The sequence below is a fragment of the Prionailurus bengalensis genome, chromosome B1, assembly GCF_016509475.1.
Source record: "Prionailurus bengalensis isolate Pbe53 chromosome B1, Fcat_Pben_1.1_paternal_pri, whole genome shotgun sequence".
NCBI classification, from domain to species: Eukaryota; Metazoa; Chordata; class Mammalia; order Carnivora; family Felidae; genus Prionailurus; species Prionailurus bengalensis.
This window is the reverse complement of record NC_057344.1, coordinates 33,508,067-33,652,245: the sequence shown is the minus strand read 5'-3', so window position 1 is coordinate 33,652,245 and position 144,179 is coordinate 33,508,067.

Here is a 144,179-nt window from a genome sequence, read left to right as displayed (position 1 = left end):
TATGTGTCATTCACTAGAAAGTTTATGCGGATAAGATAACCAGAAGCAGCCAGTTGCTTTTATCTATCTGTCTCTATCTATCATCTATCTATCTATCTATCTATCTTTCCATCTATCATCAACTGATTTTATCAAAATCTTACTTTCAAAGGCTGTTAAGCCATCAGCAAATATATAATTGCCATGTGCTCAGTCCTTAAAGATATTACATATATATGACAAATGTGGGAAAAATAGTTCTCACCCTTCGATTTAGATAGTGAAAGTAATATGTACCAATAAATAATACAAAAGTGTAGGCCATTCAAACCTGGTCTATAGGGCACAGAATAGGAAGTGTTCTACAATCCACATGTCTCAAGTCTCTCTGTACTGTACAAAATAGAGACAGAAAAGTAAAGTCCCCACACTGCAGACTCTGCAGCAACACCCCCCACCCCCTGCCCCGTTGGACCTCTGGGCTCTGACACAAGGTAGTGGTATATTTTTGGGTCTTACTGGACCTCTCTGTGCTCTTCCCTTGAAGACATTATCCGACCTCGAGATGCCCTCCAGTTATTTCTGGGAAGCCCCCCTGGGGTTTCTCACCAGCGGTCAACAAATCCCAGGGTGCCTTCAGTCACACCCACTCACCTCCTCGGGGGCATGCTCGATTGTGTCTCACCTCTGTCACCTGTGCTGTCCATTCCTCTCCTGCAGGTCTCGCAAGACTTCCAATCATCAGGCCGCTGGCCCCTGGTACTCTCCGCGGGCCCCTGAGATTCACTTTCTACCCTCGCCTTGCCTTTGGGTTTGTCTAAGTGGAGACAGCAGACAGGAATTTAGGGAGAGGGCAACACAGCAATCCGTTTATGTCTCCGATCCTTCCACACTGGACTGCAGGGCAGCGGGTGCTATGCAATGCAGCCCTCTCCCACAGCAGGCTCTCTCCCGGCTCCCCTCCCCTCCCCTCCCTCCCTCGCAGGAACAGTGGCCTCCTTTGCCCCTTCAGACTAAAGATGGTAAGGCCTAGCTCCTCTTGACATTCTCGGGATGCTTTACCATCCTTTTTGAGTCTCCTGAAACCCTAATCACACCTCTTTATGAAACAGCAATTTCTCCCCCCGTGTCCCCTTTCAGTAACACTCACCAATGACCCCATGTATGGCGTCTGTGATCGGCCCAGACCCTGATGGCTACAGTGTCCTAATTCTGCTTAGTTTCATGCAGAAGCAAGGGGAATATTCATCCTCCGCCCCCCCCGACCCCCTTTTTCCAGTGCAATTACATGAGCCCTAGAGCAGATCAGCTTATATCCAGTTAAGTCAGTTACAACACATCCCATGAAACTCAGTTCCCTACAGTCTGGGAAAACAGGCAAAAATAAATAAAGAAATAAAAGCATCCCCTCTGTCCTTCTCTTTAGGCCCTGCTCCTATTCACAACTCCCCTTCCAGGCATAAAACCTGGATGCAAAGTTGTATGCATGGCTGGACCGTGCATAAGAAGGGAAGGGGCCTGGCTTACAGAGCGCTAACTTATCCGAGCAAAACATTCTCAGTTCCAATCATAAAAGTAGGTGTGTTTGGGGTGCCTGGACGGGTCAGTCCATTGAGCATCTGACTCTTGGTTTCGGCTCAGGCCGTGATCTCATGGGGGTAGGAATGAGCCCTGTGTCAGGCTCTCGCTGACAACACGAGCCTATTTGGGATTCTTTCTTGCTCCCTCTCTCTCTCTGCTCCTCCCCCACTCACACTTGTGCGCTCTCTCTCTGTCTCTCTCTCAAAATAAATAAATAAACTAAAAAAATGTTTTTAAAAATGGGTGTGTTTGCAGGAGGTGGGGGGATAGGGGTTGGGTAAGAAACTCAGAATTACAAAGGTTGGACTGATCAGAAAAGTTTTTATGGGGGCACCTGGGTGGCTCAGCCGGTTAAGCGCCTGACTTTGGCTCAGGTCATGATCTCACGGTTTGTGAGTTCGAGCCCCATGTCGGGCTCTGTTCTGACAGCTCAGAGCCTGGAGCTGCTTCAGATTCTGTGTCTCCCTCTATCTCTGCTCCTCCCCTATTCACGCTCTGTCTCTGTCTCTCTCTCTCTCTCTCTCAAAAATAAACATTAAAAAATTTTTTTAAAAAGTTTTTATGAACAAGATGAGACCAATTTGATCTGTTAAAAAAATAATTTCTTAAAGTTTATTTATATATTTTGAGAGAGAGAGAGAGAGAGACAACGCACGCACTCTAGTGGAGGAGGGGCGGAGAGAGAGGGAGATAGAGAGAATCCTAAGCAGGCTCTACACTCAACATGAAGCCCACCCAGAACTTGATCTCAGGACCCTGAGATTATGACCCGAACCGAAATCAAGAGCTGGACACTTAACCGACTGAGCCCTCCAGGCGCCCTGAAACCAATTTTATCTTGATAAGAGAAAGAAAATGAGGCTACCTTAGCGTCAGAGAAATGTAACATTTACAGAAGGGTAACAAAGTAGAACATTAATAGACGGTGGGCACCATGTACTGAGGAGCAACGAAAGTTGGGGTTGAATGGGTGGATGAAGCCACTAGACAGAAGAGCTTAACATCTAGGTGGAAATATTTAAATTTGATGTAGATGGCAATAGGAAAACATTGAAGTTATACGCTAAATGTAGACAGACCACAGGAGAAATTCTGTGTTAGCAATTTCAATTACTTTAACTGGATTTTGGATCCGTGTTGGTGTTCACCTCAGAATGACTACAGCAGACCTCCAGGAAAGTGTGGAAACCAGTAGAAGCCAGGCTAATTCTCCCAGTATGGCTCATGTGGAAATACTGAAATCTTTAGTTAAGGGATCTTACAGATAGTTATGGTGCTTCTCTAAATCTTTGTTCAGCAGAAGAGAGATGACAGATAAATAGGTCTTCAACATAATTCTGCACTTGGAAACTGAGAAGCTGTCCAAGTGTTCAGAAACTGATGCAGAAGCAGTTGTCACACAAGAACAATTTTTTAATTTCCGTTTCTTGAAAAATGGGTCAATGATAATTCTTTAGGCCCATGCTTCATCTCTAAGGACACACTGCTTGATTTGCAGTCTAGAAGAACCACTAATGGAGAAAAGGGCAGAGAGATGAAAAGGACCAGAATTGGCTACAAACATGTCCATTTGGCATGGACTCTGATGAGATTACAGGTCATATGGAATGGAACAGATATTTGCAAATGATATATGGGATAAAGGGCTAGTATCCAAATCTATAAAGAACTCACCAAACTCCACACACCCCCAAAAAACAAATAATGCAGTGAAGAAATAGGCAGGAGACATAAATAGACACTTTTCCAAAGAAGACATCAGAAGGCTAACAGACACATGAAAAGATGCTCAACATCACTTATCATCAGGGAAATAAAAATCAAAGCCACACTGAGATGCCACCTCACACCGGTCGGAGTGACTAAAATTAGCAACTCAGCAAACAACAGATGCTGGGAGGATGTGGAGAAACGGGAACCCTCTTGCACCGTTGGTGGGAATGCAAACTGGTGCAGCCACTCTGGAAAACAGTGTGGAGGTTCCTCAAAAAATTAAAAATAGAAATACCCTGTGACCAGCAATAGTTCTGCTTGGAATTTACCCAAGGGATACAGGAGTGCTGATGCACAGGGTCACTTGTACCCCAATGTTTATAGGAGCACTTTCAACAATAGCCAAATATGGAAAGAGCCTAAATGTCCATCAACTGACAAATGAATAAAGAAAATGTGGTTTATATATACAAAGGAATACTACTTGGCAATGAGAAAGAATGAAATCTGGCCATTTGCAGCAATGTGGATGGAACTGGAGGGTATTATGCTAAGTGAAATAAGTCAGTCAGAGGAAATAAGTCAGTATGTCTGAAGACAGATACCCTATGTTTTCACTCATATGTGGATCATGAGAAACTTAATAGAAGACCATGGAGGAGGGGAAGGGGGAAAGAAAGTTACAGAGAGGGAGGGAGGCAAACCATAAGAGACCCTTAAATAGTGAGAACAAACTGAGGGTTGATGGGGGGGTGGGAGAGGGGGGAAAGTGGGTGATGGGCATTGAGGAGGGCACCTGCTGGGATGAGTACTGGGTGTTGTACGGAAACCAATTTGAAAATAAATTATATTTTAAAAAAAAGATTACAGGTCACAAAATGGCCCAAGCTTTGGGGTCATCTAAATGATCTGCATACGACTTTTTCTTTTTATCTCGTAGAAATACACAACTAGTGGAAGGGAAAAAAATAATATACTTTTGAACATTTAAGCAGAACCAAGCGCTGTGCTGCATTCTTTACATTTGCTCATTTAATAACAGTTTTATTACGCACAGGGGTATGAGGTGGTTGCATCAGGATCACACAGCAAAAGGCGTTAAAACAGGATGCCCCATCAACAATCAATGCCTTTCATAGGCTACTTACTGGTATAATTGTGCAGAAACAGTCTCTCTGGATGTGTCTAGGCTCAACCCCGTAGATCGGCGTTTTCTTCCAAGAACTTTCAACGGGTGTGCTACAGAGCTAAGTTCCTGCCTGCCTGCAACCAGTCCTCTATCTCTCTGATCTAAATCAAACCTCTGGTTGAAGGAGATCCATTCTGTTTTCCTTTCCTGACACTTTCATGGGGTTTGTTTATTTCTTTGTTTGCCTTTGTTCCTTCATTTGCGTGTGTTCGAAAGAAAATAAAATTTAATGTCATTTATTCACTTCTATTTTTATATATTTTTGCTCTTATGTGCAAGGTGTTAGTGAGGACTCAAAGAAAATTGAAACAGAAATCCTTCCCTCAAGGAGTTTTTTTTTTTTTAATTTTTTTTTCAACGTTTATTTATTTTTGGGACAGAGAGAGACAGAGCATGAAGGGGGGAGGGGCAGAGAGAGAGGGAGACACAGAATCGGAAACAGGCTCCAGGCTCTGAGCCATCAGCCCAGAGCCCGACGCGGGGCTCGAACCCACAGACCACGAGATCGTGACCTGGCTGAAGTCGGGCGCTCAACCGACTGCGCCACCCAGGTGCCCCGTCAAGGAGTTTTTAAAAAGATAGGGAATGGACCATTGTGACCTCTAATATTGTATGTTCGTTGAATATTGTATGTTGAAAGTAACCTAGAAAATATATCATGTTGATGCGATAAATAGTATGTTGTGAAGGATTTGAAGGCCAGGTGTAAGGTACTTGAAATTTATCGAGATGCTGGGAAGTCATTTTATAGTTTTTGGTACCCCTTAAATCTGTGTACTTTCCAAATACAATTGTGGGATTATCAAAAATTCCAATATATATGTAGAATGAAAGCATAGAATTTAGAACTAGAACATAGGAAACTAAGATAAGACATCCTGCTAGACACCTTGTTCCACTGTGTCATTTGTCAAGGAGGATATTCAAGTTCAGAGAGGTGAAAATTACTTACCTGCATCTGATAGTGTCCGAGTTAGACTTCTTTCTAAATTGAAATCTCTTGGTAGACTGTCATTGCACTGAATGCCCACTTATTTCACTCACAGATCAGTGTTTCGCAAGATCTTTGTGACCACTGATTCATTATCATATCGACTGAATAAACAACCGAGTACCCGTGCTACGTTCCATGCATAATGAGGAAAGCAACCCAAGGTCCCTGCCCTAGAAAAGGTGCATTAATGTGGAGGAGGCTGAAATGCCAATGGAGGCGTCTAACGCATTTGGATTCACAGGGTGTTGGGAAAGAACAAAAACGCATTGCGGGATCTTAATACACAATAGGCTTTTCAAAATGCGTGGGTTGTTTCTTAAAAATATTCCACATGAAATGCCTGTTAACTACAGATGACTTTGTTGTAAAATCCTCAAGGTCTAGAACAATTCTATTAATGAAACGGCCAAACATGCTGCTGCGTCTACATTCAACAATTTCATTTGGAGGAAGGTCATGTTTGCTTTACTCTTCAGTGATGGAGCCCCTGCTTGGCCAACAGCCAGTGCTCCAGAGAGTGCTTAAGCTAAATTCACATTCGGGAAATGACAGAAATCAGTGTCTTGCCTGCTCTGAAAGCTCATAGCAATTCTTTAGCAACTGACCTTTTTTCTGAGCTGCAGAAAATCTCTCTTTCATGAAGGAATTTCATTGCACAAATTTGAAGAATGGTTCAGGGCTATCAAGGTCATTGGGCCATTTTTTCTCATTTTTTTTTTTTGTTCAGGAGAGGAAAGCGACACCCCCAAAGGCTGGAGGATGTGCTAGCAAACAGATGCAACCAGATCCCCGGGCACCTGGTGCTTTTCCAGTATCACTTCCACGGCACCATGTGTCTTTGATGTCTTATCCAATGTAATTTTCTCATTATGAATGAACTTCCAAGGACCCATTACGGAGCAGTATCCAAAAGAGTCAAGACGAGTTCCCCATATTCATTCAACACTATTCCGGGGCCACATAGATTCTTATTCCAAGGAGAACAGCTAGGGAGAGAAAGAAGGACACCAACAGGGTTTCCTCTTCTTTTGTTAACAACTCTGCTGGGATGAACCACTTGTTGGCCTGTGTCTTAAACTGAGCACCGCCCACTCTAATAATTCAGAATTTCAAACATTAGGAAAACTAAGATAGACATCCCGCTTAACATTTTGCCTGTGTTATCTCATTCAGCTGTCACAAGTCTCTGGGGGTATGAGTGTGTGTGTGTGTGTGTGTGTGTGTGTGTGTGATTACCTTTATTATGTAGATTAGATTAGGAAACGGGCTCTGAAAGGTAATCTGTCCTGGTCTTATATCCAGTAAGTGGCAGCGCTGAAAATAAATTCTGGTCTTCACCAGTTTACTCCTCGAATGCGTCAACTCTTCCCCTAAATTAGGCAAAAACAAGTACTTGCTTTCATGCAAGGTAATCATATGTGTATAGTTCTGGCTTTAGAATGAACAGAAGTGTGCTTAAATTTATGTAGCATTTTGCATTTCCCAAATGCCTCCTTTTTTTGCCTCCTTTTTCATTGCTTGGTTGAAGAGGAAAATCTTTACAAGCAATTTTTGGAAGTCATAGTGATTTAAAAAGAAAAGAAAAGAAAGAGAAGAGGAGAAGGGAAGGGAAGGGAAGGGAAGGGAAGGAAAGGAAAGGAAAGGAAAGGAAAGGAAAGGAGAAAAGAAAAGAAAAGAAAAAAGAAAAGAAAAGAAAAGAAAAGAAAAGAAAAGAAAAGAAAAGAAAAGAAAAGAAAAGAGAAAAGAAGGCAAGACACAGGGAGGGGCCCTAAGCAGCGATGGTTCTGGCATTGTATGGCTTCAGAGGCAAGGAAAGGATTACAGTGCTTAAAGTTCCCCGGGGTTTTGTCACTATCCTAGGTTGATAAGCCCATCAGTTTTAAGTATAAAATTGGTATAGCATTGCCAAGGCCACTGAGAACTAATCTCTAAAATACCAGGTCTCCCTGTTAAAGCGGAGAATGAAAAATGCTACAAATAGAGATCCGGGAGTCACAGGATCTAATGTTTGTGATTTGTGGAAGTCTCATTACCACCACGGAAATCTGAATGATTCTATGCAACCTAACAGCCATCAGCCCCAAGCCACCTAACAATGCATAATGTAATAAACCCCTACTGGGTGGAAGAACAGGAGACGATGTCCCAGTGTCACAACATTTCTATGCAGTAGCCGACACGCTGACTGCACTCACACCCTTTTCCTTTGGCCGTATTGATTACGCTGTGTGAACGCACTCACACACAGCATAGACGTCAGTCTGGTTTATACTGCAGGTGCCTCTGGTTAGCAACACCAGTTCTCCAGAGACTCTGGTCTCATTGTTCGCAGAACCGAATACTTGCAAATGGTCTCTTTAAAGGGTACTGAGGGGCTGCAAGGTTGAACGAAGATGTGGGAGTCTGTCTCCTCAGCTACCTCCAGCTATAGAAATAGGTAGACTGTAAAAGTCTAGTTCGATCATGGGCAAAATGCAAAACAAGTCATGGAACAGTGCCAAAACACTGCCGTCAGCAGGTATGAGAAATTTGCGGAAACCAAGTCTTCTGTAAAACGTTGTGGCTAAAATCGACTGGGTTACAACTGAAGTCTAAGCCAGGGGCTAGAAACACCCGAACTTGCTCCTAGTTGAGCGCTAACTTTTTTTGAGTAATCTTAGAATCAAAAGCTGGACTTGGGTACCTTTCCATGTCTGTAATTTGGGGTATATATCTCTATACCTTACTAACAACTTGTCTGACATATATTTATCACACCTAGAGCACAGCTCAGTGTCATAGAAGATCGTGAAGTCAGGTCTTTTGAATAAATTTGAATTCGGTCTACTTATTGCCTATAGCACTCGGGCATCATTAGGAGGCAGGGTGTATATAGTGGTTAAGTGTATAGATTGGACCCAGAAAGCCTGTGTTTGAACTTTAACTATACTATTTACACATGTTAACCTCGTCCAGTGCTCATGTCTCTCTGTGCCTTATTTTCCTCAAATGTAAATGTAATAATGTACCCACCCAATAAGGTTATTGTAATAATTGAGTTAATATATGTAAGGCCATTAGGACAGAGTCTGTATATGGGAAACACTAGTACATATCAGCAAATACTACCATGTTAAAAATAGCTTCATGAACTGTATGATTCCCTATTTTTATTCTCTTCCACAATGTTCTATTAAATATATTTATGAACACTGAAAGGCCCAGTGGAAAACAGGGAAACCTGAAAGCAAAAGTTAATCATTAAAAAGCAGGAATAGGGGTGCCTGGGGGGCTCAGTCAGTCGAGCGTCCGACTTTGGCTCAGGTCATGATCTCACAGTTCGTGAGTTCGAGCCCCGCATCTGGCTCACTGCTGTTAGCACAGAGCCCACTTCGGATCCTCTGTCTCCCTCTGTCTCTCTGCCCCTCCCCTGCTGGTTCTCTCTCTCTCTTCCTCTCTCTCTCTCTCTCTCTCTCTCAGAATTAAAAAAAAAATGTAGGAATAAATATTTGACACATCCCCAGATCCCCCAGGTCACTCTCACATCCTAGAGTAAAAACGAATGCCCTGATCATACGACAGTTATTATAAGCTTTGCTTTTGAGGCCATTAATTTTCTGGCACTTCCTGCCTGTGTATACCCACTGCAATTAATTTACTGGCACGTCCTCCTCCTGTACGCTCGTTAGAGTCCCACTGGGGAAGCGCTATTTCTGATTCTATGTCTTATGTATAACTCTTATGTATAATTGTACCTGTCTTGATTTCACATGCCACTGAGAAGAGAAAATGGTTTCCAAAGAGTAAGGCAATAAAACTCCCAATTTTGTCTTTGAAACAGGTACTCTACTTAGAATTGGACCTCCTTTGAACACATAGGGTTCGAAAACTTTGCAATATGGTGACGATGAGCCCATTGCTGCCTTAACCCGTCAGGCTTTGCTGTAGCCCTTGGCCTAGCAGGCAAAGACTCAGCTCTGAACGAAATTAGACAAAACCAAAAAAGCCTCTAAAGAAACTGGCTGCTTCCCTTAGGGAGGGTCCAGGATCAGTCTTACTTCACCAAGCCCAGGGGCCGTTCTGTCTGTCGTTTTTCGCATTCAGTTGTCCACTGAGCAGCTGCACTAACCTCCACCATCAGTCCCCAGACCTTGGCCTGGGCTTCCCTCTCTATTTCCTGACTGGTACTGCTGTCCCCAGTGGCATTGGAAATCGGAGCTGAATCCCAACTGAACTGGATAGGATTCTGCCCTACGACTTACGCTTCATTGGTATTTACGCTGGCGGCTGGAACTGTGTTCTCTGCTTCGTTTGTTGGTTTCTGTTTTGTTTACACTGAATAGACCACCTGCAAACACGATGCTCATTTTGTTTGACGAGGTGTCTGTCCACGATCTAGAAGTTCTCTTTATCTGCAGCATTCGGGATCCGACTCCCTGTATAGATGCCACCTCGGATGAAGACACAATTAATGTGGGCGCGCCTGGGTGGCACAGTCAGTTAAGCATCTGAGTCTCGGTCTCGGCTCAGGTCGTAAACTCATGTTTCGTGAGTTCAATCCCTGCATCAGGCTGTCGCTGATGGCACGGAGCCTGCTTGGGATTCTGTCTCTCCTTGTCTCTGCTCCTCTCCACTTGTACTCGTCCTCTCTAAGTAAATAAATGAAGTTAAAAAATAAATCAATAACAATTAATTAAGTAACGTTGCTTGTGGATAATCTCAGTAAGGTTTATTTATGTTCTCAGAGATTAGGACTAGATTTGGGTTTGTCAGTTGTGATCCAGCCTATGTCTACTTACTCTCAGTAAGAAGCTAAGATGGTTTAACATGCCCCATAACAGGCTCTCTTATAGCCATGCTTCGTTAAAAAATAGAATGACAGGAGCTCCTGGGTGGCTCAGTCAAACGTCCGATTTCGTTCAGGCCACGATCTCATGGTTCGTCAGTTCGAACCCCATTTCGGGCTCTCTGCTGTCAGTGGAGAGCCCATTTCAGATCCTCTGTCTCCCTCTCTCTCTGCCCCTCCCCTACTCTCTCTCTCTTCCTCAAAAATAAATAAACATTTAAAAAAGTTAGAACTACAGGGGTGCCTGGGTGGCTCAGTTGGTTAGGTATCTGACTCTTGGTTTCAGTTTAAGACGTGATCTCACAGTTCGTAAGTTTGAGCCCCACATGGGGCTTTGCGTTGACAGTTCAGAGCCTGCTTGGGATACTCTCTCTCCCTCTGCCTCTGCCTCTCCCCTGCTCATGTGTGCTCTCTCTCTTGCTCTCTCTCTCTCTCTCTCTCAAAATAAATAAACTTTAAAAATTAGAATTACAGGGGCACCTGGGTGGCTCAGTCAGTTGAGAGTCTGACTTGGGCTCAGGTCATGATTTCATGGTTCATGGGTTTGAGCCCTGCATCAGGCTGTGTGCTGACAGCTCAGAGCCTGAACCTTGCCTCAGATTCTGTGTCTCCCTCTCTCTCTGCCCCTTCCCTGCTCATACTCTGTCTCCCTCTCTCTCTCTTTCAAAAATAAATAAACACTAAAAAAATTAGAATTACACATGCACACATTTATATGTATGTATAAGGGTAGATGCATGTACACAAATATACAATCTGGGTTACTAGGAGGTATTTTCTCATGTATTCATATGATCAATCCACTTCTAAATCATTTGTTCATTTACTCATTAAATACAAATTAAATAGTATTAGAGCAATTACAACATGCCAGGCATTGGAAAACAGGGGAAGAATAAAAGATTAAGGAGACGTGGCCCAATACAAGAAGAAATGGAAATTCTGAATATTAAAATAGTTTTAATATTTTAAAATATTAATATCTAAATTTTAAAATATTAAAGCTAGAGTTTACAAAAATGTAAAACTTCCCACAAAGTAAGCCCTAAATCCAGATGCTAAACCAGTGAATTCTACAAAGTGTTTAAGCGATTAACTGTTTCAATTCTACACTAACTCTTCCCATAAGTAGCAAGATGCAAACTCTCCCCCATATTATTTTATGAGATGAGAATAAACACGATGCCAAACACAGAAAAGGATATTTCCAAATGGAAAATTACAGGCCAATCAAGAATACGGTTGCAGGGGCGCCTGAGTGGCTCAGTCGGTTGAGTGTCTGACTTCGGCTCAGGTCATGATCTCACAGTTCATGAGTTCGAGCCCTGCGTTGGGCTCTGTGCTGACATCTCAGGGCCTGGAGCCTGTTTCAGATTCTGTGTCTCCCTCTCTCTCTGCCCCTCCCCTGTTCATGCTCTCTCTCTCTCTGTCTCGGAAATAAATAAACGTTAAAAAAAAAAAGAATATGGTTGCAAATGTCAAAAGCAAAATAGGTTCAAATACAATTAATTCAGGTATAAAGAGGATAATATATCACAATCAAGCTGGCTTTATTCTAGAAAGAAAGGTTCATTTAACATTAACATTTAATCAATATAAAGCACCATACTAAGAGACTAAGGAAGAAAAATTATGCAGGCATCTTGATATAGACGGAATGTCATTGGATAATATGGAACATCCATTTATGACAAAAATTCTTAGTCGAATAGTAATAAAAGGATGTTTATTTAATCTGATTAAAGCAGCTACAACCATCTAAAGCAAAATTCGTATTTAATAGTTAAAAATATGTAGCTTTGGCTCTGACATGAGAAATGAGGCAAGGACCAATCCTACTGCTACTCCTATTCAACATTGTATCGGCAGTCTTAGCTGGTATATTAAGGCAAGTAAAAGCAAAAGAAATACAAAGACCCAGAGGAGGCAGTAATTTGCTTTGATAATGTGACTTTGCATTGTTGAATAAACAACAGAGGCTACAGATCGTTACAATTTTTTTAAATTTTTTTAACGTTTATTTATTATTGAGAGACAGAGAGACACAAAGCTTGAGCAGGGGAGGGGCAGAGAGAGGGGGAGACACAGAATCCGAAGCAGGCTCCAGGCTCCGAGCCGTCAGCACAGAGCCCGACGCGGGGCTCGAACCCACGAACCGTGAGATCACGACCTGAGCGGACATCGGTTGCCCAACCAACTAAGCCACCCAGGCGCCCCCAGATTGTTACAACTTTAAGTGGATTTAATAAAGCCACAGGATGCTGTATAAACATGCAGATATAAATTGCGTCTCGTGACACTAACAAAAACTATCGAGACAACTCAAAACTGTGTGATTAAGACTGAATCTAACAAAAATGTATACAAACCTCTACACCGGAAACTATAAAACATTTTGGAGGGAAATAATAGAAAGTCTGATAAATGAAGAAATACATCATGTTTATGGCTTTGAAGACTCAATATTTTAAAGATGTGTGTTCTTCCTAAACTGATTTGATACAATGTAAAAGGCTTGTGTGTGTGTGTGTAAAATAGGAAGATAAATTTTTTTTAAGTTTATTTATTTTTGAGAGAGAGAGAGAGAGAGCAAGAGCAGAAAAAGGGCAGAGGCAGAAAGAGAAGGAGAGAGAGAGAGAGAGAGAGAGAATCTCTGTGCCATCAGCTCAGAGCCTGCTCTCCAACTGGGAGATCACGACCTGAGCCAAAACCAAGAGTCAGATGCTTAACTGACTAGGCCACCTAGGGGCCCCAGGAATGTGATTTTAAAAACTATTTTGCACCTGGAAATGTGAAGAGCTGAAAATGGCCCAGATAAACTTTAAGAAGACCGGAACGCTTCCCAATATTACGAACGTTGCTAATCTGTAGGAATTAAGACAGTGTTAGCTGACATCAGGATTCTTTTATGAAGCTAAAGTAATTAAGCCAGTCTGTAAAGGGGCGCCTGGGTGGCTCAGTCAGTTAAGCATCCAACTTCGGCTCAGGTCATGATCTCGTAGTTTGTGAGTTCGAGTCCCGCGTCAGGCTCTGTGCTGACAGCTCAGAGCCTGGAGCTGCTTCACATTCTGTGTCTCCCTCTCTCTCTGCCCCTCCCCGACTCATGCTCTGCCTCTGTCTCTCAAAAATAAATAATGAAACATTAAAAAAAAAAAGAAAGTCTGTAAATATGGAAGGATGGAAAAAGAGAGTGATACAGACGAACAGAGGGTTCACAAGCAGAGCCACAGGTGCTAGGGAGGAGGGAAAACGGTAGTCTTTCATTAAACACTGCTGGGCCCTTTGATATCTATTTGAGAAAAGGTAAATATTGACCCCTATCCCACTCTATATACAAAAGTCAACTACAGGTGATTTGTAGATCTAACTTCGAAGTAATAAAAAAAAATGTACAGAAATCTCTTTACAGTATTGAGGTAGAGAAAGATGTCTTCAACACACGCACATGCCCAAACACACAAAACCATTAATGGTAAAGGAAAAGACAGATGAGAGGAATAAAATTAGCAATTTCTGGTCGTCGAAACACGCCATCAAGCACGTCAAAGCACAAGCCATAGTGTAGGAGATATGGGCAAAATGTAAAGCTTATGAGTGTTTGCAACATAAATATACAAAGGACTCCCATTTATCAATAAGTATAAAATAGACAACTCAATCGAATATTAGGCAAGAATGCTAAACAGGCATTCACAAGTGAGAATGACCAAATTACCGAAGGACAACAAATGTATACAAATGTGTTCAACTTAAATTCTTCTTCATCAGGGAAATACAAACTGAAAGCACAAGGAAACACCACTGAACTCTCCAGAATGGCTAACATTAAAAGGCTGATACAGTGTTGGCAAAGAGGTAGAGCAGAGTTCTCATATATATTCCTGGTGAGATTGTTAATTGGTACAATCACTTTGCAAAGCTCTTTGGCGGTATGCTAAAGATGTATCAGTGCGTGCGCAAGTGTGTGTATGTGTGCGTGCATTTTAAGACCCAGAAATAACACTCCCAGGTTTTTGCCCATGCGTACACACAGCTGATGCACAAGAATGTCAAAAATGTGCAAGAATAACACGCGTGAGAGTGTCTTTTTCATTTCAAGTCACTGAACAGCAGATTGTGTAAGTAAATCGTGGTGTATTTATACAATAGGATGCTACACAGGAATGAAAAAAAAATGGTTTGCTGCTACGTGCAATATCATAGATGAGATGAGTTTTCAGGCATAATTTTCAGTAAAAGAAGCCACACACAAGAGAACTTATATTAGATGGTTGTCTTTATATAAAGGACAGAATCAGGGAAAACTAAGAAGGAATTAGTGTTTATCTCTGGGGAGAAGAGGAAAATCAAGGGGACATGCGGGTGCCTTTTGGGATGCAGATAATGTTTTCTTACCATTGCTCTGTGAAAAGACATTTCCACATTTTATATCTGTGCACTTTGCCGAATGTATGTCACATCGTAATTAGGTATCATTAAAACATAAAAATACAGTCCCTGCACTCAAAGTCCCTTCTCCTTACTGTGGTGACTACAGACGTATCAATACTACATGATCTTTCCCTTACCCATTTATCCACCTTCATCCTGGCAGTATTTTCCTATGGGCAGATGATGCTAGAATCTATAGTTGTAGCACCAACATGGCTGCCCTCTTGTCAACCAGACTCGATACAATGTGGTCACTTGAGCACTCCCCCACCTCAGCCCACAATATCATTCTCTGAGCCTCTACAATCACGTGGGTCCATTCTGTCGTCCCTGCCCTGACCATTGTCATTCTGCTTGACACTCTCATGCTTTTTCCTGGGCAACTGCAGCAGCCACCTGATTGGTCTTTACAAAGGCACTTTATACCTACCGTAATATAATTCCTTCAAGATCATACGTACAACGATGCCATTCCTTTGCTTAAAAAGGTTATCATCTCTCAATTGCCTGCTGAATGAAATCGAGGCCCCTGAACTGCGTGGTCCTTCTATGCGCATTTTGCTTCCTTTGCTCATAATATCCCCTCTGCCAAGAATATCTTTCCTAATATTTCCAGAGACGTAAGTCCGCATGGCCTACGATCTCCAAGTCAAATGCCATTTCTTCCGTGATTTTTTTCCCCACTTCCTTCCTGATGCAATTCTTCCCTCCTTTCAAAGACCATCATTTACTTTTATAGCTGTTGTGTGCGTCTATCAATTTGCATCTTACATCAGGGGCCCACCTTACGTGAAAATGTGAAATGTGTAATCAGAAACTACGAGCTTGAATCCGACCTTCGCCACCTATCAGCTGAGTGATTTGAGGCAAGTCACTTCCCTTGAGCCTCAGTTTTCCCTTGTGTCAAAATGTGGGAGAGGCATCAGACTTCCTAGGACACCTGGCAATATAAACCTCATGATAAAATAAATGGCGTCCAGGTCTCTAGGGACCTTCGGGAGCCAAATAAAAGTCTGTTAGGTGAACTCTAAAGTTACTGCAAATTGCATGACTGTCTCCAAGTTTTCAAAATATTTGTGCATGCTTTCCCTCTGCAGAACCACGAGCTTCTGAAAGATGGAGCTTGTGTTTTACTCACGTTTACTCCCTTAGTACAAGGTCAGTGCCTTGCACACTGCGCTTGCTTGGAAATAATCTGCTCTTTAAGCAAATCATGCAAAAGATCCATATGTTGACAGCGTGTATTTGTCTTACATAGAGACAAGTGACTAAGGAATTTGAGAATAACCAAAGATGCTGTAATCAATGACAAAATGAGGATCTAAACCCAAGTGTCGTGCCTCAGAGGCTAAGACTATAACTTGATGGTTCATCCAATAAAATAGCGAATGCAGTTCTGCTGATGATTAGCTCAAGCATGTCATTTTATTGGCGAGTTAGCCTCAGTGCTGAAATGCTTTTCCCACGTACTATGGTGAGAAAGCTACAGCTAGAAGCAAGGTTTCCTCTCTTCTCCAGAGACCTCCTCAGTATGTCACATTGCTTACCTCGGGAAGCTCTGTTGCTAGGCAACCATGAGCTCTTTCAACCACTTAAGTTTTAAAAGCGTTTTATAAAATTTCTCTGCTTGACATACTTGAATGATGGCGGGGTTTACCAGCGAGAAAGAACAAGCCTGAAAATGGCCAGTCGTGAGCTTGGGGCAGCTAACCCAATCCATTTCTCCAACTGGAAAATGGTACTGTCCTGCCTGCTGGGAATAATGATCAGGATAATGGCCTTAATGGCATCAAACATGCCCTGGGAATCATGATTGAGGTGCTCACATGTTTTCCAAGGGCAGTGGATATTAATCTCAGGATGTCCTTTTAAAATACAAATTTTACACAAAATTACTTTTGATTGCTTGCTTTAACAGGTTTTTCGTTTGGGAACTTCTGCATCGAATCTGATTTTTAGAGTAACTTAAAGCAGTGTGGAGGCTTTTCTCCGTCACCTGATTTATCACCTTTCTCTGAAAAATTTGCCCCAGGGGGTTCTCTCTGGCCAGTTGCTGAACTCTCCTTCTCTTGGCTTCTTTGGCTGCTTGACCAAGGTTGCAAATGGGAACTGAAGCTGACTTCTATCACTGGATTCATCATTGCTACTCATATTTCTCTGCAATGCACCACGAATCTCTTCCAATCAGAGCTAGCCCTAATCCCGGTAATGTTCTCATTCTCGTATTTTTTAAGGTATGATCTATTTCAATTTTTGCATATGGAGTACATTAAGAGGGTGGCGTCTGTTCTTCAAACGCCTGGATATGATGAGCAGATTGTATCCGACTGCTTCCCTGGCAACTCTTTTGTCCCTTAAGCAGATTCTGGACAAGAGTTTATGTCCCCCAGAACTGATGGTAATTGGGTTCTTTTAAAGATCTTAATTCAATCCTGCAAATAATTCACCTTTCGGTTACAGGTGATACACAAGAGCTGCGAGGAGTACGTCTCTACCTAAAAATATGTGAACGGTGCCAAGTGCCATACACATTTTCTTAGGAGTAATTATTAAATTCTTTGTAATAAAACATGCTAGGATGACAAGTTATAATCATTTACTTTTAGGTAGTATTTTTTGGAATAGAGAATACTTTACTCTGATGTTTACAGTGACCCTGTGAGGTAGACATTACTGTGTGAAGGTCAGCATTGCTCTGATTTATGCAGAGGAGGAACTGAGACTCAGAGAGGTGATGCAACTCGCCCATGGGAAAGCTAGGACCTTCACCCAAGGCTTGTAACCTCGAATCCAACTCTGCTACCAGTGACTCTCTTTGTCAAGTGTCCAGAAATCGTGCTTATTGAGCTGTTTATTGCATCTTGTACTTGGTAGAAAGAAATAAAATTCTAATTATCTGATACTAACGCCAAAAGTAGATAAAAATATTTTTGGAAAGAATGTTCTATATCTCAGAGACACCATCATCATCCTTCCTTTTTTTACGTTTGTCAATTCTTGAGAGAAAGAAAGATAGAGCATGAGTGGGGGAGGGACAGAGAGAGGGAGAGAGACACGTGGAATCTGAAGCAGGCTCCAGGCTCTGAGCTGTCAACCCAGAGCCCGACATCGGGTTCGAGCTCACGAATGGCAAGATCGTGACCTGAGCGGAAGTCGGAAGCTTAACCAACTGAGCCACCCAGGCGCCCCATCCCTTTTCACTAATGAGAAAAGTCAGGCGAAGACAAGTTAAGTAACTTGCCAAATACCGCGCACTTAAGAAGAGAAGGGAGCTTCAAACCTAGGCCTGTTGGTGACTCCGAAACACCACCCCTCTGTTCGACGTACCAAGTATTAGGCAGCTATCTAGAAACAAGTTATGGTGGTGACGATTCAAGCTCACAGGTTCCTTGGGGGACCCATCCTGCGATCCCAAGTTCATGATCACAGTATTAACTAACTGCAAGTTTCATGCAAAGGACTGTTGGGTCTACGCAAGAAGAATCATTGGGGGCTATCAAGACTATGCGGCTAAAGAATATTAGACTTGGGCACTGGAGGTCTGAGAACAGAGCTGCAGGTGGTGGGAGAGCAGAGAGATGGCCCTTCCAGCAAGCTGGTGATAGGGACACTTGCCTGCCATCCTTCTCCAACTTATTCCCACACCCTTTTCTTTTTTTGTCACATTTTTTAAATAAAACATGGTTAAGTAGCATGCCCGCACATCCTGGTTTTCCCAGGTCATTTCTCTTTGCTGTCTTCTTGTTCCATGGTAGTTATCAACAGTGCCGCTTTGTGGTCTCACATCTTCTCCGTCTGGGTAGCGGATGACGCGGTAAGAAGCTTGTAGTCTGGGCACGCCTCAAATGTCTGGCTTTGGGCCAAAACCTACATTCTGTTATAAAATTAACTTGCGTGTGGTTTGTTGCCAGCTGTTTTCGTTTGGTTCAGTTACGGGAGTTATTTCAGCGCCGTATCGTTCATTTGCAAAACAGGGATACCAAAATACATCCTGCATTTATCATGAGGATTAAAGAATATAAGGGGCATCGCCTCTCGGTAAAAGTTTGTTCCCACGCTTGACTTCCAGATACTTTTGGTATCGCCTATTTAATATATTTTTTTCTAAGTTGAGTTATGTAGACTTGAGACAAGGTTACCTTAGCCTCAGGTGCACAGCTTGGTGATTTGGCAAGTTTATACTCCATGGTATGCTTACCCCAAGTGTAGTTACCATCTGTCCCATTGCCCGGCTATTACGATATCATTGACTGTATTCCAAGTATCTGCTCTTTATTCCCGTGACTCACTTGTTCCCTAACTGGGGGACTGTATCTTTGTCTCTAGTGTCACTTATTGAATATTGAACTCCATGCTGACACTTCTACTTTTCCATAGGTGCTGCTTCTCTTCCAAAGTAGAAAAGTCCCTCAGCGGTCATGATCACGTGTGAAATCACTGTCTGTCCCAAGCGCTCAATATGATTCCTTGTACTTGCTCTTTGTGTAATAAACATTTATGGATAGATCTGTCTATAATTTGATCTTGCTGAAATACTCAAGCATCCGCAAAACACAACAGTGTCGCAGAAGCCATGGTAATGCTGGAAAGGATTCAACGCAATCCCTTCATTTCAGAGAAGGGAAAATCGACAATCAAGGAAGAACAAATTTTACTCTCTTGGACTCGAGCAAGCCAATCTCGATGGTCATAATATTTCTTTCATCCCAGTAGGGTATCCCGTAGCAAGCAGCTGTAAAAATATTGGTCATGTGGGTGTAGGATGCATTGCAGTTAGTTAGTTGGAAGTATTTTCTCATGTGTTATCTCTTAGCAACACTTACCTCTCACCAGTATTTACTATTTGCATTTTGCACATGAGAAAACAGTGCATGCCTGATTCAGAAAGGGTATAGTACAGCAGGGAACCTCAAGTGAATCAAGTTCCTTAAGAAAACACGGCACTGTATCTTAAGAAGGCATCCACATGGTCTAGCCACAGAGAAAGGCAATTTCAAGTCAAAGTTTGCATGAAAATCCATTTGCAGAGAGATCTGTGTAGCCTAACAGGCTGATATGTGCAGGATCCGGGGACTTTGGCAACATGAACTGAGGGGAAGAATGAAGCACAGTGGTATCCCGAGGCACAAATGCCAGAGCCCTGCTGGAAGTAACTGGATTGGCTACGCAATGGCCACGCAGCTCTGAGCACAGTGAAACAGGGAGCCAGGCCTCAATTACGAATTTCAACGTGGTCAGTGTGGAGAAATAGCATCCGGAAGGGAGGACAAGGTGTCGGGAAATCGAAGAGGGAGGAAGTCCTGGTTGCACAATTCTTGGCAAGCGGGTCAACTGTTGTTAGGGCTCTAGGAAATTTCCTCACTGAGCACAGGTCGAGATCAAGCCCCTAGCGGAGACAGCAGCTATCATTCTAGTAACACTCATTACATTGATAGTAATGTCTTGTTAAAGATCTATCACCTTGGGGCGCCTGGGTGGCTCAGTCGGTTAAGCGTCCGACTTCAGCTCAGGTCACGATCTCGCGATCCGTGAGTTTGAGCCCCGCATCGGGCTCTGGGCTGATGGCTCAGAGCCTGGAGTCTGATTCTGTGTCTCCCTCTCTCTCTGCCCCTCCCCCATTCATGCTCTGTCTCTCTCTGTGTCAAAAAATAAATAAACGTTAAAAAAAAAAAAGATCTATCACCTCAAACTCCGTGGTGGAAGGGGAGTCTCTCCTTGTTCCTGCTCTGACCCAGGACCTAGCTGGCCCAGTGTAGTGGTTCACATAAATATTTGTTGCAAAAATAGATGAATGAACAACCGACACAGAACAACAGGATCCTAATCCTGGAGACCAGATAGAAGAGAAAAAAAGAAAACATTTCCGAATCAGGCAGAGAAATCTCTAAAATGGAAATCACGTTGGTGTCCTATGGGCCAGGCTGAAATTCTGGCTGTGGTATGGGCTCACTTCCACTTACAAGATCCGTGGTCAACTTGGCGCAAAAGGGGATTCCATGGGACCATTAAAATGCAGGCTGGAGAGTGTGACTTAATCTCAAGTCTAACAAGAGAGGAGTAACTGTCATTTATGGTCCCTGTAGTTATTAGAGCTGGCTCAGGGTCCAACAGGCTTACTGCAAGTGGGTCGAGCACTGGAGAGTCACAAGGACTTCAGGGTATTTGTCCCTGCATTAGGTCATTTTAAACCGACACCCTTGGCAGTCTCTGTAAAGTCTACATATTGGCTTGATGCCTTATCATAATTTGAGGGAAAGCAGGGTATTGACTTTTACAATAAAAGCAAGAAATACTTGGAAAGACTTTGATTACTTCCATTTACTTAATTAGAACTATAAGAAATCAGCCATCTATTAAAACTAGAATTGTGTAGAGAAGACAGAGTCCTGCATTAAATTTGCTTTGGCTCATGCTCTGCCTCTCACTAGGCAAGTGCAATATGTTACTTAACTAGACTTCTAAAGATTTCTCTGTGCTAGCTTATTTTGTTGGTCCCTTGTTTATACTGTAAATAGTTCTACTTAGGAAAGATCATTTGCCATCGTTTTGAGGTGAATTAGGTTTCAGGAAATTTCCAAAGTATTCAATATGCATTTGGATCTGTTAACAACATTTTCTTCATTTCCCATTTGAATATCTTTTCCTGTAAACAGTATAAGGTAACATTTAAGGATAATTCAAGCTCAGCTATGAGTCATGTTGGGATAAGTGCAGTAGGCAGTAAAGCTGAGACATGGTCAGATCAAAACCAGTGGAACTGACTAGTATATTTAACTCTGCATCCTAGCACTTAGGCAAGGGTGAAATAGAGTTAATGTTCTAAGGAAATGGATGAAAGAATGGATGAAAAAATGAAACGTGAATGAATTAACTAAGCTTGAAGGATGCATTTGCTAATTGTCTGCCTAGAAATCCAATGTAATGCCCGAAGACATGAAGACAAATAGTTAGGAGCAGTGATAATGTAGAATCTATGTCAAGCCCGTGGTTAATGACATTAAGTCCCCATACTTTGAGAAGAGAGTGCAGCCCAGTCTAGAGGAAGGCCAGCTGCCAGCAACGATGTTTAAGTCCTAATAAAGTAACTGCACCCGAGGTTAAGACCCTCACCTCAACATGGAGCTGAAGCGTTGAGCAGGAAACAAGACACAGCCATTTGGAACAAAGAGGCCTATAAGTCAGAGGTAAAGCTGAAGGCTATAGCCCGGTGACATTCATATGCTCAAGGTTCATCATGGATGAAGTAGGTCAATGACGACAAATGTAATTCGGAATCTATTAATTCACAAGTTGGATGCCACCAATAAACTTCTTCCTGTCTTCGGGGCTTTGGCTAGAGACTTAGAAGAAGGTTAAGCCACAAGTTAAATGCTTCAGCATCTCATAGCCGAGCAGGAATGAGTAAAGTAGGAAGTGATCCCAGAAAGTTCTTGCTAAGTACCAAATTTTCTTTCTCACCATCCAGAATGAAGAAGTCTCACCCAAAGTAAAGGAAAGATGGTACAGAAGATGGCAAGGTGGGTGGATCTATGCACCTTCCCTTAATCCTTACAACTATCTTGTGAACCAGGCTCCATTTTTTCCCGATTTTCTCCCATATCTTCCTAGATAAGGAAGCTGAAGTTCATGATATTTAAATAGCTTACCCAACGTGACAGTACAGAGAGTGACAGAGCTAGGTGTCAAATCTGGATCTTTTCTAAGCTCATTACACCTTCAGCAACCTGACGACTGAGCCAACAGACCTGTGAACTGAAAAAGAAAAGAAAATCCAGGTCTCCTTTTCTGGAGTGGACTGTCCCCATTCTGTTAGCCAAGACGTACGGTTATTTTTGAATTCTTTTGCTCAAGTTCTGACTTGAACCCTCACCACATTGACTGGGCTTCAGGTACATATTGTGCTAGGTTCTCTGAGGGAGGTGCAAAACGTGTAACTCCTAAATCTTGATCTCATAGGATTTGCAGTCTAATTGACGACATAAAAAGTTATTCGATGACAATATACTAGGTCCCAATATTAGAGCCGAACTGCCATGAAACAGAAGAACAAAGGTGAGGGGTCAAAATGTGGGGTCAGACTAGTGACAGCTGCTTTAAATAGAATAAGTGAGATTTTACTTTTGCCTAAAGGATCCATGGGATTAGAAGGACAGGTAAAGGTGTTCCTATAACCAGAAGAGAAAATATCTGCTCAGGAGAAACAACAGGAATTCTCCACCCCTGGATCCCTTTAACGCTCTTCCCATCGCTCAGCTGCGATGGTCGTTTTCTTCCACCTTTCTTCTATTTCTACTCCCCTCTCCGGCACTTACACCCAATGCTAACTCTTAATTTGACAAAGACGAATGTGTGGGGAGGCATCACCCGTGGAAAATATTGGCTATTTCAGAGGCCCCAGCACACAGAGCAGAGCATCAGTTTCTGGTTCTCTTTGCTCTTTTTTTTCTCAAGGACCGATATTTTTCTAGCATGCAAATAGAGATATTATGATTCAGCAAAAAGAAAATTAAAAAAAAAAATTTTAACTCAAGTTGACCATTATACAGCTATAGGTTTTGGATGGAAGGAAGTGGCATTTGCTTCTCTAATTTAATCATATATATTACATCGCATAGAATGTCTTTAGAATCTAGTTAGGTCCAACACGGCACTATGCAGGGTTTATAAACACAAGGGTTAAAGTATTAGAAACTATTCTAAAGCTACTTGGAAAGTGAACAGCCAATGAAACGCTCTTGCAATGAGGTAATGCTATGTGCTTGAGCTTCATTGGTTGAGTCTAAAATTCCTGTTTCCAGGAGTTGGAGGACAAGTTTCTCTGCAACCAGAAAGAACTGGATAGCCTCCAGTTGCTTATATAAGATATTTTATGATCGCTCAATAAAAGCAGGTCCCTCCTCAACTTGCCAATCGCCTCCTCTGACTTATTTCCCAACAGCACTCATATATAAAGTAGACTGCAGAAGTTGCTGCTGGTTCCAAAAGAAAACCTACATAAGAGATTAATAAATACAGAGGGAAATGCTCACTGGCTATATTTGTGTGCTGTGGTGGGAAGGATAGTGAGCTACAAGTTTCGATGGTTCTTTGTTCTGGCTCTGGAGCAGTCACCTTTGCAACCTTGTGCCGCTACTTACTACTTCTGGAATTTAGTGCCTTCGCTTTTTGGGTGTTTTGTTTTGTTTTTGTTTTTGTTTCTGTTTTGCTCCAACTTTTGGATTTCGTCACGGACAGTGACGATTGTGGTAGTCCAACCCATTTCATAGAATTTTTGCATGCGAGGGCATCTAATTAAATACTGTATGTGCAAGCGTTCTGAAACATGTAAATGTTTATTGCAACATCCCGAGTTGCCTATTATTTTAAGAAAGACGGCATTGATGGGTTCTTTTTGAGGTGATGTTAGCACCCTTTACAAGCGAGCACAGAAAGCCTCTTTGCTAGAAGTGGCACTTCCATATGTTAAAGAATCTCAGGGGCTAGGAAAGCAATCTGTGCTTTAATACTAGGGAGAAAGTCACAGGCTTACTTTGGGCCCTGTTCTATCCAAGCCAAACTGCCTTGAGGCTTAATTAATTAGAACATTGTTCTTATCCTTGTGAAATTTTGGTAGGTTGCCATGGCATTGGGAGACTTCATTCCCATCTCTAAACCCACTAGGCTCTGATGAAAACAGCATACTTCATTCACATTGCAATGGCAAACCATCCAGCTCTACAGCCCCCCGCACGGGCACGTCTTACTGCTGGAAAGAAAGGAAATGCAAAATGCGAAAAAGAAATCCTTCCTTTTCTGGGAGATAGGGCTGGTTATAGATAATGAACATATTTAAAAAGCAGAACTCCGGATATCCTTATGACCCAATTCCTACCTTCCAAAGCCATCACTCCTGCCATGCTTGTTAGTGGTAATCTCCTTATTTATGCTGTTCCGACTAAACACCAAGGAGTCACCCTGCTTTCTTTTTTCTCTTTCCACTCAATCATGAGTCTATAAGAAAATCCTGTAGGCCAATCTTCAAAAGATAGCAACAACAAGGCCCTCTTTTACTACTTGCTTTGCTACAGCTCTGGTCGAAATTTCTGTCACCTTCCCCAGCGTTATAACAAGGAACTCTCAACTATTCTCCCTGCTCATGCCTCTGCCCTCATACAGTCTACTGTTCACACCACAACCTGAAGGAGTCTTTTAAAAGAGTAAGTCAGGGGCGCCTGGGTGGCTCAGTCGGTTAAGCGTCCGACTTCAGCCAGGTCACGATCTCGCGGTCCGCGAGTTCGAGCCCTGCGTCGGGCTCTGGGCGACGGCTCAGAGCCTGGAGCCTGCTTCCGATTCTGTGTCTCCCTCTCTCTCTGCCCCTCCCCCATTCATGTTCTGTCTCCCTCTGTCTCAAAAATAAATAAACGTTAAAAAAATTAAAAAAAAAAAAAAGAGTAAGTCAGCTATGTCACTCTGCTCCCAACCCGCCGGTGGTCCCACCTCACTGAAAATAAGAGTCAGAGGCTTTACAGTGAGCTGGCCCCACCACCATCTGTTTTCCAACTACCTACATCTTCTCTTACCATTGCCTCTTTCGGCTGTTTGAATACTTTCAACTTTCCCACCTCACCTTCACACTGGGAATTTATTCTGTGTGGGACTTCCCTCCAACCAATCCTCTCTCTCTCTCCTTCTGTGTGTGTGTGTGTGTGTGTGTGTGTGTGTGTGTTTCTATCTTTCTCCAGGTTTCTCCTCTATGATTACTTTTTTTTTAATGTTTATTTGAGAGACCGAGAACAAGCAAGGGAGGAACAGAGAGAGAGGGAGACACAGAATCCGAAGCAGGCTTCAGGCTCTGAGCCGTCAGCACAGAGCCTGACTCGGGGCTTGAACTCACAAACCGTGAGACCATGACCTGCGCCAAAGTCGGATGCTTAACCAACTGAGCCGCCCAGGCGCCCCTGCCTAGGATTAGCTTTTTAGAAGTCTTCTCAGACTACGCCATATAAAATGGCATCCTCTATACAAACCGTACCTCTTTTATTTTTAATTTTTTTTAACGTTTATTTATTTTTGAGACAGAGAGAGACAGATCGTGAATGGGGGAGGGGCAGAGAGAGAAGGAGACACAGAATCGGAAGCAGGCTCCAGGCTCTGAGCCGTCAGCCCAGAGCCGGATGCGGGGCTCGAACTCACGGACCGTGAGATGGTGGCCTGAGCTGAAGTCGGACGCTTAACCGACTGAGCCACCCAGGCGCTCCCAAACCGTACCTCTTTTAATTGCTGTGGTTTTCCTCCACATTTCTCACCGTCATCTGGTAGACTTCATATTTTCTTGTCTATTGTCTATCGTTCTCTTGCACTATAAAATAAACTCCATGAGGACAAGAACCTGGTCTGAATTTTCCCCTTACATTCTCAGCATCTAGCAGTAAGATTTAAAAAAATATTTAACAAGGTACCAATGAAAGGTGTTGTTTTACTATCTAATTTGAGGTATGCATGGCATATTTTAATATTTAAAGAAAACCAAAGTATAATTATGAAGTGTTAGGATTGGTTCTAAAAATATTACAATTTCTACGTTCCCAGAAGAGACTTCTGGCATTCAATCAGTGTCAAAATTATCAGAATAAGTGTACAACTGACTGAGGACATTAAGGACATTATTTTGATTAGGGAAAAAAGAGAAAGCAGCGTATGATGAATGCTCATGATTACTCAGACATGGGTGATTTTTTTCTTTAGCCTTTTTCAGGGAATCCCAGTGGTCAATAATCATTTAAATGTACATATTCTTCTGCATTCTTTATAAAACCAGTCCTCCACATGTTTAAGTGTGAACACATATATGTGCTAATGAGATCATTTAAAAGTTTATCTAATGTCTTACATATGGACACATCCTGACGTATGAGTAAGTCACGCTCTGAACGGAAGTTAAACATCATGGAGGCTGAGAAGAACATTTAGCTAAGCTCAGTTATGTAGACAGAAAGAGGTCTGGAACGATCAGCAGACCTCTCAGAGGTCCTCATGTATGTCCAGAGGGTAGCATCTTCATAAGGATCAACATGGCATATACTAGAGAAAAAGAAGACTTGATTCAGGACTTTTGCAATAGGTGTCAAGATTATGGCAATAGGGGAAAGAGATGAGCCTTAATTCTGCATGAAAAAAAAAAAAAAGACGCCTAGGGATTTATAGCCAAAGAGCAGAGGGAGGGGGTCAGGGGATGGAAAAGTACTAAGAGAAGACGTAAAGGGTAGTGAGACTCTTGCTAAACCGTCTCAATAGGATTCTTATTGAAGGCAGGCCAGAGGTTTATACATCAAACATGGGGGATCAGGAATTTGATCAGATACTGTGGGTAATAAAACATCAAGGGTAGGGAGATTATTGCTGAACTGACTTAGCAAAATTCTTGCTAAAACTGAACTAGGCGGGCCAAGGACAGGACCCAAGGTCAAGTTCTAGCAAAAAATAAATAAATAAATAAATAAAAATAAGTGGGGGGGGGGGGGGGGGAGGGATGCTGAGAGGAACCTGGCTAAAGTTGGGTCAAGGGGAGACTTTTTGTCACATAAAAGGTCACCTTAAGAGCCCGTCTGAAGTCCCTTTGTCTACATATATCAATAGTTCAGTAAGAATCACCCATTATTTAATTCAACCATTTGCATCCACTGACCTTGCTGTAGGCACCGTGCTAAATATGGAGGAAATCAATTTGAGTACGATCCCATCCTGACTTGGGAGTCCCCACTCTAATGGGGAGACGAAGGTGTTAAGTTAATGATTAGAGTGTAAGACAACAGATGCCTTAGTAATGTGTTGAGGAAAGCGTAAGGGAACACAGGGGCAGGGATGGAATTAATGCTAAGCAGGAGAGAAAAGAACGGGAGTTAAGCAGAACTTCTCAGACGAAGATTTTTTTTTCAGTCTGGTCTTGGAGGAAGAGTCAGCATTTACCAGTGTAAGGGAAAAAAAAAGATCAGGGAAGGTCTTTCAAGGTCAAAGCAACAGCACTTAAACGGGTACAGAAACCAAACATCAAATATGACATGGCTCACTGAGGAACACAGCAAGACGCTGGGCCCAGCGCTGGCAGTCTGGAGGGGATGGGAACACATGAGGGCAGTAGTCACCTAGAGCCAGATTGTGAAGGACGTTGTACTTTAATATTTAATACTTCCTGTACTTGGGCTTGACCTTTGAGTGAGGGAGGGGAACGAGGGTCAGATTTCTAGTTTAGAAAGCTCTCCCTGGCAGAAACAGAAGCGTACGGATCGGAGTTGGAACAGACCAAACCCAAGTCAATGGATTTGGGTAGTTCCCAGAGCCTAGGAGAACAAACGCTGATGTTCTCAAAGTGGGCTAATGGGCCTGGAAAGAAAACTACAGATTTTAGGGGAGACAGGCTTCCATTAGCCAGGTAATGTTAATTACAAGGAAAAGGTGGGATTAGTAGTGGCTCCTAGATTTCAATGCTCTGATGCTTGTGAAAACAGCGGCGGCATGAACAGATCTAAGGAGCACAAAAAGAAACTGCAGGATGTTTGCGGGATATAGTAAGGTTGCTTTGAACGTGTTGAATTTAAGGCAGTGGAGGGGCTTTCATATCCAGAAGTCCAATATGCCGATCTGGGTGTGGGTTTGCACTGCAGGAGGAAGAAGCTGAGACAGGAATTCGCAGGTCACTCTAATAGAAATGAGAGTTCGAAACACTGGAGAAGGAAAAGGGTATATAGGAAGACCGCCATGAGGGGGCAGTCAAAAATGTAACCCTGGATGCACTAATGTTTGGAAAAAGCATTGTGTGTCCAGTTAAAAAAAAAACAAGTTTTATATTATATAATCCCAACTATTCTTATGTGCATTATGTTAATGAGAAAAGCCTTATGTCGAGCACACATTGATAGGCTTGGACAAGCAAATTTGGGATATGCAAATTCGCTGTATTACTCTGCAAATTGAAAGAAGAACTGAAATGCTTTAGAGAAAAATAGGGGGAAAGAGAACAAGAAAGAAAGGCCAGATGCTTAGTGAGACCACAGAAACCCCGGCAGGAACATGGCGAAAGAGATTTGAAATTCTATGCTCAGCTTTAAATTCCTGTCCTCACGTGAAAGCTTCACTAAGTCCAGAGTTCACTGATGTCTTTGTGTTTGCGGGTTCAGTGGCATGGCAGGAAGGGCGTGGTCAATTCTCAAAGATCTATTGATTTCCACTTTGCCTACTTAGTGCAATTAAAAGACAATGTACAAGATAGAGGAGGTCATGAGAGACTGGGCCGTAAGAACTGACAAAAAAATTGTTTAGAGGGCTCCCTGCTTCCCACAGGGACAGGAAATTTCCAGGTGACCTTTGTGTTACACAGTATAGACGTACATAAATGATGCATGTGGATGAAATGTATTTTAATGGATTTAGCCAGCTGGCTATGTGATCTTAGGCAAGTTGCAAATATTTATCTCCATGTCAACTCATTTATCTATGCGCCTATATTCACATATCAAATTCAAATTCAAAATGATAGCCTTATCGAGATGTTTAGTATGAACCATATTTGTCTATATATTTAACCGCCTTTCTACTTCCATTACTATGTATATATGCAAAATGCTGCTTCATTGTACATCCCAAAATAATACAATAGTATATGCACTCTTTTTAAAGCTACATATCAATCTCTGATTTTAGAAAATGACAATTTTAATTTTATGAGGGCTTTGCGATTAGGCAAACCATGTAAAACAGACAAACGAAGCTTAAAAACATTTCCATGACACAAAGGCCTTTACAGCAGAAAGGCTTTTCTATAAACTATAAAAGTCAGCACAGCAAAGCAGCCCTTATGTTCATTCTGCAGGCAGCCCAGTGTCAAGTTTTCTTGTTGCCCTACAGAGCCCTTATTCATGCTGCAGATACGGCAGAGATGTGGGTGTGGTTTTTAATACAGAAGCTGACTATCTATGAATATTCATAGACACACTCTAGCTAAAACCTTCTAATGGTTTTCTCGGAACAGTTAAAATAGTAACAGTAAATTTTGAGCTTACCAGATACAATTAGTTAAGGAAAGATGCTGACTTCTTTGACAATGAAAGCATACAGCACCTCCCTCCAAAGCCTTGCTGACCACAGAGCAAGTCTACTGATCAGCCTCCTCTGAGTTATGGGGGCATGTGACTTGAAATGAACTGGTAAGAAACAAGACGTGCAGTTCAGACAGCTACCAAATAATAGAATCACATTCTTTCTTAAAATAGTGTCTGTAATTGGATATTTCTAGATCCCCAGGAAGAGTTCCAAAACTCAGGCAGCCTCAAGCTTACTTTACATAGTATTTATTTTGACCTAGAGGTGTCTTTGCCCCCACCAATCCCGACGTGATCTTTGTACAAATTGGGAAAAAAGACAAAGCTGTATGAAGGGAGACAAAATGTTTTAAGTCCTTAAACCAAAATCATAAATACTGTAAATACAATAGACATTCACTTATCATAGATAAATTCCATTATGCAAATTTACCTATCTGCTTATCTACCTCATGTGTACGGCAGATGAACATATACACAATATTTTTAAAACTTGTTACAGAGCGGTTTCAGGTTCATAGCAAAATTGAGAGAAAGGCAGAGAGATTTCCCGTATACACCCCACTTTCACACACGTATAGCCTCCCCCATTATCCACATTCCACAAAAGAATGCCACACTTGTTAAAACTGATGAGCCTACACTGACACAGCAGAACCACCCAAAGTCCTCAGTTCACATCGGGATTCATTCTATACGTTTGGATAACTGTTTCATGAATGGCATGCATCCATTATTATGGTATCACACAGTTTTTTCACTGGCCTGAAAAGTCTGTGCTTTCTCTGCTCATTCCTCTTCCCTCCCAACTCATGACCACACCGATCTTTCTGCCGCCTATATGGTTTCACTTTGTCCTGAATGTCACATAGCTGGAATCAAACCGTAGGTAGCCTTCACAGATTGGCTTTTTTCACTTAGTAATACGCATCTTTGGTTACTCCGCATCTTTTCATCCTTGATAGCTCATTTCCCGTTAGTGCCGAATAGTATTCCATTGTCTGGGTTGTTCATTTATCCATTTACCTACTGAAGAACATCTTGGTTGCCACCAAGTTTTGGCAATTATGAATAAAACTGCTATAAACATCTGTGCGTAGGTTTTTGTGTGGACATAAGTTTCAACTTCCTGGGTAAATACCAAGAGTGTGATTGTGGGATCATATGGTGAAATTATGTTTAGTTTTGTAAGAAACCACCAAACTGTTTTATAAAATGGCGGTACCATTTTGCATTCACACCAGCAGTGAATCAGAGTTCCCATCGCCCCACATCTTTACTGGCATTTTGTGTGATCAGCATTCCACATTTTGTCTATTCTAATAGAGGTGTAGTGGTATATCATTATTGTTTAAATTTGCATTTCCCTAATAAGATATGATGTGGAACATCTTCTCATATGCTCACTCTTCCATCTGTACCCTCTCATCTTTTGCGAGGTGTCTGTTGAGATAGATCTCTGGCCAACTTTGAAACTGATTTCTTTTCCTATTGTTTAAAGAGTTCTTTGTAAATTTGGGATGATACTTCTTTATCAGGTCTCCTTCCTCGTCTGTGACTTCTTTTATTGTTTCGACATTGTCTTTGCCACAGCGCAAGTTTAATTTTAATGTAGGCTAGCTATTCATTGTTTATTTCATGGATTGTGTCCTTGGTGTTGTAGCTAAAAAAACACACCACATATCGAAGGTCATCTAGGTTTCTCTTACGTTATAGTCTGGGAGTTCTGTAGTTTTACATTTTACAGTTAGATTTGTGCTCCATTTTCAGTTAAATATTTTGTGCTTTTATAACCGTCTTTATTACATGTGTCTTTAAGGGCTTCTCTGTGTGCCTTACAGAATGACTATCACATCCATTCCCTGACACTTTTTTGAGTAAATTTCTGGGAAGATTGTAAGTCCTGTGTCTAGATTCTTTCATTTATAGGTGGATGTACTATGTTCCACTACCATTTGTAGAATATCATGTCTTTATCATGTTATATTATCTATGTTCCTGTGTCAAAGGTAGGTTGAATATATTTAACCCAGGGTCAATTCCTGGGCTCTTTATTTTCCTCCATTGATCTATTTGTTTATTCTTTTGCTAATATCACTCTGTCTTCATTACTGTAGGCTTATAAGTCTTGAAATCAGGTAGTGTCAGTCTTCCAGCTCTGTTCTTCTCTTTCAATATTGTGTTGGCTATCCTGGCACAATATTTTTAAATGTATCTATTGTAAATGTGTCTCTTACTATATACTGTTATTTCTTTTCATGGTATATCAAGATCATTTTGCCAACTCCTTAGGAAGGATCTCAAAATTCCACATTATGGATAGGCTATCATATATTTAAATGAACTTAAGTCATTGGATATTAAAGTTTCCAATTTTTGTCATCATAAATAAAAATATATTGAATATTCTTGCCCATAAGTCTTTGTGGGCATCTTTGATGATTTCCTATGAATGAAGCTCTTGATTAGAATTAGCCAGGAGAATTTTCACAAACTTTTGGAAAACTTATCAGAATTTTTGGTCATAAATGGTTATTTATTTCCTCACATACTCAACACCACTAACAACAATGATGATTATGACCATGGCCATGATAGCAAAAAAACTTTAATCAGCATTGCTTGAGTAGTAAGGAAGGCAAACATGTCTTTATGGTGATTTCCTCCCCTTTCCTTTCTTTCTTCCTTTCTTCTTTTTCTTTTTCTATATTTTGGTAATGGTCGTATGATATCCTTGGCCTTTTATGTCATGGCCTTTTAATAGTTCTAAAGCCACTTTTTATCATATTTACTTTAGAATTTGGGGGTTATATTCTTAAATAAGTTTCTCCCTCTCTCTCCCTCTCTCTCTCCCTCTCTCTTCCTCCCTCCTTCCCTATCATTATAAGGTATATGCTTTAGGAATATGCAAATTTGGTCAAATGAATTGGAAAACTTTTTATCTTGTTTTTCTTATAACCTGACATAAGTTTCTTACGGACATTCGATCTTCTTGGAAATGCATAGTAAAAGTGGACTTAGAATTATTAGTAGGGACTACAATATTTTTCAGATGTATATATATATTTTTAATGTTTATTTATTTTTGAGAGAGATAAAGACAAAGCGCGAGTGGGACTTATGGCAGAGAGAGAAGGAGACACAGAATCTGAAGCAGGCTCCAGGCTCTGAGCTGTCAACACAAAGCCTGACACAGGACTCAAAGTCACAAACTGAACCATGAGATCATGACCCGAACTGAAGTTGGCAGCTTAACCAACCGAGCTACCCAGGGTCCCTCAGATATATTTTTTAAATTCCATTTCTGCCATCTCCATGGTCAATTAACATCTTGTACTTTTTTCTTGGGACAATTGAAGTCATAAAATTATCTGAGACAATTGGACATATCTTCTTCCAATATTTCAAAGGAAATAAAACTTACTGTTGCAGAGTTCTACAAATTAGATTATTTATTAAAAATCCCCCTTGTTCCATTAGTTATATACTCTTTTTTACTCATGACTTTGTAGATTTTTTTCAGTCATTTTTAAAAATAGATTATAAAAGTTTACTCTAGTGAATTAGCCTTTTCAAAAGACCTGTACTTCATTTCCTGGGGGGTTGTCATTTCCTTAATTTATAAATAGTCTTCTTTTTTTGCATTTAAAGGTTTTGCTCTGCAATTCTGTATCAGTTAACTAACATTGTGTATACTTTGCTTCAGTATTCTGTCAATTATTCTTGGTCTAAAATAGTCTATCATTTTACTGATAATAATTTTATCTCACCCTATTTTAGAAACATCTATTTTGGAAAACACAGTTGCTCATTGTTTTTGTTATCCAGTCTATAAGGGTGATCAGTATACTGCTCTTGATTAAATGTTTTACCATCACTCATGTTTGGTCTTCTTTTTTTTTTTTTTCTCATTATTTTTTCCTCTTTGTTCTTTGAGCTAAGGGTCCTTATTTGGCTTTGGTTTTCTCCAATATTTGGAGAACTTATACCCATTTATACATTTCATGTGTTAGCTGCAAGTTTTAAAACTATACTAGAAATTTATTTCTTCAATAAGTAGTGTAAGAGGTAGAAAAATATGAACTGTCTTCCATATAAAAGGAGGAGAAAACGTTACTTTCTATTTCCTGTCATTCTCTGCTTGTGTTGCCATTTTCTTGGTTTGTAGACCTACCGGATTTGTTAGTTAGCTTCTTGCTTGGCCTTCTCTTTGCCACTAGATTCGAATTTCCCAGACTTACCTGACGATAACAATCACACTGGGCTTTGGCTGCAAATCTGGATTTCTTGGATCTAGCCACACGTACTGAATCGTACCATCCATGAGCAAACCTGGGAATTAGTATTTTCGACACGTACTCAAGGTGTGCTCTTGAGTTATTTTTTAAAGGAGATAATGAGCTTACTTTCAATGTTTTTACTAAATGGATCCTTTTCTCTGCAAACTGCATTTTTGTTCAAGAGTCATTCCTATATTATCTATTATTACTGCTACATTTGTCTTTCTTTTCATTCAGTGCTATTCATGCTAATTATCCGTAGATTGCGTTCTCGGAGTTTGTAACAAAACTTTCACCTTTTAACCATTTTGAATGTTTTCACTTTTAACTGTGCAAGTTTTCACTCACCATGGCCACGTTTTAGTGATTTGAATGTCTGCTTCATGATTGTTCTCCTGAACCTGATTATTTTCATTCTTAGTCAATTTCCTTTGCTCTTTTTGATTTATTTACATTTTTAAAGAATGTATTGGGATGTGTTTATTCTGTTTAATTTATTTTATATTTTAGAGAGGGAGAGAGAGCAATCCAACACATGAGAAAGCACACAAGCAGGGGAGGGGCAGAGGGAGAAAATCTCAAGCCGCTTCATCCTGGAATCCTGACGTAAGCCAAAATCAAGAGCCAGACAGTAACCAACTGAGCCACCCAGGTGCCTTCTATTCTATTCTATTCTATTCTATTCTATGTCCTGTTTTCAATAATCAATTGTTCTCAAATATATATTCTTTCCTTAAAGGGGCGCCTGGGTGGCCCAGTTGGTTGGGCGACTGACGTCGGCTCAGGTCATGATCTTGCAGTTTGTGGGCTCGAGCCCCGCATTGGGCTCTGTGCTGACAGTTCAGAGCCTGGAGCCTGCTTCGGATTCTGTGTCTCCCCCTCTCTCTCTGCCCCCTCCCCTGCTCACGCTCTGTTGTCTCTCTGTCTCTCAATAATAGATAAATGTTAAAAAAAGAATTTAAAAAGGCAAGAACTGTGACCGTGGTTAAACCTGTGACCCATCTTTGCCAGCAGCTGTGATCGCTCCAGGTAAGAGCCTGATGGTGAGTCCCCGCTGTGGTCTGTATGTAACAGAATATTCTCCATTCAACATTGCAAGTTAGCCCTGTCTTCCTTTAAACTCAGTCCCCTTTGTACTCTTTATTGTAGATACCTTAACTGTACTAACTGTACGAATTTGGAATCCTGACACAGTGGCAAAATTGCTATGTTGACTATTACTAATTATGATCACGGACCCTCTGAGAGACAGAAGCCAAAGTGCTTTCTGTTCTACTCTATGTTTTTTATTAATTAGATGGTTGAACATATTCACACCATAACTTTCTATTTGAATTTATTACAGTTTTTCTTTAAGTAATTGTTATGCCCAAGGTGGGGCTTGAACTCACAACCCCGAGATCAAGAGTCACGTGCTCTACCGACTGAACCAGCCAGGCGTCCCTATTGGAATTTCTTTTTTTTTTTAAGACTTTATTTTTAAGTAATCTTTACATCCAGTGTGGGACTTGAACTTATAACCATGAGATCGAGTGGCTTGCTCTACTGACTGAGCTAACCAGGCACCCCAAATTTCCTAACTTACCTACTCAAATCTCCTGTGCACTATTCATTTATTTAAAAAATAGAATGTAGGGGCGCCTGGGTGGCACAGTCGGTTAAGCATCCGACTTCAGCCAGGTCACGATCTCACGGTCCATGAGTTCGAGCCCCGCGTCAGGCTCTGGGCTGATGGCTCAGAGCCTGGAGCCTGTTTCCGATTCTGTGTCTCCCTCTCTCTCTGCCCCTCCCCCGTTCATGCTCTGTCTCTCTCTGTCCCAAAAATAAATAAAAACGTTGAAAAAAAAAATTTTTAAATAAAATGTAGCACCTACTACATGCCAAACACTGTTCTAAGAGCTTACGACGTAGAACACATTTACTGTCGCACTGAAATAACTTCAGCTCTAAGAGATTTAATTTGTCAAGGATATTGAATCTTTCTCTGCCATATAATTTGAGGATGAATTTCCCCAGTTTATGGTTTTTCAGTTTGATTTATCATGATTACTACTTGTTAAAATGATGGTCAAAACTATCATTTTTCTGCAGAGTTTTTCCCCATAATGCCACACTGAGAAATTATAATAGTCACTTAATATTTGCTACTATTTAATCCTTAGGTTTTCAAGTACATTTTTAATCGGTCTGGGATTTATTCTGGGTTGACAATGAGGGAACTGACTTTATCTTGTCGACATGCCTAACCGTTTACCCAAATGTAATGTATCGGTTAATCAATTCTTTACTTACTGATTTGGAAGCCCATCCCAAAGTGTGCCTGCAATCACAATGTTTCACAAAATGAAATGTACAGCGTTATTGTACACCTTTTAGAGATGAGAAAAACATACTTAGGACTACAGATGAATGTAGCCAATGCACTGTTGGAGGAAAAGAGAAGCCTCTAAGCATTCACTTCCCACATGACAAAGAGCACGCGTTACATTTCAGCCTTTTTTTTAGAGTCTGCATATTCTCAGTGACTTAGACTGTAGAGTTCCTGATTCACTAAGATCCACCAAGATGGAGGGCATTGAATGCAGAAGGCTTTTTTTTTTTAAATGTGTACTTATTTATTCTGAGACAGAGAGAGGGAGAGAGCAAGTGTGAGCAGGGGAGGGGCATCGAGAGAGGGAGAGAATCTCAAGCAGGGTCCTCCCTATCTGCTCTGAGCCTGACACAGGGCTTGAACCCAGAACCCACGAACCATGAGATCATGACCGAACTGAAATGAAGAGTTGGATGCTTAACTACCAGGTGCCCCAAAAGTAGAGGTCATAGAAAGCCATGAAGAATGAAGCGAAAACCCTGACAATAATATGAGAAAGAGAGATGTAGGGCAAAAGGCAGGCAGGAGAAATAAAGAACATGATAGTCTAAGTGGCAGTTTATTCTGCTCACTTCAAAATGTTGCAAAAATTGGTTTTCATGGCATTCATGATGAGCCATAAATAAGCAGTACATGATACTCAGTTTAAGGGGACAAAAAATCAAATAATTCATCTCGTAATAACTGACTTAAATAAAATGCACATGAATGCTAAAGCTGTAGTATCTCAACATGTGCTTTTGCAGAACATGTTTGGAACTGCTAGACCAGGAGCGTTTTCTATCATTCGAGGTAGATGCAGTTCTATTGCTAAATTCTACTGCTATGCGGTAAAGGGTTAATTCAGCGGTATGGGGGGTGCTCAAACCCTGCATATGCCAAAGGAAAGATTGGCCCTTCCCAGCTTCTGCAAAATAACCTGTAAGCCCCTGTGACTGTTCCTAATAAGAGTGTCTTTATGTACCGGAGGACTCGAGATAAGTCAGATTTATGCCAACAATGTGACTTATGATGAATATCTTTTTTTGTTCCCTTGGGGCCCTGGGCCATATTGTATCAGTGTGACCTTTGAGCAGGGGTGGGAGGGCTGAAGCCTGAACAGTTAGGGCCAGTCGTGCAAGCGTGCTATGCCTATGTGATTGACCCCTAACAAAAAAAAAGCCCAAAAACCTATGTGCTGAGAGAATTAAATTCCGTCCAATAACTTCGCTGGTAGAGTACAACTGGAAAGTTATGCCTGGTTTTTCCTGGATGCTGACCTAGGTACCTTTTTCCTTGGATCATTTTAATCTGTACCATTTTTTTTGTAATAAATATTCACCATGAGTACGATGGCTTTATTGAGTTCTGTGAATCCTTCTACCAAATCATTGTACCTGAAGGTACTCTTGGGACCCCTGACACAATTATGGACAGCGTTAAAAATCTTCAGTAAATGCTTATGGAGTGCTTTTAGAGTTACTTAAACTTAAGTTTGGAAAAGGCATCACATCTATCACTCTATACTTAGAGTGGAAGGCGAATGCCACAATTATTATACCCCAGAAGCAGACCCTATGTAACTGTGGATTAACCCAGAAAAATTCAGAGAGGCCCAGCAGGGCCCAGCCTGGTGCTGAGGGTGGGAAGTGAGGACAGTACAGCTTTGAGCGAGATATTTGGCTTTATCTACTACTTCTCATCTCTGTTGAAATGGGCAAGTTCATTAATCTTGCTGTGCCTCTGCCTCTTACCTGTAAGATGGGGATAATAGTAGGTTGTTTGAATATTGATTTAACACATATGTAAGTAACTTAAAATAGTAGGTGATAGAGCCCTTCCCTAAGGAATGTGCCTAAGGAAAACCTCAAGACAAGGGAAGGCAATCTGTCCATGTGTGCTTGTGTGACATTTCTCCCAACTCTGTAACATGGACCGCCCATTCAGACTGCATGTTACCATGTATGGGAGACAAAGGAGCAAAAATTGTACAAAAGGCTATACCCCACTGTGCTTGGGGCTCAGTTTTTTTGGGTACGAACCCACTGAGCCCGTGCTGGCACAACAAAGAAGGCTGCTTCCTGGAAAGAGAAGCCTCATTGTCCGGACTCTCTCTGTGTAAGAATCCTGCTACAAGCATATAATTGAGAGCTCAACTACTGTTAGCTATTGTTATCACGATTGTATTGTTTGTGGCTAAAATTCCAGGGAACCTATCACAGAATTGACCCGAAGCTGAAATTATTGAGTCATTTAGGAAAAAAAATTCCTCGGTGACTAGCAAAGATAGCCTAGTCTTGCGGAACATTGAATATACATCAAAACAAAATTTCTAAAAATACATATATAAACATTTATAGAAAAGTTCAAAAAGGAACCATCAACCATGTTAAGACAGGGAGATATAAATCTTGATTCCCATAAGCCTTATCTGTTTGTCTTTCTTTTGAATATTGACATGCGAGATTTGTCATACACACATTGTGTTTTAAAAGGAAACAACAGGACCAAAATGGAGTCACTTGGGCTAAGCCCACAGAGGCTTAACCTAATTGAGGTTCCATCTTCCCCGGGAATATAATCTTAACTATTCAGTCTAGAATTTTCTGGTCAACTCCAGTAAGGTAATCTGCCGCATAAGCTCTTTCCAATCCCTACAGGAAGATGAAAAGATCCCCTAATAGACCTGTTCATTCCCCCAAAGGAAGGTGACCTCATCGAAAACAATCCTTTTGTTCACTTATGACTTCTTCGTTCTGCCTTCAAAAACCTTTCCCTTTGTGTAGTCTTTTGGCTCTCCTGTCTTCTTGCTAGATAGGGTGCCACCCAATTCATGAATTGTTCCATAAAGCCAGTTAGATCTTCAAAATTCACTGGGTTGAATTTTTCCTATTTACCACGTGGCTTCTTTATAAAATTGTTCCCATTGGCCATATTGCTGGGGGTAAGATTACTGTTGTAAAGGATATTAATGTTTTTGCGATTGTGCTACATATAGTCATATGGCTTTACAACAAGTTCACACCACAATTCAGTGCCAGGGAAGCAGAATGCATAACAATGAAGGCTTTGCTATCGTCAAGATAAGGTGGTTTTCCCTCTGGTAAGGCATTAACATTAAGGCAGTAGGGGGGGTTCCTGGAAAAACTTTATACTCTGTATTTGCCTCAAGTATTTGTCAGTGGGCTGCAGGTTATAAGGAAATTTAATTTTACCTGCCATTTCCTTCCTTTGCTCCCCACATCACTGTGGAGGGGAGGGTGGTGTTGGGGCTCCAGGAAACTGAGTCTGTAAATTTCTGGAGCTTAGGCTATTGATAAGATTGTCTTGTTCTTGTAATTTACTAAGACATTTGTAAATGATGGAGACTCGTATCCTGCATGACGGTGATCTCTTATCGGTTAACCACCAACCACCGGGTAACCAGTTAACCCGTTTGTTTTATCTTTTCCTTTGTGCTTGGGTAAGGAGTGCCTGAGGCATGTCACTCAAATCTCGCCTGGGTGGGAGGGGGTGTTGCTAGCTTGTGCTCTGCCCTCAGCTTGCCTTTGGGGCTCCTTCATTCTAAGGATACAAGGACTTAGCAAATATTTAGATATGGTTAAGCGTAAGTACATAAGAATGAAAATAAAAATAAATGTGTGTCAAATTGCTTGCAGTTCAGTAGGAAGGCAGGCATATATAATGATATAATGTAGCAGAGACAGAAGAACCTTCTCCTGCCCAGCAGAGAGCACAGAGGTGACAGATAAATTGAGGAAAGGGCGGGGCGCCTGGGTGGTTCAGTCAATTAAGCATCCGACTTCCTATCAGGTCAAGATCTCACGGTTCATGGGTTCCAGCCCCGCAGCAGGTTCTGTGCTGACAGCTCGGAGCCCGGAGCCTGCTTCAGATTCTGTCTCCTGCTCTCTCTGCCCCTTCCCTGCTCACACTCTGTGTGTCTCTCTCTCAAAAAATAAATAAACATTAAAAAAATAAATAAATAAAATAAATAAACTGAGGAAAGGCATTTGAGGTAGAGGGTAAAATCAGCCACGGTTTGTGCAAAGGTTATGATGAGCACGTTTAGGCACAATGAAAATTAAAGTTTCCAGTGGCTGGAAACGAAGCTGTGAGTGGAGATGAGGAGGGTCAGAATGGACACCCGGGTGTCCATTGAATATGTTTCCCCATAAGCTCATCAGCGTTTTCTCAGTTCCTTTCTTAAAGGTGGGGAGTTTGCAGGCATTTGGAGCCTCTGCCCTTAAGCTCTTGCTTCCCCTTAGACTGCACAGCCTGTTCCTTCAGAAGCCAGAGCAAATTACCCGTATTGGCAGATGGCTGAGACGGCTGCAGCTAAGGCTGTCTGGCATGCCTGCATTTCCAATGAGATCCTTCTGATTTATTTCATCTGCAGTAATTAAACTTGCCTTTCTTTGCAGCAATGACTTAAAAATGTCAGGTGCTCTGGGTCTCATGGAAGATGTTGTCACTGTTGGGTTACCCAGGGACGACTTCAGGTGCGTCTCAACCTTTGCCGTGGCCATTTCAAAGGTTCACCTCCCAGCTACGGGGGAAGAGCTCCTCGGCTACAGCCGTGGGGTGCAGCTCACGTCCACATCATCCATTCGAACCAAAACCTGATCATACTCTCCTCCTCTCTTTGCATCTAGACAGAATGATGACAGAGCAGTGATGGAAGCAGGGCTCCATCAGACGATGGAGAAAAGAACCACCTTGGGATATTGTATGCCCCTAAAGGATGCAAAATATAGAGACCTCAAACCAAATTAATAATAATAAACCCACGAACTGCAAGATCGTGACCTGAACCGAAGTCAGACTCTTAACCACCTGAGCCGAAGTCGGACGCTAAACCGACTGAGGCACCCAGGCGCCCGGCGAAAAAATAAACTCAAACACACACAAAAACAGTGCAACGGCGCCAAAATGCCATTTAAGAAACGCACAGACAGTGAAACTAAGATGATGCTTTGTCTCCTTGAAGACTGCAGACACATCAGGAACGGTGCCGAAAAGACAAAGGAAGCCAAATGGAAAACACATGCAGTACAGCCAGGCTTTGCACAACGTTTGCTGGAGCAGATCAGCCTTCAGATAAAACTCAAAGGAGTTAGCCAGGCATGATAGTGTGGTTTATAATAGGAAACGTACATTTGGTCTTTGTCCCTATTGTTCTCTAGCAGAGAGCTTCTCAAAACCCTTGAGATTTCCTGTAATGAGAGCCAGCAATAAAGCTGCCTTTTGTTATGTTAAATGAGGTTGCTTTTGCCAAATACCTAAGGATGGGGGTTGGCTGTGGGGAGCCCATGAGGAGATGAGAGGGTTGGAACTTTCGGTCCCATCCCCCACCCCTACTCCCCGCGACCGCGCGACCTCCGTGGAGGAGAGAGGGTCTTAATTACCAATGGCCACTGATTTAATGAGCCACGCTATATAAAGAAGGCTCAAGAAACGCCCAAAAGGACAAGGTTTGGAGTACGGTGCACCCTAACCCCACAAAGATAGAAGTTCCTGCCCTGGGGACCCTCCCAGACCTAGCCCCGTGTAGCTTTTCATCAGGCAGTCACCTTTAATATCCTTTATAATAAACTGGTAATCCAGTAAGTCAACTGATTTCCTGTGAGTTCTATCAGTCACACCAGCACATTAACTGAACCAAAGGAGAAAGTCATAGAAACCTCTGATTCATAGCCGGTCGCACAGAAGCGCGCGTGATAACCATGGACCTGTCACTGGCATCCGAAGTGGGGGGCAGTCTTGTGGGACCCAGCCCTTGATCTGAGGAACCTGATGCCAGCTCCAGGTAGGTAGGGTCAACCTGGGAGTTAAATTTGTGGGACGGTCAGTGTCCTCAGGGAATTAAATTAATTACTTGATGTGTTAAAGTAAAAACACACATTGGAAGGAGTGCCAGAATCATACCAAAGTAATAGGCTGCTGGAAGGTGGGAATAGGAGAACGAAAGGCACTTTTGACATGGCAACCAGGAAGATTCAGTAAGACTGCAGGGGGAGTGTGGGCTGGGGGTGGTAGGAGATAAGAATAATAATCATAAAGTCAGTGTTTTGCTCACTTGTTCCAAGCCAGGCACTGAGTGAAGCTTTATCTCCTTTATTTATTTATTTATTTATTTATTTAGAGAGACAGAGAGAGCACGACAGCACAAGGGCATAGGGGACGGGATGGGCAGAGAAAGAGAGGGGGAGAGAATCCCAAGCAGCCTCCATGCCCAGCTCAGAGCCAGATCTCACAAGGGCAAGATCACGACCTGAGCAGAAATCAAGAATCAACAGACTAAGCCACCGGAGCGCCCCAAGTCTTATCTCTTTTATTTTATTTTAGTTTTAGTTTTAACGTTTATGTATTTTTGAGACAGAGAGAGACAGAGCTTGAACAGGGGAGGGGCAGAAAGAGGGAGACACAGAATCGGAAACAGGCTCCAGGCTCTGAGCGGTCAGCAGAGAGCCCGACGCGGGGCTCGAACTCAAAGACCATGAGATCGTGACCTGAGCCGAAGTCGGACGCTTAACCGACCGAGCCACCCAGGCGCCTCAAGTCTTACCTCTTTTAATCCTCACCAGGGCCTTTTGCGGTAGGAACGTCATTATCCCAGTTCTGCCAAGGAGGGTAAGGAGATGCAGAGGCTATGATAGGTTGGCCAAGCTCATTCAGGTCAGTAAATGGGCAAACGCTAAGCAATGAAGGATCTTATGTGACAAGCCAGACTTCGAATTTCCCCCTGAAATCGATGAAGAAACATGGACGGACTTTAGCTAAAAGAGCGGCACGACCACATCTGTAGTTTGTAAAGACAGACCCAGGGCTGGGGTGAAGGAGGAGATCAGGGACCACAGGCAGAGAAAGCAAATTAGGACCAAATAGAAAGGTGTAGCCAACATCTGGGGGTAAATATTGAGGCAGAAGCTGGGCAGCTGATGAGAAGAACATCTATCTGAGAGATGTAAACAAGGTACAGTACACCATGGTAGGCAATTCGAGAGTTAAAGCAATGAACAAAAGCGGATATTAAAAATTTTTTTTCTTATTTTCTATTCCCCAAAGGAGGATGGGGATCTTCCTGATTATACAGGACTTATACCACAGTAAATATTTACTTGGCAATCCGGACCATCCAATTAGTGATTAATAGACCAAGTTATTTTCAACTCATGGGCCACCGCCATGAAGAGAAAGAAAATTGCCTCTCTTGTATTATGTTTTAATTCCAAGCAGAAAGATTTATTTAGCAGCCTTTGTTACAAAGCTTATAAACAACAGTTTGAAAAATGGGACAATATAAACAGAATATCATTCTGACACTGCATGAGTCAGCCGCTGCAAAATAGGACAAATTTCTGTAGCCCTGGACCAATAGGCAAAGCTTTTACAGATAAAGACCTAGTGTCTATTTTCACCTCCTGGCTCACGTTTTTTGGGTTTTGGTTTTTGTTTTTTTTCTTTAATTTTTTCTAGTCTTTATTTATTTCTGAGAGAGAAAGACAGAGTGCGAGCAGGGGAGGAACAGAGAGAAAGGGAGACACAGAATCCAAAGCAGGCTCTGAGCTCCAAGCTGTCAGCGAGGCTCGAACCCACGAACCGTGAGATCATGACCTGAGCTGAAGTCGGCCGCTTAACCAACTGGGCCACCCAGGCGCCTCTTTTTAAAAAAAATATTTTTTTTTAATCTTTATTTATTTTTGAGAGAAAGAGTGTGAGCAGGAGAGGAACAAAGAGAGAGGGCTGGCTCACGTTTTTGTTTTATTTTTTTTTTATGTTTTTATTTATTTTTGAGACAGAGAGAGACAGAGCATGAGCAGAGGAGGGGCAGAGAGAGAGGGAGACACAGAATCCGAGGCAGACTCCAGGCTCCGAGCTGTCAGCACAGAGCCCGACGCGGGGCTCGAACTCACAGACTGTGAGATCATGACCTGAGCTGAAGTCGGACGCCCAACCGACTGAGCCACCCAGGCGCCCCCTCACGTTTTTAAGAGAAAATAAAACTTACAAACACATTGCTATGGGGATTTCAGTTAAAAAAAAAAAAAATCGGTGACTAGCCCCAGATATAGTTTCCCTCTATTTGTCTCTCATATGTCCATGAAAACTAGTCAAGAACAGTTTACATCAGTCATGGCTTTCCCTCTACAAGGAAAATGAAAGCAATGGCTCCAATGGCTCCAATTTTCCAGGGAAAGCAGGACCAGAGAAGTGGCAGAATTTGAGCCCAGTTCACCTGACTCCAAACACCTTTCCTCATAATAATATGAACAACCATGTCAGGATTCAGGGCATGGACTAGAAGGATGCAGTATTTTGCAGAAAGGCCACCTGGAAAGTTCCTGCTGAGTCCCTGTTTTCGTTATATTTTTTTTTATTGTATTCCGTACATAGGTTTATTGCTTGTGTTGAATTTTCATAAATCATGTTCAGATGAAGGCTTCATATTTGAAAGGCTGGATAACTTTGAAAAATGCAAAATAAGCCTTCTTAGAATGGGAAGTGATTAAAGCAGATGTAGACGGTCTTGACATATCTCCTAAACCTAAAAAGAAACAAGAAGTCATGAAGTTATAATACATATATGAGGGACATCATGCAGAGTTTTCTGAATAATTTGTGTTTAAAAAAAAACACAAACATATAGGGGCCCCTGGGTGGCTCAGTCGGTTTAGCACCCAACTCTTGATTTTGGCTCATGATCTCGCTGTTCCTGAGATGGAACCCCCAGACGGCAAGAAACCTGCTTGGGATAATCTCTCTCCCTCTCTCTCAGTCCCTACCCTGCTCGCACATGTGCTCTCTCTCAAAAGAAATAAACATTTAGAAAAATAAGTAAAACATAACATATATACCAAAATGTGCACAAAGCGTGTACAAGCTGATGTATTTCTACAGCATTCCCTTCCATGGACTAGTGACCAACCAGTTCAAGAATTAGAGTTTGGCCAGCATTCCAGAAGCTCCCTGGTGCCCACTTCTAGCACTACTTGCTTCTGAACAACAGTGTTACTGGACTTAATGTCTGAATCCTCTCAAAGTTCATATATGGAAACCCTGCCCCTTAATGTGATGGTATTTGGAGATGGGCCTTTGGGTTGTAATTAGGGTTCAATGGGTTCGTGAGGTTGGGGCCCTCATGGTTATTGTCCACAGAAGAAGAGACTCCAGAGATTTGCTCTCTCTCCCCATACGTGCACAAAGAAGTGGTCACGTGAGCACACAGTAAGGTGGTGGCCACCTACAAACCCTGAGAAGAGCCCTCAAATGAAACACCTCTTGATGATACCTTGATCTTGGACCTCCCGGCCTTCAGAACAGAGTAAGTTTCTATTGTTTAAACCAGACAATTTACACTATTTGTTATGGCAGCCAGAGCAGACTAGGACAAACAGTGGGCATTGTTCTGACTTCTAACAGCACAGATTACTTTCCCTTGGTTTTGAATTTTAGATAACTATAATTATGCTGCATGCATTCTTTGTCTGGCTTCTTCACCTCCGTATAATGAGAAATTCATCCATATTTACTAGAATGAAGAAATGCTTTTTCTGTTTCTAGTTTGCTGAGAGTTTTTTTTTTTTTCTTTTAGCATGAATGGTGCTGAATTTTCTCAAATGTTTTTCCGCATCTAGGAAAAAGATCATAGGATTTTTTTCCCCACTGCCTTCACCCCCCCAACCCCGCCATTTTCTCGCTCAGATGAGAATTACATTCGTTGATTTTCAAATGTTAGATTACGCTTACATTTCTGGAGTAATATTAGTTTAGTCAAGAGGTATTATTTTATGTATATATTTCGCTGGACTTACTGAGCTAAAATTTTGTTACAAATCCCCTCTGGTTAGCAAGTTTTGGGATCAAGGTTATATTAGCCTCATTAAAAGAATAAGAAAGTCTTGCCTTTGCTTGTATTCCTTGGAAGAATTTTATGAGGTTGGTGCTATTTGCTTTCCTTAAGTTTATTTGGGAAAATTTATTGAAGTTTATGAGTATGTGTGTATATGAGTTATATGAGTATTTTGGGTTTTCTTGTGGTTATTTTTGCTTAATGCATGTGTAAGTTATTTAGCAACAGATTTAATTCATTTACTAAATACTATGCTAGGGATTTTTTTTTTTTTTTGGTCTGTTTCAGTTTAAGTTTTTTCTTAAGGGACTTATCTATTTTGTTCCAATTGTCAAATTAAAAAAATGTTAATGTGTATTTATTTTTGAAAGAGAGAGAGAGACCGAGCATGAATGGGGGAGAGGCAGAGAGAGAGGAAGACACAGAATCCAAATCAGGCTCCAAGCTCTGAGCTGTCAGCACAGAGCCTGACCCAGGGCTCAAACACACAAACCATGAGATCGTGATCCGAGCCGAAGTCGGATGCTTAACCAACTGAGCTACCCAGGTGCCCCTCAAATTTTTTTAGCAAAAAAGATTATTTCTAATATTCTCTTTTCACTTTTATGTGTGTAGGGTACGTGGTGATGTTTATTTTTTCATTGGGTTATCTGTTTTCCTCTCCCTTCCTTCTTTTCTTCTTTCTTTCCATTATGGTTCACTCTTTCTCGGTTTTGATCAATGATAATTGTTTAAAAGAATCAACTGTCATCTCAGTTGCTTCTCTCTATGAAGCTCCTATATTTTATTATTACCCACTATTAACTTTACTATTTTTTTTCTATTTTACTTAATTTAGTTTCGCTGGTATTTTTGACTAGTTTCTTTTGTTGCCAAGATATGCACATAAAACTAAACATTTGCCTCTGGGTTTTACTTTAGCTGAGGCTCACAAGATGCTTTTTGAAAAAGAAAATGTTGTAGCTTTTCTGTAATTCAGTTCAGACTATTCTCTAACTTCAGTTGTCATTTCTTCTTTGATTCACATATTAGTTGGGAATGCAGTCTTGAATTTCCAAAAGGTTGAAGATTTTCAAGTGAACTTTTTTATTTACTTTGAGCTTAATTCCACTGGGGATCAGACATCATCCTGCCAATGATATTAGTTCTTAGAGATCTGTTAAAGCTTTCTTCAATGGCCCAGCATGTGATCATTTTAGTAAATTTAGTATATTAGTAAATTTAGTGAAGTCTGCTGTTATTGGGTGGGGTATTCTGTAATGGTCAGTCAGAACAGGTTATTTATTGTGCTGTTTAGGCTTTCATGTCCTGATTGGGTTCTAATTGTTCGATAAGCTATAGAGAGAAGTTTGCTAAGTCTACATCTAGCACTTTGGCTTTGTCTTTTTGACCTTTAAATAGACATGTCTTGACCATTATAAGATGTACGTCTCTATTTTTAGCAATATTTACCTTAAAATGTATTTTGTTTGATATTAACAAAACTATGAGAGCTTTTACTAAATATTTACATGGAATATGATTGTTTGGTTAATTTATTACCTTTACATTTTGTGTTTTTAAATATAAGTGTTTTTTAAATATTTAATTTATTTTCTAAGTTTATTTATTTTGAGAGAGAGAGAGAGAGAGAACACAAGCTGGGAAAAGGCAGAGAGAGAAGGACAGAGAGAGAGAACACAAGCTGGGGAAGGGCAGAGAGAGAAGGAGAGAGAGAGAGACCCAAGTAGGCTCCGTACTAACAGCACAGAGCCCGATGCAGGGCTCAAACTCATGGACCATGAGATCATGACCTGAGTGCAAACCAAGAGTCTGATGCTTCACCTACTGAACCACCCAGGCACCCTTTAATACTTAATTATGTTATTTAGTTGAGCTTATATTGACCACTTTGTTTTCTATTTGACACACGTTTTCTTTTTTTCTTTTTTAATTTTTTTTACGTTTATTTATTTTGAGGGAGAGAGAGACAGAGCACGAGCCGGAGAGGGGCATAGAGAGAAACACAGAATCTGAAGCAGACTCCAGGTTCTGAGCTGTCAGCACAGAGTGGGACATAGGGCCTGAACTCACGAACCACAAGATCACGACCTGAGCCGAATTGGACGCTTAACCGACTGAGCCACCCAGGCGCTCGCTGGCACACGTTTTCTTTTCTTTTCATTTTGAAACTTTTTATTTTTCAAATGTGATTTTTATTATTCAAATTTGCCCTATTTACTTATTCACTTTTCACTGCGTTTATTACTTTTAGTGGTTACTCCATACACTGTAACAGACATTCTTGAGTTAGGGCAAGATAGCATAAATACTACTTTTATCATTTCCCAACAATTCTAGGACTTACAAAAATTAAACTCCATTTATCCGTCGTACCATTCAGGTTGTTTTTGTCACACACTTCGATTCTACATATATTTTTAAATCCGTAAGACGTTATCAGCAGCCTTTTCTGCAGTCAATATTCCTTCACATTTATCCACATATTTACTCCTTCCAGTGATTTTTTTTTTCTTCCATGCACGTCCATGATTTCACTGGCATCAGGAATTCTTTCTACAGAATTCTTTTCTATTTTTTTAAAAGATAGGCCTGCTGGTAATGAACTCACTGTTTTGTTCTGAATGTGTCTTTACTTCTACCTTCATCTTTGAAGGATATATTTGCTGAATATTGTGTTCTATGTTGGCAGTTCCTTGGGTATCAGCATTTTGAAGATATCATTAGGATTTCTTCAGACTTCCTGAAAAGTGAACTGCCTGTTCGTTCTTTAAAGGTAACGTGTCTCTTTTTCTATAACTTCTTTTAAGGTTTTCTTCTTTCTCTTTGGTTTTCAACGATTCGACTATGATGTTCTCAGGTATTTCTAAATTTACATTTATTAATCTGGCTTTGCTCGAGCTATCCGAAGCCACGGGCTGATGTCTTTCACCATTTTAGGAAAACGTTTAGCTCTTACCTCTTTTAAAAATGCCTACCTTTCATTTTCTTTCCTCTGTCTCTTGAATTCCAATGACATATACGTTACACTTTTTGAGTTTGACCTGTATGTCTCTTCTATATTCTTCTATTTTTATAAACTCGTTTTTCTCTCTGTGCCTTACTTTGGATATTTTTTATTGACTGTTTTTCCTATTCACCGTTCTGTCTGCGAACACACAATTTGCCGTTAAAATCACTAATTCAGAGATTATATATTTTAGTTCAGTAATATCCATTTGGTTTCCTTGGAATAGAAATTCCAATTCTGTATTAAAATGCTACATTCTTTCTATCTTTCCTCTTTTCCTCTCTTTTCTTGCACATCCTAAACGAATTCATTCTTAACAACTTGTGTGCTAACTCAGCTATCGGGACAACTTGCCGACGTGCTTCTGGAGTCTATGGTGTGTTTTAGGGTGTAGTCCCATGATTGCCTTCTCACACACCTAGTACTTTTTTATTAACTGCCATATATTGGGGAAAATAATTGTAGCTGCCTTGAATGGTTTTATTTTCAGGTTAGGAGGGTTCCCCCCCCCCTTTTTTTTTTTGCCAAATGGTCGGGAGGTTGATTACTCTAATCCAATCAAGACTGCTCTGTACCCGCACTGTGTGGCTCTTATGTTAAGACTCTGTCCCCTTTTTTTGTGCTTCTTCCTAGGGTATACGTATGGCCCTTAGGGCTTCCAGTTGAGATCACTGGGGGTCTCTGTCTCTTCCGAAATGAAAAACTGCAGGAATTTCTGCTCTGATTTTGAGTTTATAGCCCCAGTCTTCAGCTTCTCATCCCACACAACATCACAGTTTGACAATAGTCTCGAGGAGGAGACCAGCTGTGTTTAAAGTCCCTCAAGTTTCCAATTTTATCACTCCAATTCTGGGTAAATGACAAAAGCTCTGCTGGTTTCTCTGTCTACAGCAGCGGCGCTCTTAGATTGTAGGTGTTCCCAGATCTGCAAGTGCCTCCAGGAAAAAAGCAACTGGAACTTTGCGTCCATGTTAATTCACCATTGCTCGGGAGTTTTCCATTATCGTCTCTTGCTTGGAGGTTTCCTGTCTCTAGTAAGTATTTATTTTCTAAGTATCAGGAGGCTGTGGAAAATTCCACTCAGCTTTTCTGAGATTTGGGCTTAGCTCCTCAGTGTCCTATCCTATGCAGGAAATGTATTAAAGGGGAAACTGGCCATCATTTGTAGACGTTCCCATCTCTAAGCCTGTCACTCAAACTCAGCCTCAATCACTTGAGTAGTGAGAGCTTGGGCCGAGCCCAGACTGTCAGTCCATGTCCAGAATCTGATACTGTCCACAGGGAGAGCTGAAAGCCTTCTTTAACCTTCTTGTTTAAAAGTTGTAGTCATCAAGATAGTATAGTACTGGCACAAAAACAGACATATGGACCAATGGAATAGAATAGAGAACCCAGAATTGGACCCACAAATGTATGGCCAACTAATCTTTGACAAAGCAGGAAAGAGCATCCAATGGAAAAAAGACATTTGCTAAAGCCAATGGGGCTGAGAGAACTGGACAGCAACTTGCAAAAGAATGAAACTAGACCACTATCTTATACCATACACAAAAATAAACTAAAAATGGATGCAAGACCTAAATGTGAGACAGGAAAACATCAAAACCCTAGATGAGAAAGCAGGGAAAAACCTCTTTGACCTCAGCTGCAGCAATTTCTTGCTCGATACATCTCCAAAGGCAAGGGAATTAAAAGCAAAAGTGAACTATTGGGACCTCATCAAGATAAAAAGCTTCTGCACTGCAAAGGAAACAATCCACAAAACTAAAAGACAACCCACGGAATGGGAAAAGATACTTGCAAATGACATGTCAGATAAAGGGTTAGTATCCAAAATTTATAAAGAACTTACCAAACTCCACACCTGAAAAACAAATAATCCAGCGAAGAAATGGGCAGGAGACATGAATAGACACTTTTCCAAAGAAGACATCCAGATGGCCAACAGACACATGAAAAGATGCTCAACATCACTCATCACCAAGGAAATACAAATCAAAGCCACACTGAGATACCACTTCACGTCAGTCAGAATGGCTGAAATGAACAAATCAGGAAACTACAGATGCTAGCGAGGATGTGTTGAAATGGGAACGCTCTTGTACTGTTGGTGGGAATGCAAACTGGTGCAGCCGCTCTGGAAAACAGTGTGGAGGTTCCTCAAAAAATTAAAAATAGAACTACCCTGTGACCCAGCAATAGCACTGCTAGGAATTTATCCAAGGGATACAGGAGTGCTGATGCAAAGGGGCACATGTTTATAGCCCAACGTTTATAGCAGCACTTTCAACAATAGCCAAATTATGGAAAGAGCCTAAATGTCCATCAACTGACAAATGGATAAAGGCGATACCTAAATGTCCATCGACTGACAAATGGATAAAGGCGATGTGGTTTATATGTACAATGGAATACTGTATCATGAGAAAGAATGAATAACAAATGAGAAAGAATGAAATCATGCCATTTGCAGCAATGTGGATGGAACAGGAAGGTATTATGCTGACTGAAATAAGTCAGTCAGAGAAGGACAGATATCATATGTTTTCACTCATATGTGAATCTTGAGAAACTGAACAGAAGACCATGGGGGAAAGGAAGAGGAAAAAAATAGTTACAAACAGAGAGGGAGGGAGGCAATCCACAAGAGATTCTTAAAATCCAGAGAACAAACAAGGTGGATGAGGGGGTGGGAGAGACGGGAAAGTGGGTGATGGGCACTGAGGAAAGCACTTGTTGGGATGAGTACTGGGTGTTGTATGGAAACCAATTTGACAATAAATTATATATATATTTTTAAAATTTTTCTTCTCCCTACTCTGTAATCTCATAGTTCTGTGGTTCTCTTACACTTACCAAACTTCTAAAAATTATATCTGACTTTTCTAGTGGTTTCCGTAGGAGTATTGGTCTGCTATGAAATCCTCGATCCTACCCAAAGCAGAAGTCCTGACTCGGCTTTTTATATAAGCCAAATAAATGTCATTCTTCATCTTTTTACTTCTACACGGGATTTGCTTTCAGACCTTCTGAATACATATCCAGTGGCTTTTACTCAGGGCTTCTTGGCACATAAAAGAAGGCTGACAAAAGTTTTATTTCAAAGGAAAGGAAAATCCATACACTGTAATTTATTTCATCTTTTCCAAAAGTTGCTAGTTGGTTTTAATGTACAACCAGAAGTAACAGAAGCCATCAAAACCAGTTTTTTCTATAAACGTTTTCTTTTAGACTACATGATATCTATATTTATGATTTCCGAACAAGACTTTCTTTACACACAGGCTTTGTAAAAGAGTGTTTTCCAATTACTCACCCACAGATTGGTAAAATCAAGCTACACACTCCTGTCTTTTCTGTCTCCTGTCATCCCTTCAGTGACATTGATTGTAGATTAACTGCTCTTGGCCCACACCTCTACTCCAAACATCTAAACATTCCCTTGTTCCCCAGAGTGGTTCATAGGAGTCTTGATGCTTTTGTGTTTCATAATGAAATGTTACTTGGGAAACATGTTTGTGGAGGGATTTGAGACTTCAAAAATATACAGGCGTCTGATATCAGCCCGGTATCATGCAACCCGAGGGTTCTGATACCTCTTTGCTTCTGTAGGACAATAGCAATGACAATATTAGTATAGCATCTTCTGCTTACAAAGTGGCTTTCCATAATATCACACTTACATCTCAATAAGCATATAACAAAGTTATTATTATCTCCATCTGAAAACTGAGAAAACTAAAAATCTGAGACATTCATTCATTTCCCCAAAGTAAGGTAGCTAGAAGTAAGCTGAACTGGGGCTGAAATCCATATCTTTCTTTCATTTAAAAAAAATTTTTTAATGTTTATTTTTGAAAGAGAGAGAGAGAGCATGAGTGGGGGAGGGGCAGAGAGAGAGGGAGACCCAGAATCCGAAGCAGGCTCCAGGCTCTGAGCCATCAGCACAGAGCCCAATGCAGGGCTGGAACCCACAAACTGTGAGATCATGACCTGAGCCAAGCCAGATGCTTCACCAACTGAGCCACCCAGGTGCCCCCAGATCTTTCAATTATAAAATCTATGCTGTTTCCTTTCACTTAATTTTTTTGTAAGGATAGCTAGCATAGCTAGAATTGTGCTAGGAACTGGGGAAACTTGACATATCAGGTCCTGCCCTCAGGTCTACATTTCCATGGGGAGACATGGACTAGTGACCCACACTTGTCAGTGCGATAAATATCCTACTGTGCAGATGATGGCATGGGAACATACAGACTTGCACTGAAATAAAAAAGGACAGATTAATACAGGCTTATCCAGCTTGTGCTGGACTTTCAAGGTGCAAAGATTGGGTGAAGAATAAAGAAAGAACGTGTTTCGGAGGCAACAATAAGTGGAAAGACACAGAGGTATAAATCAGAAATGCTCTAATATTCTCAATATAATATTTCACTTGGGAATAGTTCGGGAGGTAATGATTAGCTTATATTCTATTAAAGATTCGAAGAGCTGGAATTGTTCCCTGGACTCTGTCTAGCCAATCTGCTTGTTAGGCATCCACACGGCATCGTAATGATACCCGTCAAGTGGGCGTTAGTCCATAAAAGAAACCTTTACAACATCTACTATGATTTTTCCATTGACTAACAGCACTTCTTTGATTTCTGAGTTCAAGAAATGATGTTCAGAGCTCTTATACTACCCTGGGTAGGATTATCCCTAAATCATCAGAGACAACTGAGAGCACAAAGAATAACATACCGATGTTTCCGTTTGTTAGATTCATCGTGTCTTTTACCAACAAGCCCTGAGAAAAGTCATTGCAATCTTTGAAGACATCAGTTTCTCACCACTTGGAGCGGGTCCATCATAAACGTTCAGCTAAATGTGCCTTCTATTTAATGGAACAAAAGGTACAAGCTTTTATCTTATCTAGTTCTACGTTCATTTAGTGACAGTTTCCTAATCTGAAGGAAAGATAAGTAAAATAATATAATTGCCATTTCTATCTCACTGATCCAAGTGTAGATTGAAGCAGTTTGTCAGTCGTAAGAATTGCGAAGCTTTTATTAACCTGTGTCCTTCTCCAAGACGTCACAGATCTTATTTGATTTTATTCCTACATTTGATGGCAGACCCTGAGCCACAAGCAGACATTGTGTCTGCCTGGCACTTGGTCACAAGTGCTGAACCAGAATTAAAATCAGTTTCTAATCCTGTGGTTTTCCCATTACCCCATGCTGCCTGACCCAGTGGTCTCCCTCTCTTCCTCTCTCTCTTTTCCTTTTACTGACTCTACTCCACAATCTTATTGTACCTTGTAAATGCCGCAGTGAAAGATGGGCGTTACCTTCCCTGGAGTTTATGCTGTTGATTAGGGTTCCTGAATTCCATAACCAAATGACAAATGACTTTGGCTTCAGGGAGCTCTCTCTTTGTGTCAATTACTGAATATTCCCTTTCTGAATCTGAGATTCATTTCTTATCCCTGACACAGAAGTAGGACCTGACCTACTTTCTAAATTTATATTACATTGCACTTTACCCTCACTTCCAACAGCCCAATTTATCTCGCTGCTTTGAAGAAAAAAAAAATGATGGGAACATATTTCTTGGTGAATTTTTAAGTGAAACTGTTAGCAAGCCCATCAGTTCCAGATGAGCTATGTGAAACCACTAGAAAAATAGCAAGAGACAAAAAATGACAACTTAGCATAGTTTGTCACTTACCTGAAAGGTTAAGCCTATCGAAATAAACCATCATCCTCATAAGCAAGTTTGAGGAGTCACATTCTGATAAATTATTTCTACCTCCTGGTGAAGATATTATAAGATAGAAACCAGGATTAAGCAAAACAAACAAACCTAGAGGCCCAATCTAGAAGAATTTAAGAACAGAGAAAAGGGAAAAGAACCAGATAAAAACAATACAATTTTCAGATATAAAGTAACGAGTTTCCCGCTTTAAGATGACCACTGAGTTACTACACAACACAAGAAGAAAATTCTGAAAGCTTCCAAGAGAAAGAATATATGGGGTGAGAATGTTTTCAGACTTCTAATCAACTATTGTTTCACACAGAGAAATGGTATCATCTTATGCACGATTTTGTAATTTTTAATGCTTATTTATTTATTTTGAGAGAGAGAGGGAGAAGGAGAATGGGAGAGGGGAGGGGCAGAGAGGGAATCCCAAGCAGGCTCCATGCCCCCCAGTGCAGAGCCCAATGCAGAGCTTGATCCCACAAATGACGAGATCATGATCTGAGCCAGACGCTAAACTGACTGAGCCACCTAGGTACCTTTATTTATGGTTTTATGATTCTGGATGCTGGTAAAGAATGTATTGGAAAGAGAGCATGGAGGCCAGGTAAGGGATCCTCACAGCCCTCCAACTAATATGAGGAGGAGGAGGAGGATGGAGAGTTGTTATAGATTTGAGATAGAATCAAAGCGGGTGTGGAAGTAAGGAATTTTAGGGGAGGGAAAAATCCATTGATTGCCGAAATCATTGCCAAAATCCATTGGTCCTCCTTCTATAGTCTCATTGCAACAAGAAGTGGTCCAAGGATTGTACCTACAGGTAAGCATGGTTTGGGGATTGGGAATTCCTGTCATGACACCAAGTAACCTTTACTTTTCTCTTTCCCTACATCCCATACATACACTGTTTTGGTTGAGCTTATCTTTATAGTGAGGTGGCTTTCCACCCAGTTCGCTCTTCTCTCCCCACATTTTCAACAGAATAAAGAAAGAGAAATGACAAAAGTTGGCAACCTAATCAGTATGCCATGGTCTCTGCCCTTAAATAACTGAAATTCTAAATGACACAGTAATTTAACTATTATTATAGGTGTATAAACGTTGTTGGTGGTAAACGGTGGTATGATAATATTCCTCAGGGGTTTGGAGGGAAAGTTTGCAGACAGAGTGGCCACAGAGGTGGGGACTTGGACGGGGCCTTGAAGTATGGGTGTCTGGTAGGTGGAAAGCACATGAGAGGCATTGCAGAGAGCACAGCGTAAGTAACAGGGAAGACATGATTTTCATGATTTGTAGGTAGAGAGTAGAAGAGCCTGGTTGGAGAGGTGCTTGGTACCATTTATAACAAAGAAGAACCCATTTTGTGTTTGAGTAGAGCCCTTCGCTGGCAATTTGGGCGTCTGGCTGCAGGATCCCAATGCAGTTAGTAACTCCTCCTAGAGTTAGCCCTGGATCTAATTACATTCGGATGACCGACACGGACGTAATTGAGCATCCCAAATTTTGGAACACTCATTCAATGTTATATTCTCTTTTTTATGGTAGGATGGAGTTGAGGCCCTTAGACCCCTCCTTTGAAGGAACCCGATGTCGGGTGCGTAGATGATTGACAACCTCCAGATGCCACACCTGGAGATAGATCTTCTTGTTCACACCAGGACACATTTTGCCTGGGCCTCTTCCAGCCAATAACTGCGCACAACGAAAATACTCGGACGTGATACTTATTTTTTTTTGCATTTTGGAATGGCCATAACTTCTCAGAACTACGGTGACTCAGAACCCCCTGACTCCTCCTTCTTGCTCCATTTGCACAGGTATATAATAAGCATTACAGTTCGAAAGCTGCCCCTACCTTCACAGGCAATTTCTGTGAAGTTCTGGTATATCTAATTCTATCTTGGTAGTCTGCTTCTCAGAGGACCAAACTGATATACCTAGACGTGTCTCTTTGAGAATCAAGATCAACAATTATTCCTATCAGAGTCACTGGAGGATAAAAAATCTTTCAGGGAACACTCTTCTGAGACAAAAGACTCAACGATTCCTTTCCAGTTCAATTAACTTTCTATTCTTGGATAGAACAGGTCTTGAAAGGTCATCTGTTTAATCCCATATCCTGATGTGTGATCGTGACGTAGACTGGTTACAAAAAAAGATCTCATTCTCCACCTCTCCCCATATCCACATCTTTTGCAGTGTAATTTTGCAGCACCTCCAATCAAGTGGTGAAGACTATTCATGCCCTCGCACAACGTGTCTAGACTGGCCTCATGACTTGCTTGGGATAAATAGTATATGAAGGAAGGGACACAGGGCCAGTTCCAAGCTTAGACCCCAGGAGACCTTTAACACTTCTACTTTTCCTTTTGGTCCTCCACCTTCACAAGAGAACAAGATTAAGGCCACCTTCTAGAGGGTGAGAGACCATATAAGACGGAGCAACGTCAGTTTAGTTGCCCAGAAAAGGTCTCAGAACTGTGAGAAAGCCCATCCGGGATGAGCATGACCACCTAGTTGATCTGCAGCTGACCACCAACATATAGGAGAGCCTCACTGGCCCTAGACGAACTATCAACCTGACCTGTAGACTCACGAGCAATAATAAACGTTCTTTCACCCAGTGAGTTTTGAGATGGTTTATTATGCAACATTATCATAACAAAGATAACTGATACATACATCTTCTCTGGTCACCTTTTAAGTGACGACCCATTCGCCTTCTGCTTGGAATATACCAGTGACCGGGCCTTAAATAATTGATAAGAAGTTGTTAAGATTTAATTTTCTTCTTGTTTCTTAAAGTAAAAACAAAAAATCAGATAACGTGGCTATTGGTTATCCATGGACCTCAATACTCAGTAACATTCATACTATACTCGCCTCTCCCACCATTGGTTTCCAGTTCAGTGTATTTCAGAACATTTCTGGGTAAGATATTAGGACTGATTTTCCCTAATGCCATTATATCCAGTCAACCTAGTACAATGAGTGTTTGATGAATGAATGAATTTGGAACATATTTTATTGCATATATTGATATGCATATTTTATTGCATACCAAGGACTGTTTTTGAGGAGTGGGGATTTCTTATTACTGAATTTGGTTATTTTCGTAAGATTCCGTATTTCAATTGTAGAAGTGATTGTATGCTGTATCTAAGACTGTGTGGGGCTGTGTATCAGTTAGGAAAGCATGCAGCTGCAATCAACAGAGAGCCTAAAGAACATGACTGCAACAAATGAGAACTTTTATCCCCCTCATACCATGAAAATTCTGGAGTCACTCTAACTGGCTTAGCAGCTCCACAGCAACCCCGAATCCCTGGGATTCTCATGAACCCAAGGTAACTATCTTAGATCCAAGTATTTTATCAGGGCAGGAAGAACAGATGAAAAGGTAATATCAGAGTTAATTTTTTAATTAAAAATAAGCCCCCGGAAGATTTTGTTTTGTGCAATTGCCCAGGATGGTACCACATGGCCACCGCTGTTGCAGGGAACACAATAAACTGTGCAGTTAGCTCCTTCATCCTCTGCGGAGACAGGAAGGGTGACAGGTGGTTGGGAACAGGGACCGGGGTGGCCAACCACAGTGTCTGCCATAGCGTATGCAATCAAACAAAAAGCAAAGTGCTCGGGAAGTAGGTAGGGCATGTCGACCAATACGGGATTTGCACGTAGGCATTCAACATGCACTCGACAATTTTTGAAAAATGTTAAAAATTCTAAGACTTTGCCCAGAGCCCCTACAATTGCGTGAAATAATAGTGGAGGGTATCGATATTGTGGATGAGGAGCTTTACTCGGAATTATCCAGTCAGGCCAGAGCTTGAGAATGCTCAAGGGAAATAACCTCGTGCATTTCAACATGTTCATACTGAGCTTACACCCCTAACCCCTGACCCCACTCACATGGTCATCCTCTTTCTCACCGCTCCACCTGCCAATCCTCAAGTGCAAACAACTTTACCTCGCAAAGAGGACTCAAACCACTCTTCCTCTCCCGTCGTATCGATTTCATAGTAGGGCGCTGGTTACCCCCCTGCATTACTACAACGGGGGCCTTCCTTCTCCTTTCCTCTGGCATTTTTTTCGGGAGGAATCAATACACAACAATCCTGTTGGGGTCATATTTCTAAATTCGAATTGAAGATTTCACACTAGCTTTCTTAAAAATCCTTTCCCTTGAAGACGAAAGCAGGTCTCCTTTCGCAAACTTAAAAGCCCCCCTCCTTTTTTTATTCCTTTTTTGGGTTTCGTTAACACAAACACAATGGGCACATCGCTGTCTGTCTATTCATTTTCTTCACTGCGCAGAATGGCATTCTTCACTGGATTGGTGACTCTGATGGCCACTGGGCTGATTTTTCCACCATGGCTTGGCAGGTCTCGAAAGACGCATTGTGACAAGGGAGACGTTGTGCAGTTCTCGAAGGAGACATCCGCACTCTCAGATTTGTTGCACACCAGTGACACTTCAAGCCCCTTGACATGGTGAACTAGGAGCTTCCAGAAGCCACTGGGCAGCATGTGCTTTGTTGTTTTTTTGTTGCTCCTATAACCAATGATAGGCATCAAGACCTGTCCCTTGATCTTCTACATACCTTATCGTCAACGCCTCTGGGTTTCTGCCGGTTGTGCTTAATTTTGACTTATCAGTCTGACTGGTGCTGGATGAACTTACTGGTCCTCTTTTGAACAATCTGGGGCTTTACCAGACGCCTGAGGGCATCCACGATGCCCACTAAGGGATGATTCTAAAAGTCCCTTTCTGACCTGGTCTTCCTGATTGTCCTCTCCTAACTCATTCACCTTACCTAGTGCACCCTTTGCCACCAAGTGGCTGGAGTCCCCTGGATGCCACAGACATACCACTCATGTTCTTCTCCATGTTTCCTCACCTGTTCTTTGGCTAGGAACAGCTTTAGGCCATTACTCGCAAAGCTCACCTCTTTTGCGTTCTTAAGCTCACATCTCAATGGTACCGTCATCCATGATGGTACCCTTTCAGGCGCCTCTCTAACGGGCTCCTACAACAACCGTGTTCTAATCACCCACTTCTCACCATCTAAGTGTGTCAGGCAGCTGAATGAAATGCTGCAGTGTTACCTACGTGCTAGCACTGCCCTTTACTCTGACACAAAAGTTGGGAGCAGACTAAGAACTATGACCTAACAAAGGCTGTAAGTCCAGGACTGTGTCCTATGTCTTTACTTGCTTCACTGCCCAACATTTAATACAGTTCCCAATACACTATGGGTGTATTTGTTACATTCTCGAAAGGAGAAAGAGGGGTTAGCTTGTCACAAAATCTCCCATAATAAATCATGGAAACTCCACTCCCTGAGACTGGCCCCATGACTCCGGTTACCCCTCAAAATGTTAATTGCCAAGGCAGCTCTTTACATCATACGGGTGTAGTAAATCATCTACCTTAACGTGGGTGCTGCATCTCGGAGGGAGATTTGACAGGCCCATTAGTAAGGGAACAGGGGCTCAGTAGGGTATGAATAATTGGATGGAACAGTAAATAACAGCTACTTGGCTTGCTTCACATTTCCACAGATTTTTCCTGATCCCAGACTTCTCAACTCTTTCAAATGATTCCCTACACTTCTTTCTATATCAAGCTTAATCTTTACTTCTTGTAGATTACGTAAGTACATAGCTAATACTTTTGTCTTCAGAAATGTAGATGTAAACGTCAGCCTAGTACGCCCACGTTATGGAAAATTGCAAACGAATAGCCTTTGGGATTTATGACATTTTACTAAAGCGATATTCCCAATTGTAACTTTGGCATTGCTGGTGCAGACAGAGTAAATAAAAAAAAAATTTTTTTTAATGGCAATTTGGCTTTCTATCCTCATGCATTACATTTCCTGAACGGTAATACAGATTCTTAGGAACCCCTGCAGTTTGGGAGATCCAACATGACCGCTGAGATGAACAATTTTCTTGTCGGTCACTTCATGGAAAGGGTGTGAAGTGACTCAACAGTGTTTCAAAGACCACCAGCATACCTTAAAGACCAAAGCAGCAACGCTTACGATTTAGATATTGACCAAGCGCTGGGGATCCAGAAAGCTCTTGATAAAAGAAAATGTAAGTTAGTTTTCTTGCTGAATCAGATCATTTTAGAGTATGTTACATAAATTGCAAAAGCAGTAATTGAAATGCATACATATATATGTATATAATGCCTGTCCTATTTAATGGATTTTATATTTTATTTTTGGAAGACAGGATAAATTGCAGCTTGCTTTTTAAGCAAAAAACACCTTTGTATGAATAGTGCTGTTCATCATGCAAGTACTGGGACAACCTAAATCTCTTACAAGTCCCTGGGGCTTAACCTTGAGTAGCTGTTTCCCTGGACGTGCTTGGATTCACACAGCCTCTCTTCCAGCTTCTCGGTGGGTTCCAATAAGACCACGCTCTTTTAATTTCAGACGCCCAATCTGGAGTGATAATCCCAGTCTTCTTGAGGGTTAAAAATTAGTACTTTATTCAGGGGCTGAGGAAATAGAAGATGGTCACCCATTCGGACACCACTGTCGAGTTTTACTTAGATAAATCCCTTAACTCATTACAGCCTCACATTCTTCATCTGTAAAAGAAGGTCAGAATAGAAGATATTGTTTCCTATTTGTATACCGTCAAACAATTTGCAAATCCCCTCAAGTGTTTTCTAACTTGGTTTTTAGCAAAAACGTGATGTGAAAGGCTGGGCTGGGTGGCATTGACTGTCTTACGTTAATGACAAGGGCTAAGGGGGAAACTACTTTTCTTCGGTTCCCTCGAGTCACTAGCTGGCTTGAGCAAAAAGCAGCACTCACAAATGCGTCTTTTGGCTTCACTTCCTGCTCTTTTTCCACTGTGATGGGCTTCTTTACGAAATTCTTTCCAGTCCTCACAGTTTTTAATTTTAATTCTTAATGCAATATGGCTTAAGTCCAGCAATCCCATTTTATGAAATGAAATTTATTGTCCTTCAATTCCACCAAGTGGTTGAGCTCCAATGTACTAGGCTCTGTGTCAGGTGATGAGACGGACAAAGCTGAATAAGGCTTGATTTATTTTCACTGCATGACACGCTTTTATACAATCACCAAATTATACGAACATAGTTTTTTTCTCAGAACGATGCTGCCTCTCCTGGGTATTTTTATCTTCATTTTACAGTAAAAACAAAAACAAAAAAACCAACCAACCAAACAAAAAACAAAAGAGGCTCGGGGGGAGGGATAAAGAAAGACTCAGGGCCAAAATATTTAGAAAAGAATATAAGTTTACTTGCGAAGGGTGTAAAGGAAGTAAGATTGTTGAAGGACTAGCTGCTTGAACAAATAGATATATTCACTAACTATTGAAAGGAAAGAACACACACACACACACACACACACACACACACTTACACACACACTCAACTACCAAAATTACCATATTTGCTTTAGTCTTTTCACGGTAGACAAACAAATTTTCATCATATTCACAAGTTCAGAATTCGAATGAATATCAGTATGCTCAAACTCAAGGATGAAATCGTTTTTGTTAGAGAATCCAGGATTTTGCCATGTAAACTTTCAGCTAATTGTTGTAGTGCAAAGTGGCTAACTCTTGTTTTATTGAGCTTGGATTAAGTAATTTACTTCTAAAACAGAAGTAGCTTTGGAAATTGTCACTTGGTTCCTTTGTTTGGCCTAAAGGGTACGCCCATGTTGGTGATGCCAACTCTACCCATGAAAATATTTCCTGAAGTATCAATAGTTAGGAGAATGCAATATGTTCTTTACTGAATTATATTAAAATCCTCCTCCCAAAAATTTCATTTGAATCTTTAGCTCATATCAGGACCCCTTAGGTAAATGTAACCCCAAAGCAGAAACAAACCGTGGAAGACAAGACTAAATGACTGTAGTTGATTAATTAAAAGATAATATATTTGCGTCGTTTTCTGCTGTTACGTTTGTGATACGTTGTTACAGCAACAACAGAAAACTATTATGTGGCACAAACACCTTGGAAAACTCTTTACCATTTTCTTTAAAGGTTACATAAACCTCGGGGTGCCTGGGTGGCTCAGTCAGTTAGGCATCTGACTTTGGCTCAGGTCACGATCTCGTGGTTCGTGAGTTCGAGCCCTGCGTTGGGCTCTGTGCAGACAGCTCAGAGCCTGGAGCCTGCCTTGGATTCTGTGTCTCCCTCTCTCTGCCCCTCCCCGGCTCACATTCTGTCTCTGTCTCTCTCTCCCTCAAAAATAAATAAACATTAAAAAATAAATAAAAGTTCCATAAACCTACCCTATGATTCTTCCATTCCACTCATAGGTATTTACCCAAAAGAAATGAAAGCACACATTCATACCAAAACTTTATTGAAAACAGAAAAAAAAAACAAGGAAACATTGAAAAACGTGTATCAACAAATGAGTACATAAACAAATCTGGTATACCCATATGATGGAATGTTGCCTAACAATTTAAAAGAATAAACAATTGATCCATGTAACAATATGGATAAATCTCAGAGTAGTTGTGCTAAGTGAAACACAGCCGGACGACAAAAGAATACATACCATATGATTTCATTTGGGTAAACTGTAGAAAATACAAACCAGTCTCAACAACAGATCAGTGGTAGTGATGGGAGAGGTGGCATGGGGAGAGGTGGGTGAGGAAACACAGACACGTATGAGAAAATGCTTCCTGGTGATGCATATGTTCACTGTATTGATTGTGGCGATGGTTTTGCTAGTGTAGAAATATGTCAAAATTTATCAAATTATATTTTAATCAGTGTCAGTTATATCTCGACAGAGGTGTTAGAGAATAAATGCAGAACACCATGGTTGCGATGTTTGTGGTAACGTATTCATAAATAGAAAATACCTTATTCCTAAAAGTCATGACCCAGTTTCAGGGAGCCCCAGCAAAACTCCAGGACAACATTGGGTCTGTTAGAAAGTTCAGGATCCTGGGAAATAGTCAACAACTCATATGCAGGGTACCAGAATCACAGAATCAGACAGGATGACTCTTAATTTTGATTTACTATAAATCACAGTATTGGTTTTGTTTGTTTGCCTGGCTGCGGCATAAAAATTGCTTTTGAAGAGGGACAATGTATCAGTTTTGGCTTCTTGGGGGCCAAATGATTGGCTGAAAGTCACACAGGATCATAGCAAAAGTTGTAAATAGAATATTAACCTGTGTAATTCCAAAGCCCTCTCTTCTAGTCCCTACTGCTTCGATGTCCCCTGCCTAGTTTGACTGTGACTCTCAGATTAAAGGGCAAGAGTATGCCAACATTTTAACTTAGACTTTAAAAAAATAGAAACTTGAAAAAACTTGATACATTGCTTTATTCAAATTGCACCATACTCCTTTTCCAGGTCTTCATTCTGTCTGTTCTCCTCATGATAAATCTTGTTTTTTCTTTCCTAACACCAGGACATTTCTAAAGATGGTTCTAGAGAAACTACCATCCCACGACTTTTGAGAGTTTTATATTCTTCCTGGAAAATTCTAGAGCCTTCATGGGCTGAGCATGGCTGTAGTTCTCTGACTTCTCTGAGCTGCCAATCTCTCTCATTCCCCATCTTTTCTTCAACATGGAGATGAACTTGTCTTGTTTCTATGCTTTGCCCATTCTTCGTGCAGAGGCTAGGCACCCATTTTCAATATATTCAAAGAAATTAGTATCTATTTTATTAACCAGTGAGACTAAAGAGATGCCTCTTTGTTATCCACTAGCACTAGCTTATTAAAATGAAGCTCAAACACATTAACATAATAATATTAACATAACATTAAGATAATTATTGTTAATTGAGCATGTTCTATTTCTTTGTCCTATACCCTTGTTCTATGTCTGTGTGCTATCTGTTAGAATCTTCAAAGCTTTCTGAATAACTATGATTATCCTCATTTTACAAGGGGGGAAAATGGTCCAGAGAGGTAATTTACAAAATTGTCTACAAAGAAATTTGCCAAGCGGCTCAGCTCTTAAGTATTAGAAACAAAATTCAATCTCTTAATGTCTGGCTCCAAAGAGCCTCTATGCTACATAACCTATGAACAGAGACCTCCCTGTGACCTGTTATGCACCCAGACTCAGAAGTTGATACTGATCAAATGTGAATATTAAATCAGTGTCTGACTCAAAAGAGTCTAGTGGTATGTATGTTTTTTATCCCGATATTACCTCTACAATATTCCATCTGTTTTCAAGGTTCTTTTGTATCTGGGCCCATCTCTCCTTTCAGTTATAAGAATTACCAAAGAAGGGATATCCTGTGGTATCAGGGTCCACAGAGCTATTGTTGAAATAGCACTTTTAAACTCTCAATTATTCTTTACTAAAACCCCATCATTATAGGTTTTGAGCAGAAATTTAGGGCATGAGATAGGAGATTGACTGACAAAGAAAGACTTCATTTTGTGAATTTTTTTTTCCACAATGACTAATTTTAATTTTCATATTAAATGTCATTTAACATTCATCCAGAACCTTTCTTCCTTTTGGATGAGATTCTTAAAACATCCTTTGAAGAGGTTCCTGAGGGAGAGGTGGAATACGGCTATGTCCTAATCCATCTACGATAGCACAAACCCATATGCTAGGTAAGACCATGCCATGACTTCAGTAGGTTTTAGTCATGCCTAACCTCAATCCCTTACTCAGCTCCCTTCTCCCTGTTTAAACCCAAAGTCAACAAACCTCTTGTTTCAGCTGTCACAATAGAGAGCTCAGCGTTTTCAATGCCATCCTTATAACACAAAAATAAATCTGGACAACCCAAAAAGCAATGTTTTTTTTTTTTTTTTTTTTGATATAGCAGAGAAACAAAGACAAAGGTCAAACTACCAATCCTCAAACAGGAAAGAAGTGTATTCAAAGAAATGCAGCAGCTGAGATTGTCTTACTGGAAGAAAACACACTGGAGTCATTAACTGGCAGGAAAATTCACAATTTTGATGAATTGTTGGAAGCTGAGTTTAAATTAGCATGGAAGTGAGAAACTCCTAAGGCCACAATCTTAGTGGGGGCATACTTCTCTGTGCTTTTCCTTAGAAGGATCTTAGAAGAAACTACTTTAAATGTTTATTTATTTATTTTGAGAGAGACTGGGTGATATGAGTGGGAGAGTGGCAGAGAGAGGAAGAGAGAGAATCCCACGCAGGCTCCATGCTGTCATCACAGAGCACGATATGGGGGTTGATCTCATGAACTGTGAGATCATGACCTGAGCCAAAATCAAGAGTTGGTCACTCAACTGACTGAACCACCCAGGAGCCCCAGGAAGAACTCCTTTAAATGTAAATGGATTAAATTATCCAATCAAAGACACAGTGACACAACAGACCCAATAAGACCCAAGTACGTGCTACTTATAAGAGATTCACCACAAATTTAAGAACATGCATAGGCTAAAAGTGAAGGCATGGAAAAAGATAGTCCGTGCAAATGGAAATCAGAAGAGAGGGTGAATAGCTATACTTATATCAGAAAAAAAATAGACTTTAAGTTAGCCAATATAACAAAAGTCAAGAAGATCATTATATAATGACAAAAGGGTTAATTCACATAAGGACATAATAATTGTAAATATACATACACCTAACATTAGAGGACCTAAATATTCAAAGCAAATATGAATACAATCATAGCAGAGGACTTCAATACCCCATTTTCAACAATGAATAAATCACCTGAACAGAAGATAAACAAACAAACCCATTGGACAAGAACTTGCTTTAGCCCTAATGGAACTAACAGACACATACAGAACATTCCATCCAGCAGCAGCAGGAAAGGCATTCCTCTCAAGCTCACTTGAACATTCCCTAGGATAAATCATATATTAGGCTACAAAACAAGTCTTAGCAAATTTAAGAAAATTGAGATCATATCAAGTATCCTTTCAAATTACAATGATATGAAACTGGAAATCAATTACAAAAGGAAAGCAAAATATGTGAAAATTAAACAACATACTCCTAAGGAACTAATAGGTAAGTGAAGAAATCAAAAAGAAAATTAAAAAAATCCCTTTATCCACCCCAATATCAACCAATGTAGAATTACTGTTTTAGAGAGATTATTATATAAATTACTTATTTTTAAATTTTTTTTCAATGTTTTTTTATTTTTGAGAGACACAGAGAGACAGAGTGTGAGTGGGGGAGGGGCAGAGAGAGAGGGAGACACAGAATAAGAAGCAGGCTCCAGTTTCTGAACTGTCAGCACAGAGCCCGATGTGGGGCTTGAACCCATAAACTGTGAGATTCTGACCTGAACAGAAGTCAGATGTTTAACTGACTGAGCCACCCAGACACCCCAATAAATTATTTTTTTCTGAAGATATTTTGATCCTAGAGCTCAGGCAGGATTCTTCACACTGGTTATTCAATTACAAACTACAACTGACACGTGAACAACATGAGGGTTAGGGGCATTGAATCCTCATGCAGTCGGAAATCCATGTATAACTTTTGACTCCCCCAAAACTTAATTACCAATAGGCTACTGTTGAAGGGAAGCCTTGCTAAAGCACACACAGTTGATTAACATATATTTTGTATGCATGTTATATACTATAATTCTTAAATAAAGTAAGGTAGAGGCAAGACAGTGTTATAAATAAAATCATAAGGAAGAGAAAATACATTTATAGTCTTGTACTGTTTTTGCCAAAAAATATTCACATATAAATTCAAGTGTCAACTGTAATCTCAGCTAGTTAGTTGATTTATCTTGGTCTTAAGTTTTCCTACTTGTATAAAGACAGGATAAGAGTAATTATGAGCATCATGAGCATTATTGTGGAAAAAATAAATAGGTATATATTTTATATATGTATACTTAATACCTACCTATGATCGACACATAATAAAGCCTCAATAAATATTGGCAATTATTAGAACTATAGAGCATATTTTTCTATGGAGGCCTTTGGTTGAGAAGTATAAGGAGTACTACCAATTAGGGAAAGGATAAATTCAAAATTTAAAAGTTAGAAAGCTTGACAGGTTTTCAACTTTACCAGCCAGACTAGGCTGGTATATTGACTAACATCAAATTAAAAATGTTCTGGCTTTTCAAGATGTTCTTCATTCAGGAAGACTTTTACATTTTTAGCACTGTGGTGCCCAAATGGATACTTCTACTATAGATCGATATCAACGTCAATATCAACACCAATGCATAATTGGACAAATTAATCATGCCTTAACCTCTGGATCCAAGCATTAACAAAAGCTTTCAATAAACCACTTATTCCTGGTTACTTTAGTAGATCTACCTTTGCACTGAAACATGGAAACAGTTTTTATAGTGATCTATATTCTTTTCATTTTCCAAATTGTTGTTTTCCTTTTTCACATTCAGCATAAGCTTACCTCATTAGCTCATTGATTTGTGCCTCTGATGTATCAGCAAATGCCTGCTTTTAAGGGGTAAGAAGATTTTCAAAGGCAATTAATTGGTGATCTATCAAATGTCTTGGCACTGGGGGATGGATGGGCCCAGAGCTGATATACTGCAAAACTCCAGCACAACTCACAATGTACTATGTATGTGAATATGTATGTGTATGTGTATGTGTATATGGAGTACAATGTACATGCTTCAAGCCCTTCTCAGTAAAGGCCCCACATTGATGACCCACCATAACAATTCCATGATGGAAAAAAATGTAGTTCTTGTCCCATTCTGCTGAAAGGAAAAAGTGAAATAAAAGATGTTCAAAATATATGTCAGAAAATCAGTGAATGTAGCCTTCCATTTTCAAAATTCTTTTGATTGAGCTCCTGGCTGTGAAAGTTCCAAAATCTCCCCCATGATTACGATATATTGTGTCAATTTGTAAAAGTTAAGAAGTACTCTGTTATTTCCATCTTACTCTAGGAAAGGTATTTTATTTGGCTTAAGATATTTATTACTGTGAGAACTTCGATAATTCTGAATTGGAACAATTTGTCTTCTTCATCAGTATTCAAATTCTATGTCATTCCCCACTCCCCAATTTCTCTATAAAGTTTTTTTTCCTCTGATCTTTCTAGGCCAACTCTTTGAAAACTTATAGAACTTCTTTTTTGGTATCATTCATTGTCCTTTGAACAATAAAATATTGTGATTTTATGTATTATTATTATGTATTATTATTTAACTTTCCAAGTGATACATTAAACTCTCATTCCCTTATGAAGATTTTACTGCAGACCAAGATTCTTGGGCAAGTTTTGGCCATAAAAAAAAATACAATGCAACTCCTGCCTTCAAGGAATTCATAGATATTGATGGACAGGTGTCATATGATAAATAGAAAAATTAAAATATACATTGCTTATGCTATAACTGAGGAATGATAAGATACTGAAGAAATCTGGAAAAGTGAGCCATCAATTCTGCCTGAGGAAGTTGGAAGAGAAGAGAGAGACAATTCATAGAGTAGATGGCACTTCTGGAGTTGGGTCTTAATAAATGAAATAAAATAGCACGATACATAGTGAAAAGGTGGGAAAGAGATGCCAAGTAAGAAGTAATTTGACTCAATTTGTATTTTTATTTATTTTTTTTTTTTTAATTTTTTTTTCAACGTTTATTTATTTTTGGGACAGAGAGAGACAGAGCATGAACGGGGGAGGGGCAGAGAGAGAGGGAGACACAGAATCGGAAACAGGCTCCAGGCTCCGAGCCATCAGCCCAGAGCCTGACGCGGGGCTCGAACTCACAGACCGCGAGATCGTGACCTGGCTGAAGTTGGACGCTTAACCGACTGCGCCACCCAGGCGCCCCTCAATTTGTATTTTGACTCACTAATATTTTCTACTTTTGCTTGTGTTTTTGTATAAGTGCTTGCTTTTTTTAATTTCAAATTTAGAGAATGAGTAACATTCTGGTAGTATTTTTATACAAAAAAGTTCCTAAGACACTTTTGGCCTTCCAAGACTACTCTGAAGTACCTTGTTTCTAGACAGATGCAGAGTGAGCTATGAGACATACGTCAAATTTATGAAGCCTCCAAGCTCTGAATATAATCTGGAAATACATGAAGATGTTAGCATCCATATTGGTGGATGGGAAAACTGAGGCACCAAATGACCTGGTGGACATGATCATCTTTTTTTTTAATTTTATTTTTTATTTTTTAAAATTTAAATCCAAATTAGTTAGCATATAGTGCAACAGTGATTTCAGGAGTAGATTCCTTAGTGCTTCTTACCCATGTAGCCCATCCCCCCTCCCACAACCCCTCCAGTAACCCTCAGTTTGTTATCCATATTTAGGAGTCTCTTCTGGTTTGTCCCCCTCCCTGTTTTTATATTACTTTTGTTTCCCTTCCCTTATGTTCAGCTGTTTTGTCTCTTAAAGTCCTCATATGAGTGAAGTCATACGGTTTTTGTCTTTCTCTGACTGACTAATTTCACTTAGCATAATACCTCCAGTTCCATCCAGGTAGTTGCAAATGGCAAGACTTCGTTCTTTTTGATTGCCGAGTAATACTCCATTGTATGTATATACCACATCTTCTTTATCCACTTATCCATCGATGGACATTTGGGCTCTTTCCATACTTCGGCTATTGTTGATGGTGCTGTTATAAACACGGGGGTGCATGTGTCCCTTCGAAACAGCACACCTGTATCTCGTGGATAAATGCCTAGTAGTGCAATGGCTGGGTCGTAGGGTAGTTCTATTTTTAGTTTTTTGAGGAGCCTCCATACTGTTTTCCAGAGTGGCTGCACCAGCTTGCATTCCCAGACATGATCATTTTTTTAATAAAATTCAACTCAAATAGCTATATCTATAATCACCCAATCATGGAAACACTTCCATTATAAAACATTTCTTTGTTCAAGAAAAGGTGCTGGGTGAGTACAGGGTTTGTGAACCACCTACACTGCTGTCTGCTGTGTTGCTAACTTGTATCACCAGGCAAAAGGGCCACGGAGGAACACAATCACTTCCATTTTTCAGCCATTAAATGACAAAGCTCAACTTCACCACTTGGCCAAAAATCAATTTCACACATGTAAACTAGGAAATAAAGAAGTTTAAAAAACAAAATTTCGCATAGTATCTGGAGCTGTCCTATCCATAGCATGTCAAGACACTTAAAATTAACTGCATCCACTGATAGTTTTGGTTTAAAGAAGAGTCGGTGTCCAAGTGAACCATGGATTTATTTTCTCCAGATTTTCTCTTTGAAAATATGCTAAAGAGGAGATGGTAGGATGCCAAAAGTGATGATTTACACATTTTACATTAGCAATTATATATTTGGCATTAGCTCTATCAGAAAAAAAATTACATTTAGGTTTGGTTTAATGACTTTGATATTGATGGCCTATAAAATTGCATTGAAAAATCAATGTGTTAAAGTATGTTGGTGACTGTCAAGGAAATGGAGAAGCCATTATCATTTCCAATTGGTTTTCCATTCTAAATTCTAAATCCATTGTTGCAATATGTCTATGGTTATAGAAGGATTTTTTTTTCTATGAATCTCTGAATATGAACACTTTCCGCACCGTTGTGGTTTTTTTTTTTTGTTTTTGTTTGTTTGTTTTGTTATTGTTGTTGTTGTTTTATAAAGGGCTAATGTTGACAGAGAAAAGGTGTTAGAGCTGGATCCATGAGGAAAATTGTGTTCTTGATTTTTTAGAAGTCATGGTCATTGGAGAAATTACTAGTGTTCAAGATATATAAATAGCTTTGCTAGAATTTGCAGAAATGGTTCCTGGCCTTGCGTGAACAGAATGTAATATTGTTTGAACTTTTTACTACTTCCCCTTGGAATAGAGCTTAAATCGGAAATATCCTGTGTTCAGAAAATTCTGGTTATCTGATGAGGACTGTAAGCTCACTGGATACTGTCTCTAAAATAGTGCTTCCCTAACTAACCCATTCATGCACAATAGTGATGAGTTTCTTGAAAGAGAGAGGTCACAGAACAAATTGCAGAATTATTTTATGCTATTTTCTAATGAGTTCTTGATCTGTGGGAGAATTTGGTCTGAAGTTTACTTTCCTCGTAACTTAGTCGGAAGGGTGTGATAGAGGAACACTAAAGGGTAAAGACTTCACCCAGCACAACTATCCCAAGTATCTCCCCAAAATATTATGCACGACCGTATTGACATAGGCCAGTTAGCAATCTATCCCTGTTTCAGATCAGGCCATTTGTATTATTCAGCTCAGGCTGCCATAACAAAGTACTACAGACTAACTGTCTTAAGAAACAGAACTTTATTTTCTCACAGTTCTGGAAGTTGGACGAAAGTATTGGCAGGGTCTGCTGAAGCCTCTCTCCATGGCTTGTAGATGGTCGTGTCCTCCTGTCTTCACATGATCCTCCCTGTGTACATATCTTGTCCAAATTAGACACCAATCCCATTGAGTTGGGGCCCACCCTAATGACCTCATTTTAAGTTAATTACATTTTTAAAGACCCTGTCTCTACATATTGCCAAATTCTGACACACTGGCAGTTTAGGACTTCAACATATAATTTTTGGGCCAGGGGTGGGGCCCTGTTTATTCCATACCAGTAACCTCAGTGCAATGTGTAGGAAACGGTTTGTAATTCAGAGATGGAAGAACTGTTCTCTCTGTCTGTGTCTGTCTCTCCATGTCTCTCTCTGCCTCCATTCTCTCCCCGTCTTGCTTCCTTCAGTCTCCCTGTTCCATGCTCTCACAGAAGGTGGGCTGGAAGACTTTCTGTTCACCTCAATAATATCTCAATGGTGGCAGGTTTTCTTTATTTTCTTCCATTCCAGCCCCCATGAAGAGTAGCGGCTTCTTGTTCACACTGTGTGCCTGGCATCTAAATGACGACTGCCTCTCTTACCATCACAGCACTTTAGGGGGTTTTCCGTGAGCCCTTGAATTCAGGGTTTCTATAGGGACAGGCCTCTTTGCCTTTCCTGTCCCCTTTGCCACCAGGAGACATTCTCTGGGCCTCTCATTGGTCTCTTCCTCTGCTCCAATGATTAGTCCCTTGATGGGGTGGGGAAGTGGCCAGGGGCCACTGCCTCTAGCCTAGAAATCTCCAACATACCAATTAGCCTTGTGTCGTAGGTAAACTGGTGATAGAGACTTGTGTCCTCTCACCGGCGACCATCTCCTCAAGCCTCTTAAAGTACATTTTGGTGGCAGCAGATGGGTCTACAGGTCCTAGGCCTCAGAAGACAGCTGATGAAAGAGATGCCACATTTTCTCACATTATTCCCCAAATTTTATGCCGAGCCATGTGCAGGGTGAAGAGAGGAAGGCAGGGATGCCTTTATTCCACATGAGGGGAAGAGTGGAAAAAATTAATCCCTAATGTTTACCAAACATTTCCTGTCTTCTAAGATGCCCCTTCTGGATGCCTGGGTGGCTCAATCAGTTAAGCTTCTGACTCTTGATTTTGGCTCAAGTTATGATATTATGGTCATGGGATCAAGCCCCATGTCAGGATCCATTCTGGGTGTGGAACCTGCTTAAAAATTCTCTCTCTCCCTTTTCCTCTGCCCCTTCCCTGCTGGTACAGGCTCTGTTTTTCTCAATCTCTCTGTCTCTTTCAAAAACAAAAACAAAAACAAACAATAACAACAACAACAACAAACACTCTTTCTCCCTTTTGGCTTCAGACAGTGAAAATCTAGTAAAAGAAATAAAAAATCCAAGCCTTAAAATAAGGCAGCCCAAAGATGTAGAGTAATCATGGAAGCTCAGAGAACATAAAAGCTTCACCAGACTTAATATGTAAATGCTTTCCAATCAATCTGCCACTGTTTTCCTTATTTATAAAAATAATAAATATTTTAAACAAAACCTGCCAGTCATTTAGTGCATTGAGTTGCTTAGAGAAAAATACATGATGAATGAGAATGGAAATACTTCCCTTTATGTGTTTCTTTCCTGCTCACTGTCAATCCAGTTAACTGAGCACTCAAGGATTCAATATTGCACAGTAAAAACACAGTGCAGCAAGAAAAAGACTGGAATTCTAGAATGTCTTTAATACCCCAAATCCATAACTCATTGAACCTTTAATGTTTCTGGTTCAACATCTATAAAATGATAGGTTGGATGAAATAACCTCAAAGGTCCCTAGTTCTTTTAAAACAGTAAGAATGGGATACTGTCAGTAATGGAAGGACTCTGGATTAAAACTTCACTACTAGAAGTGTGATTTTTATTTTTAACTTTTTTAAGTTTATTTATTTATCTTGAGAGAATGAGAGAAAGAGCAGGGGAGGGGCAGAGATAGAGCCAGAATCCCTAGCAGGGTCCATGCTGTCAGCGCAGAGCCCGATGTGGGGCTCGAACTCCCAAGCCGAGAGATCATGAGCCTAAATCAAAAACCGGATGCTTAACTGACTGAGCCACGCAGGCGCCCCAAAAGCATGATTCTTAACTGTAAGCTAGACTCCTGTGTTACAAAAGCAACACAGTGCTTTATAAATAGAACACTGCTTTACCATGTTCTCCTTGTGAATTGGGTACAAATAACCTAGAAATGGCCAAGCAATTTCCTTGTATCAGCTCTTCATTTTACACGCAATGATGGAAAATACATTCGTAAAGATGCTGCTGAAAATAAGGGCAGTCATGATTTCACAGTTGACATTGCCCAAAGGGTGCAAATTACCAATTTAGTGAACCAATCTCTAAGTAATGGTTTTCACTACACTGGTCTCAACCCATTAGTGAGTTGTCTCCACAATTATGTGTTAAGTAGAAAGGAATACAATAGAAAGGGAAATTTTAGTGTATGTCACAAACCGTAAGAAAGAGTATTGTTCTGTGATATTCCATTTTTAGTTTCACATATGCATATATATCTTATGTGTATATACAGCATGTATTTGTATACACACGTGTAGCATATATGTCATGTTTGTATATGCATATATAAGAATATTAGGTCATATTATAAAATGTATATTTTACTGTAAATCAAGTAAAAAACAAAAAAGAAGAAGAAAGCCATTCTTCTAGGGCAATTTAAGTCTTTCCCAATCTCACTCCCGCCCTGCCCTTGTTGCGCAAGAAGAGTTGCGACATTGCACAGGCTTCTGGATAGAAATGGAATATGTAATAAGGATGAAGCATTTATGTTGTAGCATAATCTAACCTCCCTGAAACACTACTTCTTTTCTTTTCTTTTTTCTTTTCTTTTCTTTTCTTTCTTTCTTTTATTTTCTTTTTTTTCTTTTCTTTCTTTTTTCTTTTCTTTTTTTTTCTTTTCTTTTCTTTCTTTTCTTTTCTTTTCTTTTCTTTTTTCTTTTCTTTTCTTTTTCTTTTCTTTTCTTTTCTTTTGTTTTTTCTTTTCTTTTCCTTTTTTCTTTTCTTTTCTCTTTCTTTCTTTCTTTCTACAATTTTTTTAAGTAGGTTCCATGCCCAGTGTGGGCCTTGAACTCATGGCTCTCTACTGAACCGAGCCAGCTAGACACCCCCTTGAAAGACCACTTCTTGATTCTTCCATTTGTGCTCTTTTTCTGGAGGCCCTGCTCTGTTAGAATCGTTCTTTTTATGTGGGCAGCTTAAAGTTTCTGACTATGCGGATGATACAGAAAGCGTGGCCACATTGTTGGAGGCCACATTGTACTGTTTGGTGTCTCTTAGTGAGTTAGGAATGGAGGGCGAAGCACAGGAAACCTACTCAGACCAATTACTGGTGACTCTCATGGACATGGGAGCAGGTAGGACGTGGAGCAACCTAGAGCACTAAACTAGAGACAGAGAAAGAAGCTCCCCATGTGTCACGCTAAGGATTTTGGACGCAATACTATGGGGAATGGGGACATAGGAGTGGGGTGTCCCAAGAAAGGCCACGAGAGGTTTTAAGTCAGGAAAGGCAGGAATGCATGTGCATTTAAGGAAGCACCCTGGAGGCAAGGTGAAGAGCCAGAGACAATGGAGGAGATCACTTCTTTAGCTCAGGCAAGACAATAAAGCAATGAACGTGTGGACTAGGATCCCAGCAGGGAGGTTGGAAAGGTGGATGGGGTATATTCAAGTCCTTTTTAAGAGATAGAGAATCTGGTCCCATGCCTTTAATGTATTGTTCTCACTTTCACATTCTACTGTATACACAAAGCATCTAAAACTAAAATATTTTTTTCCAGAAGGAAGTCTTTTCCCTTCTTGACTTGATTCATCATTAGCAGGAGCATCATCTGGTCATTCAGAGGGAAAATATAATTATAATCTTCTTGGGAGTTCACAGGGTCCTTTGGCCTTTCTTCTTTATTCGTTGCCTCGCAACTCAAAGCCGTATTTCAATTGTTCTTTCCAAGCAGCCTCTTCTTCTGCCCAAATCATCATTAACCAGTGGACACTACTGAAATAATTTCTCATCTGCTTTTCTTGCATCTTCTCTTTCTTCCCTCAGTCTTTTCATTCTCTGTTTTCAAACTAGTCTTTTTATGACACTACTCTATTTTCCATACCTGTCTAGTTATAGACTTGCAGTGGGTTCCAGGGACTAACGGAATAAGGTTAAAATGCTCACCATTCAACAACCATTGCAATCGCTTTCCACCTTAGCATGCCTACTTCATTTTCCAAACTGTCTTTAACAGATATCCCACTTTTCGTTCATCGAACAAATAATGGGAACATTTATGTCTCAACTGCTATTTAAGTGGTAGGTTGGAGCCAAGGTTAAAAAAAAAAAAGCTATGTTACAAATAATTGCATTTTTTTTCAAAGCATGGCAAGAAGCCAGCCAAGTTTTGTTTTGTTTTTAATTTTGTTTAATGGTATTTTTAAATCAAGACTCACATGACTTATTTCTGCATCGAGTCTTTAAAGGGTCACTCTGGACCCTGCGTGGAGAGTGGATTCTCAGGAAGCTGCAAAGAAGTAAGGTAGCTACTATATTATTGGGGAGAAATTATTGCACTTGGACTAAGATGACAGAGGCAGAGATTGAGAGAAGTCAGTAGATTCTGGATATCTTACGAGTAGAATTTACGGAACCTGGCTTATGAACTACACATAGGAAACATGGAAAGACATGATTCAGGAGGGACTTTGAGTCAGACATACTCATCTGACTCTGAACAAACTGCCTAACTTTTATGAGACTAAGTTTCTCTAATAAATACAACAAGATTTGCTTAGACCATATGAAATTGCCCATTTTGACTATTGGTAATTTGCAAAAGCCATGTTTATATGCTTCAATCTAATACCAAATGCACAGAATTATTGCAAGAATTGATGGGATCAAGTATACGGAGAAGCCAACTTAATCAACGTTGTACTTAGTAGATGCTAGTCTCCTTCTCCCCTTCTGTTTCCTTCTTTCCATTTCAGGATCCAAATAAAAATCTTTTCATTGTAGTTGTCTTGGATTAACTAGTACACATTGATCTCTTTGTCCTCAGAATTCTTTTTTTTTTTTATTTTTTATTTTTGAGACAGAGCATGAGCAGGGGAGGGGCAGAGAGAGAGGGAGACACAGAATCTGAGGCAGGCTCCAGGCTCCGAGCTGTCAGCACAGAGCCTGATGCGGGGCTCGAACTCACAGACCATGAGATCATGACCTGAGCCGAAGTCGGCCACTCAACCGACTGAGCCACCCAGACGCCCCTTTATCCTCAGAATTCTAATGAAAGAAGCAGACTGCTTTAGCATAACAACCCTCCACATCTACCTTGTTTGCAAAAGAGTACAGACAGGCCAAAGGCTTTCACAGTGTTACATGGTAAGTTAATGACAGACTCAGGCCAAAATACGATTTTCTGAACTCTAGATTTTACCATATCAATACTACTTTGTTACTATTTATTAGGGTGTCTATAAATACTACTATTTATTAAGGTATCTATTTTATCTCTCCAAGTAGATTATAAATTCTGAGGGCAAGGCAGGTATCCAATTGTTTGACATCCAACATTCCCAGGCATTTAGTGAGTATTCAGTAAATACTTTCTGATTTAATTCAAGCTAGATATCATATACAATGTATACTAATGAAAGAGAGAGAGAAGAACACGTGGAAAAGAAGATAAAATTGCTTGCCAGATTTATGCATGACTGAACTCTAAAACAGAAAAACAAATAAAAGAATTGTTGGAATAAAATTGGGGTGATTAGGGCAAGTGTCCTACAGAGGAAGGTCTTAGGGCTACTAATTGTACGAGTTCTCTTGAGGTCTTCGGGCAATGTGTTACTTATTAAAAGTATTTCAAAAGCAGAGAGTTGGATATATCAAATCGGAAACAATTGTAAGCAGTCATTCCAATTTGTAACAGGCATCTGTTAGAACAGCTGGAATCTAAAATTACCTGTCTAATTATTTACGCCAAGGTCTAATCGACATCATGAAATTGAAGAGGTCTCATATTTTACTTATGCTCCATTAGTTTGAATGTAACAGTAATTTTTTTTTATCAAAACTGCTTATATTTTTAGACATAACCAGTTCAACCAATTTGACCAAATTGACTAATCAACTCATCTTTTTGATAAATGAACAAAGAATATTGCATTTGTTTGTAGCAATTTTATTCACCACAAAGGCACTAATACAACATTAATTGACTTCAAGAGAAACGAAGGTTAGCATGAATATGGAGCTAGATGTAAATTAGTCACATCACTATGATCATATCATATTTCTTCCTGACTCACAAAAATAAGAAGCAACTATCTCGTTACTTCAGTGATCCTGGAAGTACAATCCATTATGTATATGGCATAATTAACCAAGGCTAAACAATTGAAAATATTTTGATTGAGGGGAAAACCAAGGTGTCATCCATAGGAATCCCGTTTCCTGGACTATGTAACATCTTACGAGATTTTACTGAAGGGTTTTATGATAAATGACGGTAGTCAACTGCAATGATAAAATAATCAGACTATTTTTATTAACATTTGACCATTTCCACATGCATATATGAAATAAACATGTGGGAAACATGGGTTTTTCAACACGGTTTTTAAAAATTTACGATGTTCCAAGGTGAGGGTGACCAAGTGTCCCAGCTTCCCCGGGACCAAGTGGTTTCTTGGGGTGTGGAACTTTCAGTGTTAACACAAGGAAAATCCGAGATGAGAAGGTCATCCTTTCCAAAATAATTTCGATGTACACTCTGAAAATCCTTGAGTATTCAATGAGTTTAAGAGTTCCAATGAGGGGTAGCTGGCTCCTTCTGCTAAGCATCTGACTTCGGCTCTGGTCATGATCTCCCGGTTCGTGGTTTAGAGCTCCACGACCGGCTCTGTGATGACGACTCAGAGCCTGGAGCCTGCTTCAGATTCTGTATCTCCCTCTCTCTCTGCCCCTCCCTGACTTGTGCTCTGTCTCTGTCTTTCAAAAAACAACTAAAATGTTAAAAAAACATTTAATGAATTTAAATTTAAATATGTTTAATGTAAACTAAAAAAAAATTGAGGAGTTTAAATGAAGGTATTCCTCACAAATCTTTGTTGGGCAGTAGTTGTTTAGATGGAAGTAGGTATATGTAGTATGAAAAGAGCCTGATAGCTATGGGGAGTAGTAGTTCCCAAATAAATGGGAATTCAATATTGAGCAATGCAATTGAATTTGATGGATATGTGAAGACTATCCACCTAGTTCTGAGTTCTGGTTAAAGGCTGCAGGTTTATTTATTTATTTTTTTAATGTTTATTTATTTCTGAGAGAGAGACAGAGCATGAGTGGGGGAGGGGCAGAGAAAGGGAGACACAGAATCAGAAGCAGGCTCCAGGCTCTGAGCTGTCAGCACAGAGCCCGCCGTGGGGCTCGAACTCGCAAACCATGAGATCATGACCTGAGCCGAAGTCGGTTGCTCCACCGACTGAGCTACCCGGGCGCCCCATAAGGCTGCAGGTTTAAAGATGAGCAAGGTTCCTCCCTGAACTGGAATAATCAGCAAAATGTAGCATGTCTATAAGAAACAAATATGTTTTTTTATAATAACTTCAATATTTCTCAATGTGCCAAAGTCAACACTAGAGAAAAGTACAGAATTGTACGTGCAATGAATGTGGCTGTGCAGAAATAAAACATAAAGGTAGTTCCATATACAATGAAAACATGCACAATGTTTAAAGAAACACTACAAAACCATTTTTAATAAAACTATTTGAGAGCAGCCCTTTTTTATTACAGACACGTTTTTGCTCTTTTAGATATACCTAATTTGTCTTTGAGATAGTTTTCTCTTTTCTTTTGGAGAAGTAGAAGTAGTTTTCCAGTTCTCATAAAATTGTTGACTGAGAATCTGGTACTTAGGGTAGATGTAACAAACAGAAATAAGACGTAAAAAAAATGAATAACACTAAAAAACTACTTCACCTTTATTTTACCATCTTGGCAATTTAGGAAGCTGCTATGTCATAAATGCTAAGAAAAGACCACATTTCCAATGAAACAGATTCCCTTTAGTATCACGTTGTCTTTTCTTTCTTTTTTTTAAAAATTTTTAATGTTTTCTTTATTTTTGAGAAAGAATGAGAGAGAAAGGTGGGGGGAGCGGCAGAGAGAAGAGGATTACAGAATCTGAAGGAGGCTCTAGGCTCTGAGCTATCAGCACAGAGCTGGACCCGGGCCTCAAACTCATGAACTGCAAGACCATGACCTGAGCTGAAGTTGGACCCTTAACCGACTGAGACACCCAGGCACTCCTCTCTTTTCTTATTTAGGTACTCCATTGCTGTAATTCATCTTTTTTTTTTTTTACTTTCATTATTTTTTCCCAACAGGAAAAAGAAAATGTTATCAATGCCATGTTGCAGCTAAGGCTTTTAAAAAATGTTATAAACTATTGTGATAATAAATATTTTGTAAGTAGGAACTTGAGTTAGGTCTTCTCGTGATGATATATGTGCGAGGAAGAGAAAGATGGAATCAGGTCCTGGTTGAGCTGCCTGTATTAGACCACAGTAACATTTGTGGGCAGCTGACCTGCTACAAGGAGGCTCAAAGTGGACAAAAGTCATTGAGCTTCATTGTCTCCCGGATGATAATTAGCATCAAGGCTTCCAAAGCACCTAGCAGAGAAAACTGTTGGGAATCCAGAAATAAATAAACTCCAGTCACCCCTTTAGAGATTCTCTGGAAATACCTTTCCCAGTTAATATTTTATTTGGTGCAATTTAATATTTAATATATATAACTATATATCCAATATAATATATATAATTGCTCAAAATCTAATTCCTATTCATATATATATGAATACATATCTATATGAATACATATATATGTGTGTGTGTATATATATATATATATATATATATATATATATAAAGGTTGTAAAAACAATATTTGGACAAAAAAATGGGATAAGGAAAAATTTGTCTATTCTTTTCTTTTTTTCTTCAAAGACTGAATAGACCTGATCAGACAAAGGTTCTAGAATAAGAGTAGATGCTGAACTTACATTTTCAGAGAGAGAAACGATTAAATTGATGTCCCAAATCAGCTGAAAAAGAAAGAAGCTGGGGTTCAGGGTGTTGCAGACAAGAAGGAACAAGAAGCTAGGTGAGCGTGAAGACAGATGTTATAAAGTTGAGAAACTTTCCATCCAAAGACTTATGTCTTTTTCTAAAAATGAAGTGAAGCTACATAATAAAATGGTGCAGGAGGCTTGAGAATAGGAAAGAAGGCTTGAAATAGCTTCTGAGAAAGTGGGAATGAAGGCCGACTTGGAAAGCATGAGTAATTGCTAAGCAATGGGGAAGCATGTGAATTTGTAGACCTTGATTTCCTGAAGGCACCAATTAGCATGTTTCAGTGCTGAACAATCCCGAACATATGGCCCTGCAGAGTAATTCTCAGTTTGGGCTTTGTTAAATGAATACAACAGAAGAAGAACAAGACAAATGAGCTGGGGATTGTACAAACATATTTTCAGTGGTGGGCCATGAGTTTTACAATGAATAGAGTGTGAGATAAAGGCAGAAAGGGACTCATAGGAAAAGAAGAGAAGGTCTAGGAACCAAAGAAATAAACTTTACAGAAAATTTCTTTAGGAAGCATTCCAGAGTCAAATAACTTAATTAGATGTTACAATATTTCAGCCAATTGCTGAATTTAAGATTTTAATTTGGATCGGTAAGGGATATAATCAGGATCCTGGGTAGCTAGTGGAGAGGCCAATGTAGAAGGAACCAAGAATCTATACTAACTAAGGGCTACTTGTATAGACGAAGAATATAGGAATAATAGAAGTTTGGTACCTATAACAGCGAATTTTTCAGTGAATAAGAGGCATTCAGGAAATCAGTGATAGTCATGAGTGTGAGCACAAATTAGAAGAGTCAGCTTGAATAAGTCTCAAAGTTCAGATTAGCAGGAGCAGATAGGATTATAATAAAATTTAATTCCAATGGAATGGGATGCAGTTTAATTGCAGAAGGCATTATGGATGACTTGGGGAGAAAGAGAAATTGACTTGGGCTAGGAAAGAAAACAAAGAACTGCACGTGAAATTAAAGACAGGAAGGATAATGGAAGACTTCTCTTTGCATGGTGACCAGAAACTACTAAAACGCTAGGTTTCCAAGGCAAGTGTTCCCAGGAGTCTCATTTGGATAGGCTGTGCCCTTGAAGGAGAGTTATCCCGAGATTAAGATAGTATTATTGTTCTTGACATCCATTCCCATCTGCTTCTGTATTTGTGCCTGTTTCACAGGGGCGGGGAGTCCAAACACTACCTCTCTGAGTCCCTTGGACTCTGCATGAGAACTTGGTTCCAGTAATGAGATGCACTTCAGGAAGTCTGGAAGGCAGAGGAGAGCCGGAGACCACAAACCCGCATCTGTGACAGGGGACAGAAGTTTCTTGTAGACATCCATGTCTGGAAGTGTTGGGTCATGCATTCCGCTGCCCAGTCACATTCTGCAGGCAGTGGCAGGAATGGTAGCATTAACAGCTTTCTGACATGGAGACCTACGCATTCAACAATATCCCCCTATTTCTGCTTCTTTCACCCTTCAGATGATTTTGTAAGTCTCCGGTTCCCTGTGTTAAATCCAATCTGTTTGGAAAAAACACTTAAGCAATTTCTATTTCCTATAACCATAGCTAATACTGATGGTCAGCAAGAATATTCACCTCCGAGGATCCTCATTACGTGTTAAAAACTGAGCTCATGTTCTTGAAAGCGAAGGCTGCTTACTCCTTCTTTGTAAAGAGTCCACTTGAACCTTAATTGTGATCTAAATGGTCTAAATGGTCTTGTGGTCCAATTAAGGAAATGCCATAGTTCCTAAGAATCTTATAGGTAGAAATTGCAGCCACTTCCAGGGCTTGGGAACATGAAGGCTGCAGAGAGAACACAAGGCGTGGTGAGGAATCAGAGCCTTCTTCATATATCATCCCAAACCCAAGATAGGAGACGATTTACTTCCCACTCCTTACATGACATTTTATTCATTTTATTGGTTCGACTTTGGTTTTCAAAACTTGCAGCTTCATAAAAGGTTGCAAAGAAATGTATAAGGAAACTCTGTGCACACTTTCCCAGCCAAAATTAACTTCCAACACATTAACATCAAAATCAGGACACTAGTATAATCCATAGAGTTTATTCCTATGTCACCAGTTATACATGCATTCATTTGTGTGTGTGTGTGCGTACGTGTGTGTATCTTCACAATATTAGCACATGTTTGCCTTCCTAACAACCACCCAAATCACCTGTAACAACTGTGCCCTCACCGCACAGTTACCCCCTAAAACCAATCTTTTCTCCTCTCCCATCCCGAGCCCCTGACAACCAGTAACCTGTTCTCCATCTTTATAATTATATTATCTCACCATATTACATACATGAAAATGTGTAGAATTTATACTTTTGAAACAGTTACTTCTCTTAATGAAAAAAGCAGTCTTTCTGAAAAAAAAACCCACAATGTTTTGCACATTTTGTAGTGAAGTACAATATTGCATAAAGAGGATGATATCTAGGGACGCCTGGGTGGCTCAGTCGGGTAAGCATCCGACTTCGAGTCAGGTCATGACCTCACAGTTCGTGGGTTCGAGCCCCGCGTCGGCCTCTGTGCTGACAGTTCAGAGTCTGGAGCCTGCTTCGGATTCTGTCTCCCTCTCTCTCTGCCCCTTTCCTGCTCGTGCTCTGTCTCTCTCTCTCAAAAATAAATAAACATTAAAAATTAAAAAAAAAAGAGGATGATATTTACAACAACTCTAGTGTCTGGATATAAAAGCAACTTAAATACCAAGTGTCATTTTAAAAATATGGTTTTATTTAAAGTTCAGAAATGACTTTCTTTTTTTTTTAATTTTTTTTTTTCAGAAATAACTTTCAAGTAACTGAACAATTTCTGTAACAAAAGACTGGAAATTATTTTCAAAAGAAGGTAATTTCTGTAGTATGTGGCCTCATTTCCTACAGTAAATAACTGCACAGATCCAATTATAGAGACTTATAATATGCTACCTCTTGTTTTCAATATTTGTACTTTCAAGCAAATGAGCTTCAAGTTATTAATATGACCTTAACATTTATGAGCCTTGACGGTACTTACTTTGGGAGAGGATATAGTCCACCCACCTTGCTTTGAAAAAATGGAGGAAACCCAACAGAATTCAGCAAATTTTGTATCCATGTGGGAAAAGATGAAATTAAGATAGAAACCCTGAGGAGAACACCTATAACACCGTCCGATAACAGGAGAATCAAAGTGAATTAAATTATTAGCAGGGACATATAAAGACCGGAAGCTCATTTTCAAAACTCTTTCTCTCCTGCTGGGGCCCTGTATCTTGGGACAAATCACAAAACTCCACAGTTACTCCAACCCAGGAGCCCACGAACCACCTGAGCCACTGACTAAACATGTGAACATTTTTTTTTCCCCCAGACAAATGAGCTCACGTACACAAAAGAATTTTGCACCACTTTCAGCCAGGTAGGACGACTTGGAATATGTAAGTTAGATGATGAAATATTGTGAATCTTCAAGTACTTTTAGGGTATGTGATAAAAAGAGGAATTTTAGAATCATTACCTAAAACCTAGGATAAATATCCAATACAAATGTAAGAAGGTCTAAGAATACTTTTCTGTGCTGAGGTTTTTTTTTTTTAATTATTTTTTATGTTTATTTATTTTTGAGAGAGAGAGAGAGAGAGAGAGCAGGGGAGGGGCAGAGGGAGAGGGAGACACAGAATCTAAAGCAGGCTTCAGGCTCTGAGCTGTCAGCACAGAGCCTGACACAGGGCTCAAACCCATGACCTGAGCTGAAGTTGGATGCTTAACTGACTGAGTCACCCAGGTGCCCCTAGAGTTGATTCCTTCTGATAGCTTTGAGGGGAGGTTCTGTAACAGACCTCTCTCCTTGGCTTCTCGATAGCCATTCTCCTGACGATGTGGATTCTGCCTGTCTGCATGCTGTGCCCAAATTTCGTCCTTTCATAAAGGACACCAATTATATTGGCCCACTCTACTCCATTATAACCTCATCTTAACTAATTGCATCTAAAACAACCTTATTTCCAACCTTATTTCCATTCCAGGCTACTAGGGGTTAGGATGGGGACACGTGGAAGCAGGGGGTGGGGGATAAAATTCAACACGTAACAGGTTTCATATTATTTGATGAAAGGCATCTTTCCCTGTGCTTTATCCAAATTTTTTCCTGGCAGGAATTGGTACCTGCAGAGGAGAGCCTGATTGAGCTGAACTGCAATAAACTGCTGATCACTTTAAGTAGAAATAAGTCACTTTGGACCACATTTTGTTGTTCAGGACAGAGTTACTTATGGGGCTCTTTCTAGCTTTATTGCGTGAGGTAAGCTGACACTTATTACCTTGAGGATAAAATGTGACAAGGCCTTCACTGATTAGTCTGACAAAGACAGCTTCTTTCAATAACCTTTGGTAAGTGGACCATGCCTGAAGAGAAATATTGCAAAATTATGGCAGAGTATCCTATAAGGAAAGTGATTCTGGATGTCCTCAGATGTCATCAGGACTTTGTAGTTTACCCCCTATTCCCTGGTTCGGATTTTTGTTTTCAGTGGTCCCTTTACCACCCATTCTTTCCTCATCCCAGCAATATGACTTACATCACAACCTCTCAGCAAGAATATTATCTTTAGCTCTGACTAGTCAGAATCTTTCGTTTTAAATTAATACTGAATTTTAATTAAATATTGAATATTTAATTTTAATTTCTCTCTTTCATATATTCTCTCTTCTTCTGAGACCACAGGGAATTCACTGGTTCCAGGCTAGTTTATTTATTGGCGGGGGTGAGGGGGTACTGTTTGATATGATTAAATATGAATTAGGACTCCAACCTGAGTGTGATACGGGCCAGAGATCCTTATTTCTTACGGGAGTCTCTTTTCCCAACCACAGCAATCTTCCTTACCACTTCCGTAGGCCAGGGGAAGAAAGTTCTCAAGTTCCCATTTATCTAATGATAGGTTAGAATTTGGTACTTTAAACTTTACACAGACAACTCAGTATCAGCTCCCAAGTACACAGAAACTGAAGCCTGAAAACCACCCTCTACATGGATGCCAGAATCTCATGGCCTAGACATTAAGGTCTAGATCAAGTCTGTACATCTCCATGCATCTTTCAGCCATGATTCTTGATTACTGCTCTTAGAAATTATTCACCATAGCTGGCTTTTAGGGGTTTCTTTCTCTTTTTTAATGGCTATGGATCAAAAAATTATTATTTTACCTAGCGATCATATACGCTTGATTCAGAAAAGATGTTTTCACATTAGCTCAGTATGCCAGGGTTTTAGTGGTCTCTTTATTCATTTGCAACTTCCAGTAATCTTTGGTGCATCTAAAATTAGACACGCTGTCTATTTTGATCACTTCAGAATTTAGCACTGAGTTGAGCATATAGTAAGAACTCAATATATATTTTCTAAAAGAAAGAGAGGCAGTAGAACACAGGTTTAAAATTTTGCTTGAAACCACATTGCCTGAGTTCAAATCCTGTTCTATCACTTACTAACATGAGCTGTGTTAACTTTGGCATGACTTTGGACCTCTCTGTGCTTTAGTTTTCTCATGGGTAAGTAGAATAATAATGGTTTACCTGTTCATGAGATTGTCATAGGGATTAAATGAGTTCATCTATATAAAGCACATAGACCGACATCAGGCATATAATAATTGCTAACAGAGTGTTAACTCTTATTATTTGTATTTTCACTATTAATAACAAATTCATTTAGGAGTAAGTAAGGCTTTTAATACTACATAGTGCAAACAGTTATTTCCTCTTCCTATATATAGAAGGGGGTCTAGTGCAAGGGGGTCTATATATAGAAACAGGTCTAGTGCAAACAGTTATTTCCTCTTCCTATATATAGATCTGGCATTGGGATCAAATCTTGAAAAATGTTGCTGAAAAAATAGCTCAAAACTGAGTTCTGGTGTTTGTAAATCAAGTGTGATAAATTACAGTGAAATCAGCAAGTTACTGTAGGCTCAGCGCTATGTTCTTTCATCCCAGCAATCAAGTGGCCAACTGGGGTGAGGTGGGTGGGGACTGGAGCCAACAAAGGCAAAAAGAATGTTCTAGTGTCTTAGAAATGCTCCAGAAAAAATTTAAAAGAAATTCATATTTCTTGCTAAGTATTAAATTCCTTCTTTTTAAAAAAATTTTTTTTCAACGTTTATTTATTTTTGGGACAGAGAGAGACAGAGCATGAACGGGGGAGGGGCAGAGAGAGGGAGACACAGAATCGGAAACTGGCTCCAGGCTCTGAGCCATCAGCCCAGAGCCCGACGCGGGGCTCGAACTCCTGGACCGCTAGATCGTAACCTGGCTGAAGTTGGACACTTAACCGACTGCACCACCCAGGCGCCCCATCCTTCTTAAGGAGTAATCTACTTGTATCAGAGTCAAGAATTTCAAAATATTTCTAGTGATCACGTTGGTAGAATCATCTTTCTAGATTGAAAAAGAAAGAGGGAAAGAAAGAAAGAAAGAAAGAAAGAAAGAAAGAAAGAAGAAAGAAGGAAAGAAAAGACCTACAACTAGAAACACTGATTTGGGAAAAAGTGCTTCAGTCCTGAGAACTGCCAAACATTTAAGTTCAATAAATTCAACAATTGCCCACTTCCAGCTTAAAAATATTCATGCTCTTGTAATATACAAAACTCACAGTTGGGGGAGTCCTACTGCTGAATCCCGCTTGATTTAGATGAACCAATGTTGGAATCATATCTCAAAATAGAGAAAACTAGGCATGGACGATTTACGTTTCAACAGTACTGATGCTATTTCTACTCCCAACACCAACTGTATAAAAGGTTTCCATTGCATATACACATTTTGGCCTTGGCTGCTTTCAAAACTATTTTTAACTGATATATTTAGCAAAATAATGGGCGATCATCTTCCCTAGATTATGACAGAGCACCTGAAGTTAAACTACCCTCTCTGATGAACTGGCATGGGAGAACAGCAGAGCCCCCCCTCCCCCATTTGTTCTTTTCATAGGTGAGAAACGTAGAATCGCAGAGAAACAATCAAAATGCCCACAAAATTATTTCAGTTGGTGTCTTTCTCACTTTTCGGAGAGCAAATGGCAGAATGAATTTACTTCAAACTATCATCACCAAGGTTTTAAGTGTTTTCAAAAAGATGTAGGGGAGGCAGAATCGGTGAATGAATAAATTCATATACACAGTATAATCTTCTATTAGATTCAGACAGCTTCATTTAAGAAAATATTAACATAATAATTACTTGTGCTCGCAGAAAATGATCATGTACATAATATGCTTCTCTACAAGTCATTAATGGAAAAAAATCTACATAATGGTTATCTGGAATATATTTAATAGCTCATCCAATTTAAACATATTAACACAGCTGTAGATGTTATCTGAAAAAGATGATATAACAGAATGCAGAGTTAGAATAGCTTGGCATTATTGACTTTGTTTTTTATTACTAACTATAGAGAAATTTACTAGTGTAATCGTGAATCAAGGCATAAGTTAAAAATAGTTTTATTTTTTTATTGTTTTAAATAGTTTTAAAGAAATATCATTGAGCAAATACTTTGAGTAATATTCACAGGTTGTGTTTCACTGTTAGAATTATACAACGTGAGAAACATAAAATTCCTAGAAGTAAATTAAAGCATTTTGGCTTACAACTTACATTAAATTTGACCGGGTGTTATGATAGAGCTTTTTTACTTTACTGAACATAGAAATGGGTTAGTGAATAGCTTTAGGTGATGTTTTACAAACACATGTATGTAGCTGCATGCATGTAGCCACTGACGATTTTTTTTTTCAGCCATTGATTCTTGAATGTTCTGCACACACTCGTCACTGCTGAGCTTAAGGTTCACCACTGTGCATCTTGCAATGTGTGGCCTGCAAAAGCGGTGGCCTCGGCTACCCACTGAGGTGCAGGCAGATTTTGATTGCTAGCGCTACAGTCAGCCCTGGCCTTTGGCAGGAGATAATAACACCCCAGAAGCTTTCCTTTAATTTTAAACATGTAAGCAAACAATAACAAATAACAAAGGTAGAAAATCCCGTGTTCTTCTCCCCCTATGTTTCACTGTAATTGTTGCCCTTTTTGCCCCACCCCTAACAAGGTGGGGCACCCTGGCATTGCTTACCATTTCCTAATCCCTTAAGCATAGACTCGCAAATACATGGAACAGTAGATAATGTATGCTATGTTCAGAAACAGGGCAAGATGTTGGTGAAGGTGAGTCCTGTTCTTAGGAAATTGGCCAGAAATGTTGATACGAGGCCACAAAGACAAGCTGTAGTTAGATTGTAAAGAAAAGTGTTGGTAGACTAAGGAATTTGGATTTTTCCAGTAACTGTAGTAGTCACAGATTGGAGAATTCTACGCATTTATAACGATCGCTCAAATGACAGGCTAATCTGTGGGTATATACACCTTTACTGGACTTCTTGCAATAGTTTAGGTGTGGGTTGATGAAGGTCTGTGCTAAAACAATGGCCATGGAAAAAGAGAGAAACGGATGAACGGAAAAATAATAGAGAGGAAGTAGAGAAGTCTTGGTTTGCGAGCATAATTCATTCCGGAAACATGCTTGTAATCCAAAGCACTTGTATATCAAAGCGAATTTGCTCCTAAGAAATAATGCAAACTCAGATGATTCATTTTACAACCCAAAAGTATTCATATAGAAATGATTGCAATACTGTAATATAATACAAATAATAAAGAAAAATAAGCAAATGAACTGGCACTTACCTTTGAAACCCTTCGTGGCTAATGTGAGGGGAACAAGAGAGAGGAGGGCTATTCTCTAGGATGACTTCCAGTTTCATTAATGAATGTTGCCTACAGTACAGTATTAATAAACTCTTGTTGTATGCTGTTTTTTTTTTAATTTTTTTTCAACATTTTATTTTATTTTTGGGACAGAGAGAGACAGAGCATGAACGGGGGAGGGGCAGAGAGAGAGGGAGACACAGAATCGGAAACAGGCTCCAGGCTCTGAGCCATCAGCCCAGAGCCCCACGCGGGGCTCGAACTCACGGACCGCGAGATCGCGACCTGGCTGAAGTCAGACTGCCGCAGACTTAACCGACTGCGCCACCCAGGCGCCCTATCGTATGCTGTTTTTAATATAACTGGCAACAAGGCAGCAGAGGGAAAGATCTATATCTGCAGACAGCCTGATCTAGAATGAAGCAAAGCATTCCTATGCTTACTCTTGTACAGAAAAGCAAAGGACTATCCATAGGTGCTTTGAAGTGACAAAAAATACGCTAGTCCCAGCTGCGGGCCACTTCCAATGTTCTGAAAAATCACTGATTTCTGCCAAACGCCGCGGCGTGAGACCGAGCATCTGAGCGTGGGAGACGATCACCCACAATCCCGCAGAGAGATAAAGAGAGAAGAATCATTGGCTCAGTTGTGATCACGTGATGTTCGGCGCCACGTACTACTCCTATTGCAAGACATCACTCGTTTGTCGGGCAAAACTTACCAGAAACGTTTGCCCGTCTTGCAGAACGCTCACCGAACAAGTTCCTCGCAATCCAAGTACAGGTTTTACTGTAATAGTATTTGGTCATTGATTGGGACACTGGAAGAGCGCGCACGCCTTGGAGTCGGGCAGATGTGGGCACAAGCCCTGATTCCACCACTTACTGCCTATGACTACTTGGACATGTCACTTAAATTCCGTGGCTCAATTTCCTCATCTGTAAAACGGAGAAAGTCACACTACCTACCTCCTAAGTTTGTTAGGAAGACAAAAAGTAATACATACGAAGCACGTCGCGCACTGCCGACTACAAAATGAAAAGCCCATCAATGTAACTTCGCGTAGGATGGGCACAAACTTAAGGATGGCCCCGAATTTTCCGCGCAGGCACTGTGATAGGGATGCCATAGAGGTGATTAACACACCATACGCGGTGAGAACCCATGATTCATCGAGCAGAAGAAAATACAATTCTTTGACACAGTTAAAAACTATTTTACAGGGCTCAGTTCTTTCTTGCATTTGGTATTAATAGCCTGCAGCAGAATGTCCGGGTTGCTGATCTTACTCCGGGCGACCTGTCCTGCTTCTTTGATTAATTGATCCTTGTCGAATTCTAAGAGACAACATTTGACTCTGCAGCTTTACAGGCAATCCTTTATTTTCAACACTGGCTGATCATTTGAGGCTCGGTTTCCAGCCTCAGGTCATGCCCTTGTCAGGGCACCCCAGCTGCTCCACACCAGGAGGCACTTGGCTCTCCATTAAATGCATCACGGGAAGCCCTAGTAACCATGGTGATAATCCTCAGAAGGCACAGCCCCCTCCCCATCCTGACCTTTTGACCGTCTGTAGTGAAAACCACAAGTCCTTCCTGTTTGAAGGTTTTAAATCATACACTCCTGCCGTCTGCTTTCAGTCCAGGGAAAATACCACTTGTTCATGCTGACAGCTGCCTCGCATCCATCAAAGCAAGATGCCAATGATAAAATGCTGTTCTAACATAATTTGGGATAAAATGCAATCAGGCTTTTATCTCCAAAGGGCAGCCCACGTCTTTCAAATTCTTGTACCCTTCTGGGGTTAGGGGTGTCTGCTCAGCGCTTTAAAAGATTTGTTGTGTGAAAAATGTTTTCAGTGTTGCTCTGAGAGGAATAATAGAAGTAGAGAGTGTTGTAATTAACATGAAACCTGACGAATCTTCTAGCTCTCCCCCTTAGTTTTAAATAAAAGGGCACTGGAGCGCAGAAATAAGACAAAACGTCTGGCTCAAAACAGCGAGCTTCTGAGTGGTCATGCTGAGGCTTGGAATTTCTCTCTGGATTTCTCCACATGCTCTTTTCTGCTGCTGACTGGGCAGCAGGAGAGTGGTAAAGCCGATTCTGCTGTCATTTTTACAACTGGGTTTTTTATATTTTAAAGATCAACACCAGGAAAATATACCCACTAGAGTGGGAAGAACAATCTTTAGAGTTGGGCAGAGGAGCTCAAATCCGGCTTCTGCCGCTCTGAGCCAGTTTACAGTCTTTTAAGTTTTCCATTTCCTCACTTACACTTGATCTTGGCCAAAAGGCCGAGAAGCGATTCCATTTCCTCACTTACAAAGGGCAACAAGTTATCTGCTTACAGCGCCAGTGTGAGAATTAATTGAAGCCATCCATATAAAGTGCCTAGCATGAGGGCAAGTACACAATACACGTTCATTTCTCTTTCTTAGTGTGGCGATGGGGAGAGAGGAAGAGGGCGAGAGACTAATTTCAAATTTAATAAAGTGCTACCATGGCTGCATTAAATAATTAAAAAATTAACATCAGATTATCTGAGGTTTCTTGGGTTATTAACAGCCTTCTTCCGGAATAGATTATTTACCTTTCCTGGAATGGAAAAGTTTATGACTCCATTTTTTAATTGTATGGCTATATTAAATCCTGCAACCGGAAGCTATATTCCCCCCACCCCCACCCCTGTGGCAAATGTCTGAGAAATAACGGGTTCGTCTCTCTGCATCCAAATCTTCCACAGCTTTCTTCATTACTAACTATGCCAAGTCTTTGAACATGTGCTTTGCACCCCTTTTTCTTGAGAAGCAACTTTAGCTTTCTTCATAAGCCCTACTCGTTAGTGTTAAAAGGATGTTTCAATAAATACCGAATTACTGTATCATCCTTCTCCAGTGTGCTATCAGAGGGTGCTAGCGTCTTACTGGAACCAGGGCTCTCATGAGCTTCTAGTTCTGAATCTTTGGTCCAGCAAGATTATGGATTGTTCAAATTCTCCTCTGTGCATTGCATAATGCCTCCGGAGATGAATGGTCTGGTGATGTAGGCGGCCCAGCAGACAATCAGCGTTAGGAGAGGACCGCAATGCAGGCTTGTGAAATATCAGAATGGCTTTTGCGCAAAACCCGTCTTGACCAGCCTGAAAAGCAGAGGCACTCTTTTTTAATGCCATATTTAAAAAAAAAAAAAAAATCTATAAATCCTCCTTATAGAATGTCTTAAAACATATTTTGAGCATGGTAGGGATAAAACCACTTAAGGCTAAGAATCAAGAGTCCTGGGTCCTGAGCCCAATTCTTCCACATGATATGACTTTGAAACTCATTTGACCTTTGGGTGTCTCATCTCCATCATCAACAAAATGAGATTAACACTGCTGTTTGCTACCTCACGGGACTGTTGAAAGACCCAAGAACAAGAAATATACTTTGAAAAGCTTAAGAAAAAAAAGTGCAAATACAAAGTAAGGTGATTTTTAAAACTTCAAAGGTCACTTATTTATAGGCCATAGTTTTTACATGTTTGGAAAAAGAAAGTGCTTTTTTAAGCAGTGTGATCTGAGAAATTATATCTTTTTTTTTTAATTTTTTTTTTCAACATTTATTTATTTTTGGGACAGAGAGAGACAGAGCATGAACGGGGGAGGGTCAGAGAGAGAGGGAGACACAGAATCGGAAACTGGCTCCAGGCTCTGAACCATCAGCCCAGAGCCTGACGCGGGGCTCAAACTCCCGGACCGGGAGATCGTGACCTGGCTGAAGTTGGACGCTTAACCGACTGCGCCACCCAGGCGCCCCAGAAATTATATCTTTTAAGGAGAGTCAACACAACAGAATAACTTTTTTTTCTTAATCTTATCAGTCGACACTAATATTTTTTGACTTTCAGACCCAGCTGGGTCAAATGGGGTATATCAACTCTCCGATAAACTTCAAATTAGAAGTTAAATGTTTGCTACAAGTTTTTCCCTATGCAAATAGGGCTGGAAGGTCTACGTAGACACCTGTCCCCAGTTGTCAGGGAGAATGACATTATTAACAACTCCCTGGGATAGAATTCTAAAATAAATAGACTGGGTCCAACTCAACACCATGAGGTGGGCCACTTTCATACGGAGATCTTACTTAGTTAGCACTTCCTTTTATGTCTGCTTCCTCCCCAAATCATAGATTCCTTGGGAGCAGAGAAAGTATCTTATTCATCTTTTATCCCTCCTTTTTTTATAATATAGAGTTGTGTGGATTGAAGACACAAACGATAGTCTGTTAAATAAATAATGACCGGGGCGCCTGGGTGGCTCAGGCGGTTAGGCAGCCGACTTCGGCTCAGATCATGATCTCACCGTCCGTGGGTTCAAGCCCCGCGTCGGGCTCTGTGCTGACGGCTCAGAGCCTGGAGCCTGTTTCGGATTCTGTGTCTCCCTCTCTCTGACCCTCCCCTGTTCATGCTCTGTCTCTCCCTGTCTCAAAAATAAATAAAACGTTAAAAAAAAAATTAAAAAATAAATAAATAATTACCATTTCTCTTCTGCTAACTAGCACATACAGTATGCTTGGTCACTATGCTAAAGATGTTACAGGCAAGTCTCAATTTCTTTTTTTAAATTTTTGTAATGTTTATTTATTTTGAGAGAGAGAGAGAGACAGATCACAAGCAAGGCAGGTGGTGGGGTGCAGAGAGAGAGAGGGAGGCACAGAATCCGAAGCAGGCTCCAGACTCTGAGCTGTCAGCACAGAGCCCGATGCGGGGCTCAAACTCGTCAACCATGAGATCATGACCGGAGCCAAAGCCAGACACTCAACTGACTGAGCCACCCACGTGCCCCTAGACCAGTCCCAGTTTCTAAGAGGGGGTTATAAACAAAGATTCGAACACAGTAAATTAGAACCCTTAGTAAATGCTGGCTGTGGTTGAGATAATGATCATTGGTATCATTCCCCTTTTTTTTTTTTAATTTTTTTTTCAACGTTTATTTATTTTTGGGACAGAGAGAGACAGAGCATGAACGGGGGAGGGGCAGAGAGAGAGGGAGACACAGAATCGGAAGCAGGCTCCAGGCTCCGAGCCATCAGCCCAGAGCCCGACGCGGGGCTCGAACTCACGGACCGCGAGATCATGACCTGGCTGAAGTCGGACGCTTAACCGACTGCGCCACCCAGGCGCCCCTCATTCCCCTTTAATGGATGAGGAAATTGACTTTCAGAAATGTGAAGTTGCCCAAAGCCCCATGGTCAACAAATGATAAAGCGAAGACTTGCATCCAGCTCTGTCTGATGGCAGACCTTTCCGTAACCATTTTACTCTACCGTTTCTCCATAGGAAAATGTGGGTTTGAGACTAAAACGCTGCCCCAGACAAAAGTGCCATCTCTGTCTATTATTTCAAAACTACCTACCCCTCCCTCTCTATGATTGTATAGTCCCTTTAAAGAGTCTGTGAATAGTTTGAACTCAGATCTAGTTTCAGGCTGTCTACTCCTCCGCGTATGCTCCTCATTCTGGGCTTTGTCGCATCACATGCTTCTGTGTTTCTCACAGGCTGCCTTTCTGCGTAGGTAGCTTATGATACCAGCGTGTGTGCTGTGAGATTTCTTTGTTCGGTTGAACAGAGCCCCAGCTTTTTTGTTATTTTATGAAGTATCATTTCATTCTATTATTATAGAGAACTTGATGATACGGAGAAGCAACAACAACCAAAAAAGAGGCTCTTCCACGATCACACCGTTTACTGCTGCCCACAATTTAATAGATGTCCTTTTCTATGTATGATATATACGTGCATGCTTGTATGAAGAGTCAGGGTCAGACACTTTCAGCATGGTAGGGATAAAACCATTTAAGGCTGAGAATCAAAAGTCCTGGGTCCTGGGTCCTGAGCCCAATTCTTCCACATAATATGACTTTGAAACTCATTTGACCTTTGGGTGTCTCATTTCCATCATCAACAAAATGAGATTAACACTCATATATAACACTCATATATATATATGATATATATATGATATATATGATATATATGATTGATATATATGATATATATGATATATATGATATATATGATATATATGATATATATATGATATATATATGATATATATGATATATATATGATATATATATGATAAAGGGGAAGAAAAATGCATTTATTGATTTGGCTCAGCTGTCTCGATTTGGGAGCTGTCCCAGTAATCTCGTATAAATATCTCATATATATATATATATATATAACCATACATACAATGGTGTTAGGCCACGCAAAACATACACATTAGGTGCATTCTGTTTTCTAACTTGATAATCTATCTTGAGCCTCTTTCCATGACATGAAATATTCTTTTAAATTATTATTTAAGTGCTTACGTAGTAATGCCTTGTAGATACCTATCATGTTATTTCAGCAATCCTCTACTAGTAAGTGCTTTATTTTCTATTGTAAACCTAACATTGCAAGGCTTACCACGTAGCTGATTTTTTTTCATATCGTTAATGATTTCCTTCAAATTACTTCTAGATCGTTGCCTTCTCCAAGCTTCCAGTGTTACACAGAGGGGAAAGAGTTTGTTTTAATCTGTAGTAAAGTGTCTACAGAGAGGCCACACAGCTAATGCACAGAGTGGCTGGGATTCTAAATTTTCTGGCGTATGACTTAAAAGTCTCTACACACTCCGCTGCACCATATGGTCCCCTGTCGTGGCATACTAGGCTATGCACAATCCACATACCCAAAATGCATCGGGGAATTTTCACAAAGAGAAATAGGAATGCTTACCCCAGGGAAGTTGCAATTTTGATGGTGTGGTCATATTTCAGCATCATCCTCGCATTTAAATTTTTAATTTGCAAAATGCTAGAGGGAGCTGGACACACAGTCTCTTAAGTTCCAGAGGTCTAACCGTGAAGCATATTGGCCTTTCTAATGAGCTCGGCAATTTTAAGGGGAAGAAAAATGCATTTATTGATTTGGCTCAGCTGTCTCGATTTGGGAGCTGTCCCAGTAATCTCGTTACTATGGTATGTATGCTTTTATTCCCTCAGCATCAGAATTAAGTCTATATATAGAGCCAGCAGCTGCATTCTCAGCAAGACCTCAAGGTATCAAATGCACCCACGAGCTCTCAACTACCCATTTTCATTAACACAAGGCACTAATGACAAATTTCTTTACCTGAACGTTATTTGCAGCCCATGGATTTTTTTTTTTTTTGGCTCCTTTATATATCTTTGTTTAAATGAATGCACAACTTTTATGATTTCCAGATTCAGGCCTTATACTCTTAGTTTTTGGCAGAGATCTGAATATATTCAAGCAAACCTTTTTAATCTGACTCATGAAATTACCATATTGGCCCTCACAATATTTCATGATTCTAATACAAGGAAACTGTAATAACTAAAGAGAGACACCATATACCTTAATTCATGTTCTTTTCATCACAAAAATAGTTTGAAAGTAACTGTGATTTTTTTTCTCACCAAGACAACCTTTCTACAGTGCTATTCCTTTACATTTTCTTCTTTTCTGCAAGGAAAAATATGCTTATATACAGAAGGTCTCGCTTGCTAGAGTCTCCAATTCACCATCACTTGCTATATGCAGTGCATAAATTTATAATGTGTTCAGCTTCGAGAACAGCTGATGACAAATTTCAGCTTTCCGACCTAGGTTTAATTCCACCTAGGCTCTCTGTCCCCTTATATTAGCTCTGTGTGCTGTGAAGTGCTTTTACGACTAATCAAATATCTTCTGCTGCAAAGATTTTAAGGGCTCTTAGGGAAGATGAAAACCTGTATTAATAACAACTTGTGAAGTGCTAATGAATTTTGTTTGTCTGAATACCACTTTTTTTTTCTCCCTTATCCTTGCAAGGTCATGGGCTTTCGAACAGAGGTTTTCCCTATGACCAAATTCTATGACATTCAAGTGAAATGTTGGGTTATAAAGTTACCTTCTTAAATAGTAAGATTAGTCCTTGCATTATTACCGTATGTGTTCTAGTGTCCCAAACAGAAACTATGTTCAACTTATTTCCAATTGCTGGAAGCAAAATGTGGCATCTTTAATCTCTTGCTACTAAAAATTAGGCAGTTTTAAAAGGAGGAAGAGACTGTATCCACAACCTTATTTATAGATAAAACAAAGGGAAGTTTAACCTGCAGTTAAAGTGCAGGTCTCCCAAGTACCTTTCAAAATAACACATAGAGATACATTTGATCTTCCTTAAATGCTAAAGTATAAGTAGAAAACCTATTTGCCTATTTAAATTATCATGGTGTCTCGGGGTGCCTGGGTGGCTCAGTCTTGATTTCAGCTCGGGTCACGATCTTGCAGTCATGGGATCGAGCCCTGCATCAGGGCTTAAGATTCTCTCTCTCTCTCTCTCTGTCTCTCTCTCTCTCTACACCACTCCCCTGCTCACACTTTCTCTCTCTCTATAATTAAAAAAAAAAATTAAAGTGTAAATTATCATGGTGTCTTAAAAGAAAGAGAAGATTGAGAAGATCACATTCAGAAGCCAAAGAAAGTGTTTTGCTTATTTGATTAAAAATCTCTCCCCAAGTAATGTGTCCAATCAAATCCAAACTGGGCACCTCCTAATCGAAATTAAGATAAAGTGAATCTGGGAATGGCAGGAAAATGACGTAAATTATGAGAGGAAAGTAAAGATCCAGAATGATTCCAAACAATAAATCATCATAAACTTGAGAGTTTGAAATTAGTGAATGAAGATGGTGAACAGTTCATTAAGTTATCTAGAAAGAAAATTTCTTAAAATGAGAGATTAGAGCACTCCCTAGAAAGGTGGCCTCTTGGGGCGCCTGGGTGGCGCAGTCGGTTAAGCGTCCGACTTCAGCCAGGTCACGATCTCGCGGTCCGGGAGTTCGAGCCCCGCGTCAGGCTTTGGGCTGATGGCTCAGAGCCTGGAGCCTGTTTCCGATTCTGTGTCTCCCTCTCTCTCTCTGCCCCTCCCCCGTTCATGCTCTGTCTCTCTCTGTCCCAAAAATAAAATAAAAACGTTGAAAAAAAAAAAAAGGTGGCCTCTTGAATGAAAACATCTAAGCCACTTTTTACTTAAAAGATGCTGCAACGACCAGAGGAATATAAAAGTTAGGAGAAAATATGTTTCATCTTTGGAAACTAAAAAATAATGCCGTCCACCTCCCGTGAAACATGAAGTCACAGTCTGCTAAATACAAAGCAAATAGGAACAGAGTGAGTAGAAACAGAAAGAACCCACTCACGACCACTCTCCTCTGGAACACAATGTAATTTCAAATGTACTAACAAACGATATACAAACAGAACACTGCTAACAAATCCTCATTTTTCAAGGGCAGAGGCAAGATATTGATGCGCGGCAAAGCGTTCTGAACCAAGTGTGCTAGAAAACCCTAGAGACAGTTTTGCTACAGCAAGTTGTGAAAATGAAGCCTCTGTCCCAACTCTATCTCCTCTCCGTGTGGCCTCCGTTAGTTCATTACCCTTTCTGTGACTTTCACTTCCTCAAATGTAAAAGAACGATCCTTTCCTCATAGGTTGGTGGAAAGGGGTAGATGAAACAATATGTACGAAGCTTTCGTCGTGGTGATTAGCTTAAAATAAGCACTCAGTGTATGTCAGATGCTATGACTGTTACCATTACCATCATCGTTATCACCATCACCACCATCATCATGATCTTCACCACCCGAAGAGGCGTGAACCCCCCCTTTTTAGAGCAGTGCAAGAAAAAAAAAAAGCTAGGCAAGCTCTCCTGTGTGGAGACAGGACAGAACAGAAGATTAGCACCAGGAAACGTTTCCCTGGTTGTGGATTTATGCATCAAAATGGCATGAAGGGAAAGTTCCCCGTGCTACAACCGCACCTCAGGTCCGTCGCCATTTTTCTTCAGACTGTGGGGATCAAAGTGCTGGGGATATAAATATGTATCAACCAGCCCTTCAATTTAAAATCTGAAAAGAGGATTCTAAAAACACTCAAGTGAGGAGGCTATTTTAGAACATGCTTCCAGAAGAGAATTTTCATCCTATCCAAATACCAAGGAACAAAAATACAAAATCAATATGGAACCTGGGGTAGGCTGACTAAGGCATGCCCCTAAGATGTCCACAACCGAATCCTCAGAACGTTTGGCTATGTTGTTATTTTACACGGTAAAAGAGAACTTGCAGGTGTAATTTAATCAGGAGTCTTCAGACGGGGAGATTATCCTGGATTATCCAGGTGAGCCCAGTGTAATCACAAGGGTCCTTTTAAGAGGGAGGCAAGACCATCAGGTCAGAGTAAGAGATGTGACAACAGACGCAAGAGGTTAGAATGGTGTACAGAGAGAGTCATCAGCCAAGGAATGCAAACAGCCTCTAAAATATGGAAAAGGCAAAGAAACCTATTTTCCCCTCAGATCCTTCGGAAGAAATCAGCCCTGCAAACACCTTGGCTTTAAGGTAGTGAGACTAAATTTTGGATTTCTGAATTCCAGAACTCTAAGGTAATACATTTGTATTATTTTTAAGCTACCAATTCTGTGGTAATTAGTTACAACAGCATAGGAAACTAAAAAAGCCTTTGACACTATTCTTCAAGAAAAACATAGGTTATAATATAGCACTTTAAAAACATAAAGGAACATTCTTGGAAAAAGGACTAATGCAAAAAAAAAAAAGATAAAAAAAGACAATCCTCCCTGTGTTGTGAGCAAAATTCAAGAACACTTGGACATTATGAAAAAGATACAGAAATGAATATGAAACTATAAGGAAAAGGGAAGGAAGGGGCTCAACAGAAATAATGAAAAAAAAATGAAAGTAATCACTATGATTGGAATGTTTGTGTTCCCTCCCAAATTTATATGTTGAAATCGTAACCCCCAAAGGTTATGATATTAAGAGATGGTCCTTTGGGACGTGCTTAAGTCATGAGGATGGAAGTCTCATCAACAGGATTAGTGTCTTATAATGGAGGCTCCAGAGAGATTCCCTAGTCCCTTCGGTTATGTAAGGATACAAGAGAAGTCAGCAACTCAGAAGAGGGCCCTCACCTGACCACACTGGCACACTGATCTTGGGTTTTCATCCTCCAGTACCATGAGAAATAAATGTTTGTGGTTTATAAGCCACTATAGTATTTTGCTATAGCAGCCTGAACAGACTAAGAGAGTAATTGATAATTGTAAAGCAGAACTTAAAATGCTGTTAGGAACAGCTAAGTGCATTAGGGACACTGCAGAAAAGAGATCAGCTATACAAAAGAGAAACATAAGCAATGATCTCGGGATATAAAATATAGATGAAATGAAAATGCTAGATAGAGAAAGATAACAGAGATCTAAAACACATGCTCTCTTTCCTAAAGAAAATGGTGTATCAAAGAAAAGCAACAAGAAAAAACACAATAGAAGAATATGTTTCTGAGGAAAATCTTGGTTGCTTTAAATTAAGCTAATATGATTAAAGAACCTCAGACAAAATACTTGTATTAATGATCACAATTTACACAATCCAACACAATCCAACTTAGCGTCACTAATTGTGTGACAACATGGAATTATGCGCTTCTTGATGAAATGCAATATAAAGAACAGAATACTATCTGAGAATAATTCTTACAAAAAATGTTGAGCCTGAATCTAATCGAGACTTTGGACCTAACTTCCAATTTATTGGGGAATATATAAGAAAGACAAATAAGATAAATAATACCACAATCAGAGATGCAGATTATAGGCCATTCTACAATGCAACAGGTCTCACCACATCAAAAGTAAATGCCATTAAATTAGAATGAGAACTGTTTAGAGTACAAAGTCAAAAAAATCACCTATAATTTATAAATCCTAGATTTTGTTCGAAAAAATATAACTGTAGAAGTCATTTATGGAACAACTAGAGAACTTTAAAGATGCATCAGTTATAGGATGACATTAGGTAGATATTACTGATTTTTAAAGGGGGATCACTGTATCATAGTAGTGTACAAATAGTCAGTTTTTTAAAAAAAGATGCATGCAGATGCTCTAGGTGGTTAAGTCTGTAACTTCTTTGAAATGGTTCAGCATATAAACACATACACATACATATTTACAAATAGGTACAATGAATCTTAATGTGATTATTTCTGAGAAGTAAGTTTATCAATATTTATTGTATTTTTCTTTATCTGTTCTGTATCTTTGGGAATAAGTGCAAAGCAGTAGAAAGGGTAATATAAATAAATATCAAATTTACAAAAATAACAAAATAATGCCTTTGGAGTTTGAAGTACATCTAAATGAAATGTATGGCATTAGTAAGACATTGATAAATGCAATTGAAGGGCTCTATGTATTTTAGCATTATCAGAGAAGTGTTAAAAGTAAGAAATTTTATTGTATTAAATCGTAAGTCATGTTGTCATCTTGAAGGTAGCCATTGAAAGAATAAAGACATAATGCCATGTTAATAAAAGGAAATGGAATGTAAAAAACAAGTTGGTTAATTGCCTTTCCCCCAAAACTCAAAAAATTAAAAAAATACACATAATGTTAAATGGAAGGGTAAAATAGAAAATAAAAAGTAGATGGAAGATAAAATCTAACTATATCAATAATTACACTAAATGTAAATGATCTAAATGTTCCAAGTGAAAGAGTAAGACTAACAAATAGATCAAACAACAATAACTACAAAACCGACACAAGCAATTATATTTTCATTAAAAGAACATTCCTTACCTTTAAACATTTTTTTTCTAAAGTTTATTTTTGAGATAGTGACAAAGCAGAGGGGGAGGGACAAGGAGAGAGGGAGACACAGAATCTGAAGCAGACTCCAGGCTCAGAGCTGTAAGCACAGAGCCCAATGTGGGGCTTAAACCCACAAACCATAAGATCATGACCGGAGGTGAAATCATATGCTTAACCAACTGAGCCACCCAGGCACCCTAAGAATACTCCTTAACTTTAAAGACAAAGAAAGGTGAAAATAAATGGATATATATGTATATATACACACACTATATATATATATAAACATATGTATAGAATTTATTTATGTTATATATTGGTGTATATCAACAGGTTGATATATGTGCATTAATGAAAAGAGAGTTGTTGTACCTACACAAATATCAAACAATGTAGATTTTGAGGAAAAAATATTAATTCAAAGAAAGAATCTTTTGTAATGATAAAAACTACCAAAAGATATCACATCTAAATTTCTATGTACCAAATAACTTAGCTTCAAAATACATAAAGCAAAAGTTGATTGAAATAAATCAAGAGACAAATCCACAATTGTAGTAACAGAACTCTCTTCATAATGATAGAAAAGACAAAACCCCAGTAAGCAGTAGATACACTGAAATCCAAACTAAGTTAAAAATGAACTAATTGACATATATACAATATTATATCAAATAACTAAAACATTTATATATTTTTAGAAGCAGATATAGCAGTTATTAAAACTGAATAAGTGTTGAGCCATTAAAAAAAAAGTTAGCAAAGAATCTCTTTAAAAAATAAAGAGCAAGGGTGCCTGAGTGACTCAGTCGATTAAAAGTCCAGCTCTTGATTTCAGCTCAGGTCATGATCTCACAGTTCATGAGTTCAAGCCCCACACTGGGCTCTGCTCTGATAGCACAAGAGCTGCTTGGGATACTCTCTCTACTTCTCTCTGCCCCTCCCCCCTCTTTGTCTCTCTTTCTCTCAAAATAAACAAATAAACTTAAAAATAAATAAAAAATCAAAGCAGTCATCCTGGAACAACTGGCTAATGCACCAACTAACCAACAGGGACAGTATCTTGTATTCTCCTATCACCACTCAGACCAGAAATTAGTTGTCCCTAGCTCCTTCAGTCCAAGCTCGTTTGTTTTATCAGTGCATTCTTTGAATACTCTTTGGAAGGAAGATGTTAGTTACTTTGGATCTGGAGAGGTAAAGACAAGAGAAAAGTATTATTGCTGTTGACCATGATGGTTTATATTTATTCATATGTTAAGATGAGAACTTTCTTCACTGCATATTCCTCTTATACGCTAATAGACAACACTATGACTGGAATGTAAAAGCACATCTCACAAGCTTATTATGTTAATATTGATAACAATACTTTATTAAAAATGGAAAAGTCTAGGACAAATAGGAAACCAGATAAGACATTAGGACAACAGTGGTAAACTCGGACTTTTCCGGAAAAACTAGAACATATGGTCAAGGTAATCTTGGCTCAATCTAAAAAAAAAAAAAAAAAGTAGGATTTGTTTCTCAACTTGTTATTTACCAAAATACAGGATGAGATTTGTCAAATGCCTTTATCCCTGTTCTCTTGCCACATGCTTACTGGACATATTTTCTTGTCTGTTTAAGAGCTGGAGGGCAGAATGGCAGGCAAAATTCTCAACTGACTTCCTCTTCTTATTCTTGTTTCTTGATTGTCATTATTTTAAGCTGGGGTAGTATACATATGTAAAGCTAAATTCCTAAATACATCATTAGTAGAGTGCGTTAGTGATTTCCTTGTAGGAACTCTATCGCCTAAGATGCTATCAGCCTTTATTGTTATCCTAAATGCAAGTTGTTTTCTAGGTGCCCCAAATAAATAAATTTATTTAAAGAGGAAGAAACAAAAATAACCTAGATGCTCGAAATGTAGCACCCATATTGCAGAGGGACCATTTTCTAGCAGGAACAGACCTTGAGTGCCTAAGAGTGTTGGGCAGGGGGAGAGAGGGAATACAGAATGGCAAAGTGTTTTTATGAAACTCTTTCTTTTGCATAAATTATTTAATGCTCTTTTTTTGCATAAATTATTTTCATTATCTTAGTTTAGTTTGCTCCCAATTAATTCCTTACAGATTCTGGTAGGTTATCTGTAAGTCTTAAGCTTGTATTCTTCTGGGGTTTCATAGGTTGCCTTCATAAGCATTTAGTGGGAAATTGGAGAAAATTCACCAGAAGCTTATACCCAGATTCCATTTCAAAGTATTAGTTTCTAAATCAATGATTTTTAATCAGAGACCATGAGCAATATGCAGTAGACCTGATTAAAACTCATTAAAATACAATTTTGTTAAATATAGTGTTTCTGTTTTACTCTCTGTCTTTCACTGTATTATCACAGGCCATCAGTTAAGCTAGGAAATAGTTATTGTTACCAGAATTAACACTGACACCATCTAATTACAATTCCCTTGCACAGAGGTTTACAACTAGTTTGGTACCTCCCTTTATAGTTTCCCTTCCACCTCAAGATATAAAACATTATATTTCTCAGTATGTTTGATTAATTGCAAAAAAAAAAAATAGAATTTTCAAGTTGCTGATTTAACCAAAGGCTTGGGGAGACATAATTCATAGCAGTTTGATTTTTTCCAGTAATATTGTTCCCAGATATAAAACAGAGGTAGAGCTAGTTCTTTCTTTAATTTTCCATTTCCTCTGAGACTTTTTTGTCATCAATGGGAGCGAGCCCTGTGAACATTGCATAGGTCCCATTTGAACCATGTGAAATACACAGACTCATGTATATCTTGACTCTGTTAGTAAAACCTACACCAATTAACAAAAATACAGACATTTGGACACTCTCTGTATTAACCATTTCTATCTTATGACTGCAATAATGTACAGCATTACTCAAATCTGCTTCTACTGTGTTGTAAAAGATGACTCATAAGCTGTCCCTCTGACATTGAATGCATTACCGGGCACATGGCATTTTCTGTTCTTGTGTGCTAGAATTTGTAAAATTCCAATTTATAGTTATCTTTTCTCATTTATTTATGCTTTCAATTTTCTCAAAAAAACCTAAGAAAATACGTTCGACTCCTTTTAATAGGTCTCCAGAAGGTAATGCAAAGTCCTTTGATCTAATGGAAGGAGGACAAATGCAAAAGGGCAGTCATCGTGGTTTATATTTTGATTCTGTTGCCTTTTCCCCAAAAGGCTGTGGAAATAGATTCTTACGAGGACCCAATTTTTATCAGTTAAACAAACACATTTATGATATTGCAATCATCATCAATCTAGTAAGGTTTTCTTTCTTATGTGTTTGTCCGATAGAGGAAAGTATTTGACATTATTTTTGTACACATTTCATTATTTGACCCACATTTGTTAAGTACCTAATATATGTTAGCAACATGTGATGCAGATCCACATATATGTTCTCTCATTCCGTCCTTGTAATCTCTAGGTAAAGTAGGAATTTTACTTCTCTATTTAACTGGGGAAGAAACTGACACTCAGAAAGCCTCAATACTTTGCAAAAGTTCATTTAGCTGTTGAAGGACAGAGCTAGAATCCATTCTTCCAAAGGAAGCCTGATGTTATTAATGTCATAAACCCATGAATTCCTATCAGGTTAAAAAATGAAGACGCCTACAGCTAGAATCGTATTTAATGGTGAGAAACTAGAAGCTCTCCATTAAGATCAGGACCAAGGCAAGGAGTCTTAGATGAAAGGGACCAATTCCTTGAAAGACACAAGCTGAAAAAAAGCCATACAAGAAGAAATAGACAACTTAAATAGGCCCCTATCAATTAAAGAAATTGAACCAATAATTAATAAGTCCTCAAAACAGAAAGCACCAGGACCAGATGGGACCATGATCAATTCTATCAAATATTTACAAAGAAATTCTGTCAGGGGCACCTGGGTGGTTCAGGCAGTTAAGTGTCCGACATTGGCCCAGGTCATGATCTTACAGTTCGCGGGTTCAAACCCTGCATTGGGCTCTGTGCTGACAGTTCAGAGCCTGGAGTCTGCTTCAGATTCTATTTTGCTCTCTCTCTGCCCCTCCCCCATGCGTGCTCTGTCTCTCTCTGTCTCTCAAAAATAAAATAAACTTAAAAAACATTATATCAATTCTCTGTACTCTCTTTCAAAGGATGGAAGCAGAGGGAATACTTTGTAACTTTTTCTATGAGGCCAGCATTACCCTAATATCAAAACAAGACAAAGATATTAAAAGAAAAATAATCTACAGACCAATAAGTCTCATGAATATAGATGCAAATATCCTCAACACAATCTTAGCAAATTGAATCAAACAATGTATAAAAAGAGTTATACACCATGATCAAGTGGGATTTATCCTAAATATGCAAAGCTAGTTCAACATTTGAAAATCAATTAACGTACTGCATCACATCAACAGGCCAAAAGAGAAAAATTACGTGATCACATCAATAGATACAAAAACAAAACAAAATAAAACAAAACAAACAAACAAACAAAAAACCCTGTCAGCAAACTAAGAGTAGAGAAAAACTTTCTCAATTTGATAGAGAATATCTACAAAAAATCTTATAGCTAACATCCTGTTAATAGTGGGAAACTTGAGGCTTGTCCACTAAAATCATGTACAAGGCAAATATATCCCTTTTCACCACTCCTTTTCATCATTTGGAAAGTCACAAGCTATAACTGGAAGTTATAGATAAAAATATAAGATAAGAAAAGGAAATAAAAAGTATAAAGGTATAGGTATAGGAAGAAGGTATAGATAAAGGCATAAGAGGAAATAAAACTATCTGTGTTTGCAGATGACATGATTGTCTATATAGAAAATCCAAAAGAATCAACAACAAAATTGTTGGAATTAATAAGCATTTATAACAAGGTTGCAGGATACAAGCTTAACATGCAAAATTCAACTGATTTCCCATACACAAGCAATGAACAACTGGAACATTTATATTAGCAACAAACAAGTAATAAATATTTAGGTATAAATTTAACAAAATATGTACAAGATCCATGTGAGGAAAACTGTAAAACTGTGATGAATGAAATCAAAGGAGAACTAAACAAATGGAGAGGTATTCAATGTTCATGGATGAGATGATTCAATATTGTCAAGATGTCAGCTCTTCCTGAACTGAACTACAGGTTCAATGTAATCCGTATCAAAACCCCAGCGAGTTATTTTGTGGATATTTACAAACTGATTCTAATGTTTGTATGAAGAGGCAAAAGACTCCAAATAGATAATACTATGAAGAAGAAGGAGGAGGAGGAGGAGAAGGAGGAGAAGAAGGAAAGGAAGAGGAGGAAGAGGAAGAAGAAAATGTGAAAAACTAATGCTACCTGACTTGAAGACTTACTATAAAGCAGGACACCTGGGTAGCTCAGTCAGTTAGGCATCCAACTTGTGATTTCAACTCAGGTCATGATCTCACAGTTCATGCATTTGGGCTTCATACTAGACTCTACAGACAGTGCAGAGCCTGCTTGGGATTCCCTCTCTCCCTCTCTCTCTCTGCCCCTCCCCCATTCATTTTCTCTCTCTCCCTCTGTCTCTGTCTCTGTCTCTCTCTCTCCTTCTCTCTCTGTCTCTGTCTCTGTCTCTCTCTCTCTTTCTCAAAATAAATAAACTTAAAAAAAAAAAAGATTTACCGTAAAGCTACAGTAATCAAGACAGAATGGTATTCGTGAAAGAACAGACAAATCAATGGAACTGAACAGAGAGCCCAGAAATAGACCTACAAAAATATACTCATTTTGTCTTTGGCAAAGAATCACAGGCAATATGATAGAGCAAGATCAAGGATGATCTTTTTAACAAATGGTTCTAGAGCAAGTGGACATCCATATAGAAAAATAAATTCATCTAGACATGATCTTAACACCTTTCACAAAAATTAACTCAAAATGGATTATAGCGCTAAATGTAAACCACAAAACTATAAAATCCCTAGAAGATAAGAAGAAAAAAATCTACATGACCTTGGGTATGTAATAACTTTTTACATATAAAACCAAAGGCACAATCCATGAAAGAAATATGAATAATAACTTCATTAAAATAAAAAAATTCTGCTCTCTGAAAGATAATACCAAAAGAACAAGAAGATAAGCCAGAGACAGAGAAAATATTTGCAAAAGATCTGAAGTATACAAACAACCCTTAAAGCTTAACAATAAAAAAACCAACCACCCACTTAAAAATGGGTGAATGACCTTAGCAGATACCTCACCAAACTAGATATGCAGCTAGAAAAGGAACATGTAGAAAGATGGTCCACGTTATATGTCATCAGGGAATGCAAAATAAAATAACAATGAGCTACCACTGCACACACACCTATTAGAATGGACGAAATCCAGAACACCAAGTGCCCTTGAAAACGTGGAGCAACAGGAACTCTCATTCACTGCTGGTAGGCATGTGAAATACAGCCACTTTGGAAGACAGTTGGGAAGTTTCTTACAAAATTAAACATACTCTTCCCATTACGATCCAGCAATCACACTCCTCGGTACCATCCAAAGAAGCTGAAATCTCATATTCACACAAAAACCGCACAAAGGTGTTTATAACAGCTTTATTTGCAATTGCCAAAAACTTGGAAGTAGCCAAGATGTTCTTCAAGAGACGAATGGATAAATAAACTGGACTACATCCACCCAATGGAAAACTATTCAATTCTCAAAAACGAATAAACTACCAAATATGAAAAGACATAGAGGAAAATTAATCGCAAATTACTAAATGAAAGAAACTACTCGGAAATGTCTATATACTATGTGATTCCAACTGTATGATACTCTGGGAAAGGCAATACTATGGAGACAATAAAAAGATCATTGGTTGCCAGGGGTTTGAGGGTGGAGGAGGGGTGAATAGATGGAGCACGATACCAACTTGGGTGATGATGAAATGTCAATATGGGGAAACTACGCATGTGTGGAAGCAGGGATATATGGGACATCTCAGTACTTTCTGCTGTAAACCTGTAACTACTCTAAAAAAAAAAGTCAAAAAAAAAAAAAAAAAAAGGAGCCAAACCAAATGTGATAAATAAGAGGGATGTTTAAATGGACGAACTGAGAAGAATTCTTCCAAGATCAAATGTATAAAATGTGAGAGTGAAAGATTAAAAGTATCATTAAATATAAAAAATATAAAGATTTTTCAGTTTTCTAGGACCCCTACTGCTCTATGCCTACGCCTGCTTCTCCACCTGTAGATTTTATAATTATAGGCTTTAGTGTTGTAGTGTAAGCCCTGACAGTTGGCTTTTTCATTTTGTGATGTAAGCACCTGGTTTGAGCTTTGATTCTTCAGCCGTCCACTTTAACAAGGGCTCTCTCAAATAAACACATTGCCAGCCACACGATTAGAGGAAAGGCCAGGCTACCCCCACCACGCAGGATCTTTGTTTCAGAGATCTTACTTGATTTCCATAACGGACCATTTGGGCCACTGTTTTTTTTGTTTTTGTTCTTTTTCTTTTTCCATGCTTTAAATTCCCACTCTTGTGTTTTAAATTCACCAATAAAAAGTGAACTGATGAAACCTTCGGCTCTTATCCTTGACTCCAGTAAAGCAGAACCCTAGATCTGTGCACTCTCATTCTTCTCTCCCTCTGCCTGTGACCTTGCTATGTGATCCAGAAGTGTTGTTTAATTTCCAGGTACTATAACTACAAACCTTAATCTTTTTTTTCAAAGTTTCTTGATGATTATTACTGAAGGGCATCTTGCGATCATAATAAGAACCACAAGGGCAGGTCAAACCAGGCACGCAAGAGTTTCACAGCAATTTTTTTCCGACCTTATCAATTCTACTTATGCTGCTTTATTTTTTCTGTCTTTAGCAATTTCCAAAGATCCGTGTACATGACTGAAATTCAATAGTCATGAGTTCTGCTATGGCTTCTTTTCTCCAGTGATCCTTTTGTCTTTAAACCTTGCCAATACTGTCTGCAAATATGCTTTTATAGAGATATATTCTTTGACGGGTGTGAAATAGGATTTAAGAGACCTGTAGCCAGAGAAGATCGAACTTAGGTGACTTATAACCTGGAAGGAAAGAGATATTTGATTTGCAGTAGCTTGGAACAAACCAGCACCCAGCAGCCAATGGTTCCGGCCAATGGAGCAATGTGAACGTAAGCATCCCAATAGGATCAAACCCACAATCTTGCCCTCACCTGTTCCCTGTGCTAATAGAATTCACCCACCAACAAGGTCCAAGAGACCAGCTCCGCAGTAACCTCAGCATTATGTTAAAGCTATTTAACCTGTGACTTGGGTAGAACAACTAAGTGCATATTTGATGACGCACAAAAGTTTATTTTAGTATTACCTATTTATTTGTTCATCAACTGCCCCCAAAGTATCCAATTCTCCCCTAAATGCTATAGCTGAAAGTGTAATGGTGCCGATAAATGTGAGTCAGGATCTTTATTAGTTCACTTTATACACATTATCTTACATAATCCTAACAAGTACTCTCTGAGGTTGAGATGTTTTTCTTTTTACTGATAAGGGCACAACGGCTCAGACAAATTAAGGAATTTTCCCAAGCTGATGTGGCAAGAAAGTGGCCAAACTAGAATTTGCACACAGCTCTGGCTTGCTCTAGAGCCTTGTTTCTAAGTGTCATGCTTTTTCAATACAGTTGATTGCAATCAGACACGGAAGAAACCTTAGAATTAATCTAGTCTACACCAAAACTCAGAGACATGGAGCTATTTTTCCAGTGATCCAAAGTCAAGGGCAGGGTTTGGACTAGAACTCGGATGTACTCATGCCAAGACCTGCAATCTTTCTACTGCAATATGCAAGGGTTATTTATTGCTATAATCTAAAGCTCTGAGAAGAATAAACACTTGTCCCAGGACCTATTATGCCTTGACTGGAATGACCATAGCCTTCTTATTCTTCCTTTAAAACCCAGGTAGATGGCATCTCCTTTGGAAAGCTATTCTTTTTTATTTATATTTATTTATTTTTGAGAGAGAGAGACAGTGTGAGCAAGGGAGGGCAGAGAGAGAGGGAGACCCAGAATCCAAAGCAGGCTCCAGGCTCCGAGCTATCCGCACAGAGCCTGACGTGGGGCTCAAACTCACAAACCACGAGATCATGACCGACCGACGTTGGACACCTAACCAACTGAGCCACCCAGGCGTCCCTGGAAAGCTATTCTTTTTTTAAATTTTTTTTTTCAACGTTTTTATTTATTTTTGGGACAGAGAGAGACAGAGCACGAATGGGGGAGGGGCAGAGAGAGAGGGAGACACAGAATCGGAAACAGGCTCCAGGCTCTGAGCCATCAGCCCAGAGCCTGACGCGGGGCTCGAACTCACGGACCGCGAGATCGTGACCTGGCTGAAGTCGGACGCTTAACCGACTGCGCCACCCAGGCGCCCCTGGAAAGCTATTCTTGATACTTCATTCTGAAGTATCTGTTACTCTCTCCTTCCTACGTACATCTATTATTACCTTATCAAGTCATCTAAATCATATCATAATTTATAAATAACATGGCTTTATCTCCTTTAAGATTGGGCCTCCTGAGAGCAATCAGCGTATCATTCATCTCCATATCTTGTATAAAATAATAGGCATAAAAATAGTGTATAAAAATAGTCATGTAGCCTGCAATAAATATTTCTGGAATTGAGGGGTTTTTTTTAGTTTCCATTCCTTGAGAAAACTATGATTAATATAGCCTTCTAAATTTTATCCAAATGGAATCAAATAGAACTTTAAAGAAATCATATTATCCATTGTTTTTTAGTCAAGTATTTATTAAAAATAGATAAGTTTACATGTCAACGTGAGCCATAAAAATCTAAATATGTTAATTATTCTAAATAAAACTGCAATGAAATCTTTTAAGTTATTTATAGGACCCACCAATATTCCAAATTTCTTAGGAGGAGACACCCTGTCACAGACTATGAGTCTGGAGTTCCCTCTTGTCCTGCAAGAGAGAGGACACAGAACTGAATACGAGAGAGCTAATGTCCAGGAGGAGACAAGAGCCCTGAACAGGGCTTTTGTCTCTGTATTTATTGAGCTCACAAGATATTACCCACATGGTGAATGTAAAGAAAACAAGACCTTACACACAGGAACGTGGAGAAAACAATCAGATAGTTATCATTAACTTGTGTGTTTAAGTTAAGAAACAAAAAGTCTGGGGGCGCCTGGATGGCCAGTCGGTTGGGCGTCCGACTTCAGCTCAGGTCACGATCTCGCGGTCCGTGGGTTCGAGCCCCACGCCGGGCTCTGGGCTGATGGCTCAGAGCCTGGAGCCTGCTTCCGATTCTGTGTCTCTCTCTCTCTCTGCCCCTCCCCCGTTTGTGCTCTGTCTCTCTCTGTCTCAAAAATAAATAAACATTAAAAAAATTAAAAAAAAAAAAAAAAGAAACAAAAAGTCTGGGGGTGGGGGCAAGTGGAGTTTGTGATCAAGGTACATTGGAACCAGCTGGAAAGCAATTTCCTGCAGGTGATATAACAAGTTACTCGTGATCCCCTTAACAGCATCTCTAGCTGACCTTGGGTGGTTTCACCCCGTGGTGGTGGCTTTCCTGCCCTAACCCTTCTTTCTAACCCATTTATGTAAGTAGAACCTATTTCCCCACAACATCCTTTTGCTGTCTTACCGACTATCCCTAGTAGTAGGGATAGTATTAAAATGTGCTTTAGGCCAAAGATGCTCAGCCTACCCCAGGTACAGAGGTTCTCTTTCTGCATTACTGTCTGTCCATGTAGGTTTCTATTCCCTCCAATACTCCGTTAAATATTGGGAGAAGAATAAGATCTATATTCAGAAAACCTTATTTCAAGCTCCAAATCTTCCCTTCCTAAATGAATGTGTATAAATCTACAACGTTTGAGCCCAGCAAAATGAGAATAGTATCTGCTCAGGCTGCTTCCTGGCAAAATAGAGCAAATCAACTGAGTAATGCTTGTAAAAGTTGTTGGGTCAGCTATTAAGTATTGGGTTAGTTCTAGTTATTATTATGTGTTTAGATTTTGCTCATAGGCATGGCATCTACTATCCTAATAACACCATCTTTCTTCTTTGCTACTAATAAATATACATACATATATATATATATGTGTGTGTGTGTGTGTGCGTGTGTGTATGTGTGTGTGTGTGTGAAACCTCATTTCATCTCAAACTTTAGAGAAAATTTGCTAATTATTTACTTTTTTATAAAATGTTATCCAAATTAATGATATGGAGAGAAATTGTGCTCCAAGGACAGATATTAGAGGAACCAAGAACCCTTATAATGAGTGGTCAAGTTAAAAAGTAAAAAAATAAGTAACTTGGTTGATAGGGTCCTCTTCCAGGGTCTTAGGTCTGTTATGTTATTTTGGTGAGTGCTACTGAAGCTTACGATTTTCGGATGAGCGTGTTTCGTTTGGAAGAAGTCAATGAGCATGCGTGGGGGAGTGTTCCTTGTGGACAAGAAAATTGTGGAGATCAGCATCATTACGAGTGTTCCCCCGCTCATCCTTTTCACAATCCTTTGTGCACAATCAGCACAAAGATCCTCCAATAGACACCTTACAAAGACTGGCAGGGACAGAGCAAGCAACTTTGCACTGTTGGACCTTTCAAAAAGTTATTGTCTCTAGATCAAGGAAACACTCTTTCCATAGGCAATTACAAGAACAAAAATGTCACCTTGTAGTACCAACGACTTCTCTGAAATTTTATTACATTTAATGTAATTAATATGGGATGTCATCTTTACATGCGTTAGCTACTAATATTGAACTAGAAATGATTTGGATGTTTACTGTAGATTTTTCCTCAGGCATTTAAAACACCGAGGTTTTAAAAATTATGCAGATTTTCAAATTGCACCCTGCATTTATGAAATCCATCCAGGTTATGAAGATTGAATTTTAGACCTCCCATTAGACTGCAGAAAACTCAAGTCAAATGAATACATCAGCCCACAAGTGTTCCATATGCCACTGTAATTTTAAAAGACTGTGCTTTTTTTTTTCCTGAATGTCAAGAGAATGGGAATTGCATGAGAAAAGTCTTTAGTTACAATTCCCCAACTGCGGGCTTGGGAACATATTGATAAGTTCATCTTTATTATGACATCTTGATGTACCTTACCCATATTTGGGAGGTCCAGAGTGACCAGAAAGTTAACTCTGATTTTCATGTCACATTTACGGGGTGTCTGGGTGGCTCAGTTGGTTAAGCATCTGCCTTTTGATTTCACCTCAGGTCACGATCTCACAGTCCATGAGATCGATCCCCATGTCGGGCTCTGTGCTGACCGTGAAGAACCTGCTTGGAATTCTGTTTCTCTCTCTCTCTCCCCCACCCCGACCCTCCCCCACTTGCTCTCTCTCTGTCTCAAAATAAATAAATAAACATTAAAAAACATTTTTAAAAAAGAATCATTAAAAAAACTTCAATAAAAGATTTCATCCCACACAAGAAGTTATTTCTTCAACCCCAGATTATTGATGGGATCTTATAAAATGTCAAAGGGCATTTATTCTATGAAAGTAAGAACAACAGTGAAGAGCAGTACAATTTGGTGAACGCATATATACTCATATACTCTTGTAATTTACATTTTTAATTTAATAAAAAACTTTGCTTGAAGGAACAATATTAGTACGGACACCAACGTAACTTATTTGAAATGCCACGGTGAATCGCTGTGGTTAGCAAGAGAAAGATAAGGAACTTGCTTGGAGAAAAACAGATAGGAAAGAAGAAAACCAAATGTTACTTGCATATTTGAGACTACTTGAGGGATATAAAGAACAAATTGAAGCTCAAGCAAGAAGGGTAAAGAAGAACTATGAGCATGTTACTCCTAGAAACCCAGTGACAGAGTTACCTGGTCAATTTAAGGATATTATAATTAAGCATGTAGATGAGAGAGAGAGAGGGATGGCTGGATAGAGGGACAGATGGATGGAATGGATGGATAGATGATAAATAGGTAGGTAGGTAGGTAGACAGATAGATAGATAAATGAAGTAAAAACAGCACTTAATTATGAAGTACCATACAGTTTTGTTTTCGTTTTTAGTCTATTTAGTTCTAGTTTAGGTCAAAGACTATGAGTGCCCTTTTGCAGTAAATAATAAAACATATGTCCTCTTGGAGTGGAGTTTCGGAAATTCTTATGGCTACCTTGGTTGCATACCTTTCCTGTCATGTGGCTATCTTCAAGTAGAGTCAATCTTATCAATGAGGGATCGTAAAAATGGAATTTCACTTCTATTATTATCAACTAATATTCACTGAGAACCTACTAGTAGATGCCATCATGTGTCCCGTTTCGTTTCATCTTCACAACAGCTTTGCAAGGCAGGGCTTATTGTCTCTTACCAACACCTTATGAATGAGTAAACAGCTCAGGAGTGGTAAATAATTCACTCTGAGAAAGTGTTATAACTTCAGTTTGAACTAACCCTTATATGTCTTTTCAGTAGCACATACTGACCATTTTTTATTCACTTAACTGGCATTTATTAAATCAGGTGTTGTAGAGAAAGTGATAAGGGCATAGTTATATGCACAGGCTTTCAAGTCAGACAAGTCAAGGATAAAATTCCAGCTTTGCCATTTAGAAGTTGTTTAGTCTTAGGGAAGTTACCTACCTTCTCTAAGCATGAATTGCCTCATTTATAGAACAACGATTCAAAACACACCTACTTCAGAAGATTGTAATTAAAGACGATATCACAATACAAAAGACTTAGCTCAGTGCCTAGGTCATGGCCAATATTCAGGAAATGGTAGCTGCTGTAATTGTGATAAATATGCCAGGCGGCCCCTGCCCTCAAGGACTGTAGATTTAAGGAGGGAAGATTAGATATGCATCGAGTGACTGTAATACATAATTGAAAATGACATTGTTGAGAAAAGAGAGTGATAAATTCAGTCTAGGGAGATCATGGGCATCAGTGTGGAGGAGGGCACCTTTTATTAGGGCCTTGAGGAATTGCCCTATGCAGATTCAGTGACAGGGCATCCCAAGGAGAGGCATGAACAAAGCTGGAGGCAGAAAAATAAACAAAGAGGAGTGAGATTGACTTGAACATATGCTCTATATCGGAGCAAATAGGAGACAGGACTAGGAAGGGACATCAGAGACTTGAATGTGCTGCTAAGGAATCTGGTTTTTAGTAGAGGATGATATAGCACCTCAGGATTTTTAAGAGAGGAGTCACAAGAATGTGATTAAACCAGTAAGTAAGATATAAATGCAAAATGTAGGCAAAAAGGAAAAGGAAAAATAATAATCGTGTTTTTAAGCGTAAAAAGAATGTACGGAAATCAAAATGTGTAACCATGGTGCTTGAGAGCATGGGAGGGTAACACAGAGAAAGGGACTGTCTCTGAGGGTGACAGACATAAAGGGACAGGAGCTGACAAACTAATCAGGTAAAAGGAAAGAGGGAGAAGAAGGGAAAAAAACGACTGAAATTGCAAGTGAGTTGAGAGGACAGTAGAGGCACTAAAAAAAGAGAGAACAATTAGAAAGACCAGCTTTGCAGAGCAGGAGACGAGCCCTCTGGGGAACACACTGCATTTGAAATGGAAAAGCCTAACAGAGGTACCAAGGGACAGCTTGTGTGACTGCAGCTCAGGAAAGACTTTAAACCACGTTGACTGATTTGATTCAACACAACGCCAGGAAGTGGAGTGCGCTTCACTGAATGAAATTGCCGAGGTAGAGAGAAGAAAGATATCAGGAACCAAAATTCCACGCGGGGAGGCGGAAAGTGTCACAGATAAGACATGGGAGAAATCAGAATGTTGAAGCATCACAAAGCCAAATGAGAGGAAGTTGTAAGTAAAATGGAGAGACATCAGTGCAAAATGGTATAGTGTAGTCAATGATAAAAATAAGTAAAAGGCCAATATTAACACTGGAAAATATTCGTTGGTGCATTCTCTTGGGAAAATACTTTAATGCTTCTCATTGTGTTAAACGTAGAGACCCTATGAACCAGAAAGTCCACCTGTAGGCATCTACCTGGAGAGAAAACATATGTCTGCACAAAGATTTCTACACAAATGATCATAGTAGCATCGTTCATGATAGGCAAAGACAGAAACACCCCAAAGGTCTATCAATTGATGAATGTATAAACAAAATATGGTATATCCATATATAGTATATTATTTGGCAATACAAACGAATGAAATACTGATATATGCTATAGTAAGGTTGAGCCTCGAAAGCATCATAATAAATGAAAGAAGTCAATTATGAAAGACCAAACACTTCCTGCTTCCATTTATATGAAACGTTCAGAATAGGCAAATCCATAGAAATAGAAAGTAGATTAGTATTTGCCTAGGGATAGAGGAGACTGAGCAAAATGGAGCATGACTGCTAATGGATATGAGGTTATTTTGGATGATGGGTAATTAAAATATCCTAAAATTATATTGTTGTGATGGATGACGAAAATGCTTTGTAGATATATTGAACATTGAACTGGACACTTAAGTTGGCTGAATTTTATAGTGTACAAATCAAATCTCAATACATCCATTTCAAAAGATAAAAGAATCCATTGGTTAAGTTTAGAAGAATTATTTCTGAAGTAGGATTCAAAGGAATAAAATATTCCAATATGAACTACATGTAAGAAAGTTTGTTGGTGAGGCATGACCATTGGGTAATAAATCGAACGAAACCTTAAATATGACTCTAAGACATTACCTATTGTCTCTGCAATTCATTAATGTTTTACCTGGAGGAGAAAGTGAAAGAAAGTTTGGGACGCTTCCACATGCTTTTTTGAGGTACTTATTTATTTTCAACTTACTTAAAGTACTTCAACGTAGCAACCCATAGACTTTTGAGAGGAGCCTCAAAATTAGTTGTTAGAACTCAAATAGTTTCACTAATTACTGTGAACATCTTACATTCCATCACCACAGTTGATAATGACACTCAGAATTACCCAGTTGTCCCTTCAACAGACACTGGTCCATAGTATACAATGGAGCCACTGAGAGGATGATGAATTCCATGATGATTGCCCTGACTTACCTGCCAAGGACATCACCAGGAAGTTATAGCAGTCCCCCATGGGATACTGGCATATTATCAGGTGTGGTGCATCAAATCTACACCCTGGGACATTTGGTTGGGTTTGGGTGCTTTTAGCACTAAAAGTATGTTAGAGTCATTACAAGACAGGAATAAATGTGCCTTAGTACAAAAGGAACATTGATATGAATTTAATAATGTGGGTATTAATATTAATTAAGTAATAACTGAAAAATTTCAGGAAAAATATTAAGATTAAATAGAGGTATGACATTGTAATAAACATATATCCTCCGTGCAATAGAAATCTTAAAAATTAGCAAAATATCTAAAAAAAAATAGTTCAGCCTCTACTGGGGAAATAATTTCTCTTTTAAATATGTTTTTGGTTTGGAGTACCTGGGTGGCTCAGTCGGTTCAGTGCCTGACTGCGGCTCAGGTCGTGATCTTGCGGTCCGTGGGTTCGAGCCCCATGCCGGGCTCTGTGCTGACAGCTCAGAGCTTGGAGCCTGCCCGGAATTCTCTGTCTCCCTCTTTCTCTGCCCCTCCCCTACTCACGTGCTGTCTGTTTCTGTCTCTCAATAATAAATAAACCTTAAAAAAATAAGTAAATAAATATGTTTTGGGTTCTTATGAAATGGATGAGTGAATAAAGGGAGTAAATGATAAACATTATTTTGTGTAAATGAGTAAATAGATGATGTAGTCTTGTTAAATTCCCTGACTCCAAACCACTTATACTCACCAAAACACAAAGTGTTTGAGGATAGTCTTTGCTTCACCATTCATGAGTGACCCAAACTGATTAATATTTATGGAAAACACCATTCTTGGTAGCTTTTCCAAAACAAATTGCTACCTCTGAAATTGTAGGACATATGCCTCAACACCTCAGAAAACTTCCCTTCCACCCATGTTCACCTTCTCATACCAGCATTTTGTTAGCTGTTCAGAGAAAATAAAAAGTTTTGATGGCTAGAAAATGATTAAATTTACCATTTTGTTTCCAATTCTATGAGCTGTCTCAATATAATGGAATAGGCACCGCATTCCCTCTGATTCTAAGATTAATGTGACAGGCAGAGTCCTTCAGCAAGACGCATAAAGCAGAAACGTACTGAAGTTAATCAGCTCAATGGGTTGAGAATTAATTCACTCCAACCAATTTTTTGAGTGCCTACTATGTGCCAGCTACAGACCTCATTGTTCTAAAGGGTGTAGAGAAATGTAAAATAGTAGCTCTATTCAAGAAATCATTAATATATAGCAAAGGAGGTGAGATTAAAAAGATAAATAAATTTAATTTTAGGGAATATAAACACTAAAAGGGCACCAAAAGAAAACATATTACAAAGTCTTAGAGTAAGAACTCTATTTGGAAATTAAAAGAAACTTTCAATCAAAAAATTATCTTAGACATGAGGGCACCTGGGTGGCTCAGTCAGTTGAGCGTCCGACTTCGGCTCAGGTCATGATCTCCCAGTTCATGAGTTCGAGCTCCCTTCGAGCTCTGTGCTGATGGCTCAGAGCCTGGAGCCTGCCTCAGATTCTGTGTCTCCCACTCTCTGCCCCTTCCCCGCTCATGCTCTGTCTCTCTCTGTCTCTCTAAAATGAATAAACGTTAAAAAAAAATTTAGAAAATTATCTTAGACATAAAGCTGGGATAATAATATCTTTAAGCATTTGTGTGATGACCCTATCACATCTGTTTTCGTATTTAATGCCAGAAATATCACTCTGATGTGGGTATGAATATCTCCATTTTACAGACGAGAAAACCAAATTTCCAAGAGATTGATGAATTTCTCAAGTTCACGTGCAGTCAACACATAGTGGAACCTGCATTCAAACCCAAATCTATCTAGTTCCAAAGGTTTAACGGGGTTGATACAGTGGCTTTAAAAACGCAGAAGGTTTTGAGAAGCAGAACTGGTGTCATAGGTGGGGGGTTAAAATGCAAAGATACAGGCACAAAAGACCATAGGGATGTCAATGGATTGGACGGATTGTCAGTCATCCAAAGGCATGCCAGCAGAGGACAGAAGATTTGAGGGCTCAAGGGGAAAGAAAGCTTTCATGCTACTTTGTAATTTTTTGGTAAAAACTGCAAAACTGCAGGAGACTTTGCCGAAAGGGGGAAAAAAAAACAACCAAAGTCTACTTCTAGAATACGGTCCAGATGACAGTCTATAAAACAGATTACATATCAAGCAGTAACTGTGAATATTCATGCAGAATACCTACCCCCAAACTAACACCTTTGCAGTAATTTGAAGTAGCTTGTTTCTTAGAAAGGTTGACTCTGGGTAACAAGAGGGGCAGTCTGGGAGGTATTTGGCATGAAATAATCATTTAGAGTGCCACTAAAAGAATGGTAAACATGACATCAAGTGAAATGGAGAGATTGAAACTGAGAGTTGCTAAGAAATATTTATAAAAAATTCTGTTGGACGCACTGTCTTGTGCTATTTATCTTTATTGAACTACTAAGAGCTAATATAGTCTCTGTCACACAAATATTTTTTTTTTCTCTACGGGTTGCTGTTTTGCAGAAGGATGTGAGCGTTTTTCTTGTACTGGTTCCTTAGATGCTTTACACATTCATCCCAGATGAAGCACGGGATGAAGCATGGGATTGATGAAGCATATGTTCAGACTAATATTCACAATCCATTATTTATTGAACACTTTCCAGACTAGGCACTGTGCTGGGCCCCGGGAACAAAAAGAAAAATTAAAAAAAAAAGTTTATTCAGCATGCCAGGGGATGTACATATGTAAGCAAAGCATGATAATACGTTGTATTATGGCTCTATAGTAGAGGCATCCAAAAAACGCGATTTCATTTCCATCGGGATCTCGCTACAACCATTTCAAGTAATTGTAACAGAGAAAAATTGATATAAGTCGTTGGTGGCCCAGAAGAGGCAGGTTCTGAGGAGTTGAAGAGTGGACAGTGAGATAACACAAAAATTATCCCACAACAGATGCCTGGGTGGCCCCGACAGTTAAGCGGCCAACTCTTGATTGCGGCTCAGGTCATGATCTCACGGTTTGTGAGTTCCAGCCCCCAAGCTGGGCTCTGTGCTGATGGTGCAGAGCCTGCTTGGGATTCTCTCTTGCCTCCCTCTGCCCCTCCCCCGCTCATGAGCGAACGCGTGCATCCTCTTGTGCTCTCTCCCTCTCTCTCTCAAAAATAGGTGAATATACTTTAAAAAAAAATGTAAAAAAAATTATCCCACAGCAGATAGACTCTACCAGCCACAGATTGGAGAAACAGAGAAGAGATAGTTGTGGTGAGTTGAATGGGGCCCCTGAGAAAATACGTCCACATCTTGATACCTAGATGCAGTGACCCTATCACCTTATTTAGGGAAAAGGTCTTAGAGATATAATTAAATTAAGGATTTTTGAGATGAGATTATCCCCGATGCCTCAGGAGGACCCTAAACCCAATACAATTGTTTTTGTAAAAGGCAAAAAGAGTGGAAGATTCGGAGAGAGAGGAGAGGCCATGTGAAGACAGGGACAGAGATCGGAGTGACGTTGCCACACAAGTGAAGGAGCCCCTGGAATTACCAAAACTGGAAGAGCCAAGGAAGGATTCTCTCCTGCAGCTGTCAAAAGGAGCACATCCCGGATGACACCTGAATTTTGGACTTCTGTCCACCAGAACGGCGAGGGAATACATTTCCATTGTTGTTCTTTTGATTTAATTTTCTTTAAACATTTATTATTGGGAGACAGAGAGAGGCAGAGCATGAGCACGGGAAGGGCAGGGGGTGGAGAGACACAGAATCTGAAGCTGGCTCCAGGCTCTGAGCTGGCAGCACAGAGCCCCACACAGGGCTCGAACCGGTGAACTGTGAGATCGTGACCTGAGCCGAAGTCGGCTGCGTAACTGACTGAGCCCCCAGGTGCCTCTACATTTCCATTGTTTTCAGTTTGTCATTGGCATTAAACCACTACAGTAGCCCCAGAAAATGAATACCATGGTGTTACCAGAGCTGGAGTCCCCCCCACCCCCCCATGGAGCTGGAATCAGAGCGAGCATGTCCAGAGGGAGCTGGGATTTCCGAGGGAACTAGAAAAGCCACTAGTGCAGATAGGGAGGGGAAGACCTTGGCTTCTGTCCTCCCAACGCCCATCTCCTGCCATTGCTTCTCCTTGGCTGACACCAGCCATAAGTCAGGTGACACAGGAGTCCGGGAAATGCACCCCCAGAAAGGCCACCCCCACCCCCACCACCAGAAAGGGCAAAACCAAGAAGGACAAAGAATATGTCTCAGGGCCACAGGCTCAGGGACAGCATACGATTGTGCACACTGGATGCATTAAGCTTGATATATCAGGATGTTTTCACAGAGAAGCTGACGTTTACTTTTTTTTATGTTTACTTATTTTTAAGAGAGAGAGAGAGAGTGTGTGCGCATGCATGCAAGTGAGCAGGAGAGGGGACTGAGGGAGGGGGACAGAGGATCCAAAGCAGGCTCTGAGCTGACAACAGAGAGCCGGATGTGGGGCTCAAACTCACAAACCATGAGATCATGAGCTGAGCTGAAGTCGGATGCTTAACCAACTGAGGCGCCCAGGGGCCCCAACATTTACTTTTAATCTAGGTGATTGAGTAAAAAGTCATCAGGCAGTAGAGGAAAGACATTTAAGGGGTGAGAAAAACATGTGCGAAGTCAAGTTCAGAACCCTGTGCAGACGTCCTTTCCTCCACTTCTGTGCTTCTGACCTCACGTACAGAAAACAAATACCCATTGGGTCTACTCTCTGGGGTGCAGGCACCCAGTAATCAGTCAGGGGTCTACTCTGAAGATTTAGCCATGTTAGGTTCAGGACAAGGGGGGGCGCAGAAAATCCCTCTGGGGACCCCAGGCTTCACCTGCACTCTCCAAATCAGTTTTGAGAGCTGTGTTTTTAAGGGATGTCTGGGCAGCATCCCCTTTTGAACATCTAGCTCTTGATATCAGCTGAGGTCATGATGTCACGTTGGTGAGATCGAGCCCTGCGTGGAGTTCCAAGTGGGTCTCTCGTTTGGACCCGCATCATCAGCCGTCATCAGTTCTCCCCCTGGAGCATGTTTGGGACTCGTTCTCTCTCTCTCTCTCTCTCTCTCTCTCTCTCTGCCCCCACCCCCCCACTCGTGCTTCACACCCTCTCAAAATAATAACTAAACATTTTTAATGTTTATTATTTATTTTTGAAAGAGAGAGAGAGACAGGGTGCCAGCAGGGGAGGGACAGAGAGAGAGGGAGACACAGAATCCGAAGCAGGCTCCGGGTTCCGGGCTGTCAGCATAGAGCCAGACGCGGGGCTCAAACCTGTGAACTGTGAGATCATGACCTGAGCTGAAGTTGGACGCTCAACTGACTGAGCCACCCAGGCACCCCATAAATAAACATTTTTAAAAAGAGCTGTGTTTTTCAGAGTTTCAAGAGCCAGGCAAGTTCTGTATTAAGGCTGTTAGGTGATAGCCAATCTATAATAGAGGAGTATAATGATTCCTATTTGGTTTTTCACCTTGTATGATACATTTATACCTTGTGTATAAAGAATCCTAGTACAGGTGAAGGGAGAAGCAAAATTGTCAACCCCCTACCCTATTCCCCAAAAGAGAGGTTAAGTTTTGGTTCATTTAATCTACCCATATATAAGTGTTCATTACTTCTGAAACATGATTCAGAAGTTCAAAAGAAATGTCTGGGCATGAGATGAGAGGTTTGGAAATCATCACATGATGATTTTTTTTAGTAAGTTCTTTTTTTAATTTTTTTTTAACATTTATTTATTTTTGAGGCAGAGCGAGACATAGTGTGAGTAGGGAAGGGGCAGAGAGCAAGGGAGACACAAAATCTGGTGCAGGTTCCAGGCTCAGAGCTGTCAGCACAGAGCCTGATGTGGGGCTCGAACTCACAAACCGTGAGATCATGACCTGAGACGAAGTCGGACACTTAACCGACTGAGCCACCCAGGCGCCCCCAACACAGGGTAATTTGAAACCTAGTATTAGATGAGATCATCTAGGTAGCTGGTAGATGAGGACTGAGCTCATGCTGGAGGGAACCTCCCAGTGAGAGGCACATTGTCATTGCTCTTGGAGTATTCTAGCACTCTTCGTCAGCCACCTACAGCTATGTGGGCTCTCTCACCTTACCTTAGACTGAGCAGAAGCTATCAAAAGAAGCTTAATTTTAAAACATTAGACAACCCTTCACTGCAATACTTATTCTACCAGGTACTGAAATGGATTAGTCTGAAAATGATACTGCAAAGCCATCACAGCTCGGTAACATTGGTTTTTAATCCATCAATTCCACGTGGATTTCAGCAAGAGAGATGAAGAGAAAGGGTGCCATTAGGTCACTTGATTTACACCTCCTGCAGATATAACTCGGTTTTTAAAGCCTCCGCTTTTGTATTTCTTGCGCCCTTTATCCTTTAACAAACAAAAATGCGGTGATATTTTCTTATTCTCCCTCCCCTCTTAAGTGACCTTGAAAGGCTAAAGAAGATGTTACAGTAACGTGTCTTTTCTTGGTCGTGGTAAAAGAGAAGGAAAATGCTGGCTTGTCAACTAAAAGGCATGGGATGGTAATAAATGAATGCAGCCTTCCTCGGGGGACAAGGCTAAACCCAGGCAGAGGCAAAGCCCTGCCACGGTGATGCACTTCAATGAGAAATGCACTGCAGATAAAATGCAAATCAACCTGTCTTCTGGGCGGTGAGCCTGTTCAAGGAAGAAGCCTCGCTCTTTACTGGAAGCACTCCATCCTCCTTGTCCACATTCCCCAAAGGCCTGTCATTTCTTCAAGAAAACATCAGATAAAGGACTGGCCTTGGTGAAGAAGCCACAATCCTAAGAGGGGGGGGACGTTGGCCTTTCAGAGCCGTTACCAAATTCCACTTTCTGAAGCCAGAATCAGCTATGAGGATTTAGATGGGGTGAGAGTTTTGGTTCCTTCACTGATTCACTTCAAAAGATGCCTCTCAAACACCCCGAGTAAATTTGGCTGAGAATATTTCTGTTTTCTGGCTTTGGGAATACCGATTGTAACTTTAACATCTGCAATCCTGTACTAACTAAGATCTTAAAGACCAGAAGGATTTCAGAGAGCATTTAGTCTAATAGCATAATCTATTCCTAGCAGGAAATTTCCTTTGCGATATTTTTGGACAATCCCGCTTTAACTGTCTGGGAACAGGAAACCCACCATCAAGACAGCTCATCTCTTTGATGCTAAGTTCTAATTGACAGAAAGTTCCTCCCGATAGAAAGCCAGAGTGTGCATCACATATCTTCCCTGCCCCCACTGCCACTCTATTGAATCCTACCCGCTCTTCTCCGTGGTAGCTGTTTTCATGTATTCCAAAGATACTTCTGATTTTATGGAAGCACGGCATCCACACCTCCAGATGTATTACCAAGAATGCGTTATGCTGCGAAATTGACCAAGATCGTGCCTGCCCTGCAATATTGCACTTGTGTCCCCTTAAAGTCCCTTTAAGACTAGTCTCTGAAATTTAAGTAGCACTTCACCACGGGAAGGGACTTTTACACACTCTCTTAATTATGTATCTCCACACAGTGAAGAGGAGGGTGCTATGGTCTACGCTTCTCCATTGAAGACACGTGTCCACTCAACACGTGCTATGCACTGTTCTACGTGTTCAAACTGACACCGAGAAAATAGGACATCTGTTTCGGTTCATACATCTTCGAAGGGGGAGATTCAGGACCCTGCATGCACGTCTTCATATACTAAATCCCGTGGACTTTCTACCACATCACTTATTCTGTCTCTGCAAAGATAGAAGAGCAAAGAACTCTCTGGTCCTGGGTAGTGTGGGGTTTAGTGAGAGAGAAACACCACTCGTCGTTGCCAAGCATCCAGTCGGCTTTTCAGTGGCCCACTCTTAAATGGAAATTGACAGTCAATAATTACCACATATTTGAGGAAAAGTTCGCCATCAGAGAGAAAGAACAAAACACAGAAAGCAACAGGGGGACGCAGAGATAGTACAGGGGAAAAACCTTGGAAAATCTATAATGATACCCTCAAGGGGGTATATCTATATATCTATATATCTATATATCTATATATCTATAAAGCAGAAAGAGGCTGCTTCAAAGACGACTATTAAGAGAAGAGCCAAAAAGAGATGTTAAGAATTAAAAATAAAAAATGAAGGAGGGGCGCCTGGGTGGCTCAGCTGGTTGACTGTCTGACTCTTGATTTTGACTTAGGTCATGATCCCAGCCGGGGTCATGGGACGCAGCCCCGCATTGGGCTCTGTTGAGCATGGAAACTGTTTAGTATCTTCTCTCTCTCTATCTCCCTCTGCCCCTCTCCCCCGTTCACACTGCCTGCCTTTCTCTCCAAAATAAAAACAACTACATAAATGATAAAGAACGAAAAAAAAAAAAAAAAGAAAAGAAAAAGCAAACTTGAAGAAACCTTTCCGAAAGTGGAAACTAAATATAACACGTTAGAAATTGGAACAAGAAGAAAATTGGGCAATCTTTTTAGAATACCCAACGCACACATAACAGGAGTCCCAGAAAGCCAGGGAACAGAAAGTTGAAGATCAGAAATTATCCACAAAATAATGGAGTTGTAGGATATACATGTCCATATTGGAAGAGCCCGCGTCAGGCTCAACACGATGGCAAACAGACCTAGACAAGCACCCCTGTAAAATTCCAGAACATCAGGGATTAAGAAAAGATTCCAAAACTTCCAGTCAGAAAATTATCTTTTACAAAAGGATCGAGAATCAGATGGTGACAGATTACCCAATAACAGCCCCGGAAGCCAAAAGACCGTGGAACGAGGCTTTCAAAAATGAATTATCCTCAGGACAGAATTTTTGTTCAGCCTACATTCAAGCAGGTGTGAGGGCAGAAAAGGACATTCTCTGATACTCATCCCATCAAACAAAAATTGCAAAAGCTACAAGAGCTAGAAAGTAGAGTATACAACCTAGCAGCTGTATGGGACAGTCAGAAAAGACGATCTAGTTCGAAGAGTGCACTTGTCTTGAGGTGACGCCTGAAACTGCCAACTCACTATATTGCACATCTGAAACTAATATAACACCGCATGTTTCGAAAATAAAACGAGCTGGTCCACATTGGAGCATGTCAAACAAACTCTGGGATATTTATTTTTTAAGACAATGATACTGAAAAATGCCTCATGACTCTGAACGTATTAAGAGATTACTTGGTATTCAATAGTGAAGATTTTATTTTTGAATTTTTTTAATGTGTATTTATTTTCGAGAGGCAGGAGGGGCAAAGAGAGAGGGAGACACAGACTCCGAAGCAGGCTCCAGGCTCTGAACTGTCAGCACAGAGCCTGACATGGGGCTCGAACCCACAAACTGTGAGATCATGACCTGAGCTGAAGTCAGTCACGCAACAGACTGAGCCACCCGGGTGCCCCGATGGTGAAGATTTTAACTGAACGCCAACATCTGTAGAAAAGCCGGGCACCGTACCTTTTGTTACTGAGCATGTTAAGATGTGCCCTATTGCATACACGTATGTGATTAAATGAAATTAAAGAGATCCTATATATTCATGTGCGTGTGTGTATGAATAATCTCACTTAACCCCCATAACAGTCTACAGACGAGGGAACCTTGGCATCAAAAAGTATTGAAATTATGTAACATCGCGCAGCCCCGGATGCGCCTTCCGCGCCCCCCGGTTAAACTGGATTTAGATTGTAATTTATTTGTATTGCAACCAGTCAGACGGTGCAGCATCCGCAGGAAATTGCAAAAGGCAGAGGACTCCATCTTTCCGCTTTGCTGCAAGGAGCTCGGTAAATTAAAGGAGGACGTGGACCCGTGAAGTTTTCTACGTGATTTTTACCAAACAAAATATTCATCGTCACAATGTCACAGACAGTTCACCAGCCGGCGGCGGTGTCTTCTTCTAAAAAAGCATCAGACCCAACTCCACGTGCGGAGTGACTGAGGGAGAATCGAATTCTTTGACCCTATTGCCTCCTTAGAATTCCGTTTCAGGTTCCTCCAGGCAGAATGAACACTGGCCTTGTGGACGCCGTGTTGCAACCCTAAAGGGCCCACCTTGTTTCCTGTCCTATTTGGAGACAGACTTGACTCTAAATAATGCGGTGAGGTCGGAATCCGCCCTGCCTATAAGATCTGACTGACTAGCGAAGCCAAGGAGATTGTTAGACTCTCAGGCTGGATTTGTCTCTCTTTTTAAAGTAAGGATCGCTTGACTCCCTTGCACTCTGCTCATATGCAATCCTCTTTCTGGACCTCCGTGCACATGTCATGTTTCCCCCCAAACAAGCAACCGTGGCCCTGACTTTGGAGCCAATCTTACACCCCTAGCCTGTACAGCTTCTCGGCCTCTGCTCCTGAGCCTTGCTCTCTGCCCTGGAGCCCCCTTGGCTGCTTCCACTCAGGGTATCCCCCGGTCTGGGTGCCGTGCTTTCCTTTGTTGAGGACGCATCCCCCTCAAGGTGACTTAGTTCAATTGCACGTCTACCCTGGAACGTTTGCCCTCAGTGAATTGGGGGCAGACACACCTAATTTCCCAGATGGGCGGGCCCTGAAAGAAGGTCAGAAACCACGCGAAACGATTACTAACGATTTTGGAGTGCGATCGACTCCGTGTTTGGGGCCCAGCTGAAAATAAGGATGTTTTCTCTTCATGCTCTGGATAGAGAGGGGTTCTTTCTATTGACACGAGAGAGAGAAAGATTGGAGACTCCCCAGAGGCAAACTTGCTAAAATGATTCACTAGCCCTTTATTTCTTTGTCAAAGCAGTGTCAAACATCATCCACATCATTTCCAGCTTTTCTCTCATCTTCTGCGCCAAGGAAAGATCCAGGCATCTCCCCAGTGGCCTAGGCCTCATATCCCGCTCGGATCACTAGGTGACAGGGCAGACGGCCGGCCTGGCTGGCCCGATTGGCATCCATTCCAATGGGGGCTGAGATACATAAGGAGGATGGGAATCAACCCTTCTAACCCCTTCCATTATCTCCCGCATCAAAGAACTTTGTCTTCTCAATAGGACACTTTTCTTTTCTTTTTTTAAACTCTGTATGTGTGTGTGTGTGTGTGTGTGTGTGTGAAATGTAAAATGCGGCATACATACAGAAACATTTACAAAATATAAAAGCACTGTTTAATAAATTCTTGGAAGCACTCCTAAAACGACCTCCAAGGACAAAGCAAACAAACAAACCCAAACCCCCTTTGGCATCCTAAAAGCGTTCAGCTTACTGTTCTTAACCAAAAACGCTCAACTGTACCTGAAATAACCCTCCTCTGACTTTTATGGTCATCGCTTTTTGCCTTTTGTTGTAGTTTGAACACTTAGTGGGAGCCCCAAATAGTGTGGGTTTTGTTTGTTTGTCTGCTGGTTTATTTTGTCCCTTTCTGTAAATGGGATTATACAGCCTATATCTTTGGTCTGGCTTCTTTGGCTCGTTGTTATATTTTTGAGCTATTCCCATGTGTTTATATAATAAATATATAGAAGACATTCATTCTCACTCATTGGTGTATAGTGTTTCCTCATATAAAATACTAAATTGGGGGCACCCGGGTGGCTCCGTCAGTTGAGTGTCCAACTTTGGCTCAGGTCATGATCTCCCGGTTCCTGAGTTCAAGCTCCGTATCAGGCTCTGTGCTGACACCTCAGAGCCTGGAGCCTGCTTCAAATTCTGTGTCTCCCTCTCTCTGCCCCTCCCTTGCTTGTGCTCTCTCTGTCTCTCAGAAATAAATAAATAAACATTGCAAAAACATTAAATTGTATCCTTTCTGTTGATGAATGTTGTTGATGTTTTCTAAATGGGGCCATTATGAATAACACTGCTTGAGAACATTTTTGTACATATCCCAATTCACTCTGAAAGTCATTTATAAACATAAAAAAATACGCCAGTCTGAATTTAAAGACAAAGAAGACTTCTAAAGAGAAATTTCAGATCTTGTACATTTTTTTCCCTCTTATTACATTACTGGGGAGGCATGTACCAATTCTTACTGCCTTACTAGTCTGTTTGTCTCACCCGATTTCTGTAAAACGGAAAAGTCTTTTCAGTGACAAGGCTGGAGGGATTCAAGTTCCTAAAACCCTTTTTTACCAAGGGAACCACATGTCACCTGGATTCTAGAACTGCGGTGCCACGATTTGCCAGTGCTAAAACCTAGGAAATGTGATTTGTCCACATTAAGCTCCAGGATTTTTTTAAAGACCAAATTAAAAGGAAACAAATTATTCTTATGCATAAGTTATATTATGCACAAGACATTTTGCCATTCAGTAGCTAACTATCTTATTAAAGCACTTCTAAAACAGGGTGAAATAGGGAATATTAATCATATTTCTACTTTGCTATTTCTATCTGCAGATTGTTTCAGATGAATACGTGAAATAGTATATGCAAAGTGATTAGCAGAGTTGAAACTAAATACATATTCACATGTTCATTATAATTAATCTTGCCTTATCACTGTCTGTGCGTGCATTTTTTTTTTATGTTCCCAGACACTAAATTCATTGTATCCACATCTGACCGAATCAGTGCACTTGATTTTGTAATCATATTTGCTTCTGTCTGATCCCTGTAATTTTTATTTGTGTCAGTCTAAACTAAGTGTGGGAACAAGAAGGCAAAGAGAAACGCAACTACTATAGGATATAAACTGAGTTTTCACCCTAACTGAGTAACTTTCTTTAAAACATCTTTAGTTCCCTGATTAAAACACAGCAAAAAAAAAAACAAAAAAAACCTGGAATCCAGATTTTAAAAGTAGCTCTTATTTAAATAAATCCCATGTCCCTGGAAAGCACTGCTCAGAGCTGAGGATCACACTGGATCTCCATTTAGGTTACTAAGAAAAATGACGAGAAAGATGCCAGGATTTTTGCGGCTACATTTCAGATCTATTTCTTCTCTGTTTCAGGTTGGGGCTTTAGCACATTATTTCACTGTGCCGGGGAAATAGAGCAGTTTCTGCAGCACCCGTTTGCAAGGCTCGTCTTGCCACAGGATTAGGAAGGGAGCGCTCAGTCACGTTGAATCCACTTCTCCGAATAGGAGGAAGCTGTCACAGAAGAGGAATGAAGTCATTACGGAGCAGCCCTCGTTCCCCCCACCCATCCCTGCTGGTTCCCAGCTGTTCTGTTTCAGTCTCTTGGTGGCCAACAAGATAATGCATCTCGCTAACAAGACGAGGACCGCTTAGGTATCACGGCTGCTGACGCCAAGCCAGAGGACAAAGAAGTGTACGAGAGAGCCATTGTGCAGGGAAAATATCTCTTGAGTATAAACTGTGTATATCACGCTACGTGCAATATTAGCCAGCAGGGTTCAGCTGTCATTTCACAGAGTGACTGCATAGATTTCATCATTCCTAATAATGGTTTTAAAGAAGAAAATTAAAGAGGCGCCTGGGCGGCTCAGTCGGTTAAGCGTCCGACTCGACTCTTGATCTCGGCTCAGGTCATGGTCTCACAGTGAGTTCAAGCCCCACATCGGGCTCTGCACTGATGGCATGGGGCCTGCTCGGGATTCTCTCCCTCCCTGTCTCTGCCCCTCTCCCACTCGTGTTCTCGCTCTCTCCCTCTCTCTGTGTCTCTCTCTCTCTCAAAAGAAATAAATACAGTTTTGAAAAAAAAAGCAAAAAGAAAATTAAGAACATTTATCCTTCGGGTGCCCATCCGCCCTCGGGGTGCTGCAGTTTCTGAAATCTGGTTTACTTGGCTTATTTTTTTTTTCCAGTACAAACTTAGTCTCTTGAAGCTAATCCCTTGGGCAGTTGTGTCAGAATCTTTAGCTCACGTCTGTCTGAAAGACTGATTCCTGAGACTTCTTTCACATCATGTGAGGGCCTGCAGCAGAGATGGCAACCAAGGGGAGCAGTGGGGGTGATGTTCCAGTATCTGAGCAAAAGGAGCCCGTAGCAGAATCCAACACTAAGCTGCAGCCATTTGGACCTGGCTGTGCCCCAAGCCAGTCCTCCGATCATTAGTGCGACTCCATTTGCCAGCCCTGGAGTGAGACACAACACAATAGAATCCCTGGCAAAGGACTTGTCTGGGAGCATAAAGGAAGGAGGTTGAGGGGATGGTATGGCTTATGTAATCTGTTCTATTTCCTTCTGGCTGCCTTGAGACTAAGGCATCCACGGTCCAGGGTAAGACTGGCCACGCAATGTCACCAAATTGTCAACAATTCGCTAAGAAAAAATGTGAGTGTGTGAGTTTCAAGAGGGAGTTGACGATGATACCATTGGAATCTGTTTCCTAAGTTGAAAGTTGAAAACTAACGTTCGTAACAGCAAGCTTCGTTCCGGTCAGCAATGTAATAGGGTATCGTTTTTGAAATGCTTCATAGACGCGGGAACCACAATGCATCTTCTCGGTGGGGGAAAGACAATAAACAGGAGAAAATAAGGCGTCTAAAGGAGCTGGGCAATTTTAGGAAAACCCGGTGTTCTTTGCAGCCAGACTCCAAGTAATTTCAATACTGCAGCTAGGAGCCCAGAGGCCAAAATCTATCACTCTCCATAAAGGAACAAGACTTTCAGGAGTTTTAACCTGAGGGTAGAAAGCAATCTCCATAGCAACTGCAATTACTCAGGTACTTACTTTTTGCCAATCACTATACTAACAGCCAGCTCCCGCGAGACTTTGCAAGGTTAAGCCTTCCTGTGCCCATTTACGTCCTCCAAACTGAGGTCCAGATTGGTTAAATAACTTCCTGAGATCACACAACTAAGAAATTACAGAACTGATGTTGGAAATCCAATTCTGCCTCTTTCCAAGTTCCACTTTATTTTTTGAATGTTTATTTATTTGGAGAGAGAGATAGAACATGCACCCATGCTCATGTGTGGGGCAGGGGCAGAGAGACAGGGAGAGAGAGAGAGAGAGAGAGAGAGAGAGAGAGAGAGTCCCAAGCAGGCTCCATGCTGTCAGCCCAGAGTCTGACTCCGGGCTCGATCCCGTGAACTGTGAGGGCATGACCTGAGCCAAAATCAAGAACCAGATGCTGAACCAACTGAACTACCCAGGTGCCCCACAAATTCTATTTTATTCATGTTCATGATGCTACCTTAGCTTTTCTTTCTCTGAAGAATTCATTCATTTGTTCTTTTATTCAAAAATTACTCAATGCCCAATATGTCATAGACACTGTCCTAGATCTTAGTATTATAGCAGTGAATGAAACGAAGCCCCCACTCACATGTATCTCACACTCCAGTAAATAGTCTGTAAAGAAACACAAAGTAGAAAATGGGATGGGACTAATGGAATACTACTTTAAATAGGTGGTCAGGGGCGCCTGGGTGGTTCAGTCGGTTAAGCGTCCAACTTTGGCTCAGGTCATGATCTCGTGGTCCGTGGGTTCGAGCCCCGTGTCGGGCTCTGTGCTGACAGCTCAGAGCCTGGAGCCTGTTTCAGATTCTGTGTCTCCCTCTTTCTCTGACCCTCCCCTGTTCATGCTTTCTCTCTGTCTCAAAAATAAATAAATGTTAAAACAAATTAAAAAATAAATAAATTAAATAAATAAGGGGTCAGGAAAGGTCTCCCCAAAGACATAATATTGAAGTGAGTAGGTAAGACAAGGGAGAAAGATAGCTATATATCGGGGGGGGGGGGGGAGATTTTTCCAGGCAAACGAGAGAGAAAATAAAAATGCCCTGAGAGAGAAGGGTGCATCCTCCAGGGAGAAAATGACCAGGCAGGCAGGGAAAGAGTAGAAAATGAAAGCAGAGAGGGTAGCAGGGACCTGTAGGGAACCCTAAAGGCTCTTATTGGCTATAGTGAGGAATGTGGATTTTATTCTAAGTGTGATGCGAAGTCATGAGATGGTTGAAAGTACAGAAGGGGCATGATCTCATTTCCTTTTGAAAAGGATTACCAGGGCTGCTGTGAAAAGTATAAGCTTTAGGGGGTATAGGTTAAGAAGAAAGGCAAACAGAAAAGTTGGGCAGCTGTCTCAGTGGTCCAGATGAGTAACGATAGTGAAAAACTGGATACCCAAGAAAGAGAAATGACAAGAAAGACTCCAAGGTTTGGGGCTTGAACAACCGGGTGGGATGAGGTAGCATGGCTGACGCTGAAAGGCTGGCGCCTGTGTAGATTTGATGGAGGAGGTGTGGAACCAAGAGCTCAATCTGAACGTGCTCAACAATGGCAGCCTCAGACTTTTAGCAGAATATGACAAATAAAAAATTGATTGGAATATGAAATCCAAGATGATATTGGGGATAAAATTAGCTCTTTCAGTGGAACATTGAAGAGTATCTCTTTGTATAACCCTTTGCCATGTGTGATCTTAAGTTAATCCAACACTCCATTCTTATTCATTATTAGATAAATCACTATTAATAGCAACTGTTACCATGTATTAAGCACATGTTGTAGGTGAGACGTAAGTGCTTAAAATGCATTATCTTCTTCAATTCTTACTATACATCAGAGGAAGTTTCTATTATTATCTACTTTTAATAAATTTGAAAATTGAGGAACACCTGGGTGGCTCAGCTGATTGAGCGTCCAACTCTTGAGGGTCATGGGATCGAGCCCCGTGTCTGGCTCCACGCTGAGCACGGTGCCTGCTTAGGATTTGCTCTCTCTCTCCCTCTGCCCCTCCCCCCTTCTCCCTAAAATTAAAAAAAAAAAAAAACTGAGGCACAAGGAAAATTAAAATATTTTAACTGGTATCCTTCAGCTCATAAGTGATGGAACTTGTCCTTAAAATCTAGGACAAAACAGACCACGACGGGACATCAACCTAATGGTAGAGTAAGCAGCTCCCAAACACTTTCACAGAAACATCACAAAAACAAGCAGAGAGAGGAACAATCTTTTTTTTTTTTTTTCAGAAATCTGGAAACTAGGTTTACAAAAACTAAGCAAATACTCAATGGAGAAACAAGGAAACTTTAAAATGCTGCTGTCAGGGATGTCCACTCTTACCACTGTTATTTAACACAGTACTGAAGTCCTAGATTCAGCAATCAGACAACAGAAAGAAATAAAAAGCATCCAAATAGGCAAGGGAGAAGTCAAACTTACACCATGTGCGGATAACAGGATACTCGATATAGAAAACCCAAAAGCCTCCACCCCAAAATTGCTAGAACTGGTACAAAAATTCATTAACGTCACAGATTACAAACTCGATATACAGAAATCGGTGGCATTTCTATACACCAATAATGAAGCAGCAGAAAGAAAAATCAAGGAATCAATCCCATTTACAATTGCACCAAAAATCACGATACCTAGGAATAAACCTAACCAAAGAAGTACACGATCTGTATTCTGAAAACTGTAAAACACTGATGATGAAAGAAATTGAAGATGACACAAGGAGATGGAAAGATAGTCCATGATGATTGGAAAAACAAGCATTGTTAACATATCCATACCACCCAAAGTAATGCACAAATTTAATGCATCCCTATCAAAATACCACCAGCAATTTTCACAGGGCCAGAGCAAACAATCTGAAAATTTGTGTGAAACCACAAAAAACTCTGAATAGCCAAAGCAATCTTGAAAATGAGAAGCAAAGTTTGAGGCATCGCAATTCTGATGTCAAGTTACAGTACAAAGCTGTAGTCATCAAGACAGTATGGTACTGACACAAAAACAGACACATAGAGCAAAAGAACAGAATAGAAAACTAAGCAATAAGCCCACAATTATATGGTCAACTAATCTTTGACAAAGCGGGAAAGAATATCCAACGGAAAACAGTCTCTTCAACAAGTGGTGTTGGGAAAACTGGACAGCGACATGCAAAAGAATGAAACTGACCACTTTCTTACACCATATATAAAAATAAACTCAAAATGGATGAAAACGTAACTGTAAGACAAGAAGCCATCAAAATGCCGGAGGAGAAAATAAGCAACAACTTCTTTGACCTCAACTGCAACAACTTCTTGCTAGACATGTCTCTGGAGGCAAGGGAAACAAAAGCAAAAATGAACTATTGCGACCTCATCAAGATAAAAAGCTGTGTACAGGGGCGCCTGGGTGGCGCAGTCAGTTGGGCGTCTGACTTCAGCCAGGTCACGATCTCACGGTCCGTGAGTTCGAGCCCCGCGTCAGGCTCTGGGCTGATGGCTCGGAGCCTGGAGCCTGTTTCCGATTCTGTGTCTCCCTCTCTCTCTGCCCCTCCCCTGTTCATGCTCTGTCTCTCTCTGTCCCAAAAATAAATAAAAAACGTTGAAAAAAAAAAAAGCTGTGCACAGTGAAGCAAACAATCAACAAAACTAAAATGAAACCAACAGAATGGGAGGAGAACATATTTGCAAATTACATATCAGATAAAGCATTAGTATTCCAAATCTATAAGTATTCCAAATCTATAAAGAACTTATCAAACTCAACACCCGAAAAACAAATAATCCAGTGAAGAAATGGGCAGTCAGTTGAGCATCCAACTCTTGGTTTTGGCTCAGGTTATGATCTCACAGTTCATGGAATCGAGCCCCATGTCGCACTCCATGCTGTCAGCATGATTAAAATATTTACTTTGGATAGTAAACAGAGAAGAGAGAGCCATAAATTATGCCTTGGATAGAATGTCATAGATGTCTTTACCAAAACAATGATATTCAGTTTGAACAAAAGGATGTAAGGATACATATAACCAAAGTATATGCATGCCTCAGAGACTTGATTTCATACAAAAGCCAAGGTTAAAAATATAAATAAATTTATGGGCACCGGGGTAGCTCAGTCGGTTGTGTCTGACTATTGATTTTGGCTCAGGTCATGATCTCCCGGTTTGTGAGTTTGAGTCCCGCATCGGGCTCCACATTGACAGTGTGGAGCCTGCTTGGGATTCTCTCTCTCTCTCTCTGTCTCCCTCTCTCTCTGCCCTTCCCCCATTCTCTTGAAATAATTAAACTTTAAAAATGAACAAATAAGTTTATATATACAACTATAAATATAATATACTGAATGTAATAGGTGAAATAGAATATAAATTGTATACAATAAAACATAATAAACGTACAATGTATTTAAATATAATACATTAAAACTGTATAAAATATAATTAAAATATAATACATATGGTATATACTGTATCATATGTAACATATTGTAAGTTTTCCGTCACCAGAATCTTTGCAAAGATAAAACCTAAAAGAAGTGAAGTGAAAGGTCTTCATGGACTATCAAGTTACCTTCCAGAATGGTTAAATAACGTTATGATATTTCTAACGTTTGACTCAAGCTCAACGTGTTAAAAATTCTTAGAGGAGACACTTATACTTTCCTCCACATGGACAATCTCCATTTTAGACTTTTTAGCTTCAGCTAAGCCAGATCCCTCACAGTTGTGAGCTTGCTGGATGACCCTAGAAATGGCCCTACCAAGTGGGGCTCACCCTGCAACACATACGTGGGAGATAGAAAAATGAGGCTGTGAAGGAAATTGTCCCTAGATTTCTTTCTAGTGCTGTCTACACCACCACCTCCTCCTCCAGATTGCACTAGCTTGCTTCCCCTTACCACCTCCTGCCTCCACTCATCTCCCTCTCTCTCTCTCTCTCTCTCAAACACACACACACACACACACACACACACACACACACACATCTCCTAGTCTTCTCTCTCATTTGTGGGCCATCTGTTTAGCAGAAAAAGATTACTTGACAAGACAGGAGCAAAAGCGGGTACTTTTCCCAAAAGCTAGTCGCGTTGACGTCCCCTTACGATCCTATCTATGTGTGAAGAGCCATATTTATTCTTGTAGTTTCCATGCCTCCTTTCTTGGTTGCTCCAGCCTGTGCTGTCCTCCCTTCCTTGAACTCTGGCTGCAGTTGGAGTCCGTATTCTGCCTTTTATGGAAATAAATAGAGGGGCTTTTTCCTTAATATCACTGACATTCATGTTCTCTTGTGCACTGCTCTTCCATCTCTGGAAGGATTCTGCATTTGTAAAGTCTTCCCCTATAAAATCTCTGCCTTGCAGAATATTGTCAAAATTAAAGATAATAAAACATTGTTAAACGAAGTAGCACATCTGCCACGCAGAAGGTGTCAAATAAATAATTCTCCTTCCCTTCCCTTCTTTTGTATCTCCAATGGCCAGCACAGCTCTTGGGTAAAGAGTAAGCGTGTCAATAAATAGAATGAAGAGGTATTGATTGATTGTATCCATTCATACGCTGGTCTTTTCTATACCCTTTGGCATTAAATCATTTTTCAAGGCCATAGTGAAAGAACCCAGTGCTCTTTACGCTCCTTCCCTCGATTAATTTCCTCTCAACTATTGTTCTGCCTAATGATAGAGCGCCTCTTCAGGCTCATCTGCAGTTATTAGCTGATTCCAAAGCTTGTTTGTGAATTCCATTTAAATTTTGACTTTAAGGGCTAATTTCTAATGATGTCATTAAAGTAAACAGTTCAGGAAAGCTGCCAGCGTGTGTACTATGAATGCACCACCGGTGCCCAGCATACACTGAATGCATAAAATATCCAGAATGTACGCTCCGTTGCTCATGTAGCAGACAATATCCCAGCAGATCTGCAGCTCAGCGTGCAGTAGCAAGCAAAGACTCGAGCCCAGAAAACTCTATCACATAAGCCTGGGATTTCTATTCATGATACAGAAGGAGCAGAAACCCTTGGCTGGGCTTAGGCATGACCTGGGATCTCGGTATTATGAGAAGCTCTATGAGTGGACGCAAGCATCTTGCTCACTAACGGGGCGAGAGCGTCACAACCTCCCGGCAATCCCTGTGTCCCACAGACCTGATGACCGTTCTCAGAGTCAAGGAAGTCAGCCCACCGCACACCCAGCACAACCAACCACTCTAACGGCCTGCATGTTCTATGGCCAAGCTGTGTAGGTCATGAGCTTTATACTGGAGGACATTCAGCTAGTGAGCTTGCCCTCTGCTTGTCCTTGTGGCCACTCTCCCCAGAAAGGCAGCGTTGGCTATTGAGACAGGGATGCTTTCAAACGCTAAGAGCTATTATTCTAAAGCTCATATAGAAGCGGTACAGGTGTCGGGAGTCCGGCTGCACAGAAGCCACCCACATAGTTAAAGCCCCTGTGAGCTGTGATTTCTGCAGCACTGGAAAGCCTTCCTTCCTTCAACATGACAACTCCTTCCCGCCCAAAGCTCCTAAAAGTGAGCGAGTGGATTCTATTCTTCAGTTAGAAATAGGATCAGAATCGTACCTTGCAATCACAGCAGAAAGAAACCGCAAAGCCCTCTCCCCCCAGACTGTGAGCCTCCTCCATGCAATCAAGGAGACGACGTCTTCTTCATCTACTTGTCACGGCCAGTGCTCACCAATGATAGCAGAGCGTAGCTTAGAGCTGCTTTAGAAAAGGGACAGAGGGGCGCCTGGGTGGCCCAGTCGGTTGAGCGTCCGACTTTGGCTCAGGTCATGATCTCACAGTCCGTGAGTTCTAGCCCCGCGTCAGGCTCTGTGCTGCCAGCTCAGAGCCTGGAGCCTGCTTCCGATCCTGTGTCTCCCTCTCTCTCTGCCCCTCCCCCGCTCTTGTTCTGTCTCTCTGTGTCAAAAATAAATAAACATTAAAAAAAAAGGGACAGAGATGAAGGCAAATGTGGCTTCGAGCAACAACCATTTCTATTTAACTTTTTCTCATTTCTGCTCTTTTAAATCTCTATAACATTCACAGGATAACCAACAAACAGAAATGACTTTGAAGATGCTGGCTCAAGGTGAAAAATGGAGCCCGTATGTTGAACTGTCCCTGCCTCTCAAATCCCACCAGTATGATAAAAGGAACGTAAGAAAAGCAAAATCGACACCTGTGTCTAAAACAAAGAAACAGCACCATTCGCTTGTACAAAATTTCAAGGGATTTCTGCAAGAAACCATGCGGACAAGAATAAGGTGAGGGGTCCTTGACCAGCACCCGGATCACTGCATGAAAGGAAAACGTGCCCAAACGTGCCCGTGAGGGAGGCAGGGGGTGCAGGGAGCCGCAGCAGACTCCACTAACCATTAAAGTCAGGTCTGGGGAACATCAATGCAGATTAGATCATGATGCCTCCACTGTCGCTGGAAAAGCTTGCCGTGCTAACACCCAAGAAGAACCACGAGCATCACAGCCCCCTCTCGGCTTTCATCTTGCAGGGCCTTGGGCTAAGCATGGTCATGGGGAGGCAGTGAGAAAATTCAGCCAAGGTGCAGGTGAAAAATCAATAAAAAATGAAATTCCATCACTTCCCTAAGTGCTGGCAATACAGAATATACAGTTAAAGGAGGAGAAACCTCATTGCTTTAATAATAGAATAAATTAAAAAAATACTTTATTAAATATATAATGGCTTTATTATTAAAAAATCTGTTGGAAGAAAATAGAAATATTTATCTATATATCATTTATATTTTAGTTCTCCCAAAATATGACCCCAAAGACAGAATCTTGAAAGAACGATCAACTTGAAAGCAAGTGCACTTATCATTAAAATATTAAACACTTAAAATTTTGATTAAAAAGTAAAATTAAAAATTTAAACACTATTAAAATATTGGGGTATATACTAAAATCTTTGTTTTAAACTAAAATCTTTATAGCAAATCCCTAATATAAAAAGAATGCTAGCACATTAATATAAGAAAAATAAAGTCTCTGAAATCTTCAACAAAACAGAAATGAGCCTCAAATATATTAACAAAATGTTGAAGCATACCATACCAAATATTAAAACTATGCGATATAATTTTTTAAAAATACCAAACAAACTGCATATAAATTATAACACACCAATGGTAAAAATCAAAAACGGGCACTGTTGGGGCACCTGGGTGGCTCAGTCGGTTAAGCAGCCAACTTCAGCTCAGGTCGTGATCTCGCCGTCCGTGAGTTCGAGCCCCGCGTCGGGCTCTGTGCTGACAGCTCAGAGCCTGGAGCCTGTTTCAGATTCTGTGTCTCCCTCTCTCTGACCCTCCCCCGTTCATGCTCTGTCTCTCCCTGTCTCAAAAATAAATAAAACGTTGAAAAAAAATTTAAAAAAAAACGGGAACTGTTATGCCTGTGAGAATACAAATTGGCACAATCTTTCTTCAGCACAATTGGTAAAATGGACACATTTTCACCAGCCCCATGACTAGGGAATGATTCTAATAAAATAAGTACAAATATATCCAAAAATGGAATGATTCTAATAAAATAAGTACAAATATATCCAAAAATGTAGCCAAAGTATGTCAATTGCAGTACTGTTTGAAATTGCAGAAGATCACAAACATATTGCCTTATGCTAAGCAAAGTCAGTCAGAGAAAGGCAAATATCATACGATTTCACTTATATGTAGAATTTGAGAAACACAACAGATGAACATAGGGGAAAGGAAGGAAAAATAAGCTAAAAACAGAGATGGAGGCAAACCATAAGAGACTCTAGAATACAGAAAAAATAAGTGAGGGTTATTTCCGGAGGGGTGTTGGGGTGGGGGGATGGGCTAAATGGGTGATGGGCATTAAAGAGGGCACCTGTTGGGATGAGCACTGGGTGCGACATATAAGTGACGAACCACTCAACTCGACTCCTGGAATCATAAAAAAACAAACAACAAAAATGATAACCGTGGGAGGTGCTGGATGTGTTAACTAACCTCATACGATTATCGTTGAGCGATACATACGTATATTAAGTCGTCACCTTGTACACCTTAAACTTACACAATGTTATGTGTCAATCATACTTCAGTAAAGTGGAAAAATTTTTTAAAAAGCAAATACATTTGCAAAGGAATTAGAAATAATGTAAATGCTCCACATCAGGGATGATAAAAGCCATGGGGTTATATGTAGTCATTAAAAGGTATACACATAGAGCTAACAGAAAATAGATTTTATGATAAAACTGCACGTTTGAAAATTTGCATATATATATATATATGATTTAATTATGTTAACATGCATGCATTCAGTCACTCCCTTATGGCTTTATAGAACTTGTATTTGAGTAGAAATCTATATATTTCACAATACATGTAGTTAGAGGGCTAGAGATCAACATGATCATAGTAATTATCTCAAGCTGATGGAATCTGTTTCTTATTTTTACAGTAAATTTGTAAAAATGAAAAAGCTACTTTAAATGACCCTTGAGAAATAATAATGCCATGTTTGACCTAAGTCAAATTACCAGTTACTACACAGATTTTCAAACACTAGTGCTTGAATCCACACATTTGCTTTGGAATAAGCTTCCATGTCCAGTCTACAATTAAGTCAACAGAATGTGCTGCTTAATAGTTTTGCTTGAATTAATACTTTCATTAAAACTTTCTCGGGGCGCCTGGGTGGCTCAGTCGGTTGAGCATCCGACTTCGGCTCAGGTCATGATCTCGCGGTCTGTGAGGTCGAGCCCCGCGTCAGGCTCTGTGCTGACAGCACGGAGCCTGCTTGGGATTCTTTCCCTCTCTCTCTGCCTCTCCCCCACGTGCTCTCTCTCAAAAATAAACATTTAAAAAAAAATCTTTCCCTTCTACAAATGAGTGTGAATTGAAGGAAGGAGAATTATTTTCTCCCAGCATCCCTCTCCCCCTTCTCTATAGAATCAAACACATATTGCCCCCAAATTTCATTGAGATTCAAGGGATATTCCTTAAGGGATATATGTAAATCGCACAAAATTAACAACAGTGGCAGAGTCTTCACATTTGAATTTTTAAAAATTTTTTTTACGTTTATTTATTTTTGAGAGACAGAGAGAGACAGAGCACAAGTGGGGGAGGGGCAGAGAGAGAGGGAGACACAGAATGCGAAGCAGGCTCCAGGCTCTGAGCCATCAGCACAGAGCCCGATGTCGGGTTCGAACTCATGAACCATGAGATCATGACCCGAGCCGAAGTCGGGCGCTCAACCGGCTGAGCCACCCAGGTGCCCCAGAGTCTTCACATTTTAAAAAGGTGCAGATTCTGTGCCACTCTCACTTGTAGAAGACTAATAACTTGTAGGTGTTGGAATGATTAGAAAAATGACAATTTATGGGGCACCTGGGTGGCTTAGTCTGTTGAGCTCCCAACTCTTGATTTTGGTTCCGATCATGATCCCAGGCTTGGGGGATCAAGCCCCACATTGGACTCCATGCTGAGTGTTGA